The 121,896-nt window shown below is 57.0% G+C and overlaps 2 protein-coding genes across 7 annotated transcripts; both read right to left on the reverse strand.

Annotated features, from left to right (window-relative positions):
* Nucleotides 1–15,051: 15,051 nt before the first annotated feature.
* On the reverse strand, nt 15,052–38,728 carry CABP7 (calcium binding protein 7). The gene is made up of 5 exons (XM_089775258.1): nt 38,414–38,728; nt 20,571–20,714; nt 17,783–17,895; nt 17,313–17,466; nt 15,052–16,245 (listed from the first exon to the last, which is right to left on the reverse strand). Exons 1-5 carry the CDS (start codon nt 38,520–38,522, stop codon nt 16,118–16,120), a joined length of 648 nt encoding a protein of 215 aa, XP_089631384.1. The 5' UTR covers nt 38,523–38,728; the 3' UTR covers nt 15,052–16,117.
* Nucleotides 38,729–71,489: 32,761 nt separating this feature from the next.
* NF2 (NF2, moesin-ezrin-radixin like (MERLIN) tumor suppressor) lies at nt 71,490–121,156 on the reverse strand. 6 transcript variants are annotated; one of them, XM_075916996.2, is made up of 17 exons: nt 120,763–121,156; nt 107,515–107,640; nt 106,850–106,972; nt 106,398–106,481; nt 100,201–100,269; nt 99,414–99,496; nt 98,389–98,464; nt 97,790–97,924; nt 94,445–94,519; nt 92,763–92,876; nt 90,777–90,899; nt 90,475–90,692; nt 88,781–88,886; nt 87,935–88,062; nt 86,605–86,764; nt 83,960–84,008; nt 71,490–77,269 (listed from the first exon to the last, which is right to left on the reverse strand). In XM_075916996.2, exons 1-16 carry the CDS (start codon nt 120,874–120,876, stop codon nt 83,973–83,975), a joined length of 1,770 nt encoding a protein of 589 aa, XP_075773111.2. In that variant the 5' UTR covers nt 120,877–121,156; the 3' UTR covers nt 71,490–77,269; nt 83,960–83,972. The 6 variants fall into 6 exon arrangements, with proteins under 6 accessions (XP_075773111.2, XP_075773110.2, XP_075773109.2 ...); XM_075916995.2 differs by having other exon boundaries at nt 87,935–88,065; XM_075916994.2 differs by lacking the exon at nt 83,960–84,008 and adding an exon at nt 118,829–119,028 and having other exon boundaries at nt 87,935–88,065.
* Between the last annotated feature and the right edge of the window lie 740 nt (nt 121,157–121,896).

A 121,896-nucleotide genomic window follows, 5' to 3' on the forward strand; every position in this document is an offset into this window, starting at 1 on the left:
GTAAAACGTTACATTAAAAACCTGTCGTCCGTAGGCCAGCATTTAAAAATGGTTCACTTCCTAGCACTAGGGAACGCCGCTGAACAATCCAATCCTCCTCATCGATTCCTACGAACAACACGAGCCACATTTTGAAACCGCTAAACAAACCCAACACAGACGCCTAAAAAGCCTCCTGAAAATTCATCCTACGAATGTGACAAAACCAGCCTCTCTGCAAACTCCAAAGGGGAAGGAACGACCCCTCGCGAACACGCGACTGGCTTGGCCGCAGACGGCGCTGAAATGCGAATTGGCGGCTGCTCAGAAACCGCGTCGCTGCGCACCGTGTCACGAGCACGGCCTTTACGACAAGGAAAACGGCATTTTTCAACACAGATATATTAGGGGGCTGGGCTCCCCTTCTCACCAGCCCCCCCCCCAAGGCAGGCAACCCCGGATCTCCCCCCAGCCGCGGGTAGGGCCGGGCCAAGGTGTCATTCCTGGACTCCCCAGCTCTCTCCCCGGCCGACGGGTCCCCCACCCCATGGCCGGTCCAGTCCTGACTCTGCCCCTCAGCCACAAGTGGGTTGTACCAGGCCACAGCTGTCCCAGCTCTGTTCCTCCAACCACCAATGGGTTTGTGCCAGGTCAGCACCGCGACCGGCCCGGCTCTCTGCCTCCGGCCACCGATGGGTTCGTGCCGGGTCGGCGCCGCGACCGGCCCGGCTCTCTGCCTCCGGCCGCCGGTGGGTTTGTGCCGGGACGGAACCGCAACCGGCCCGGCTCTCTGCCTCCGGCCGCCGATGGGTTCGTGCCGGGTCGGCGCCGCGACCGGCCCGGCTCTCTGCCTCCGGCCGCCGGTGGGTTTGTGCCGGGACGGAACCGCGACCGGCCCGGCTCTCTGCCTCCGGCCGCCGGTGGGTTTGTGCCGGGACGGAACCGCGACCGGCCCGGCTCTCTGCCTCCGGCGGGTTTGTGCCGGGACGGGGCCGCGACCGGCCCGGCTCTCTGCCTCCGGCCGCCGGTGGGTTCGTGCCGGGTCGGAACCGCGACCGGCCCGGCTCTCTGCCTCCGGCCGCCGGTGGGTTCGTGCCGGGTCGGAACCGCGACCGGCCCGGCTCTCTGCCTCCGGCCGCCGGTGGGTTCGTGCCGGGTCGGGGCCGCGACCGGCCCGGCTCTCTGCCTCCGGCCGCCGGTGGGTTCGTGCCGGGTCGGGGCCGCGACCGGCCCGGCTCTCTGCCTCCGGCCGCCGGTGGGTTCGTGCCGGGTCGGCGCCGCGACCGGCCCGGCTCTCTGCCTCCGGCCGCCGGTGGGTTCGTGCCGGGTCGGAGCCGCGACCGGCCCGGCTCTCTCCCTCCGGCCGCCGGTGGGTTCGTGCCGGGTCGGAACCGCGACCGGCCCGGCTCTCTCCCTCCGGCCGCCGGTGGGTTCGTGCCGGGTCGGAACCGCGACCGGCCCGGCTCTCTCCCTCCGGCCGCCGGTGGGTTCGTGCCGGGTCGGAACCGCGACCGGCCCGGCTCTCTGCCTCCGGCCGCCGGTGGGTTCGTGCCGGGTCGGAACCGCGACCGGCCCGGCTCTCTGCCTCCGGCCGCCGGTGGGTTCGTGCCGGGTCGGAACCGCGACCGGCCCGGCTCTCTGCCTCCGGCCGCCGGTGGGTTCGTGCCGGGTCGGAACCGCGACCGGCCCGGCTCTCTCCCTCCGGCCGCCGGTGGGTTCGTGCCGGGTCGGAACCGCGACCGGCCCGGCTCTCTCCCTCCGGCCGCCGGTGGGTTCGTGCCGGGTCGGAACCGCGACCGGCCCGGCTCTCTGCCTCCGGCCGCCGGTGGGTTCGTGCCGGGTCGGAACCGCGACCGGCCCGGCTCTCTCCCTCCGGCCGCCGGTGGGTTCGTGCCAGGTCGGAAACACGACCGGCCCGGCTCTCTCCCTCCAGCCGCCGGTGGGTTCGTGCCGGGTCGGAACCGCGACCGGCCCGGCTCTCTCCCTCCGGCCGCCGGTGGGTTTGTGCCGGGTCGGAACCGCGACCAGCCCGGCTCTCTCCCTCCAGCTGCCGGTGGGTTCGTGCCGGCTCACTTCTGGCGTTGCTGGCCCAGGGGCAGGGTGAGGGCGCGAGACGGGCCGGCAGAGACCAGGCGGGATGGGTCTGGCCCTCCCGGGACAAGCTGCAGCCTGGCCAAGCGAGCGACTAGATCCCGCGTCCAGCCGGTCCCCCGGGCACCTGGGTGGGAAATTACAGGCCGGCACCTTCTTCTAACCCTCCCGCTGGGCAGACCGGAGCCGGTCCCCGGGACATGGGCCTGGAATGGCTGGTGGGCTCACCGTGGCAGCAAAGACCCCCCCCCCCCCACACACACACCCCTCTGTGCCCTGAAATAAAGGAACCCCCTCGCATTGGATCCCACGTCCCCTACCCGGCTCAGGCCTGGGTCCCCACAGAAGGATTTGGGGGAATTGCAAACAGCCCGGAGGGACGAAGCAGCAAACCCCGGGTCCCCGCGTGGCTCGTGGACAGACCTGGCTCTCCGGTGCTGGGTGCTGCTCCAGTTCGACCTCGCTGCCAACGCCGACTCGCTGCCTCGCAGCCCCGGGACTTGGTGGGAGCGACGCCGCCCCGCGCCCTTCGGCCCCTTCTGCTCCGGCGGGGACCCGCCCACGGGGGCGAGCTCTGCGGGGGATGGGACGCCTCGGGCCCGGCCTCGTGGGGGGAGGAGCTGAGATGGGCCCCAGGAGAGGGGGGGAGGCAGGGACAGCCGGGATTGGGGCTGTGCGGGCGCCAGTGACACCGGCAGGACCAGGGCCCGCTCCTGGCCTGGGCACCGGCGGCACAGAGCCCCGATCCAAAGCAGGCGGCCTCTGTGCCGGGCGCATTCTCAGCAGTCCGGCCCCATGGGCTCCCCGTGTCCATAGGGCCTGGGGGAGCCCAACCCCCATGGGCTCCCCGTGTCCATAGGGCCTGGGGGAGCCCAACCCCCATGGGCTCCCCGTGTCCATAGGGCCTGGGGGAGCCCGGCTGTGAGGAAGTGGGGAGTCGTGGGGATTCAAAGGGGGGTTACATACAGGGGGGCGCTCAGTGCCCGGGGGTTACTGGTTCAACGTGACAAAGGGGGCAGTGTGTTGTTTCAGGGAACGGCCCAGAGTTGGCGCCGCGGTGTCTGGTGCCCTGCCGAGAAGGGGCGGCCGAGGGGACCCCAGAGAGGGGGGAACATTGGACGGGGAGGGAGGCGGAGAAGAGGGGCCCCGGGCGACCCTGCTACCTGGGGACAGACACTGGAAGGGGAGGGGCGATTGCAGGGGGGCGCTATTCCCTCTGGGAGGGGAGACCCGGGGGGGTCAGGGGGAGGGGAGGGGCTCAGAGCAGAGGCGGGCGGCTGGGGGTGGAGGGGCGCCCCCCACCCCCGCTGAGAGTGGGCCCCCCAAGAGGGGGTCGTCGCGCTGGAGGGGGCCCCTGGGGAGGAGGGGCTGCCCGAGAAGGCGCAGCCGCACTGGAGGGGCCATGTGTGGGCACGACCCATGAGCCGTGACACCCGCCCCATGGGCTCCCCGTGTCTATAGGGCCTGGGGGAGCCCAACCCCCATGGACTCCCCGTGTCTATAGGGCCTGGGGGAGCCCAACCCCCATGGGCTCCCCGTGTCTATAGGGCCTGGGGGGAGCCCAACCCCCATGGGCTCCCCGTGTCTATAGGGCCTGGGGGGAGCCCAACCCCCATGGGCTCCCCGTATCTATAGGGCCTGGGGGAGCCCAACCCCCATGGGCTCCCCGTATCTATAGGGCCTGGGGGAGCCCAACCCCCATGGGCTCCCCGTATCTATAGGGCCTGGGGGAGCCCAACCCCCATGGGCTCCCCGTATCTATAGGGACTGGGGGGAGCCCAACCCCCATGGGCTCCCCGTATCTATAGGGACTGGGGGGAGCCCAACCCCCATGGGCTCCCCGTATCTATAGGGCCTGGGGGGAGCCCAACCCCCATGGGCTCCCCGTATCTATAGGGCCTGGGGGAGCCCAACCCCCATGGGCTCCCCGTATCTATAGGGCCTGGGGGAGCCCAACCCCCATGGGCTCCCCGTATCTATAGGGACTGGGGGGAGCCCAACCCCCATGGGCTCCCCATGTCTATAGGGCCTGGGGGAGCCCAACCCCCATGGGCTCCCCGTGTCTATAGGGCCTGGGGGGAGCCCAACCCCCATGGGCTCCCCGTATCTATAGGGCCTGGGGGAGCCCAACCCCCATGGGCTCCCCGTGTCTATAGGGCCTGGGGGAGCCCAACCTCCATGGGCTCCCCGTGTCTATAGGGCCTGGGGGGAGCCCAACCCCCATGGGCTCCCCGTGTCTATAGGGCCTGGGGGAGCCCAACCCCCATGGGCTCCCTGTGTCTATAGGGCCTGGGGGAGCCCAACCCCCATGGGCTCCCTGTGTCTATAGGGCCTGGGGGAGCCCAACCCCCATGGGCTCCCCGTGTCTAGAGGGCCTGGGGGAGCCCAACCCCTATGGGCTCCCCGTGTCTATAGGGCCTGGGGGGAGCCCAACCCCCATGGGCTCCCCGTGTCTATAGGGCCTGGGGGGAGCTCAACCCCCATGGGCTCCCCGTGTCTAGAGGGCCTGGGGGAGCCCAACCCCTATGGGCTCCCCGTGTCTATAGGGCCTGGGGGGAGCCCAACCCCTATGGGCTCCCCGTGTCTATAGGGCCTGGGGGGAGCCCAACCCCCATGGGCTCCCCATGTCTATAGGGCCTGGGGGGAGCCCAACCCCCATGGGCTCCCTGTATCTATAGGGCCTGGGGGGAGCCCAACCCCCATGGGCTCCCTGTATCTATAGGGCCTGAGGGGAGCCCCGCCCCTTCCGACTCCCCAGGGCTGTAGCCAAGGGGTAGCCTGGCTCCTACATGTTCCCTGTGTTTATAGGGCCCACGTCCCAGAGCGCTTGGCCTGTCTGGCCCCGGCACGAAGGGGAGAGGGGGGCGTGGAAGGGGGGGGCTGGTTGACCTGGGGACCCAGGGAAGAGAGGGGCTGGAGGCCCCAGGACAGGGTTGGGGGGGGAAGTGGTATCCTGGCTGCCCCAGGGCAGGGCTGGGTGCTCGGGGGGCCCAGGGCGGGGGGCCGGGAGCTCGGGGGCCCTGGACGGGGGGGCCGGGTGCTCTGAGGGCCCAGGGCGGGGGGGTCTGGGTGCTCGGGGGGCCCGGGGCGGGGGGATCTGGGTGCTCAGGGGGCCCAGGGCGGGGGGGGAGCTGGGTGCTCGGGGGGCCCGGGGCGGGGGGGGAGCCGGGTGCTCGGGAGGCCCGGGGCGGGGGGGGAGCCGGGTGCTCGGGGGCCCGGGGCGGGGGGGGGGGGCCAGGTGCTCGGGGGGCCCGGGGCAGGGGGAGCCGGGTGCTCGGGGGCCCGGGGCGGGGGGGGGGCCGGGTGCTCGGGGGCCCAGGGCAGGGGGGGCCGGGTGCTCGGGGGGCCCAGGGCGGGGGGGGCCGGGTGCTCGGGGGCCCAGGGCGGGGGGGGCCGGGTGCTCGGGGGCCCAGGGGGGGGGGGGGCTTGGTGCTCGGGGGGCCCAGGGCGGGGGGGGGCTTGGTGCTCGGGGGGCCCAGGGCGGGGGGGGGCTTGGTGCTCGGGGGGCCCAGGGCGGGGGGGGGCTTGGTGCTCGGGGGGCCCAGGGCGGGGGGGGCTTGGTGCTCGGGGGCCCAGGGCGGGGGGGGGCTTGGTGCTTGGGGGGCCCAGGGCGGGGGGGGGCTTGGTGCTCGGGGGGCCCAGGGCGGGGGGGGGCTTGGTGCTCTGGGGGCCCAATGGAGGGGGGCTGGGTACTGGGGGGGCTGGGTGCTCTGGGGGCCCAGAGCGCGGGGGCTGGGTGCTCGGGGGGCTCAGGGCGGGGGGTTGGGTACTGGGGGGGGCTGGGTGCTCTGAGGACCCCAGGCCGACAGGGACACACTCACCAGAGAGCAGGGTGCTGGGGGGGGCTGGGTGCTCTGGGGGCCCAGGGCGGGGGGGAGCTGGGTGCTCTGGGGGGCCCAGGGCGGGGGGAGCTGGGTGCTCTGGGGGGCCCATGGCTGGGGGGGCTGGGTACTGGGGGGGCTGGGTGCTCTGGGGGCCCAGGGCGGGGGGGGGGCTGGGTGCTCTGGGGGGCCCATGGCTGGGGGGGCTGGGTACTGGGGGGGCTGGGTGCTCTGGGAGGCCCAGGGCGGGGGGGGGCTGGGTGCTCTGGGAGGCCCAGGGCAGGGGGGGGCTGGGTGCTCTGGGAGGCCCAGGGCGGGGGGGGGCTGGGTGCTCTGGGAGGCCCAGGGCAGGGGGGGGCTGGGTGCTCTGGGGGGCCCAGGGCGGGGGGGGCTGGGTGCTCTGGGGGCCCAGGGCTGGGGGGGCTGGGTGCTCTGGGGGCCCAGGGCTGGGGGGGGCTGGTTGCTCTGGGAGGCCCAGGGCAGGGGGGGCTGGGTGCTCTGGAGGCCCAGGGCGGGGGGGGCTGGGTGCTCTGGGGGCCCAGGGCGGGGGGGTTGGGTACTGGGGGGGGCTGGGTGCTCGGGGGACCCCAGGCCGACAGGGACACACTCACCAGAGAGCAGGGTGCTGGGGGGGGCAGAGCGGTGCTGGGGGGGGCAGGGGGCCGGTCACCCCCCTGCAGGCTGCAGCAGCAGCTCCATGGCCCCTGCCCTGCTCCCAAGGGAGCGCCCGCCCCGCAGCTGCCCCTTAAATACCCCGCCTGGCCCCGCCTCCCCCTCTGATTGGCTGCAGCTGGGGTGTGGCTCTGCCCGTCAGCTCAGCTGGCCCCGCCCCCGGCCAGGCAGCCCCAGCTGATGAGGCCTTGGCTGGGCCTGGGGTCCCGGCTCTGCCAGCCCCTGCCCCACAGCCCCCCCTGTGCCGGCCTGCAGGCCCCGAGCCCTCCCTGCTGGGCCCGAGGAAATCCCAAAGGAGCCCCCCCCCCACTGTGTCCTCAGCAAGGCCCCTCTCTTTGTGCCCTCGTCTGTGCGGAATAAATTTTGTCCCACGCGCCCCGGCCTGTGCCCCACGCGCCGAAACACGCGCTGTCGGCTGTGGAGTCTGTGGGCACCGTGCTAATCATCGGGGCGGCATTCACATGCCCCCTGCACCAATCGTGTGGCCTGGGGGGAGTCCCGGGGGGCTGGCATCCCCTATAGGTCCAATCCCCTATATGGTCCAATTCCCCCTGTGAGGAAGTGGGAGTGTATTCACTCTCTTTGCTTGTCCTTCCTGCTAGCCTGCGCTGCTCTGATGTGCGTGCCTCAGTTTCCCTGGGCCACTGCACCCATGCCTGGCTGGAGAGGGGCGCTGACGGGGTCTCCAGGAAGGGGACACAGGAGGGGGCAGGGCACCATAGGGATGCACCATAGGGATTCACACACTGACCAGTTGATTAGCAGAGTGCCCACAGCACGGGTTCCTAGTGGTGGTGCACATCTGTACGCACCTTGGTGCCCGTGACAAAATTTATTCCGTACCAAAATGGGAAAAAAATTAGAACCACCACCCTCATCCTATTTCCTAACACGTGAAGAGATGATTTTACAGGAGATCGTCTGTGCTTTTCCGGAAATTCAAGCGGCCAGTGTAGACAGCTGGCAAGTTTTTCCGCAAAATCAGATGATTTTGCGGAAAAACTTGCCAGTCTAGACACAGCCCTGGAATCAAGCACCCATGGGGCAAAGGAGTGGGGGGGATAGGCAGCACCCAGAGCGGAAATCAAATGGGGAACATGATCAGTTTTGGGCGGCTAACAGCGCCTGTTCTGGGTGGAGGGAGTTTGTTTTTAAACGGAGGCAGGGAGATTAACAGAACCAACGGCTTGCGGCTCAAACCAAACAAAACCCCCACTCCGTGTGCAGCGGCAGTCAAAAAAGCAAACAGAACGTGCGGCATCATTAAAAAACGGGATAGAGACGAAGACAGAAAATCTCTGTATCAATCCATGGCACGCCCACAGCTGGAATACGGCGTCCACATGTGGCCGCCTCCTCTCCGAAAAGATCTCTCGGCATTGGACGAGGTTCCGAAAAGGGCAACAAAAACGAGTCAGGGTTGGGAACATGAAGAGAGGTTAAAAAGACGGGGACGTTTCAGCTTAGGAAAGAGGAGACCGAGGCAGGATAGGATGGAGGTCTATACCATCACGGCTGATGTGGAAAAAGTGAACACGGAAACGTTGTTGACTGATTCCCACGATATTAGGAGGGGTCGCCAGATTAAATGAACGGGCAGCGGGTTTCAAACAAAAGAACGTTTTTCTTCACTCGGCGCGCAACCTGTGGAACTCCTCGCCAGGGGATGCGGTGAAGGCTAGAACTTCAACAGGGTTAAAAAAAAAGAGCTGACTAGTTTCAGGGAGGTTAGGTCCGCCAACGAAAGCTCAGGATACTGCCTCTCTATTTTTGTCGGGCTCTACGGCCGTGTCGACGCTGGGAAATTAGGGTGAAAGAAGTGATTTCAAAATACAGGCTGGAACTCAAGCTCTGTTGAAGCCCGTTTGCATCTGCATTTGGTGACCCCCCCTAGTTCTTGCCTTCACAACATCCACCGGCGAGGAGTTCCACAGGTCGACTGTGCGCTGCGTGAAGAAAAACATCCTTTGGTTTGTTTTCTACCTGCTACCTATTCTTTTCATTTGGTGGCCTCCCTAGTTCTTGCCTTCACAGCATCCTCCGGCAAGGAGTTCCACAGGTTGACTGTGCGCTGCGTGAAGAAAAAAAATCCTTTGGTTTGCTTTCAACCTACTGCCTCTCCATTTCATTTCATGACCCCCCCCCCAGTTCTTATGTGATGGGAACAAGTCAATCATGTTTCCTTAACTCATTCGACGCCACCCTCGTCCTAGCGACCGGCACGGGCTCTGTATTCCAGCCTGTCCTCCGGGAACGGCCCCTGGAGCCCGTATTCTGCGGGGCATGACAGCACCGTCCGGATTACTGCAGGGACCAGCGCTCAGCTGTGCGAAGCAGGGGTGTCCAAAAAGTGAACCCATTCCACAGAAACTGTGAACCAGGATTTCCGCGCCAGCTTTCCGGGTAATCGGCTAGCCCGCTCCTCTTGGTTTGCCGCCGCGGCGTGAGCCCAATTAAGATACCCCAGGTCTTGAAACAGCTGGAGCATTTCCCGCACCAGACTAGTGTCTGGTTTTCTGGAAAATACTTTCCAACGGCATTTCCACAGGCACCCCGGCTGCTCCCGCCTAACGGCTCGTCCTCCCCTCCCCCAACTGCATTTTTAATGGAAAATAGATTAAAATAATAAATAAAACCCTGGCAAATTTTACCATCATTTTCAGTTTTCATTCCATCAGCCTGGCGTGTATCCTGTGGTCTCCCTGCACAACCCGTGGAGGAGGGACAAGGGAAGAGCACCCGCTGGAAAGGGTGCAATTCAACAGCCTGCTGGTGAAGCATGGGATACGGCCCTGGGGCATGAGCGGAGCTGTGGGGCTGGGCTGGAGGGACCATGGGGATACAGACCAAGCCTGAGTTCCTTGGTGGAAATTTCAGGGTCCCCGGGTTGGAACGGAAGGCAGGCTGGGGTGCACTGGCAGGAGCTCCAGTGGGGTGTGATCCCTGGTCAACAAAGGAGGCAAAGCTGGAACTCAAGCTCTGTTGAAGCCCGTTTGCATCTGCACTTGGTAACCCCCCCTAGTTCTTGCCTTCACAACAGCCTCCGGCGAGGAGTTCCACAGGTTGGCAGTGCGCTGCGTGAAGGAAAACATCCTTTGGTTTGTTTTCAACCGGCTACCTATTCTTTTCACTTGGTGACCCCCCTGGTTCTTGCCTTCACTGCAACCTCCGGCGAGGAGTTCCACAGGTTGGCAGTGCGCTGCGTGAAGGAAAACATCCTTTGGTTTGTTTTCAACCAGCTACCTATTCTTTTCACTTGGTGACCCCCCTGGTTCTTGCCTTCACTGCAACCTCCGGCGAGGAGTTCCACAGGTTGGCAGTGCGCTGCGTGAAGGAAAACATCCTTTGGTTTGTTTTCAACCAGCTACCTATTCTTTTCACTTGGTGACCCCCCTGGTTCTTGCCTTCACAGCATCCTCCGGCGAGGAGTTCCACAGGTCGGCTGTGCGCTGCGTGAAGGAAAACATCCTTTGGTTTGTTTTCAACCGGCTACCTATTCATTTCATTACTGCCTCCTGTTTAAGAAGAGGTGGGATTGTGTAGATCCTGGTGCCCCGCCCTTTCCTTCTCCTCCCAGAGACACAAGAGCAGGGATCCACAGAATTGGGGGGTGGGAGACACCCTTCCCGCATGGTGCCTTGCTCTCGGAGGAACCTGAGCAAAGAGGACCTACCTTCTGGAGCATGGAGCCTGGGAGAGTTGTCCCCTCCGCAAACCCCGGGGGTTAGAACAATATTCTGCATCCACAGTATCATAACGATGTTCTTAACCCAATATCCGCCAAGCCTCAGGGCCTTGACGTGACAGACAGAGGCGCTGGCGGAGCTCTCCAATTCACTGTACCCATCACCCGCTTCCTTTTCCTGTGCCTGCTCTGGATCTCGCGGCGGCGCGGGGCGCCGAAGTACCGATCGGACTTTGTGCCGATGCCGCACAACTTGCTCGGCGAGAGTGAAGAGGATGCGGACCTGCGGGAACTGGGGATGATTCAGATCGTTTTCTGAAGCCCCCTGGTTTCTCGGATGGCGTTTTCGCTTCTTCAGCCGGGCCGGGTGTCGAGACGTGTGAGCGCTGCCTCCTGTCAACCTGTGGAACTCCTCGCCGGAGGAGGCTGTGAAGGCTAGGACTAGAACAGAGTCTAAAGAGAAGCTAGATAATTCCTGGAGGTTAGGTCCATAAAAGGCTATTAGCCAGGGGATAAAATGGTGTCCCTGGCCTCTGTCTGTCAGAGGCTGGAGAGGGATGGCAGGAGACAAATCGCTTGATCATTGTCTTCGGTCCTCCCCCTCCGGCACCTGGTGCTGGCCGCTGTCAGGAGACAGGATACTGGGCTAGATGGACCTTTGGTCTGACCCAGGACGGCCGTTCTTATGTTCTTATGTTTCCCGTCAGGCATTTCGCTGCCCAGCCGAAACGTTCGCCCGTAACCGTTGGGCGAGGACGCTGCAGCTTTGGGGCTGCGGAAAACCACATACGGGGCGCTCCAGGGAACGCAGACGCTGGCAGGCCCCCTCACCTGTAGCAAGGCTGCCCCCCAGCTCGGGAGACGGCACACACATTTTCACACCACCGTTTTAAGTAACCTGCACCCTCCCCCGGACAGATTTCGCTTTTGTCCCCGTCCCTCCAACCCTCCCCAAAAGTAGGGCTCAATTATCTCAGCCAGGGCTCGGTCAAGCTGGGACTTACACACCTCTAGGGATGGAGACGTTTGGCCCAGTCCTCCAATCTGTCTAGGTCACTCTGGACCCGATCCCTGCCCTCCAGCGTATCTACCTCTCGGGTTTTTTTTACAGGGGCTAAGTGACATGCCCAAGGGCACACGGGTCAGCTGTGGCAGAGCAAGCGACTGTGCTAGCCCGCGGGCTGCTCTACAGAAGCGGCGAGCCAGGATCGACCCAAACGGGACAGTCTGCGACCCAAGCAAGAGACACTTTGAAAATGTCAGCAGGAGGCTACATCTTCAGACACTCCAACCCACCCTCCCGAATATCCTGATTTCTGTTTGGGGAATAAATTCACACGCACGTGCATGTCCTGCCTGGCTCTGTTATGCTCTGACAATACACCAGATGAATAATCAAACCCTTCCGGCTCTTCTGGGGTATTGCCACACCCCCAACTCTGCTCCCTGTCCCAACCCCTCTCCACGCTTTATGAAACTTGCCTTACTAATATGCATCCCGTTATGCAAAGCAGGGCACGTAACCTCTCATTCACGAGCTGCAAAATGTGCATCTCCTCGTTTTGTGCAGGTAGCATCCTTGTAAGTGCTGTTCGACGTGGGACTCGGTTTTAATTGTTAACGGGCTAATGAGGCTTTTGGAACTTAATGGCTCAGCGATCAAGTCAACAATCTGCGAATGGATTGGTTGTTCTTATCTCAGACAGGGAGCGGTGTTAGTCTGTAACTTTAAAACCAACGGTGGCACCGAAGGGCTCGGTCTACACCAGGGAGCGATTTATTTCAAAAGAATCACTCCCGGAAGAACTATTTCGAAATACGCTCTTCCTTTTCACAAGCCGGAGTTCCTCTTTCGAAATAACAAGCCCTTTATTTTGCATGGTAGCGTGGCTACGCACCTGATTTCGAAATAAGGGCAATTATTCCGATGTCACGCCCCGGTGTAGACACACCCGCAGAGACTAACAAAAATATATCTATAGTATCATGAGCTTTTAGGGTTGCCAGGTGTCTGTTTTTTGTCCGGATCGTTCGGTAGTCTGTTTAAAAAAACCCAGAAAATTTCCTGTTTCCCTTGGATGGAAGCCCGGTGGGGACAATTTTCTCCTGCTGCGTCCGGCGGGGGTGGGGGAGTGAGGAGTGCAGGGCCATTTAAAGGCGCAGCAACTTTTTTTTTTTTTTTCGTCTCAACCAAGTTTGCCATGTTCAGGATTTTTGTTGAAAGCATCTGGCAAGCCTATGAGTTTTCACGGGCAAAACTCACTTCTTCAGACAAACAGAGTGTTTTTCCTGTGCGCCCAAACGGCAGTTGGTCTTACCAAGACGATGTGGCCGGGCCACATGATTCTCAACCCCCTTTGGGGGGAGGAAAGGTTGAACCGAACACAGAGAATTCCTGACCTTGGGCAAAAGGGATCTAAAGCGGGGAGGCAAACAATAGAGTGTATCAGAAAAGTCGCCGTGTTAGTCTGAATCTGCAAAAGCGGCGAGGAGTCGTGTGGCACCTTATAGACTAACCGAAGTTAGAGACGAACCGCATGCATCTGACGAAGTGGGTCTTTGCCTACGAAAGCTTATGCTCCAACACTTCGGTTAGTCTATAAGATGCCACAGGACTCCTCGCCGCTTTTGCAAACAATCGAGAGTCATCAGACACCAAGAGACGCCCCTCCTTCTAATTACCACCCAAGATACCTGCTGGAAACATTTAAGACTGAAGAGCAGGGAGGATCGGGCCCAAGGTAGGCGGTAGCTTAACTGGCTTAGTGCCTTCAAATTAGCTGGTGTGTTTTGTTTTGATTTCGCAACTTGCTTTGCCCTGTCTGCTATCGCTTGCAATCACTTACAGCCGCTTTTCTAGACGCAATAAAAACATTTTTGTTTATGATCTCATGCACTGTGTAAATAACTGCCAGCTGGGGGAAGCAACCAGTGTGCATATCTCTCTTTCACTGCTAAAAAGGGTGAACTTACAAGCTCTCTCCGGCTCCGTCTAGACTGCACTGTTAAATCAGAAAAAGAGATGCAATGTCCGTGCTGCAACTTGCATATTTTTTTTTAATTTACTTTCAAAAGAGGCGCCTTCGAAATTTGGTGCATTTACACGGCACCAAATTGCGAAAGAAAGTGCTCTTTTGAGCCATACCTCGCAGAACGAGGTTGATGGGGATGGTGAAAGAGCGTGTCCGTTCTTTTCAAACAATTTTGGAAAAAACGGAGGCCTCCTTGGACATGGCGTTGCTCTTTTGCGATACCGCCGGTGTCCCGAGAAAGCAATGCAATCTAGATGTAACCCCTAGGTGTAAAACTTTTTATACTTCAGATTTGTGTGGGAGTTTAGGCTTCTTTGGAGCTGTGCTCCCCCCCCAAATTTGTGGCTTGGCTGGGGGGAGACCGCAGCTTCTGGCCCGGCAGGACAGGATGGTGGAGAACTCCAACACTGCTTCAGGGCAGAGCACCCTGGAGTCTGGAGTTAACAGGCGTCTTTGGGGTGTCTCGTGGCAGATACGTGGGGGGTTTTTTGTCCGACTCGGCCTCTTGTGGCTTAACGTGTCTGGATTCATGAGAATTGGAGAACCACTGGGCAGGATGTAGGAGTCCTGGGTGCTACGTGATGTCAGGCAAACCTGTGCCTCAGTTTCCCCTCCCACTTATGGTTTGTCTAACTCATGGATTCCCAAATTGGGGGGCATGAAGAAATTCCAGGGGGGGGCACAAGGCAACCCAGCCTCCACCCCTCCATCAATCTCCCTCCCAAGGAAAATCCTGGTCCGTCTGGTAAAAAAAATTCAGGGGAGGATGGAGCGTCTCAGGCAGACTTCAAAATAGCCACCTTAAAGGGGCAATGCCTGCTCTGCTCTTAAAAGGGCAACTTTTTTTTTTTTTTTTTTGCTCAGTAAGTTTTACTGCTATTTTTTGGGGGTGAGTGGGACATGAGGGTTTTTCAAAACTCAAAAAGGGGGGCGTGATGCCTAAACGTTTGGGAACCACTGAAGCCGATTAAGAGTAGAAGCTGTTCAGGGAAGGGTCTCTCTTACCTGTCCAGTGTCCGACACAGCCTTCATCCTGTTCGGGGTCTGTCATCGAGCATGGCTGCCCTGCCACGCCCTCTGCGCATGGGGTGGCGCTGCCTCAGTTTCCCCACACCCAGGTTTCCTGTCTTTCCGGGGATTCATTTGGCTCAGGCCTTTGGCTATGTCTCAGCGAGTCCAGGGCGATCAGGGTCCTGAGCAAACGAACCCGACGTTTTCCCACCCTGCTTGGATTTCAATCCGTTCGCCCCCGGGGGCTCCATTTCCGGTCCCTGCTGGAATCTCCCTGGCCTTCCTCCCTGCAGTGGAGTTTGGCCTAGCCTGGGAGGCAGCTCGTTATGGCCGATGTAGTGCTGATTACCTGTAGCTGGCTAATTGCCCCGTGGCTCTTAAAGGGACAGGCCACCCTGCCGCTTGGTGCTACCCTAATATAAATCCAAGTAGGGATTTTGCACACACCCCGCCCACGGATGCACAGAGCCAGCGGGTAGGAAGCAGGTGGTGGCGGCGAGGCGTGTGTGTGTGTCCATGGCTCTTTTAAATTACATAGAGGGGGTAGCAGGCAGAGCCAGAGGAAAAACCCAGCCCAGAACTAGGGCTCCGAGCCAGGAATATTCCTGGTGCCGATAGAATTTGCAGCTAGGGCCAAACTAGGACTGCAATCCACCAGGCCTGCGAAGGGCAAAGTCCCTCTGAATTTGAGCTCCATCCCCCAAAGTGTCTGCCGATCCCGGCCTCTCGCTGGCTGGGATCGCTCCCAGTCACTGGATCTGGGCACACGTGGATCCGTTTATAAATTCCATTTTTATTTGGATTGAAAATTAAAAAAAAAGAAAAAAGAAAAACCAAACCCAAACTGGTCTGATGCTACATCCAGGCTGTAGGGGCATGAGTATGAGGGATGGTCGGGGACAGGGGCACCCAGGGGTGACAGGGGATGAGAAGGCTGTGCCCGGAAGGCAGCTCCCAAGTGGCTCTCCGGCCGGGACACGTGCTTACCGGAGGGGCAGAGAGCGGTGTCAGCCCCCTCTCCATGTGGGGTGGGGAGGGGCTCAGAGACAGGCAGTGGAGGATGAGTGGTGAGGTTACCGGGATCGCAACCCAGCTGTTACCCAGTGCTTCTGCGCAGGACAAAGCTCACGATGTCCGGTTTTGCAGCAGGGGAAACTGAGGCACGGTGCCTGACCAACGGTCACCCCTCAGCATGAGCGGTGGGGTTACCGGGCTTGCAACCCAGCTGTTACCCAGCGCTTCTGCGCAGGATAAAACTCACAATGTCCGGTTTTGCAACAGGGGAAACTGAGGCACGGTGCCTGACCGGCGGTCGCCCCGCAGGCCAGGGGCACGGTGGGTGGCCGGGGTGTGGAGGGGGCGGTTTCGGGGAGATGGCGCAACCGTGAGTGGTGGAATCCAGCCCTTGGGCACAAGGACCGTGTATTGCTTACGGGACGATTTGGCTTCTCGTAAATATAGAGCTATAGAATATATTCGGCTCTGCTAGGGGGCTAATCTCCAGGTACAAAAGCACACGCGAGGGCGGGGCGGGGGGGCTCCATGCGCGGGACATGCACTTTTGGCTGCGTCTAAATGTGCTGCAAACAGCCATGCGAGGCCGGCGGCCTCTCCTGCCCCCGGGGGACCTGGGCCCTGCCCTCGGGAGACAGGGCGCTCCCCGCCAGGGTGGGGGCAGGGCGGAGGCAGGGGGGGTGCACGGGACACGCTCCATGGAGGAAGCGTCAGGGGGTCCCCCCCCGTGGCGTAGATATTCAATATATCGGAGATCTCTCTCTCTATGTATATATTTATATCGGTCGGTCCGTCTGTCCTTGTCCGCCCGGCTACTTCATCCCGCTCCTCAGCACCTGGTTGGCGGCGATGAGCATGACGCTGATGATAAAGGCAATGGCGAAGGCGCAGATCAGGCTCTTCCGGACGCAGGTCTGGCGGATTTGCTGGTTGGAGCCGGCTGCGGGGCAGGGGACAGGTCGGCTGGGTGTCCTCCGTCCTGCTCCTAGTCCACCCTGCACGCAGCCAGACCTCCCACTGGTCTCCTTAGTCCACCCTGCACGCAGCCAGCCCTCACACCGGCCTCCCTGCCCTGCGCCGGCTCCTGCCACTCGGCATGCGGAACCGCCCCCGCACCGGGGCCGCCTCCTTCATTAACATACTCTTAATTAACAGGTGCTGTCTTAATTACAATGGTGCCTGGCTGGCTCCTCGGAGAAGGCTCTGGGCCGACACCTTCCCTGCGATGGAAGGGGCCCGCAGAAGTCTCCCCGGGCTAGATTCGGGCTGAGCAATCATTTTGGTGGGAAGGGGGGGTCACTTTATGTCTGGTGGTACTTAGGTGCAGGCTGGCTCCCGGCTCCTTAGAAAGGGCGGGGCCTCCGCCAAAGGGGCGTGGCCTCCGCCAAAGGGGGCGGGGCAACAGAACGAGAAAACGTGTGTGAGAGCGCAAAAGAGCCACTCAGAGCGGGAGCCCGGGGGCCAGGGCCGGCCCTACCATGAGGCAAACTGAGGCGGCCACCTCAGGTGCCAGACTTGGGGGGCACCACTAGGACCCAGGGTGTAGAAATTTGTGTCTGCTGCTGGTGCAGCATGGGAACATGGGGGCGGCAATTGAGCTCCCCGCCTCAGGTGCCAAAATTTTGTGGGCCTTGATAGAGAGCCCGGAGCGGCCGGGGGGAGAGGCCTAGGGCAGCTAGGGGAGTGGGAGGCCGTGGACGGAGTCTGCTGGAGCAGAGCAGGGCCGTGGGGCAGGAGCCCAGTGGCAAGCAAGGCCCTGGAACAGGAGGTCCCGTCTGTTGGGGAGGTGGGCTAGCTGAGGAGAGCCTGCTACTCCATGCTCAGCCACCAGGGGGACGGTCCGGCCGCAAGCTCGCCCCCTGTCTGTGGACTCTGGTATTTCAGTAGCTCGGGCGATAATGTTCACAGGGGGCCACTTTATGAGTGGTGGTACGGGGTCACGGCTCAGCTCCGGGCCCGGGGGCGGGGCGGGGCCTCGGGCGGAAGGGGCGGGGCAGGGGCACTCACGCTCCACGTCGACCGGGCACGCCTCGGCGGTGCCCGTGTGGCTCTCCTCCTCCGTCATGATGATGTTCTCGATGTCCTTCATGGACAGGTGCTCGCAGAAGGTGTCGTAGAGCAGCCGCTTGAGTTCGTCCACCGTCAGCTTCTGCATGTCGCACTGTGGCCGGGCGGGATCGGCACTCAGAGCCCCGCCTAGGGGGCTGCAAGAACTGGGCCAGCCCGAGGGGGCCTCCCCCCGGCATCACCTTCCCAAACAGGTAGCCTCCACCGCACGCCCCTGCAGGCTTGGCCCCGATACCTCGCCGGCTGGGACTGACCGACGTGATGACAACGGTAGATGGTCAACTGGAGCGTCTTGGGCCCCGAGCGAAAACCAGCGTCCTCCGGTGCCCCCCACACCCGCCCTGGGCCCTCTCGCCTTGGGGTAACTTGGGGAGGGCATGGACGGGGACGTGGAGGGGGGCTCCCGTTACCTTCCAGAAGACGGTGTCGAAGTCGGTGCCGTGGAATTTCTCGGGGACGCCCGAGGTGGACAGCTTGGGCCCCAGTAACGTCACAAACTCCTCAAAATCCACCTGCCCGTCTCCTGCGAAAGAGAGAGGACCGAGTTACCTGGCCAGCGGCGAGGGGGAGGCAGGCGCGGGGGAGACTGCCCCGGGGGGGGGGGGGTCTGTTTTCAGCCAAACCCAGTCGGGCACCTCGTTTTCGCTCCGAGGCAAAGCTGTGCAGCACATCGGCAAATCCAGGCAAATCTGACCTCCCCAGGGATGTTGATCCGGGGACATGGCCAGAGGGACCCCTGGGGGTCATTTCTCCTTCCCCCCGGCTTCTCCGGAGACACCCCCCGGCTCCCTTCAGTGCTGCCTCTTCCACCAACCACCCGCTGGGGGCAGCCTCCCCGGAGAGCCTGGGGGGAAGAGGGGAATGAGCCGGTTTAGGATTGCCAACGTCCTAATGACCCCAACCTGATCGGCGCTAGCCGACGCCGGTGTGGGGGGCCCCTCAATCCCTCCTCAAACCCACCGGCTCCTGTACGGGGCTGGCAAGCGAACACGGCACCCCGCTAAAGGGAGGAGCTCGGCTGAAAAGCTTTGGGGAGTTCATGCACGGCGTGGCTGCGCGGGAGGGACTTCGCACGCTGTTTAAGGTCCCCGAGCAGCCAGGTGCAGCCGGGAACGGGATCCAATGGCCGCAGAGCGGACCCACCTCCGTCGCACCGTGGCCACGAGGAGGCCCACGCCGGCTGACGCGCCATCGGCTGGCTCCTCGCAGGCAGCCTGCTCCCTCTGGCCTTGGGGTCACCACAGCGGCAGGGTGGCACAGTGGCAGGTGTAGTAGGCGGCAGGGGTACAGGGTGGACGGGCAGCACAGTGGCAGGGGTACAGCATTACGGTTACAGGGGTACGGGGCAGCAGGGGTACAGGGGTACGGGGCGGCAGGGTAGCACAGTGGCAGATGGCATGGATACAGGGTCAGCAGGGTACGAGGCAGCAGGTTCTGGGGTCCAGGGTGATAGGGGTACAGGGAGGCGGGCGCCAGGGGTACAGAATGGCGGGAATGCAGGGGGACGGGGCGGCGGGCGCCAGGGGTACAGAATGGCGGGAATGCAGGGGGACGGGGCGGCGGGCGCCAGGGGTACAGAATGGCAGGAATGCAGGGGGACGGGGCGGCGGGCGCCAGGGGTACAGAATGGCGGGAATGCAGGGGGACGGGGCGGCGGGCGCCAGGGGTACAGAATGGCAGGAATGCAGGGGGACGGGGCGGCGGGCGCCAGGGGTACAGAATGGCGGGAATGCAGGGGGACGGGGCGGCGGGTGGCAGGGGTACAGAATGGCGGGAATACAGGGGTACGGGGCGGCGGGTGGCAGGGGTACAGAATGGCGGGAATACAGGGGTACGGGGCGGCGGGTGGCAGGGGTACAGAATGGCGGGAATGCAGGGGGACGGGGCGGCGGGCGGCAGGGGTACAGAATGGCAGGAATGCAGGGGGACGGGGCGGCGGGTGCCAGGGGTACAGAAGGGCAGGAATACAGGGGGACGGGGCGGCGGGTGGCAGGGGTACAGAATGGCAGGAATGCAGGGGGACGGGGCGGCGGGTGCCAGGGGTACAGAATGGCAGGAATGCAGGGGGACGGGGCGGCGGGCGCCAGGGGTACGGAATGGCAGGAATACAGGGGGACGGGGGGGCGGGCGCCAGGGGTACAGAATGGCGGGAATGCAGGGGGACGGGGCGGCGGGCGCCAGGGGTACAGAATGGCGGGAATGCAGGGGGACGGGGCGGCGGGCGCCAGGGGTACAGAATGGCGGGAATGCAGGGGGACGGGGCGGCGGGCGCCAGGGGTACAGAATGGCGGGAATGCAGGGGGACGGGGCGGCGGGCGCCAGGGGTACAGAATGGCGGGAATGCAGGGGGACGGGGCGGCGGGCGCCAGGGGTACAGAATGGCGGGAATGCAGGGGGACGGGGCGGCGGGCGCCAGGGGTACAGAATGGCGGGAATGCAGGGGGACGGGGCGGCGGGCGCCAGGGGTACAGAATGGCGGGAATGCAGGGGTACGGGGCGGCGGGCGCCAGGGGTACACAATGGCGGGAATACAGGGGTACGGGGCGGCAGGTGCCAGGGGTACAGAATGGCAGGAATACAGGGGTACGGGGCGGCGGGTGCCAGGGGTACAGAATGGCAGGAATACAGGGGTACGGGGCGGCGGGTGTCACGGGTACGGGGTGCCAGGTGAGAAGGGCACAGACCCGGGTAGGGGCACAGCCACGACTCCCGACCCGGACGCGGAGACCCCGCGGTTGGAGGAGGGGCAGCCCTGCACTCTCATAGGACGACTTTCCCGGGAATCCCTTTCCCAGGCTGCTGTGCCCGGCCCTCCCCTGGCGTCACTCCCGGGCCCCCCTGGCCTGGTGGCAAGAGGCCGCGGCCTGGCTCCGGTCCCGGCGGTGTGCCGGGATCTCTCTGGCCGGCCTCTAGCCCTGCGCCCCGCCCACTGGCGGACCGGCGCGACGCTGGTGGCAGCGGTAGGATACTTCCCCGGCGAGCGGCTCGGCTCCGGTCCCGGCGGTGTGCCGGGGTCTCTCTGGCCGGCCCCTAGCCCTGCGCCCCGCCCGCTGGCAGATCGGCGCGACGCTGGTGGCAGCGGTAGGATACTTTCCCGGCGAGCGGCTCGGAGACCCTGCCGTAACACCGGCCGCCTGCCCACCCTGCACGCAGGCTCAGCACGGCGCTGGGCAGGGCGGGCCGGCCGGGGGGACTCACCGTCCATGTCCAGCCGCTGGATGATGACCTCCAGCTCCACCTCGTTGGGCATGTAGCCCAGGGAGCGCATGGCCGTGCCCAGCTCCTGCTTGGAGATGAAGCCGTTCCCGTCCCGGTCAAATACTTTGAAGGCTTCTCGGATCTCTGCAAAAGAGGGAGGGGAGGGGGTGAGCCCGAGCAGAGCCGCTAGCCCCCTTCCTAGGGGAGAAACTGAGGCACAGAGAGACCAGAGCAGAGCTGCTAGCCCCATTCCTAGGGGAGAAACTGAGGCACAGAGAGACCAGAGCAGAGCTGCTAGCCCCATTCCTAGGGGAGAAACTGAGGCACAGAGAGACCAGAGCAGAGACACTAACCCAGTTCGTATGGGGGAAACTGAGGCACAGAGAGACCAGAACAGAGCCGCTAGCCCCATTCCCAGGGGAGAAACTGAGGCACGGAGAGACCAGAGCAGAGCCGCTAGCCCCATTCCTAGGGGAGAAACTGAGGCACAGAGAGACCAGAGCAGAGACACTAGCCCAGTTCGTATGGGGGAAACTGAGGCACAGAAAGACTAGAGCAGAGCCACTAGCCCCATTCCTAGGGGAGAAACTGAGGCACAGAGAGACCAGAGCAGAGCCGCTAGCCCCATTCCTAGGGGAGAAACTGAGGCACAGAGAGACCAGAGCAGAGCCGCTAGCCCCATTCCTAGGGGAGAAACTGAGGCACGGAGAGACCAGAGCAGAGCCGCTAGCCCCCTTCCCAGGGGAGAAACTGAGGCACAGAGCCAGGCAGTGATGTGCTCCAGGGCTCTCGGCTCGGTGCCTGTTTATGCGCTGCAGTGACGGAAGGGTTTTTCCACCAAGGTTAAAGCCCCCCCAAGACACAACTGCTCCCCCCCACCGTATCACAGCCCCCGGGAGCTCCCCGAGACAAGACTGCCCCCCCACCATATCACAGACCCCAGGAACCCCCACCGGAGACGTGACCCCCCCCCCACCATATCACAGCCCCTGGGAACCTCAGCAGCTGGGGAAACTGAGTCCCGAATCCCATGGTGCAGATGGGACGCTCCCGCCCTTGGTCGCCCTGTCCGTCGGGTGTGGAAGGAAGCCGATTTCCCGCTGCCACCTGTCCTGCTCAGCCTTCCTCTGCGTCGTTGGGGAAGGGGAGCCCAGGGGGAAGGAAGGGGACAGAAAAGACACATCAGGGGAGCCGCCGGCCCTTCGAAATCCATCGGACCAGCCAACGGGGATTCGGGCGCCCCGACGATCCAGACACGAGGTATTTGGCGTTGTTTCGAGTGCGAGGACAGAACTCGGGACGCCCGCATCTTGAATACTGTCACAGATGTGGTCTCCTCACCTCAAAAAAGATATGTTGGCCTTAGAAAGGGTTCAGAAAAGAGCAACTAAAATGATTCGGGGTTTGGAACGGGTCCCATACGAGGAGAGGCTAAAGAGACGGAAAAAGTGAAAGTTCTTCGTCACACAGCGCGTAGTCAACCTGTGGAACTCCTCGCCGGAGGAGGCTGTGAAGGCGAGAACTAGAACAGAGTTTAAACAAGAGCTAGATAAATTCAGGGAGCAATCAGAATGAGGAAAGGTCTAGAGAACATGAGTGATGAGGGAAGACAGAAAATATCGGGCTTGCTTAGTTTGGAAAGGAGAAGGCTGAGAGGAGACAGAACTCCCGTGGGAGCCGGACCTGCGGAACTCCCCGCTGCAGGAAAGAGACTCCGGGCCTCCCCATTCACTGCACAGCCCTGCCCTCCTTTCCAGGGCATCTCCCATGCCTGGGATTCAGCCCTCCTCTGTGGCAGGAGGCGGTGTGCTGGGTTGGCTCAGGGGCTGCATGCCGAGGGGTGCGACTCAGTATCCCCGGGGGCTACTGGTGTAACATGGGGAGGGAGCACAGAACTGGGGACCCCAGTGACCGGGAGCCCCATCTCGGAGGGCACAGCCGGCTCTGGCCATGGGAGGCAGCGGTGGGAGCAAAGCACGGAGGAGAGAAGAGAGGGGCCCATGTGATCTGGGGAGATCGGAGGCTGGGGACTGCGGGACGGGGCAGGGGGAATTCATTGCGACATCGTGGAGGTGACTCAGCTGTCTCGGGAACAGCCGCAGTTGTATGGCACTTCGCACCCATCCGGCTCCCAATGGTTAACAAGAGTGCATAGAAAGTAGTACTGCTGTTTTGCATACGGGGAAACTGAGGCACACAGGGGGTCGGGAGGTTAGTGGTGCAGGGCCACAAAGTGGCAGAGCAGGAAGGATTACATTGTTTTCCTCAAAAATGTTTCTCAACCGAAATGAACATCAGAACGGCCATACTGGGTGCACCTAGCCCGGCGTCCTGTCTGCCCGCAGCAGCCAGTGCCCGGTGCCTCAGAAGGAGTGAACAGAACCGGAAATCCTCACGCGATCCCTCCCCTATCACCTATTCCCAGCCCCTGACAAACAGAGGCCCCTGCCCAGCCTGGACCTGTCCTCCATAAACATATCTAGCTTTTTTTTAACCCTGTTACAGTCTTCACCCCATCCTGTGGCGAGGAGTTCCACAGGTTGTCAGTGCATTGTGTGAAGAAAAACTCCTTTCTGTTTGTCTGAAAGCTGCTACTTATCCATTTCATTCGGTGACCCCTAGTTCTTATGTGATGGAATTAAGTAAATAACTTTTCCTTCTTCACTTTCTCCACACCACTCGTGATTTTACGGACCTCTATCCTACCCCCCCCCCAGTCTCCTCTTTTCCAAGCTGAAAAGTCCCCGTCTTTTTAATCTCTCTTCATACGGGCCCCGTTCCAAACCCTGAATCATTTTTGTTGCCCTTTTCAGAAACTTTTTCCCATGCCAAGGTAGCTTTTCGGAGATGAGGCGACCACGTCTGTACACCGTATTCAAGAAGTGGGCGTACCGTGGCTTTATAGAGGCAATGAGAGATTTTCTGTCTCCTTCTCGCTCCCGTTTTTGATCATTCTATTTGCTTTTTTCACTGCTGCTGCCCACCGAGTGGATGTTTTCGGAGAACTCTCCACAGTGACTCCAAGCTCTCTCTCTCGAGTAGTTGTAGCCAAACTATCATACTCAGGGCTCGCCAAACCGTGGCGAGCTCTGCTCGCCAGCCGCGCTGTCCGGCAGATCACCCGAACTCGGCTCTTCCGGGTTGTAATCTCCTCGTAGATTGCATTATTTGTCGAGCCCTGGTCATATTGTACATATAGTTGGGATTATGTTTTCCAACGTGCATTACCGTACATTTATCAACATTCAATTTCAGTTGCCGTTTTCATAGATCATAGAATGCTAGAACAGGAAGGGACCTCGAGCGATCTTTGAATCCAGTCCCCTGCCCTCGTGGCAGGACCAAATACTGTCTAGACCATCCCTGGTAGATTTCTATCTAACCTGCTCTTAAATATCTCCATTTTGCTATTATTTTTGGAGTTTTGGGCTAGTGGTTCGTCAAACTCCTTTCTGGCTTTTCTTATTCTATTTTTACACTTCAGTTGCCAGCGCGGATGCTCCTTTCTATTCTCCTCGCTACGATTTCACTCCCGCTTTTGAAACGATGCCTTTTTCATCTCGCTCCGCTTCTTTGACTTGGCACGTTTTTGGCTCTCTTCCGATGTTCTTTGTTTTATTTTTAACGGGGGAGGCGGTACACTTTTAAATTGGGCCTCCCTTATGGTGTCTTGGAAAAGTTTCCAGGGAGATTTTACTTTTGTCACTGCACCTTTTCATTGCGGTTTAACTAACTTCCTCATGTGTGTGTCGTTCCCCTTTCTGACACGAAAAGCCACCGTGTTGGGCCGCTGTGGTGTTTTTCCCACCAAGAGATGTTCCATTTAATTACCTTATGCTCACTATTTCTAAGCGGTCCAGCTACAATCAACGCTTGGACTTGATCCTGCGCTCCACTTAGGACTAAATCAAGAATTGTCTCTCCTCTTCTGGCGTCCAGAACAAGCTGTCCCAAGAAGAAGTCCTTTAAGGTGTCAAGAAATTTTCTCTCGGCCTCCCGTCCTCAGCTAACCGATACCTCATCAATACGGGGCAAATTGAACCTCCCCAATGTTTATTATTGAGTTTTTTTTTTATTTTTATAACCATTCTAATCTCCCCGAGCGTTTCGTGGTCAAGTGGTGGGTAGCATCTCTCTAGAATGTGACACGGCCTCTATTCAAAGATAAATGCGGTCTAGTCCCATGGGGTACTTAGCTCTCTATCATCAGGGTGTTATTTTTCTCTGCACTACGCCGTTCAAGTCCTAAGAAGGTTGCTTGGGGGGGGAACAGACCATCTAATACACCCACCACACTCAACCAAGGTGCTTTCATTTGCGTTCCTCCTTCCTCCGTCTAGGCAGGGCCGAATTTCCTTTTGTGTAGCTGGCCGGCGGATCGTATCAATATTTCTCGTTACGCTTTTCCCTGGCTGATTTTTATGGATTGGAATGTTGACGGTTGTGAGAAATGGCAGGGACCTCCGACAATTATTTCAGCGAGCGATAGCGTTCCAAACGTCGCCACGCCGCCTGTCAGCATCACGGCGACGGCCACAGAGCCAGCCACCTGCCGTCAACCTCGTGAGTGCTGGAGAAAAGTCGGTGGCGAAGTTAAAATAGGAAAACACGCACGTTACAAATCGTTTCGAGGCGTCGGCCGTCTGCAAGTCATCGGGGCCGGAGGAAACACAGCCTAGAATACGCAGGGAGCCGAAAGCGGAGGTATCTGAGCCTTAGCTGACTTTGAAAAGTCAGGGAAGTCGGGAGAGATTGCAGAAGACCGGAAAAGCGTGACTCTGGTACCCGTCTATAAAAAGGGAACTAAGAACCCAGGAATCTACAGACCAGTTGGTGTAACAGTCTACATCTACACTCTGAATTCTCTCAGCCAAAAATATGCTAATGAGGGACTCATTTGCATGAGTCGTAATCTCAGTTGCATATTTTCTGCCGATCCGGTTTAGCGCGAGGGGTTTTGGCGCAAAAACAGCTAGCGGAAAAACCGGATTGGCAGAAAATATGCAAATGAGATTGCCACTCATGCAAATGAGTCCCTCATTAGCATATTTTTTGCCACGAAAACTAGTCGTGTAGACGGAGCCGGCTTGTTTTTGCGCAAAAACCCCTCGCGCAAAACCAGATTGGCAGGAAATATGCAAATGAGATTGCCACTCATGTTAATTAGTCCCTCATTAGCATATTTTTTGCCACAAAAATTAGTCATGTAGATGTAGCCTTCTCGTTTTTGTGCAAAAGCCCCCAGCGCAAAACGGGATCCGCAGAAAATATGCAAATGAAATTGCCACTCATGCAAACGAGTCTCTCATTAGCATATTTTTTGCCACGAAAACTAGTCGTGTAGACGTAGCCTGCTTGTTTTTGCACAAAAACCGGATTGGCAGAAACTATGCAAATGAGATTGCCACTCATGCAAATGAGTCCCTCATTAGCATATTTTTTGCCACGAAAAAGCATCGTGTAGACGTAGCCGGCTTGTGTTTGCGCAAAAGCCCCCAGTGCAAAATGGGATCAGCAGAAAATATGCAAATGAAATTGCCACTCATGCAAACGAGTCTCTCATTAGCATATTTTTTGCCACGAAAAAGCGTTGTGTAGACATAGCCGGCTTGTGTTTGCGCAAAAGCCCCCAGTGCAAAATGGGATCAGCAGAAAATATGCAAATGAAATTGCCACTCATGCAAACGAGTCCCTCATTAGCATATTTTTGCCGTGAAAACTCGGCATGTAGACATAGCCGGCTTGTTGTTGCGCAAAAACCCCCAGCGCAAAACCGGATCGGCAGAAAATATGTAAATGAGATCGCCACTCATGCAAACGAGTCCCTCATCATTAGCATATTTTTTTGCTGAGAAAACTCGATGTGTAGACGTCGCCTTAGTGTTTGTAAGGCCAGCTCTCTGCAACGCTTGTGAAAGTGGGGTAGGGGTGGGGCGATAGAAAATGCCAGCTCGCCCACGTAAAGTGCGAGGATCCTCGCACGAATGCCTGTGCGCTCACGAGGCCGCGTCTGTGGGCTGAAGCCCCGATTCTCCATGCGCACGCCTGAGATGCGCTTGCTACACCCCTCTCCCGGCGCAGGCAGCTTTGCGGCCGGACAAACATCAAGAGACAGTGGCACTGATCCGCACGGTGCGAGGAGGCAGGCCGGGTCGCGGAAAAAGGCCAGAGGCCTGTCCTGCAGCGATCCCGGCCGGGCCCGCTCTTCCAACACCCCCTGCAACCTCTCCCCGCAAGCCGCAGGCGCCAACGCTGGATGGTTGGGTCCCCAAAGGACCCACGGATGATAAAACCCGCGAAAGGGACCAGCCTGGAAGGATGCTGGGGATGACGCCTGCCCCATCGGTGTGGCCCCCCCCCTCCGGAAGCAACCCGAAAGCAACACGGCACAGAGCCACGGAGGCCGAATTGCAAAACCCGGCACCTCTGGGATCCCGAGGAAGCCCTGCCGCACCCAGCCAGGAGCGGAGGAGCCGGGGCATCCTGGGGACATGCCGAGGAAGATGCTGTCTCCTCCGGATCCTGCTCCTTTCTGCTCTCCCTAAGGGCGAGCCCCTCGGACAGGGGACCCTGGTCACTTGGAGAACTCAGGACCGCCCCCCTCCCGTCACTCGGAGAACTCAGGACCCTGGTCACTCGGAGAACTCAGGACACCCCCCCCCCCCCCGGTCACTCAGAGGATTCAGGACCCTGGTCACTCGGAGAACTCAGGACACCCCCCCCCCCGGTCACTCAGAGGATTCAGGACCTTGGTCACTCGGAGAACTCAGCCCCTCCCTCCCCCCCCGGTCACTCAGAGGATTCAGGACCCTGGTCACTCGGAGAACTCAGGACACCCCCCCCCCCCGGTCACTCAGAGGATTCAGGACCCTGGTCACTCGGAGAACTCAGGACACCCCCCCCCCCGGTCACTCAGAGGATTCAGGACCCTGGTCACTCGGAGAACTCAGGACACCCCCCCCCCGGTCACTCAGAGGATTCAGGACCCTGGTCACTCGGAGAACTCAGGACACCCCCCCCCCGGTCACTCAGAGGATTCAGGACCCTGGTCACTCGGAGAACTCAGGACACCCCCCCCCCCCCGGTCACTCAGAGGATTCAGGACCCTGGTCACTCGGAGAACTCAGGACACCCCCCCCCCGGTCACTCAGAGGATTCAGGACCCTGGTCACTCGGAGAACTCAGGACACCCCCCCCCCCCCGGTCACTCAGAGGATTCAGGACCCTGGTCACTCGGAGAACTCAGGACACCCCCCCCCCGGTCACTCAGAGGATTCAGGACCCTGGTCACTCGGAGAACTCAGGACCCCCCCCCCCGGTCACTCAGAGGATTCAGGACCCTGGTCACTCGGAGAACTCAGGACACCCCCCCCCCCCCCCGGTCACTCAGAGGATTCAGGACCCTGGTCACTCGGAGAACTCAGGACACCCCCCCCCCCCCGGTCACTCAGAGGATTCAGGACCCTGGTCACTCGGAGAACTCAGGACACCCCCCCCCCCCCCGGTCACTCAGAGGATTCAGGACCCTGGTCACTCAAGAGAACTCAGCCCCCCCCCCCGGGTCACTCGGAGGACTCAGGACCCTGGTCACTCAGGGCCCCCCCCAGTCACTTGGAGAACTCAGCCCCCCCCCCCCCCCCCAGTCACACAGAGAACTCAGGACCCTGGTCACTTGGAGATTTCAGGGCCCCATGTACATTTCTTTAGCTATAAGAGCTTGTTCTGTGGCCAGGCCCCACTGCTGCATTTCAGCCCCCCTCCTTCCCCCCCCCCCGAGCTGCACGCTGGCAGGTCCCTGTGGTCCCTCAGCCGCTCGCTCCCTGCCTTCCAGATGTCATGTGTGTTGGCTCCCGGCCATCTCCGGCTCCCCTGGCTCGCTGAGCCGCGCGGCCACAGGGGAAGCCCCACATCCGTCGCCCAGCCAGGCAGCGTCTCACCCCTCGAAGGGGGGGGCAGGCCCTCTTCTGCCCCCCGCCCTGCTTGCGGAGGAGGGAACGACTAGAGCCGAGATCGGCCCATCTCCTGGGGAAGGGTCCCGTCCCCTCCCGCCGCGCAGGGAGACCCCCACTCCCGCAGCCCTTAGTCGCACGTTTCTAGTGGCTAATTCACCGGCTAGCCCCCGATCTGATTGGCCAGCCCCTCCCGAGTCTGCCGTGGTACCCCCCGAGTCCGGGAGGGGAGCTGGGCTGGGAGTAGGACAGACGGGAGGAGATACTGGGAAACACGAGGCCAGCTGAGGACGGGACCTGCAATGCCACCAGCACTCCGAGGATGCTCCCCCCACGGGGGCCGGGCTGGCACAGGGCGGGCGTTCCTGCTGTTGGCATGGGCTGGGCATCGCTCCGCGGGCACTTGCACTGCAGGGACCCAGGCAACGTGAGCTGGGCACCCGCCGCTCCCCATCTCCCCAGCCCCTCCCCTCGGCCAGCACCACTTCTCCCGACCCATCCTAGAGCTCAGCTGAGAGACAGACTTGCTCTATCTGGCCAGACGGCCGCCCCGCCAGACGGCACCGGCGCCAGACGGCCGCCCCGCCAGACGGCACCGGCGCCAGACGGCCGCTCCGCCAGACGGCACCGGTGCCAGACGGCCGCTCCGCCAGACGGCACCGGTGCCAGACGGCCGCTCCGCCAGACGGCACCGGTGCCAGACGGCCGCTCCGCCAGACGGCACCGGTGCCAGACGGCCGCCCCGCCAGACGGCACCGGTGCCAGACGGCCGCCCCGCCAGACGGCACCGGTGCCAGACGGTCGCCCCGCCAGACGGCACCGGTGCCAGACGGCCGCCCCGCCAGACGGCACCGGTGCCAGACGGCCGCTCCGCCAGACGGCACCGGTGCCAGACGGCCGCTCCGCCAGACGGCACCGGTGCCAGACGGCCGCTCCGCCAGACGGCACCAGTGCCAGACGGCCGCTCCGCCAGACGGCACCAGTGCCAGACGGCCGTTCCGCCAGACGGCACCAGTGCCAGACGGCCGTTCCGCCAGACGGCACCAGTGCCAGACGGCCGCTCCGCCAGACGGCACCAGTGCCAGACGGCCGCCCCGCCAGACAGCACCAGTGCCAGACGGCCGCTCCGCCAGACGGCACCAGTGCCAGACGGCCGCTCCGCCAGACGGCACCAGTGCTAGACGGCTGCTCTGCCAGACAGCTGCCCTGCCATCTAATCAGGCCCGTCCAGTTCACACGATGAGTTAATTCAGATTCATTTCCCAGCGTTTCCCCAGTCAAGTTCACACCTTGAGTTAATTCAGATTCACGTCCCAGTGTCCCTGTGTAGACGTGCTTGGAGCTGGCAGGGGGAATTCAGGCTCCACTACCGACTCCCCTCCCGGCCTCTCTGCTGAGATGGCCGGTTAATCCCAGGGAGGGCAGGGCTGGCTTTTGGGTGCTGGGTATCCGTGGGCAAGAAGTGGGAACCCCCCTTCCGTCTAGCCAGCACCTCGCTCCACTTTGCTGCCACTCCCACCTCATCCTGCAGGGGCTGCTCTCGCGCCTCGGACCCAGCTCTGAACAGATCCACCCTGCCAAGGGGCCAGTCCTCCCGTCCCCAGCTGGAACACGCCGCTAAGACGCACCGCTCCCCCCCCCCCCCGGGGCCGGGAGGGTTAATGAGTTGCTGTCTGTGAGTGCCTGGAAGATGCCAAATATAACGATCTGCGCTTCATTAAAATGATGGAGCATTTCCCGCGCACCACTGGCGTGACGGCACCGGACCCGTTTGTCCTGGCGCTGATTTGTACTGTGTGTCCTGGCCCCCGCGCCGCCGCGCATACGGATGAGTTCAAAGGCACCGGCTTGCGGATGCCAAGGAGCCGGGGCCTAATTGAATTGATCCTGCTGATGTATTTATAGCCGCAAATGGCAGCCACCCGCCACAAAGTCAAACAGCCAGACGGGCGGGTTGGCTACTTCCTTCCCGGGGAGGGGGGGAAGGTGGGGTAAAGGACAAGAGTCTCCAGCCAGGGAAATCTGAATTCAGCTAATTCCTGCGTCGCCAGCAGGAGGCGCCGCGCCCGTGAGTTCACCAGGGCACACCCGCTTAAACTCAAACATGGAGTAAAACGCCTAGGGTGAGCAAAATTGCATATCAGGCGTGGAATCTGTCGCCTTCCACGTGGGGGCTCAAAAAACGGTAACAAAAATAAAATGCTGCTTCAAAGGCATAAACGTGTCAACAGGCAACTGCGTGCGTTTCCCCCCCCCCCCCCAAGAGAATGACGCCGAAAAATCAAGGTAGAACGCGAGTTTAATGACGGGTTGCTTATTTGGGCACAGGACGGCCCCGGGAAGGGACAGCAGCCGTAACCCAAGGGCAGGAGGCACGATTAACCATTGCTGGGTCTCCCGAAAAAACCAAAAGCGACGAGGAGCCCTGTGGCGCCTTATATGGAACAGGTCCCATATGAGGAGAGGTTAAAGCGACGGGGACTTTTCAGTTTGGAAAAGAGGAGACTGAGGGGGGATAGGATAGAGGTCTATAAAATCATGAGTGGGGTGGAGAGGGCGGATAAAGAAAAGTTATTTATTAGTTCCCATAATAGAAGAACTAGAGGACACCAAATGAAATGAATGGGGAGCAGGTTTAAAACTAATAAAAGAAAGTTCTTCACACAGCGTGTTGTCAACCTGTGGAACTCCTCGCCGGAGGAGGCTGTGAAGGCTAGGACTAGAACAGAGTTTAAAGAGAAGCTAGATAATTTCCTGGAGGTTAGGTCCATAAAAGGCTATTAGCCAGGGTCCCTGACCTCTGTTGGTCAGAGGCTGGAGACGGATGGGACGAGACAAATCGCTTGATCGTTGTCTTCGGTCCTCCCCCTCCGGGGTACCTAGCACTGGCCACTGTCGGCAGACAGGATACTGGGCTAGATGGACCTTTGGTCTGACCCAGTACGGCCGTTCTTATAGAGTAACAGATGTATTGGAGTTTGGTGGGCAAAGACCCACGTCATCAGATGCTTGTGGTGGAAAGGCCAGAGGCAGGTACAAGGAATATATATATACCTGCCTCTGGACTTTCCACTCCATACATCTGATGAAGTGGGACTTTGCCCACGAAAGCTTCTGCTCCAATAAATCTCGAAGGTGCCCCAAGACTTCTCGTTGTTTATGCAGAGTCAGACGAACACGGCGACCCCTCCGATACGGAAAAAAACCAACCAGCCTAAAATATAGGAAGCGACTTTGGGGAAACGTGAAGGAGAAGGTCTAAATGCAACTGACACGAAGGAAGGGGCAAACCCAGGCTTTTAAAGCCGGCTCTCCCTCCCGGCTGTTAATCCTGAATGCCACGAGTCAGCCCAAAATTTCCCAGGCAGCGGCTCCCCGGGAGAGGCGTCCCGAAACTGACACAATTGCAGGGGGACCCGTGCTCCGGATTTGATCACCAAGGCGTTTGGTTCTTTCTGGAAAGCCCCAGGCCTGTGATGCGAAGGAAGCCGGGTCTGAGAGCGTTACTCCCTAGTGTACTGCAGTTGACTGGGATCACGCTGGCTGAGCAGGTGATGCAGGCGTGTGGGCGTGAGGAGAGAATCCAGAGGCCCCCGTCTTTTCGGTAAGCGAGAGGACGTGTCTGGAGTCCAGCCGAAACCCTCAAACACCAGATGCCCACAACAAAACTCCTCGGTGGATTTTATCCGTGATTTCAAGAAGCCGGTCGCTCTCTCTGAGGGCTAGAGGGCTGATGTGTGAGTTTCGCACGCTTGGGTTGGCAATAAAGGACGTGCAAGTTGCTAGTGTCTCCCCGTGTCCAGGAGCCCGGACAGAAACCGGGAGCCTACAAAAGACCTGAAACCGAGTCCTCCCCATGGTCCCCCCCCATGTCATCACCCTGGGATTCTGCCGCACCCACTAACACCCGTGTTCTCACACTGGAATCCCACCGCACCCGCCAATGTCCGCGCTCTCACACCGGAATCCCACCGCACCCACCAACGTCCGCGCTCTCACACCGGAATCCCACCGCACCCGCCAACGTCTGCGCTCTCACACCAGAATCCCACCACACCCGCCAACGTCCACGCTCTCACGCCGGAATCCCACCACACCCACTAACACCCACGTTCTCACACTGGAATCCCACCACACTCACTAACACCCGCGTTCTCACACCGGAATCCCACCGTAACCGCCAACGTCTGCGCTCTCACACCAGAATCCCACCACACCCGCCAACGTCCGCGCTCTCACGCCGGAATCCCACTGCACCCACGTTCTCACACCGGAATCCCACCGCACCCATGTTCTCACACCGGAATCCCACTGCACCCACTAACACCAGCATTCTCACACCAGAATCCCACCACACCCGCCAACATCTGCGCTCTCACACCAGAATCCCACCACACCCGCCAACGTCCGCGTTCTCACACCGGAATCCCACCACACCCACATTCTCACACCGGAATCCCACTGCATCCACCAACATCCGCGTTCTCACACTAGAATCCCACCGCACCCACCAACATCCATGATCTCGCACCGGAATCCCATGGCACCCTCCAACATTTGTCATCTCGCACCGGAATCCCACCGCACCCGCCAATGTCTGTCATCTCGCACCGGAATCCCACCTCACCCGCCAATGTCCGCGCTCTCATGCCAGAATCCCACCGCATCCACCAACATCCGTGATCTCGCACCGGAATCCCACAGCACCCGCCAACATCCGTGATCTCGCACCGGAATCCCACAGCACCCGCCAACATCTGTGATCTCGCGCCGGAATCCATAGCACCCGCCAACACTGTGATCTCGCACCGGAATCCCACAGCACCCGCCAACATCCGTGATCTCGCACCGGAATCCCACAGCACCCGCCAACATCCGTGATCTTGCACTGGAATCCCACCGCACCCACCAACATCCGTGCTCTCACACCAGAATCCCACAGCACCCGCCAACATCTGCGCTCTCACACTAGAATCCCACCGTGCCCCCGATAACATCCGGGATTTCACTCTGGGATCCTCTGCCCCCACCCGGCATAACCGAAAGCAAAATCCACCCATCCCCGCCCTTCCACCGGCTGCAGAAGTGTGTCAACTTGGGTGGCTCCCTGGACCACACAGTCCACATTGGCCAAATGGCACCCACTGCACCCAGGCCTATGAGGGAGCCGTGTGCACAGTGAAGTCCCTGTGGGACTCCTGCCCCGTCTCCTCCCCCTCCAGTCCGGCAGCTGCACAGGCCTGATGAAATAACTTTTGCAAAATATTTCATGAGCTGTAGCTGGCCTGTGGGTCAGGCAATTGAGACCCCTGCTCTGTTGCATGTGGGCGGGCTTAGACAGGGCAGCTAGTATGGGACAGCAGGAGGCTGAAGGCAGAGCGGATGTGGGGCCAATCAGAATGGGGGGACTCATAACGGGGGTGAGGGTGGGGCTGGCTGGAAGAGCCCCCTGCAAGCAGGGTATCCCCAGGGGGCAGGGAGCTGCCCTGGAGAAGTTACAATCTGGACAGAATAGCGACCCCAGAGCTCCCATGTTGTGCCGGAAGAGAGAACACCCGAGGGGGCTCCGTGACTTATCCAAGGAATCCAGGGGAGAGAGGAGACTTGAACCCAGGCCTCTGGGGTCCCAGCTGGGCGCCAGAGCCGGCTTGCCCCACATGCACCAAGGAGCAGGGAGGCGTTTGGCTCCAGGGGGTCGGTGGCTGGATCCCTGCTCCATTCAGAGAGGGAGACTGGGGAGGAATGATGGAGAGAGGAGAGCCTGGGTATGGTCGAGGGGCACCCGCCTGTCTCCCCTCCCTCTAACCCAGAGCACAGGTGCCCGTCAGCATCTCCAAAACTGACTCCCACTCGAACATGGACCCAGAAAGGCCCAGGGAACCCCCGCTATGTCCTGCAAAGGAATCCCACCGCACCCACCAACATCCGCACTCTCACACCAGAATCCCACCGCACCCGCCAACATCTGCACTCTCACACCGGAATCCGACCGCACCCGCCAACATCCGCGCTCACACGCCGGAATCCCACCGCACCCGCCAACATCCGCACTCTCACGCCAGAATCCCACCGCACCCGCCAACATCTGCGCTCTCATGCTGGAATCCCACCACACCCGCCAACATCCGCACTCTCACACCAGAATCCCACCACACCCGCCAACATCCGCACTCTCACACCAGAATCCCACCGCACCCGCCAACATCCGCGCTCTCACGCCGGAATCCCACCGCACCCGCCAACATCTGCACTCTCACGCCGGAATCCCACTGCACCCGCCAACATCTGCACTCTCACGCCGGAATCCCACCGCACCCGCCAACATCTGCACTCTCACGCCGGAATCCCACTGCACCCGCCAACATCCGCGCTCTCACGCCAGAATCCCACCGCACCCGCCAACATCTGCGCTCTCATGCTGGAATCCCACCGCACCCACCAACATCTGCGCTCTCATACTGGAATCCCACCGCACCCACCAACATCTGTGCTCTCACTCCAGAGTCCTACGGCACCCGCCAATATCCACGCTCTCACGCCGGAATCCCACCGTACCCACCAACATCCGTGCTATCACTCCAGAGTTCTACGGCACCCGCGAACATCGACACTCTCACGCCGGAATCCCACCGCACCCACCAATATCCAGAGACTCCACATCTGCCCCTCCCATGACGAAGGAGATCTGCAGCGGGGGGGGGGGGGCGTAAGGGAAGGCAGCAAAGAACGCCCGGGGGGATCTCATTACAATGGGGCTGCAGCCACTTTGGGGCCCCGACCCCCTGCCTGCTTGAGACCCGCTTCTCGGTTACACGATTGCTCATTGACACCACCCCCTTCAGTCCACACAGGACTGAAACCAGGCTGTGCTCCGTGGGTTTGCGCCGAGGACCGGGGTGGAGAACCGCAGCCCGGCCACGCTGGCTGTTCTAGCTGTCTCGGCGCAGAGGGGAGCGGCCCATCTCTGGGGCCCTGTCCAAATCTGCCCCGGGACCAGCGTGGCCGGGGATGGCCGTGGCCGCAAGGCAGCGGCCGTAGCCTTCTGCCAAGCCCCGTGCTCCAGGCACGGAACAGGGATCTTGCCCTCGTCCTTCATAGGGGTCTCCAAAGGTGACCCGTCAATGTCGGCCGGGCAGGGAGGGGCCAGGGTCAAGCCACCTGGAGGAGAAACAGAGGGAGGGTAGTTTGCCACCTGCTGCAAGTGAGCCCTTGGCAGGGGTGGGGAGGGACGTGCCAGCCGGGATGGAGGTGGGGAACAGGCCGGAGCAATCTGCTTGGCACATGGAAACGAGAAGCCGAGAACGGCTGGTGGAATCAACGGGTGTGCGTGTGTGTGTGTGTGCGCAGAAAACAGCCCCTGCGACTCCAGGGTAGGACAGCCGAGTCCGGCTGACATGACACCGCGCCAGGACAGTCCCAGCCACCCTGCCTACTCCTGGGACACAGAAAAACGGAAGCAAAAGCCAGCAGGACTTGTGCGGGAACAGTACCGGTCACTCCGGGCCTGTGATTACAACACCACCCACCTGTCTGCTACACCCGGCCGGCCGCTACACCCGCCCGTCAGCTCGCTGCGCTGACACCACCGGCCACTTCCCCCGGGTTGTACCAGGACGGAGCCGCAGCTCGACAGCCAAACAGCCGTCGGCCAATCGCACCGCGAGAAAGCAACAGGCGGTTGGAACTACTCCGTGCGGCCAGCACCAGCAACCTGAGACACAGGCAGAAAAGAACAAGCTGCTTATGCCCGGGCAGGATTGTTTTTAACCCTCACTCTCGGCCATGTCGCACGACTGTGGCACCATCAGACTCCTAGAACACGGGCACTAGACCATCCCCGACAGGTGTGCGTCCAACCTGTCTCCAAATATCTCCAGAGATGCGGATGCCACAACCCCCCTGGGCGTTTCACCACCCGGCCAGGCAGAAAGTTCTTCCGACTGTCCAGCCGAAACCTCCCTCGCTGCGGTTTCAGCCCATCCCCGCTAGGGAAGCGTCAGTCGTCTCGGGGGTATGGTTGTGGGTGGACTGTGCTAGGCCTAAAACAGCAACTACCGCCTGTGAGTGTGACCCACGCGGCATCAGGACAGGGACCCTCGCCAGTGACCCCTAAGTGTGACCCTCGCTGCACCAGAACAGGGACCCTCGCTGGAGCCCCATAAGTGTGACCCTCGCTGCACCGGGACAAGGACCTTCACTGGTGTCCCGTGCGTGACCCACACCGCACCAAGACAGGGATCCTTGCCAGCGCCCCATGCGTGTGACCCACGGCGCACCAAGAAGGGACCCTCGCCGGAGTCCCATGCGTGTGACCCACGGCGCACCAAGAAGGGACCCTCGCTGGCGTTCCAAACGCGTGACCCACGGTGCACCAAGACAGGGACCCTCGCAGGCGCCCCATGCGTGTGACCCACGGCACACCAAGACAGTGACCCTCGCCGGCGCCCCATGCGTGTGACCCACACCGCCCCAGGACAGGGACCCTCGCCAGCGCCCCATGTGTGTGACCCACGGCGCACCAAGAAGGGACCCTCGCTGGAGCCCCATAAGCGTGACCCTCGCTGCACCGGGACAAGGACCTTCACTGGTGTCCCGTGCGTGACCCACACCACACCAGGACAGGGACCCTTGCCAGCACCCCATGCGTGTGACCCACGGCGCAGCAGGACAGGGATCCTCGCCAGCGCCCCATGTGTGTGACCCACGGCGCAGCAGGACAGGGACCCTCGCCAGCGCCCCATGCGTGTGACCCACGGCGCAGCAGGACAGGGACCCTCGCCAGCGCCCCATGCGTGTGACCCACGGCGCACCAGGACAGGGACCCTCGCCAGCGCCCCATGCGTGTGACCCACGGCGCACCAGGACAGGGACCCTCGCCAGCGCCCCATGCGTGTGACCCACGGCGCACCAAGACAGGGACCCTTGCCAGCGCCCCATGCGTGTGACCCACGGCGCAGCAGGACAGGGACCCTCGCCAGCGCCCCATGCGTGTGACCCACGGCGCACCAAGACAGGGACCCTCGCCAACGCCCTGTCCCGGTGCCTGCGTGGCCGAGGCTCGCGGCTCTGTTGCCCGATCGCCCCGCACTGCCCCGCGGCCGGGACGCGCGGGGGCTGCGGGCGGGGGCGCACGGCGCCGGCCGACGCGCACGGAATGCCAATGGCGCTGTTTGGCTGCCGGCGCCCGGGGTTGCAGGGTTCCCGTCCCGCAGCGGGTGCGCGGGGGCGAGTCCCGGGCTGCGTTGCGGGGAGGAGCTGCCCCCCGCATGGGGTCCCGCCCCGGCACGTCCTATCCGCCCCGCAGCCGCGAACCCGGCACCCGCTTGCCCAGCTGCCCCGAGATGCTGCGTCCCCCGCATTTCCCCGCAGCGCCCCCCGCATTCCCCGCGCCCGGCTCCCAGACCTGCGCATCCGGCGCCCCCCGCAGCCCCCTGAGGGCCAAGCATTCCCCGCGCCCGGAGCCCCCCGCACCGCCGGTTCCAGCCCCCCAGCTGGCCCCGCAGCCTCCGCGCCCGGAGCCCCCCGCACCGCCGGTTCCAGCCCCCCAGCTGGCCCCGCAGCCTCCGCGCCCGGAGCCCCCCGCACCGCCGGTTCCAGCCCCCCAGCTGGCCCCGCAGCCCCCCGCACCGCCGGTTCCAGCCCCCCAGCTGGCCCCGCAGCCTCCGCGCCCGCAGCCCCCCGCACCGCCGGTTCCAGCCCCCCAGCTGGCCCCGCAGCCTCCGCGCCCGGAGCCCCCCGCACCGCCGGTTCCGGCCCCCCAGCTGGCCCCGCAGCCTCCGCGCCCGCAGCCCCCCGCACCGCCGGTTCCGGCCCCCCAGCTGGCCCCGCAGCCTCCGCGCCCGGAGCCCCCCGCACCGCCGGATCCAGCCCCCAGCGCGCCCCGCAGCCCCTCACCCTCCAACTCGTCCTCGGGGATCTGCACCGGGCGCTGCTCGGCGAGGACGCTGGGCACCGTGTAGATGCCGCGGTACATGAGCGCCGCGGTGACCGGGTGGAACGGCATGGTGCCCCGCACGCCCGGCCGGGGGGCGCTGCGCCTGGTCCCGCTCAGCGCCCGCTCCCCATGCCGCCGGCGGGACCCGGCTGGGCGGGGCCCGGAGCCCGCCTCGCCCCGGCCCGCGGGCCTGCCATGGCCCGCCCGCCCGCTCGCTCCCCGCGCCAACCGTCCCGGCCGGAGTTGAGCGCGGACTTGCTCGCCGGAGCCGCCTGTGCCCGCGCGGCGCGCGCCCGCCGCCAGGGAGCGCGCGCCCGCCACGTGCGGCGGCTGCTCCGGCACCAACCACTAGGCATGACTGCCCCTCCCCCCCCGGGGCTGGGTCCTTCTGAGCCCCCCCCATAGACCTGAGGAGTGGCCATTGGACCACCTTCCAGCCTGGGTCCCCAGCCCCCCAGCAGTCCCGGATCCGACTGTCCCCCCAGCCCCCCAACCAGGGTCTGGGTGTGGGACGCTGTAGGCCAGCCCCCCATCCCTCTGCAGTGCTCAGGAATCGGCAGGATCGGTCCCTCACTCCCCTTTCAGCTCCTACATCCTAGCTCCGCTGCCACCCGGCAAGGCCAGGCCTCCCAAATCAAGCCACCCCGGCTGGCAGGCCGGCTCCCTGAGTTTGGGGGGCAGCCCACGAGGCCAAGCCGCATTGGGGTTTAAATCAGTCCTCAGCCCGGGGGGATACGCGCCCCCAGCCGCAAAACGGAGCGGCTGATTAAAGCCAGCCCGGCTCTTCAATTATTCCTCGCTTTCTCCGGAGTCCTGATTACATTTGGTAACTTATTTCTCCCCTTGGCACTGATTAATCACCCTGCTGTCAGCTTACTGGGAGAGGCGACGTCTCCGGTGCGCTGCGATGGAGGCGGTGAGGCGGGGGGGTTGGCAGGCCACTGCTGGGAGGAAGTTCACAACGGCATCTCCCTGGGGTGAGGAGGGAATCAACCCAGACCAGCTATTCCCGGCATTTGCCCGGCCTGTACTTAAAACGGGATTCCAGAACCTGCCTCGGAAACCTCTTTACCTGCTCTCCTAGAAAGACTTTCTGACCTACATCTTCGCAGCTGCTCATGAACATAAAAAGGGTCAGAATTAGCCCAGAATCCTGCCTTAATGGGCAGCCGGTTGAAAACAAATCAAAGGAAGTTCTCCTGCACTGTCAACCTGTGGAACTCCTCGCCGGAGGAAGTTGGGAAGGCTAGGACTCGAACAGGGTTTGAAAGAGAGCTAGATACATTCCTGGAGGTTAAGTCCATCAAAGGCTGTTAGCCAGGCTGGGTAAGGAAGGGTGTCCCTAGTTTCTGTGTGTCAGAGGGTGGAGATGGATGCAGGAGAGAGATGGTTTGATCATTCCCTGTTCGGTTCACTCCCTCTGGGGCACCTGGCACTGGCCACTTTTGGCAGACAGGATACTGGGCTAGATGGACCGTTGGTCTGACCCAATATGGCCGTTCTTACGTAGGTGCCCCAGAGGGAGGGAACACAACAGGGAACCCTCATGTGATCCCTCCCCCGTCACCCATATCCAGACAAACCAAGACGAGGGACCTCCCATTCCTACCCATCCACTAAGGGACCTCGCCTCTGTGAATCGATCCAGCTCTTTTTTGAACCCTGCGAAAGTCCTAGTCTTCACCACATCCTGTGGCGAGGAGTTCCACAGGTTGACCGTGAAGCTCATCCCTTCTGGTCCTACCTCCATTGGTCACTGCTGGCCTCTTTCTAACAACCCCTCTTAGCATGCAAAGGCTTTCAGGTCCCACTTTGGTTAACATGCCCCGTTTTTAAACCTTTCTTCCTAGGTCAAGTTTTTGGAACGGTGTCTCGTTGTTCCTGCTCTCTTCTGGGCTCGCTCCCCTAATGCAGAGAGCCCAGATCTGAGCTCAGTACCCCAGCGGAGGCCTCCCTACGGCCAAAACAGGGCAGACCAATTCCCTCCCGTGTTTACTTATGTCGTACTGGATCCAGGAGGGACTCAGACCCCCGTGAGAGATGCTCGCCCTGTTTGACAATGAGCCATCGAGATCTACTCTGCGTAAGATCTTCCAGCAAGTTGTGCTCTCCCCTGTTAGTAATTCCCTCTAGAAAACATTGTCTTGGTTTGATCGTGTGGGACGGCGTCGGAAGCATTACGGAAATCGTGGTGTAGCACAATGGTTCCCAACCTTTTCAAACATATGGACCCCTTTTCAATCCATTAACATTTCATGCCCGCCCCGCCGTTCCCTGAGGGAGAAAAAGAAAAGAAAAAGAAAGAGAGAGGAAAAAAAGAGAGGGAAAGAAGAAAAGAGAGAAAACAGAAGAAAACAGAGAAAGAGAAAACAAAAAAAGAGAAAGAAAAAAGAGGGGGGAAGAGAAAAAGAAGAGAGAGAAAAAAAGAGAGAGAAAAGAAAGAGAAAAGAGATGAAAAAGAGAAAAAAGACAGGGGGAAAGAAGAAAAAGAGAAAACAGAAGAAAAAGAGAAAGAGAAAACAAAAAAAGAGAAAGAAAAAAGAGGGGGAAAGAGAAAAAGAAGAGAAAAAGAGAGAGAGAAAAGAAAGAGAAAAGAGATGAAAAAGAGAAAAAAGACAGGGGGAAACAAGAAAAAGAGAAAACAGAAGAAAAAGAGAAAGAGAAAATGAAAAGAGAAAGAAAAAAGAGGGAAAAAGAGAGAAAGAGAAAGAAAAAAGAGAAAAAGAAAAGAGAGAGAGAAAAGAGGGAAAAGAGCAAAAAGAGAGAGGGAAATGAGAAAAGAAGGAGAAAAAAGAGAAAACAGAAGAAAAAGAGAAAGAGAAAATGAAAAGAGAAAGAAAAAAGAGGGGGAAAAGAGAAAGAAAAAGAAAAAGAGAGAAAAGGAGAAAAAAGGAAGAGAGAAAAAAGAAAAGAAAGAGAGAGAAAAGAGAAGAGAGAAAGAAAAAAGAAAACAAGAAAAGAGAGGGAAAAAAAGAGAAAAGAAAGAGAAAAAAGAGAGAAAAAAGAAAACAAGAAAAGAGAGAAAAAAGAAAGAAAAAAGACTGAAAAGAGAAAAGAGAAAAAAGAAGGGAGAGAAAAAAGAGAGCTAAGAAAGAGAAAAAAGAAAGTGAGAAAAGAGAAAAAGAGAAAAAAAGAAGAGAAAGAAAAGAGGAAAAAGAGAGAAAGAAAAAAGAAAACAAGGAGAGAAAAAAGAAGAGAAAAAAGAGTGAAAAGTGAAAAGAGAAAAAAGAAAAAGAGAGAGAAAAAGAGAAAAAAGAGCGAGGGAAGCAAGAGAGAAGAGAGAGAGAATGGAAGAAAAACAAGAAATAGAAAGAAAAAAGAGAAAGAGAAAAACAAAGAAGAGAGAGAGAGAGAGAGAAAAGAAAAAAGAAGAGGAAACAAGAAAAAGAGAAAGAAATAAAAAGAGAGAAAAAAGAGAGAAAGAAACAGAAAAGAGAGAAAAAGAGAAAACTGAAGAAAAGGAGAAAAAGGAAATAAGAGAAAGAAACAAGATTAAAGAGAGAGAGAGAGAGAGAGAGAGAAAAGAAAGGATCAGGTCTGCTGCGGTGGGCCCGATCCTTATTTTTAACCCCCCCCCCCCCCCGGACCCCCTGCAGTACCGTCGCGGACCACGCGGACCTCAGGTTGGGAACCACTGGGCGATCCCCTTTACCGCTTCCCCCCAGCCCAGTTGCCCTGTCAACGAAGGAAACGGGGTTGCTTTGGGGCGGTTGTTCTTGCCAAATCCAGGCTGACTCCTCTTTGACCTCTGCAAGGATCCGTTTTAGGCCGTGCCGGTATTTGTCCCGGGTTCGAAGTCAGGCTGGCAGGCTAGAATTCCCTGGGCCCTCTTTGCGCCCCTGTTAAAGACAGGGAAATATGTGACAGGCTAACCCAACCTTTGCATCTGGCTGCTGGGCACGGAAGGCCTCCTCCGCCCCCCGGAGTTTGGCCGGCAAAAGTTTTCCCGAGGCTCAAAAAGCACCGTGGGAAAATCAACATGGCGTGTTCCCGCTCGACCCTCTGGAGCTGGCTCCCATGATGCATCGCTCTCCGTCCCAGCATTCCCAGTGTGTGGCCTTTTTCACCTGCCCCGGTTCCCCTCCCCCCGTCTCTGTGGGAAAGGACGGATCCCGGCCGGCTCCCTGCCATTAACACATCGTGCCTGGCAGCTCGGTTAATTGTGACTTTCCCACCGCAACAGGCCTCACAGTTGCCTGATGTGCTGTCTGACAGGGAGAGGAGCATGAGCGGATTACGTCTGACAGGCGGAGAACAGCTGCACCCGCTGGGATTGAATCCGTGTGCGTGTCTGGGAACAGGTGCCGTAGCTACACAACTGTCAGATGACGCCGGGGGTGTTACACTGGGGATCACCAGGGATGTTACACTGGGAATCACTAGGGGTGTTTCACTGCGGCTCAGTGGGGCTGTTTCACTGGGCATCACCGGGGATGTTACACTGGGAATCACTAGGGGTGTTTCACTGCGGATCACAGGGGGTGTTTAACTGTGGCTCACTGGGCGTGTTTCACTGTGGATCACCAGGGGTGTTTCACTGCGGATAACGGAGTGTTTAACTGTGGCTCACCAAGGGTATTTCACTGCGGATCACCGGGTGTGTTTCACTGTGGATCACCAGGGGTGTTTCATTGCGGATAACGGAGTGTTTAACTGTGGCTCACCAAGGGTATTTCACTGCGGATCACCGGGTGTGTTTCACTGTGGATCACCAGGGGTGTTTCATTGCGGATCACAGGGGATGTTGCACTGTGGATCACGAGGAGTGTTTCACTGTGGATCACTGGGGGTGTTTCACTGTGGCTCACCAAGGGTATTTCACTGTGGCTCACCGGGCGTGTTTCACTGTGAATCACGGGGGGTGTTTCATTGCGGATCACAGGGGGTGTTTCACTGTGGATAACAGGGAGTGTTTAACTGTGGCTCACCAAGGGTATTTCACTGCGGATCACCGGGGATGTTTCACTGTGGCTCACCAAGGGTATTTCACTGTGGCTCACCGGGCGTGTTTCACTGTGGATCACTAGGGGTGTTTCATTGTGGATCACGGGGGGTGTTTCACTGTGAATCAGAGGGGGTGTTTCACTGCAGATCACAGGGGGTGTTTCACTGTGGCTCACCAACGGTATTTCACTGTGGCTCACCAGGCGTGTTTCACTGTGAATCACGAGGGGTGTTTCATTGCGGATCACGGGGAGTGTTTCACTGCGGATAACAGGGAGTGTTTAACTGTGGCTCACCAAGGGTATTTCACTGTGGATCACCGGGGGTGTTTCACTGTGGCTCACCAGGGGTGTTTCACTGCGGATAACAGGGGGTGTTTCACTGCGGATTACTGAGGGTATTTCACGGTGGATCACAAGGGGTGTTTCACTGCGGATCACCAAGGGTGTTTCACTGATATCAAAGCAGAGAGGTCCGGAGTGGCATGGGATTCAGGTATCTTCAGGAACACCGGCCTATCCAGAAAGCTGCAAGCGGGCCCTTCCCCTCCCCCCCCAGTCGATTCAAGCGGGGGACGTGGGTGAATCAGGGAGAGCCGGCATGCCCCTTAACGCCATGGCTCACAGAGCTTTCCCTGGGAAACCTGGAGCGCAGGACTGTGCAGGTGCAGGGTGACGGCCGGCTGTTTGACAGAATCAATCTCCATTGGTCACAGCCGCCTGTTGCGTGTCGCACTGTATTTGCGAGGGGAAGGGTGAAAGTTGGCAAGGGGCGGGCTGTTGCTTTGGAGCAGCCAGACCCACGCTGATCACAAGGGTGGGGGGCAGAGAATTCAAATCGGGGAAGTTTGGAAAATCAGCGTCTGTCCCGTATAGCACGGTGTTCCGGACGGCAGTGCTCCATGGTACGGAATTTTCCCACGCAGGACCTGGGAGTCGCGTGGCTGCAACCGAAATTCGGAGAAAACTGAATTGATGTTTTAAGTCTGACTGTTTTATTACAGTTGTACTTTTTACACCCCAAAATGTCATCGCCTGCCCGGCGACCATGCAGTGGATGAAACAAACGTGTTGCAATGGTAGAAAAAAATTGTGTGTGTCTGAAAACTGTAGGGACTGGGGGTACTTACAATGTTTTTTAAAAGGGGTACTTTATGAAAAACGGTTGTGAAACACTGACCGAACCAACCCACCTAACATTGGGGCCTTAGACAGGTGGAAATTATTCGTATCAGCCTCTTGTAACTTGAACACTCTCGCTACACTTTTCCCCCCTCTCTTCTCTCCCCCTTCACTTATTTATTCTTGGATCCAGACTTTTAATACCCCAGCCATCCGAAGAAGAGGGCTGTGACCACGAGAGCTCTTGGTACCGTCTCCATGTTTTGTTCGTCTGTAAGGTGCTGCTAGAATAGTCGTTGGTTTTCACGCTTTTCCAAACCGCTTGGGTATGTCCTGTGGCCGTCTGGCAGTACTTCTGACAGTCGGAGAACAGCTGCACCCGGAGGGATTGAATCCGCGCACAAGTCCAGGAAAAGGAAAAATAGCTACAGAACTGTCAGATGACACCGGGGGTGTTTCACTGGGGATTACCGGGGGTGTTTCACTGCAGATCACCAGGGTGTTTCACTGCGGATCATCGAGGGTGTTTCACTGGGGATTACCGGGGGTGTTTCACTGCAGATCACCAGGGGTGTTTCCCTGCGGATCACCGGGGGTGTTTCACTGCAGATCACCAGGGGTGTTTCACTGCAGATCATCGAGGGTGTTTCACTGGGGATTACTGGGGGTGTTTCACTGCGGATCATTGGGGGTGTTTCCCTGCAGATCACCAGGAAGGTTTCACTGTGGATCACTGGGGGGTTTCACTGTGGATCAGCGGGGGTGTTTCACTGCTGATGACTGGGGGTATTTAACTGGGAATCATGGGGGTGTTTCACTGAGGATCACAGGGATGTTTCACTGGGGATCACGGGGGTGTTTCACTGCTGATGACTGGGGGTATTTAACAGGGAATCACAGGGGTGTTTCACTGGGGATCACGGGGGTGTTTCACTGCTGATGACTGGGGGTATTTAACTGGGAATCACCGGGGGTGTTTCATTGTGAATCACCGGGGGTGTTTCACTGCGAATCACCGGGGGTGTTTCACTGCGAATCACCGGGGGTGTTTCACTGCGAATCACCGGGGGTGTGATTAACTGCAGATCACGGGGGTGTTTCACTGAGGATCACGGGGATGTTTCACTGGGGATCACGTGGGTGTTTCACTGCTGATGACTGGGGGTATTTAACAGGGAATCACGGGGGTGTTTCACTGGGGATCACGTGGGTGTTTCACTGCTGATGACTGGGGGTATTTAACAGGGAATCACGGGGGTGTTTCACTGAGGATCACGGGGATGTTTCACTGGGGATCACGTGGGTGTTTCACTGCTGATGACTGGGGGTATTTAACGGAATCATGGGGGTGTTTCACTGCTGATGACTGGGGGTGTTTCACTGCGGATCACGGGGGGTGTTTCACTGCTGATGACTGGGGGTGTTTAACTGGGAATCACCGGGGGTGTTTCACTGGGGATCATGTGGGTGTTTCACTGCTGATGACTGGGGGTATTTAACTGGGAATCATGGGGGTGTTTCACTGCTGATCACCGGGGGTGTTTCACTGCGGATCACCGGGGCTGTTTCCAAAAACACACAAGAAGGGGCCGAGTGCTATCGCTGCTTGCTGCACACAGGAGGATGGTGACGGCAGCAAAGCAGGCAGTGACCAGAAAAACAGCAGCAGCAGCAGCACCATTTCTCCTCTGTTTTCCTGTCTCTCTTCAACAGCGAGCACCAGCAGAAAGCGCAAACACAGTCCCCCACTACCACAAATTATGCAGGCGAGTTTCCCACATTTGGGGAAATTTATAGAACATAAAAACGGCCAGATTGGGGCAGACCAAAGGTCCATTCAGCCCAGTGTCCCGTCTGCTGACGGTGACCACTGCCAGGTGCCCCAGAGGGAGAGAACACAACAGGGAATCCGCACGTGATCCCTCCCCTGTCACCCACTTCCAGACAAACAGAGGCTAGGGGCACCGTTCCTACCCATCCTTGATGGACTTCACCTCCATGAATCTATCCAGCTCCTTTTTGAACCCTGTTCAAATTCTAGCCTTCACCACATCCTGTGGCAAGGAGTTCCACTGGTTAACTGTGCACTGAGCGAAGAAACCTTTCCTTTTTTAAAGTCCTAGTCTTCACCACAGCCTCTGGCGAGGAGTTCCACAGGTTGGCTGTGCGCTGCGTGACGAAACCTTTCCTTTTTTAAAGTCCTAGTCTTCACCACAGCCTCTGGCGAGGAGTTCCACAGGTTGGCTGTGCACTGAGCGACGAAACCTTTCCTTTTTTAAAGTCCTAGTCTTCACCACATCCTCTGGCGAGGAGTTCCACAGGTTGGCTGTGCACTGAGCGACGAAACCTTTCCTTTTTTAAAGTCCTAGTCTTCATCACATCCGCTGGCGAGGAGTTCCACAGGTTGGCTGTGCAGTGAGCGACGAAACCTTTCCTTTTTTAAAGTCCTAGTCTTCACCACAGCCTCTGGCGAGGAGTTCCACAGGTTGGCTGTGCGCTGCGTGACGAAAAGCTTCCTTTTGTTTGTTTTAAACCTGCTGCCTATTAACTTCATTTGGTGACCCCTCATTCTTAGATTGGGGGAATAAGTACAAAACTTTTCCTTATTCACTTTTTCCATACTAGTCATGGTTTTATAGACCTCTAGCCTATCATATCATAGAGGACACACAATGAAGTTTGCACAGCATGCACACACCTCTGGCTTTTGTTGCGCCGGATACGACCTCGCCCTCCTGCACACGAGGTAGGCGAGGAGGATCCGGGCAGCGCAGATGATCAGCGCCGTGTGTGAGTCCAGTTATAATGTGAAAAGGTGTCCATGGGGGTGGTGTGAACAGAGAAGCAAGAAGGCCAGGAAAGCAGAAACGGACGGGGAAGCGCCATTCGGGCAGACGTTCTGAGTGTGCTCACCACATTACGAGGGACCCCAGCATCTAATTAGCTCCTCTGTAGCTTGTATGGCTCTTGCGGCCACGTCCTTAACAAAGGCGAAACAAAGACAAGCCTATGCTGCTCGTTAAAGACTAACAAGATGTCTTATTAGGTGATGCACTTTCATGGGCCGGACCCATTTCCTCAGATCAATTTGTGGAAGAAAATTGGCGCAGCCATATATACCAAAGTGATACAATCAAAAAAAAGTGAACACATATATATCACTTTGGTATATACGGTCGTGCCAATTTTCTTCCACAAATTGATCTGAGGAAGTGGGTCTGGCTCACGAAAGCTCATCACCTAATAAACCATCTTGTTCGTCTTTAACGTGCTGCATAGCCCTGTCTTTTGTTTCAGCTCGACCAGACTAACACGGCTGCATCTCTAGCACTATTCTACATGCAAGAAAATGTCTTGACACCTTCAATGACTGCTTCTTGGAGCAGCTGGTGCTGGACCCCGGAAAGGGAGAGACAATTCTCGATTTAGTCCTAAGTGGAGCGCAGGATCAAGTCCAAGCGTTGATTGTAGCTGGCCCGCTTCGAAATAGTGAGCATAAGGTAATTAAATGGAACATCCCTTGGTGGGAAAAACACCGCAGCGGCCCAACACGGTGGCTTTTCGTGTCAGAAAGGGGAACGACACACACATGAGGAAGTTAGTTAAACCGCAATGAAAAGGTGCAGTGACAAAAGTAAAATCTCTGCAAGCTGCCTGGAAACTTTTCAAAGACACCATAAGAGAGGCCCAATTTAAATGTATACCCCCCCGCCCCCGTTAAAAATAAAACAAAGAACATCAAAGAGAGCCAAAAACGTGCCAAGTCAAAGAAGCTGAGAGAGATTAAAAAGGCATCGTTTCAAAAGTGGGAGTGAAATCGTAGCGAGGAGAATAGAAAGGAGCATGCACGCTGGCAAATGAAGTGTAAAAATATATTAAGAATCATAGAATCAGAGAATACTAGGACTGGAAGGGACCTCGAGAGTCATCGAATCCAGTCCCCCGCCCTCATGGCAGGACCAAATACTGTCTAGACTATCCCTGATAGACATTTCTCTAACCAATTCTTAAATATCCCCAGAGATGGGGATTCCACAACCTCCCTGGGCAATTTATTCCAGTGTTTGACTCCCCTGACAGTTAGGAACTTTTTGGCTACGTCTACACTGGCATGATTTTCCGAAAAGGCTTTCCACGGAAAAGTTCTCCGTTAAAGCATTTTCGGAAAAATCGCGTCTAGATTGGCAGGACGCTTTTCCACAAAAGCACTTTTTACGGAAAAGCGTCCGTGGCCAATCTAGATGTAGTTTTCCGCAAAAAAGCCCCGATCGCCATTTTCGCCATCGGGGCTTTTTTGCGGAAAACAGTACTGTGCTGTTTACACTGGCCCTCTTGCGCAAATGACTAGCATACATGTCGGCAAACTCCCCCAAAGCATGTGGCGTGTGTGGAGGGGATTTTCCATGGGGAGACAAGCAATATGAAAGTGGTCCCCGTGCGGTCAACGAGGGGTAGCATTTTCAACGTTCCCCCTCCAAAAACATCTCTTGGCGTTGGAAAAGGTTCAGAAAAGGGCAAGCAAAATGATGCGGCGTTTGGAACGGGTCCCCTATGAGGAGAGATTAAAGAGACTTGGATTTTTTCAGCTTAGAAAAGAGGAGACTAAGGCGGAGAGAGGACCGAAGTCCATAAAATCATGACTGGTATGGAAAAAGCAAACAAGGAAACGTTGTTTGCTTATTCCCACAATGTAAGACCAAGCGGTCACCCAACGAAATGAAGAGGCAGCAGGTTTCAAACAAACCAAAGGAAGTTTTTCTTCATGCAGCACACTGCCAACCTGTGGAACTCCTCGCCAGAGGATGTGGTGAAGGCTAGAACTTTAACAGGATTCAAAAAAGAGCTAGATTCATAGAGGTTAGGTCCATCAATGGCTAGTAGCCAGGCTGGATAGGAATGGTGTCTCTAGCCTCTGTTTGTCTGGCAATGAATGACAGGGAGGGATCACGTAATGAGTCCCTGTTCTGCTCTTTCCCTCTGGGGCACCCGGTATTGGCCACTGTGGGCAGACAGGACACTGGGCTAGATGGACCGTTGGTCTGACCCAGTCTGGCTGTTCTTATGTTCTTAGGTTGCAAATGAGAAGTGGGCAGTGTTGGAACAACTGGCTGAACACACAGTAGGACTGGGTGGACTTGTAGGCGCGAACGGTTTTTTACCTGGTTTTGGTTGGAAGGCCGTTAGGCAGGTGAGTAATTCTACACTTGCGAGTCCCAAGCTGCGTTCACCCTTTTCCATAGGCGGGGGGCACTGTAGCAATCTGTCACTCCCCGGAACAAGCAAGAAAACCCAGGTGTGTTTCTCGCCTGTGTGTAGTGTCTGACGTGGTCCGTCATCTGCTCACCTGATCTCTGCACACGTGCTTGCTGATTAAGAACATAAGAACACCGTACTGGGTCAGACCAAAGGTCCATCTAGCCCAGTAGCCTGTCTGCCGACAGTGGCCAGCACCAGGTGCCCCAGAGAGGGTGGACCGAAGACAATGATCAAGCGATTTGTCTCCTGCCATCCCTCTCCAGCCTCTGACAAACAGAGGCCAAGGACACCATTTTATCCCCTGGCTAATAGCCTTTTATGGACCTAACCTCCATGAAATTATCTAGCTTCTCTTTAAACTCTGTTATAGTCCTAGCCTTCACAGCCTCCTCCGGCGAGGAGTTCCACAGGTTGACTACACGCTGTGTGAAGAAGAACTTTCTTTTATTCGTTTTAAACCTGCTCCCCATTGGCGTGGGTGGCTCTGGTATCCTATGCTTAACAAAGATCCCCCCGGCTCCCCCGAAATTCTAGACTGGCTACCGACCGCCTGGGAGTGGGACGGCTAAGACTTCCTTCTCCGAGAGATTGCCGATTTGGATTTTGTGCAGGTTGTGTGCGTGTGTGATTGGAATGTAATGGTCTCTATTTTCCAACCTCCGGCCAGCTTGGCTCCGACAAGATACCGTTGTAGTCGGAAGAGGCAGACTTTGAAAAAGGACGCTTTCTGTGACATGTTTTGGAAAGCCACATCGCTGGTTTCAAAACTGGGTCAGCACCGGAGAAACGGAGAGCGTCTCAAATCCCTCAGCAGGCAGCCAATTCGGGGCCAACCAAAATCAGAAATCTGTCCCCAAAAAGGAGGAGATGGATTTAAACGAAAATCACAAGCTGAAAATAAAATGGGGGGGCGGGGGGGTTGATTTGCCTTCTCATGTGTGAACCTTGAGGTCAGTGGTTCTCAGCCGGGGTATATTTATTCCGTGGGGGGGGGGGAGGTACACAGAGTTTTCCACGACTCACCTCTTGTTATTTGCCGAATTTTACGACAGGCTCCATGAAAAGCACTAGCAAAGTCAGTGCAAACGAAAATTTCACACGGAGAAGGACTTGTTTATGCGGCTGTCTGTCAGACTGGCGGTACAATATTAGCGTCCACGTTGATTTATTTTATATCATGAGAAAGCCGGCCAATTTTCAGTAAGAGACCTGGGACTGTTCCGTATTTTTTCTTTCTGAGTTGGTAAGCAAGTCGTTTTTAAACGAAACTTGGGGTACACGACAAATCAGATTCCTAGAAGGGGGACAGTCGACCGGCAAGGTTTAAAGCCGCTGCTTCAGACTACCCGCGAGAAATGTTCTCAAGGTTTTCTCTGTAGCCACGTGGAGAAAAGCCGCCTACCCCGTCTTTAAGTCTTTCTTGGCTTGGCGGCTCAGAGCAGCTACCACGCTGTGGCCACAGACCTAGTCTTTCTTAATCACCACTAACGCATGTCATTAGCCGACTTGTGATTAAAAAAATTAATCACCGCTTTCCTTGCCCTGTTCAATTGCAGTTGGTATTCTAGTCACTATATTCCCGGCTCTTCTCCATTTCCAGACAGTTTCAATTACGACTCAGAACACCAAGGGCTCCTGTGACAGCTGGAGTCCAAACGATACGCCAAAGAAATAGCATTTTTCAATTCACCGCACACACGTGCTTTCGCTTTATAGTGCAAGTGCAACGCACGAAGGTAGCACTTTGCTGCAGAACTGCGCCCGGAAACACAACAACCGTCCGCAAGTCCACTCAGTCCTACTTCGTGTTCAGCCAATTGCTCAGAGGAGCCAGTTAGCTTGCGGGAGATGCTGCCTGTGTATTTACAATGTCACCTGGATGTAAGGATGTCTGGCGTTGCCAGGCATGTCCAAGCCCGATATTAATACGCCCCTTCGTGTGTCCTCCATGTTCCCAAAGGACATGCTCCCACGTGGATGATTAAAAAAGTAACGTGCGAATTCAACTGGATCTCCTTAGAGGGGAGAATTGTAAGTCTCCTGCGCTGTTTTACTCCCATTCCGCTGTAGATTTCGTGGGAGAGCAGTCCGGAAGGACACGTCTGCTGCTCCTTCGACAAAACACAAAGTCGGTCCCTAGTTCCTCTCTTCTTGCCCCTGCCCCACCCTCGATCCACCCCCTTCCCGACACAGCTTAGCTGACGAGCACTTCCTGGTAGCAGGAAACAGAGCAACCCCACTTCACTCCCCCATCTCCCAGACACGCCCCTCTGCTTCCTCCCTCCACCCCTTCCCCCAAAGCTCCTCCCCCATGGGACACACAACTTAGTTGTAAATATCGCACCGCGCCGGTTTCAACAGCGCCACATGAACGCCCGTTCTCACTTTCAGGCGAGGGTGTCTTTTTCCTTCACTTAGCACAGTCAACCTGTGGAACTCCTCGCCACAGGATGTGGTGAAGGCGAGAACTTCAACAGGGTTCAAAAAGGAGGTGGCTCAGGCTGCGAATTCCGGTCGTCCCTGGGCCAGGGTAGACGGCACAGCCCGGAGACGCTGGGACAAGGCTCCCTGGAGGTGTGTGTGTGGGGGGTACACCCGGCTGCACCTCAGGCTCTGGAGAAGGCCTAGAGGCCACAATGAGGGGCACGAAGGCAGGGCTTAGATCCCCTGTCGGGCTGCCCCCGGCTCTGCCCTCTCCCCGGGGAGCGTGTCTCACACACGGCCTGTCTCCCTCCCCGTTCTCCTGAGCGCTCACGCTTTGATGGATGGGACTTTTGTTCCGGAGCCTCGGCCTCCGTCCAGGGGAGAGGGGGCGGCAGGGAGGAAGCAGCCAAGGCCTCCGCCTCCTTTCCCGCGGCCGCAGAACGACAAAAGGAAAAGCTGCACATACACCCGGGCAGGGAGATGGGAGGGGGCAGGCAGCCCCATTGCTTTGAATGTTTGAGGGCAGGTGTCGAGGGATGCCCTGCCCAGCCCCCCCCCCTGAAAGCGGAGTGGAGTGGCCCAACAGCCACAGAGTCTAGGCAGAGTCCAGGGTAGTACGGCCTAGTGGGCACAGAGTCAATACACACCCCCTCTGGGATCAGGGTAGTACGGCCCAATAGCCACGGAGTCCACATGCACCCCCCTCTAGGATCAGGGTAGTACGACCCAACGGCCATGAGTCCATATAAACACCCCTCTGGGATCAGAGTAGTACAGCCCAACAGCCACAGAGTCCACATGCACCCCCTCCAGGATCAGAGTAGTACGGCCCAAAGGCCACGAGTCCATATACCCACCCCTCTGGGATCAGAGTAGTACAGCCCAAAGGCCACGAGTCCATATACACACCCCTCTGGGATCAGGGTAGTACGGCCCAAAGGCCACGAGTCCCTATACACACCCCTCCGGGATCAGAGTAGTATGGCCCAAAGGCCACGAGTCCATATACCCACCCCTCCGGGATCAGAGTAGTACGGCCCAATGGCCACGAGTCCATATACACACCCCTCTGGGATCAGGGTAGTACGGCCCAAAGGCCACGAGTCCATATACACACCCCTCTGGGATCAGGGTGGTACGGCCCAAAGACCACGAGTCCATATACACACCCCTCTGGGATCAGAGTAGTACGGCCCAAAGGCCACGAGTCCATATACACACCCCTCCGGGATCAGGGTAGTACGGCCCAATGGCCACGAGTCCATATACACACCCCTCCGGGATCAGAGTAGTACGGCCCAATGGCCACGAGTCCATATACCCACCCCTCTGGGATCAGGGTAGTACGGCCCAAAGGCCACGAGTCCATATACACACCCCTCTGGGATCAGAGTAGTATGGCCCAATGATCCTGGAGTCCATATACACACCCCTCTGGGATCAGGGTAGTACGGCCCAAAGGCCACGAGTCCATATACACACCCCTCTGGGATCAGGGTGGTACGGCCCAAAGGCCACGAGTCCACATGGACCCCCTCTGGGATCAGGGTAGTACGGCCCAATGGCCATGAGTCTATAGAGAGTAGACAAGGCTGGACCACGTGGGGGTATCTGAAGGGGGGGAGTGGACCCTCTCCACCGGCCCCAGCTCAGGGCCCGGTTAGCAGTGGAGCAGCCCACGGCGAGCTCGGAGGGGAATCCCACCCCCACACACCGAGTTCTCGGGGAGCGGCTCCTCACCCGGGGAGCAGCGCCTCCCCCTCATCATGGTCAGGCCCCCGGCTCCTACCGCAACCCCTCTCGGCCGTGCGACCTCCCTGGACCTCCTTGCCCTGCAGCAGCCAGCCCGGACTGAGCACCTCCAGGGGCTTTTATAGCCCTCTGCTGGCTGGAGCATGCCCAGTAGGGTCCTGGGGGCGGGGCCTCCTATGCCAGCTGGGCCGGGTTAACCCCTTCAGGCCCACAGGTCTCTGGGCTACATGGAGCAGGGCTGGCTGAACAAGAGAGATGGAAAATTATTGGGGAGGGGGGGACCCGCTCCACGTCTCGAATAAACGGGGGGGGGCGCTTTCCGAGGGCGAACCCCAAAAGGGTTCGACCCCCCCTACAATGATCAAAAATACGTGAGCGAAAATACGGTGGCGGAACAGGTCGGCTTTACGGGACGTTTTCGGCCCCCCACCCCCACACTGGCTGTATCTAGGGGACTCGACTTAAATTCCCCCCTATTTGGAACCCTAACCACCTCCCACCCCCCTCCAGCTCTGTGCTCAGCGCCCCCACCTTCCCTGACTCCGCCCCCCGCCCTCAGCCCCGCCCCCACTCCAGTGGGAACGCACCCAGCAAACCAGAGGTATCGCTTTCACACGGCGCACCCGCTCCAGGGTACGGTGCCGCCCCCCCCAGCCGTGGGGGAGGAGTCCGGCGGGTCAGGCGCACAGGTTACAGTCGGAAGGGATCACCCAGAAATGCCCCCTACGAATACCCCCCGCCCAGCATGGGGCAGGAGCCTCCAGGAGACACGGGGGACCCGGCCCGGAGCCCCTCCCTCTGGGCGGAGAGTCTGGCACCTCGGGCGAGGCACTAGGGCCGTGCCAAGGGCCCCGTGTCGAGTCACGTTTGAATGCACCACCTAGGGCGGCCCCAGGGGGCGCTGTGCTGCAGGGGGCAGAGCTGGTGACCACTAGGGGGCGCTGTCTCTGTTTCCACACAGTTCGCATGCCCCAGGGCACCACTAGGGGGCGCTATCTCTATTTCCACACAGTCCCCATGCCCCAGGGCACCACTAGGGGGCGCTGTCTCTATTTCCACACAGTTCTCATGCCCCAGGGCACCACTAGGGGGCGCTGTCTCTATTTCCACGCAGTTCTCATGCCCCAGGGCACCACTAGGGGGCGCTGTCTCTATTTCCACGCAGTTCTCATGCCCCAGGGCACCACTAGGGGGCGCTGTCTCTATTTCCACGCAGTTCTCATGCCCCAGGGCACCACTAGGGGGCGCTGTCTCTATTTCCACGCAGTCCCCATGCCCCAGGGCACCACTAGGGGGCGCTGTCTCTATTTCCACGCAGTTCTCATGCCCCAGGGCACCACTAGGGGGCGCTGTCTCTATTTCCACGCAGTCCCCATGCCCCAGGGCACCACCAGGGGGCGCTGTCTCTATTTCCACGCAGTCCCCATGCCCCAGGGCACCACTAGGGGGCGCTGTCTCTATTTCCACGCAGTCCCCATGCCCCAGGGCACCACTAGGGGGCGCTGTCTCTATTTCCACACACCCCATGCCCCAGGGCACCACCAGGGGGCGCTGTCTCTATTTCCACGCAGTCCCCATGCCCCAGGGCACCACCAGGGGGCGCTGTGCTGCCAGGAGCAGCAATGGTGACCAGTAGGCGGCGCTGTCCCCTCTCTGAGTCAGTACCACCCTGATACCCTACAGGACTCTGCACTCGTCCCACCCCAGAGGCAGGCGCATCCCAGGGGTAGGTGAAGCGATCCTCCTCCCTGGCCTCTCTGCAGCCCAGGGAAAGGCTGTACGTCGAGCGCTGATTGGCAGCGCCCCCATGGCCAACCACAGCTGGCATTACCCCGGGTGGTGCACATCTGCACCCACCTTGGTGCACAGAATAAAATTTATTCTGCACACGAGCGGGGAAAAAACATAAGAGGGGATATTGGTTCCTGCTTGCCTCGCCCTCAGAGAAAGTGTGGTCATGGGGAGGTGGGTGAAGGCACTCCCAGCCCCGCCCCTTCTGCCCGAGGCTCCGCCCCTGGAGCCAAGCCACACCCACTGCCAGCCTGATCCTTCCTGGCCCCCTGGCAATTTGGGGGAGGCACTGCAGGGTGCAGCCCATGGAGGAACAGCGCCGGCAAAGGAAGCTGCCATAGGAAAGAACTCACTCTGTGCACAGCCAACTTGTGGAACTCCTCGCCACAGGATGCGGTCAAGGCGAGAACTTGACCAGGGTTCAAAAAAGAGCTAGATCGATTCCTGAAGGTTAGGTCCCGGCTATTAGCCAGGATGGGTAGCAAGGGTGTCCCTCGCCTTTGGGTGGGTGGGTGGGTGACAGGGGAGGGATCATGTGACGATTCTGGCCGTTCTTGTGCTCTGGGGAAGTCGAGGTGACCTGCTGATGGATGGCAGGGGTGCCGGGACCCCGCTGCGGCTAGCCCCCCACTGGAACAGAGCCGGAATCAAACGTTAATCCGGCTCTTTGACGTGGCTTTCCGATGTCCCTCCCCCGCCTGTAAAATATTCCATCGGAAAAGCCCCGGGCCGGCCGGGCTGCTGAATTCCAGGGGGGGATGTCGACGGCGCCGCCACTCACGCCCACCCGGCTGGAAGAGAAGCGCGCTGAGCCCCACAGCGACCGCCGCACAGCTCGACAGCGCCCCGGGGAGATGTGCCTGGCGCTTCCCGCACCAGCCCACGAAAAGCCAGCGGCACGGGGGCGCGGATCCCCTGGGCGGGGGAGAATCGCGGCGCGTGTTCCTCTCGCGCCGCCAGAAGCAGCCCCCAATAGGGTTGTCAAATGATCCTCCCTCCCCCCCAAAATACACGACGCGGTATTTTGGTCAAGCAAAAATATTTTGATCGCGGCCCTGGATACGTCAGAAGCGGGAGGGGGGAGGGTAGCGAGGGGAGTGGTTTCTGCCCAATCACAGGCTCCTAGTGCCGATCGTGGCCCCGCCTCCTAACCGCTCCCCCCGCCCACGCCAGGCCTCCGTCCGGCGCGCAGCCGGAAAAATCAAGAGGCTATCGGACATTGCACATGTCCGGTATTGTCTGATTTTTTTTTCCGGACAAAGAGCGTCAATACCGGACTGCCCGGTAGAACACCGGACACCTGGCAACCTTAACCCCCAAAGGGTCCCGCCGAGACGGGAACCGACCGAAACAGGGAAACGACGGAGCCGCTGGGGGCGTCGCGGGCCCAGCCGCGGAGACGCGCCACCGAGGGAAGGAACCGGCGAGTCCAGCGTTGGCCGGCGCGTCCCGCCACCAAGCAGGTCCGGCGTGGCCAGCCCAGGGCTGTGGCAAGAGAGAGACGCGCCATGGTTGGCTTCTCGGCCGTGGCTGGAGGAGACGCCGCCTCTAGGATCCGGACGATGCAAATTTCCAGGCAGAACCCTGAGCGGCCGGCTGGGGACATGGTCAGCTCCCCTCCCGCCCCCCTCTCCTCCCCACTGCCTCCTGCCCGCTCCCCTCCCGCTCCCTCTCCTCCCGACCCCCTCCTTTCTGCTCCCCTCCAGCCCCCTCTCCTCCCCACTGCCTCCTTCCCGCTCCCCTCCAACCCCCCTCTCCTCCCCACCGCCTCCTGCCTGCTCCCCTCCCGCTCCCTCTCCTCCCGACCCCCTCCTTTCTGCTCCCCTCCAGCCCCCTCTCCTCCCCACTGCCTCCTGCCTGCTCCCCTCCCGCTCCCTCTCCTCCCGACCCCCTCCTTTCTGCTCCCCTCCAGCCTCCTCTCCTCCCCACTGCCTCCTTCCCGCTCCCCTCCAACCCCCCTCTCCTCCCCACTGCCTCCTTCCTGCTCCCCTGCCGCTCCCTCTCCTCCCCACCGCCTCCTGCCTGCTCCCCTCCCGCTCCCTCTCCTCCCCACTGCCTCCTGCCCGCTCCCCTCCCGCTCCCTCTCCTCCCGACCCCCTCCTTTCTGCTCCCCTCCAGCCCCCTCTCCTCCCCACTGCCTCCTTCCCGCTCCCCTCCAACCCCCCTCTCCTCCCCACCGCCTCCTGCCTGCTCCCCTCCCGCTCCCTCTCCTCCCGACCCCCTCCTTTCTGCTCCCCTCCAGCCCCCTCTCCTCCCCACTTCCTCCTGCCTGCTCCCCTCCCGCTCCCTCTCCTCCCGACCCCCTCCTTTCTGCTCCCCTCCCGCTCCCTCTCCTCCCGACCCCCTCCTTTCTGCTCCCCTCCAGCCTCCTCTCCTCCCCACTGCCTCCTTCCCGCTCCCCTCCAACCCCCCTCTCCTCCCCACTGCCTCCTGCCTGCTCCCCTGCCGCTCCCTCTCCTCCCCACCGCCTCCTGCCTGCTCCCCTCCCGCTCCCTCTCCTCCCGACCCCCTCCTTTCTGCTCCCCTCCAGCCCCCTCTCCTCCCCACTGCCTCCTTCCCACTCCCCTCCAACCCCCCTCTCCTCCCCACCACCTCCTGCCTGCTCCCCTCCCGCTCCCTCTCCTCCCGACCCCCTCCTGCCCACTCCCCTCCCGCTCCCTCTCCTCCTGACCCCCTCCTGCCCGCTCCCCTCCCGCCCCCTCTCCTCCCCACCGCCTCCTGCCCGCTCCCCTCCCGCCCCCTCTCCTCCCCACTGCCTCCTGCCTGCTCCCCTCCCGCTCCCTCTCCTCCCGACCCCCTCCTGCCCACTCCCCTCCCGCCCCTCCCCTCTCCTCCCCACTGCCTCCTGCCCACTCCCCTCCCGCTCCCTCTCCTCCCGACCCCCTCCTTTCTGCTCCCCTCCAGCCCCCTCTCCTCCCCACTGCCTCCTTCCCGCTCCCCTCCAACCCCCCTCTCCTCCCCACCGCCTCCTGCCCGCTCCCCTGCCGCTCCCTCTCCTCCCGACCCCCTCCTTTCTGCTCCCCTCCAGCCCCCTCTCCTCCCCACTGCCTCCTTCCCGCTCCCCTCCAACCCCCCTCTCCTCCCCACCGCCTCCTGCCTGCTCCCCTCCCGCTCCCTCTCCTCCCGACCCCCTCCTTTCTGCTCCCCTCCAGCCCCCTCTCCTCCCCACCGCCTCCTGCCTGCTCCCCTCCCGCTCCCTCTCCTCCCGACCCCCTCCTGCCCACTCCCCTCCCGCTCCCTCTCCTCCCGACCCCCTCCTTTCTGCTCCCCTCCAGCCCCCTCTCCTCCCCACCGCCTCCTGCCTGCTCCCCTCCCGCTCCCTCTCCTCCCGACCCCCTCCTGCCCACTCCCCTCCCGCTCCCTCTCCTCCCGACCCCCTCCTTTCTGCTCCCCTCCAGCCCCCTCTCCTCCCCACCGCCTCCTGCTCCCTCTCCTCCCGACCCCCTCCTGCCCACTCCCCTCCCGCTCCCTCTCCTCCCCACCCCCTCCTGCCCACTCCCCTCCTGCTCCCTCTCCTCCCGACCCCCTCCTGCCCACTCCCCTCCTGCTCCCTCTCCTCCCCACCCCCTCCTGCCCACTCCCCTCCCGCTCCCTCTCCCCCCCACCAGCTCCTGCCCTCTCCCCTCCTGCTCCCTCTTCTCCCCACTGGCTCCTGCCTGCTCCCGCCTCTAGTCCCGGATGCTGCAGGCATAAATCCCCGCTCTGCGTCACTCCCTGCCTCAGTTTCTCCCCGTGAGGGGCCAGCAATCCCTCCTGTGCCTGGGAGTGTGATCAGATCTCCGAGGTGGCCTTGGCCAGCCCGCCCGCTGGAGAGGACCAGTCCGGCTGCGTCCCACCTGTCCCGGGAGGGTCTAAGAGGCGTTACCTCGTCTCCAGGGGGCTGTCGGGCCGAGAAGCCCGTGTTCAGGCAACGCGAGATCTGTCCTGCCTCCTCCGCCCTTTAGGTTTCCCTCGGCGGGGTCTTGCAGGGACAAGGACTCCGGCTGCGTCAGCGGCTGCAACGCCCCGAGCCACATGAAAAATGCAAGACCTGCAGCCCGCTGGGGCGAATGCGCAAGCCGCCGTGAGCTGACTGCCCTTCCCGTGGGCTTCGCCTGCTCACGAGGTGCGGGCGGCAGCCACGTGCGGACCCCCCGGCTCCGGGATGGGGCCCGAGGGCTCCCCAGGGCCAGCAGCCGATCCGGGGACCCGGTCACAACCGGCTCCTGGCCCCCACATGCTGAGATGTGGCTCCTGCAGCCTCCGAATGGCTCGCCCTGAGGCCCGCCACACTCACAACTCGCCGCACGGATGACACGCGAGCGAGCCGAGCGCCACGTGCGGGCGGAGACCGCCCCCATGAAATGCCCCTGAGGCCAAACAGGCACTGCTACCCCCCCCCCATTCATTCCCAACACCCCTCCACAGGAGGGGTGACCGGCTCCACCCCCCCGCCACACGAGGGCTGGACCCACGTGAAATCCACTTTCGCCAGGACTCAGCCACGCGCTCACTTGCCCCCTAATGATCCCAGAACCCTAACACACTCGAACGGGAAGGGATCTCGCGGGGTCATCGAATCCAGTCCCCTGCCCCGCCGGCGCGCCCAGCCACCAGCTAGAACGGGGGTGACCCACCAGTCGATCGGGATCGACGGGTCGATCTTGGAGCCTCTGACAGGGGATCCTGCCCGGTTTGGCCAAGCAGCTACCACGTGCCAGCTACGTCAGCTGCCCCTGCCCGCACTGCTGTGCATCTCCTGCCCTCCCGCTGGGGAACCTCCTACTTTCAGGAGAGGAGGGGGCTGATGTCAAGCTACCCCCCTCTCCCAGCCTGTATCCTGTTTCCACAGAGCAGAAAGGGGACCACAGGACTTGGGGGGGGGAGTTTGCTGGCTGCTTTAAGGAGTGGGCTAGCATGGGGTGAGCCTACCACCACCCAGGTGCCACCGGAGATAAGCAGGGCCCAGGTGGATCTCACATCCTGAACCCCCTCCAGCACCCCTGCATCCCAGAGCCTGCAGCTAGAACCCCGCCTCCTACCGCCCGACTGCCTGCCCCAGGAGCAGCTCAGAGACCAGAGCCTGCCCCCCAACTCTCTGCCCCGGCCTGATGAAAGCGAGTGAGGATGGGCAAGAGAAAGAGAAAGGGGTGGGGCTTTGGGGAAGGAGGCGGGGCCAGGGCAGTTTCAGCGTTTACAATGCACCCAACGAGAACATAAGAACGGCCACACGGGGTCAGACCAAAGGCCCATCTGGCCCGGCGTCCTGTCTGCCCTCAGTGGCCAGTACCAGGTGCCCCAGAGGGAGGGAACCGAACAGGAAATGATCAAGCGATTTCACTCCATCTCCATCCTCCGACAAACAGAGGCTGGGAACCCCACTCCTTACGCATCCTGGCTAATGTATGTACCTCCATGAATGTATCTAGTTCTCTTTTAAACCCTGTTACAGTCCTCGCCTGCACAGCCTCCTCCGGCGAGGAGTTCCACAGGTTGACTCTGCACTGCGTGAAGACAAACAGAGGCCAGGGACACCATTTCTATCCCCTGGCTAATAGCCTATGATGGACCTAACCTCCATGAACTTATCTAGCTTCTCTTTAAACTCTATTATAGTCCTAGCCTTCACAGCCTCCTCCGGCGAGGAGTTCCACAGGTTGACTCTGCACTGTGTGAAGACAAACAGAGGCCAGGGACACCATTTCTATCCCCTGGCTAATAGCCTATGATGGACCTAACCTCCATGAACTTATCTAGCTTCTCTTTAAACTCTATTATAGTCCTAGCCTTCACAGCCTCCTCCGGCGAGGAGTTCCACAGGTTGACAATGCGCTGCATGAAGAACTTTCTTTTATTCATTTGAAACCTGCTGCCCATTCATTTCACTTGGAGGCCCCTAGTTCTTATATTATGGGAACAAGTCAAGAACTTTTCCTTATCCCTGTTCTCCACACCACTCATGATTTTATAGACCTCTATCCCATCACCCCCTTAACCTCTTTTCCAGGCTGAAAAGTCCCAATTTCTTTAATCTCTCCTCATACGGGCCCCGTTCCAAACCCCGAATCATGTTAGTTGCCCTTCTCTGAACCTTTCCCAATGCCAGTAGATCTTTTTGGAGATGAGGAGCCCACATCTGTACGTGACGAGGGCATGAAGTGTCCTTGAAAGGAGGCAGGAGGCTCCGTGCCCCAGGATTGGAGACAATCAGATAACGGTGCGAGACGCTTGACAGGATCACCGCAGGAGTTGGCCACGTGAAATATGGGCCGCTTCCTTCGTCTTGTACCGGTCTTGGCAGCTCAATTATTCTCCCGGGCAGCCTCCTGATGTCCAGACACCCCTCGCAGGGCGAGCGGGCTGGTAGCCTCATGCCTTGCATTCGCGTGCCCAGCACTGCCGCGGCGTGTCACAGGTGTAGCCACCGTGCCTCAGTTTCCCCACGACCCGCAGGCGGTGGTTTAGCCTCTGTGGGGGGCCTCCCAGGAAAGCTGCTGGGTGTGGTTATACACTGGCCCGACGATTCCCGTGCCAGCCTGTGAGAGCCAGGATGACTTTACTGCCCTGCCACCTCAGGCAAGTCCCTTAGGCTCCTGCCTCAGTTTCCCATCTGAAAAATGGGCTCAGGCAGGCCTACCTCAGGCTCGTGCCTCAGTTTCCCATTTGGGAACTGGGCTAAGGCATGCAGACCTCAGACTCCTGCCTCAGTTTCTTATCTGAAAAATGGGCTCAGGCAGGCCTACCTCAGGCTCGTGCCTCAGTTTCCCATTTGGGAACTGGGCTAAGGCATGCAGACCTCAGACTCCTGCCTCAGTTTCTTATCTGAAAAATGGGCTCAGGCAGGCCTACCTCAGGCTCGTGCCTCAGTTTCCCATCTGGGAACTGGGCTAAGGCATGCAAACCTCAGACTCCTGCCTCAGTTTCTTATCTGAAAAATGGGCTCAGGCAGGCCTACCTCAGGCTCGTGCCTCAGTTTCCCATCTGGGAAATGGGCTAAGGCAGGCCTACTGCAGACTCCTGCCTTAGTTTCTTATCTGAAAAATGGGCTCAGGCAGGCCTACCTCAGGCTCGTGCCTCAGTTTCCCATCTGGGAAATGGGCTAAGGCAGGCCTACCTCAAGCTCCTGCCTCAGTTTCCAATCTGAGATATGGGCTCAGGCAGGCCTACTGCAGACTCCTGCCTTAGTTTCCCATGTGGGAAATGGGCTAAGGCAGGCCTACCATAGGCTCCTGCCTCAGTTTCCCAACTGAGAAATGTGCTAAGGCAGGTCTGCTGTAGGCTCCTGCCTCAGTTTCCCATCTGGGAAATGGACTAAGGCACAGCGACTTCAGGCTCCTGCCTCAGTTTCCCATCTGAGAAACGGGCTTAAGGCAGGCCTACCGCAGGCTCCTGCCTCAGTTTCCCATCTGAGAAACCAGCTAAGGCTGGCTTACCTCGGGCTCCTGCCTCAGTTTCCCATCTGGCTGACCCTGGGTGCGTGAGCTACACGTAGGGGACGGGGACGGAGCCAGCCAGGTCCCAGGGAGAAGAGCCGCTCTCTGTGTAGGTTCGCTTTGAAGGGGTTCGGGTTGGGAGCCCCACGTGACCGGCTAGTGGGGCCCCTCCCTGCAAAGATCCGCGAGGCTGCCCGTGTGCGGAGACCGCGTCCCCGGCGTCTGGCTCCCCCCTCGCTGGGCTACGAAACTAGGTCACCCCCCCCCCCCTCCGCCGCTGCAGCAATTCAATCCGCTCTCCCGCTTCAATCGGCTCCCCACGGGATCGGGCCCCGGCAGCAGCGCAGGGGGGCCCGAGAGCCGCGTGGGGTCCCAGCCGCCCCCCCCCCCCGGGGGCTGTTTCCCTGCACGGCGCCGCGCACGAGTGAAATTGACGCGCTGGTCAGTTTCACCTGCTCCGCACGGGGCGTTCCCGCAGCTCGGCGCGCCGCAGGGCCCGGCGCAGGGGATCGGGGCCGCAAGGGGATCGGAGCCCCCCCCCCTCCCCCGGGCCGCGAACCAGGCAGACGGGACCCACCCGTCTCGCTTCCCGCTGTATCCGCCCGAGGGCCCCCTGCCTGCCACACCCAGGGGGAAATTGACCAGCGCGTCAATTTCACTCCTGCCTGGCACCGTGCTGGGAAACGGAGCCCCCGGGGGGGGGGGGGGAGCGGGGACCCCACGCGGCTCTCGAGCCCCCCGACGCTGCTGCCGGTGCCCGATCCAGTGGGGGCGGGGAGCCGGTGCAGGATCAGGGCGCCAGCCGCAGACCCCGGGGGCCGTAGGGCTGGGGGGCGGGAGGGGGGGAGGTGATGGAGAGGGCTCCGTTTGCGGGTCCAGCCCGCCGCACCCTGCCTGACCCCCCTGCTCGCGGCCCCGGCGTCTGGTGCCCCCAATCCCAGCCCCCCAGCTGCGGCGCCCAGCATGGAGAGCCGGGAGTCCGGTGCCCATGAAGGGCGAGGCCGAGCGGCTGGGTTAGCAGATGGCGCCGCGCCTGGCTGGTTTTTACCACCAGGCCGGGGCTGATCGGGCCAAATAGGCGAGGCCGGGCGACGCTTTTCTCCTGCGGCCTGGCGCTCCGCCACCAGCCCCGGCCACAGCCCTCCCCCGCAGCTGCTCTCCTGATGCGCCCCTGGCAGCTTCTGCTGCGCCCTAGCTCAGAATCCCAGAGCTGGAGGAGACCTCAGGAGGCATCAAGTCCACCCCCTGCCCAAGGCAGGACCCCTCTGGACCTGCCAGGCCCCTCTGGCTGGACGCAGGGGCACAGGGCAGCCAAGACAGCCGGCTCAGGGCTGGGCACCCAAAAGCAAGGAGGCCCCCTGGCCGCCGGGGGAGGCTGGAAGGAGAATTCGCATTCAGTATGATGGGGGCAAATTTGGCTACGACAAATCAGGAAAGAGATCTTGGACAGTTCTCTGAAAACTCCCACGCCGTGTGCAGCGGCGGCCAAAAAGGCAAATAGGATGCTAGGAATTATTAGGAAAGGGATAGAAAATAAGACCCAGAATATCTTACTGCCCCTGTATAAAACTATGGGACGCCCACATCTTGAATACTGTGTACAGATGTGGTCTCCTCACCTCCAAAAAGATATTTTGGCCTTGGAGAGGTTCAGAAAAGGGCAACTAAAATGATTCGGGGTTTGGAACGGGTCCCCTATGAGGAGAGGATAAAGCGACTGCGACTTTTCAGTTTAGAAAAGAGGAGACTGAGGGGGGATAGGATAGAGGTCTATAAAAGCGTGAGTGGTGTGGAGAGGGCGGATAAAAAAAGTTATTTATTAGTTCCCATAATAGAAGAACTAGAGGACACCAAATGAAATTAATGGGGAGCAGGTTTAAAATTAATAAAAGAAAGTTCTTCTTCACACAGCGTGTAGTCAACCTGTGGAACTCCTCGCCGGAGGATAAAGAAAAGTTACTTATTCGTTCCCATAGCAGGAGAACTAGAGGACACCAAATGAAACTAATGGTAATAAAAGTAATAAAAGAAAGTTCTTCACACTGCACATAGTCAACCTGTGGAACTCCTCGCCAGAGGATAAAGAAAAGTTACTTATTCGTTCCCATAGCAGGAGAACTAGAGGACACCAAATGAAACTAATGGTAATAAAAGTAATAAAAGAAAGTTCTTCACACTGCACATAGTCAACCTGTGGAACTCCTTGCCAGAGGATAAAGAAAAGTTACTTATTCGTTCCCATAGCAGGAGAACTAGAGGACACCAAATGAAACTAATGGTAATAAAAGTAATAAAAGAAAGTTCTTCACACAGCGCATAGTCAACCTGTGGAACTCCTCGCCGGAGGAGGCTGTGAAGGCTAGGACTAGAACAGAGTTTAAAGAGAAGCTAGATAATTTCATGGAGGTTAGGTCCATAAAAGGCTATTAGCCAGGGGATAGAAATGGTGTCCTTGGCCTCTGTTTGTCAGAGGCTAGAGAAGGATGGCAGGAGACAAATCGCTTGATCGTTGTCTTTGGTCCACCCCCTCTGGGGCACCTGGTGCTGGCCACTGTCGGCAGACAGGCTACTGGGCTAGATGGACCTTTGGTCTGACCCAGTACGGCCATTCTTATGTTCTTATTCACCAGACACCAGGAGAACTTCCATGCCCTCTCGCCCACCGCACAGCTGGGGACCTCCCAGTTCAGGCCTTGTCCTGCCTTTCACTCTATCCCCCCCTCGCGGGGAATCCCGGCTCCGTGGCGAGGGGCCCAGGGCGGACGGATTCACGCCAGAGGCTCCGGCAAAGGGCACCCACAGCGAGAGATGCCGGGGCTAAGCAGGAAGGGATATTTACCGAGATCGGCCCACACGCCATGGCCAGATCTTCCCGCCCAAAGCCAGGCCTTGGGCTGTGAAAGGTTCCCAGCAAGCCCTGGATCTGGGCACCTGGAAACCCCCAAAATCAGCCCCCCCTCCAGATCCCCAAGCAGTGGGACCTGCTCCCCTCCTCAGCAGACCCCTCCCCAGCACCCTCAGCCTGGGTGGGCCCGTAGGTGTCTCTGCCCCGCAGGACCAGGGCCGGGCGCGTCACACGCCGGGTGAATTCTGCGGCACACAGAGGCCGCATGAGGTCTGACCCCGGATGCCCAGCCAAGCACCTTCCCCAGAGACACAGGCCTGCCAGGCCCGGCTGGCCACCGGCTGCGGGTCTGGCCAAGTCTCCTACCCACCGCCACTGGGACCTGAGTCAGGCAGAACCCAGGCGCCCGCTGGTGGGACAGCCCCTTAGAAGAACCCACGCAGCGGGGTGAAAAGGAACAGAGGTGTCGCCGTGGTAGTCTGATCTCGGTAAAACAAAACAAGCCGTCACGCAGCACTTTAAAGACTCACAAGATGGGCTGTTAGGTGTTGAGCTTTCGCTTTTCCACACAGCGCCCAGGCAACCAGCGGAACTCCTCGCCACAGGATGTTGTGAAGACCGGGACTTGAACCGCCGCCCAGTCAACCAGTGGAACTCCTCGCCGCAGGATGTTGTGAAGACCAGGACTTGAACCGCCGCCCAGTCAACCAGCGGAACTCCTCGCCACAGGATGTTGTGAAGACCAGGACTTGAACCGCCGCCCAGTCAACCAGTGGAACTCCTCGCCGCAGGATGTTGTGAAGACCAGGACTTGAACCGCCGCCCAGTCAACCAGCGGAACTCCTCGCCACAGGATGTTGTGAAGACCAGGACTTGAACCGCCACCCAGTCAACCAGTGGAACTCCTCGCCACAGGATGTTGTGAAGACCAGGACTTGAACCGAGTTCAAAAAAGAGCTAGATAGAGGCACGGAGGTTAGGTCCATAAGTGACTATTCGCCAGGATGGGTAGGAATGGGGGTCTGGTTTGTCTGGAGTGGGGTGACGGGAGGAATCACTGGATTATTCCCTGTTTTGTTTCCTCCTTCTGGGGCACTTTGGGCAGATAGGACACTGGGCCTTTGGTCTGACCCAGCCTGGCCGTTCTGACGTGTGCTCTCTATGGTGCTTATCTGCCCCTGTTACCCAAGTACCTGATGGGTCGCACACAACTCCCCTAGGAAGCAGAGCAAGGCTGGTATCAGCCTGCCCAATGGGCAGGGGCGAGGGGATTCTTGGGCCTGCCACGGGGTTAAGGCGAGGGGGTACCGGTGGCTGGAAGCACCCACCTCGGTCATAGGGCCCCCCCGGGCAGAAGCCAGCTGGGTTTGACTCAGTTCCGACTGAGTCCTGCCAGCGGCATGAGTATCAGGGACACGAGGAATCAGGTGGTCAGGGTGAGGGCTCCGGAGAGGCCTTTTCTCGGCTGGTTTCATGCCAAGGGCATCCCCGGGTGTTTGAAGGCGGCCGATCCCCCAGAGCCTGCGTTTCTCCAGCCACAGAGCGACAGGAATGGAGGCAGATCTTCTTCCACGGCGCTCCTCCTAGCCCCATACTGGAGACCTTTCAAACAGGCCACACGCCAGTCACCCCGAGCGCTTCAGCCGCCAATCTGGCCAGCAGGACACCCCAACTCTGCCTGTACCCCAATCAGCCCCAGGCCTAACACACAGGCGAGGGGTTATAGAACCCAACCTCACCCACCCCGAACGGGTCTTTCCAGTCCCAAGAAACCAGCCCCAGATCCCTGGTCAATTTACCCTCTGGATCTTACCCACAAGACCACGCTGGGCCAGTCCTTTAGCACCTAAATCGAAAGGTTTATTACTAAAAGAAAGAAAAGCCTGAGAGTGAGGTTGTTAACGGATCCTACATTACATGCATCGAATCTCCCCGTTCTCGATGCAGGCTCTAGCAGAGATGTTATAGCTGCTGGTTTAAAAGTCTCTGGTGCACATCTTATGTTAGGACGGGTCGGCCGCCCTTCCCGGCTCGCTGTCCCTCGCAAGGCTGCATCTGGGATCCGGATCAGAACCGAAGCCCACATGGAGTTTGCCACATGGCATTTTAGATCCAGCCCTGGTCTCTTCCAAGCTGCCCTGCGTCCCATCTCAGCAATCATGATTCTGGCTGGTTTGCCGGGCTCAGATGCATTCCTCCGGTGTGGGTTGGCCTCTCTGACAGCCTCGTCCCTGGAGCCGTGCTAATTAGCACAGTCATTGATAGAACAATTGCTCTGTACAGCAGGCCCACTGCTCTGTCTCAGGCTGACGATATTCCCCGCACCGGCACCGAGCCCGTATCCGTAACTCCACACACGGACATCACACAGGTGCACGAGTAGCAGACGCAGAACCAGTAGGACATCAGCTTTTGTTTGACACCTCACATGGCCCCCTTTGTACGGACTTTGGGACCAACCCCCCCGCAGTGACTCGGCTGCTCCCCAATAACGTGACAAGTGGTCAGCGTACAGACGTGGGAGGTAGGCACCGTCTCCAGCAAGTCCGCTTGGAGGGGCTCGGTTCACAGAGCCCCCTCCCCAGCGGCGTTTCAGCCTCGGCCAGCGGCCCTCCTCTCACGGTTCCCCCCCTCCGCTGCCCCGGGCCTCAGTTTCCCCTGTGGAAAGTGGGGCCCGCGCGCCCCACCTGTAATGAAGACATTAACGAAGGCAGCCAAGCGGCTAGAAAATGCCCAGGGATAAATCGAGGCTCTGCCCAGCCAGCCCTGCTCATGGTGCTCTGGGCACTCGGCCGGGACCAGCGCTTGGTGGATATATTGCCTCCTAAATCACAGGCTAATGGACTGCTTGGCCGGGCGCCTCCCAGGAGAGGCGCGTTCCGGTCGCTCGCTGGCAGGAGCAGCTGGCTGAGCAGCTCCTAACCCAAGACGACGGGCTCCGAGCCAGGCCCCACCTCACCGCTGCTACGCTCCGGTTTAACGGGGAGGATTTCAGCCTCGCGGCCCCTCTGTCACCGTCTGCCCAACCCAGGCTCAGGTCCCGGGCAGGAGATCTGCGCAGAGCCTTTGGGGCTAACAGAGAAACCGGCCCCCATCTCAAAGTCGATTCATATCAGAGGCCCGTCTAGCTCCGTATCCTGACTTCCGACAGTGGCCGATGCCAGGTGCCTGTGATGCAGTGGGGGGGGGGGCTGTCTGCTCTGCACCCCGGGGTCCCCCCCCACTGTGCTGTGTGACTCCTACTGACTCCCCCACATCTGGATTGGCCCAGACACCTAATTCCAGCCTGAGACGATAACAGGGCTCTTCCCAGGGGAGAGACAAAGGAAGGGAGGCGGAGGCGGTTCGGGGGGGCTATTTACCCCTGCCCCATGGGGTCTAGGGCTGCCAGCCCCTGACTCCTTATGTCCACATCGCGTCTGTGCTGTGCTGTATCCTGGAGAAGCAATAAACCCCCTCTATTCTACTGGTTGGTGATATCTCATCTTGCTGGAGACGGGGTGCCAGGGATGTCATTCCACCAATGGACTAAACCTCCATGTATGACTAAACCTAGCTCTTTTCTCACCCTGGTCTTCACACCACCCTGTGGCAAGGAGTTCCACAGGTTGTCGGTGCCTTGTGTGAAGAAATTCCGACCCGGTGCCTGGGGAAACGGGCGGGCGGCGGAGCTTCAGAGCGCCAACGTGGCGTGAGAGGCACCTCGGGCCCAAGAACCATTCCTGTTACGAGAGCCTGTGTATTTCTCTCTTGCACGTACGTTGAATTTGTGGGGTGGTGGCTTCTAACAGACCTAGCCTGCCCTGGCTGGAGCAAAGAGCCCTCTGGTCACATTTTACAAAATATGTTTTCTAGCTGTGAGGGGTTTTGTGTCTCCTGGTGGTGCACATCGCCTCAGTATGGGGCGCACAGCAAAATTCATTCTGCACATGGAGGGAAGAAATGAGTGGGAATGTTATTGGGTGGTACTTCCTGGACAGTCTGAGCTCCACCATGTGCCTGGACTGTGCCCGAGGAGGGGCAGGGAAAACCATCCAAAGCTGTCCTCAGTGCTATCTTTGTCCGAGACTGTCTAAAAGCAATAAACAGCTCTCCAAGGGCAGAGTTAAGGTGATTCAGTCCTGCACAGCGAGGTTTCTGTCTCCTGGTCTTTGCACTGGAATGGCAGGATGGGCTCTGTTGCTTGTGACCATCGTAGCATTAACGTTTGGCTATGTAGCAGAGGGGAGTGTCTCGTATTTTTAAATCTGAGCTTTGTGGTACTGCGGAAGTGAACGTAACTAACAAGCATCGGGCTGTTGTAGTGTCAATCGGTCCGTTAGAGGGGGCTAAGGGAAATACCCACATCAGCAAACCAGGCAAGAAGAGTTAGCACCAATCAGCCAGAGAGGCAATACCGTACGCTGCGGGGTTAACACACCCAGCCATCACACCCGGGTCTCCTGGGTGAAGCAGTTAATTGACGGAACAATTATGCTAATTGGAGCCTGTTTGCACAAGGCAGGAGCGCTCGGCTGAGAAGAAAACCACAAGCAATGAGCTGCTATTCACTTGTATCCCACAATCAGTGGGGAAGAGGGGATATTGAGAGGAAGAGGGAGGTGTGCAGGGTTTCCAGCCGTGGCATCGGACACCGAGACCAGCCAGAGCCTCAGAGCGGCTGGTGTAAAACGGTTGTGACTGACAGCTGATCCGATTTCCGGCTGGCTCTTCCTAAGTCCTGATCGTCTACCAATGACCCAGGCAGGTTCCAGGCGGCTTTGAAACCTCCACCTGGCCTTCCTGCAGACCCTCCATACCACCACCGACTCATGGATGCGACAGTCCTGCGGTCAGATGATCAGGTAACCTGATCCTAACCTCCATCTTGGACCGCTGAACACTTTTCATGGGATGGTGGGGGGAGTGGGATCAAGAACGGATCCCGACCTGTTGGAAATCATATAGACCAATGGTTCCCAAACTTTTAGGCATCATGCCCATTTTTTATTTTTGAGAAACCCTCACGCCCCTCCCAAAAAAATAGCAGCAAAACTTAAGCAAAAAAAAAAAAAATTGCCCTTTGCAGAGCAGGCATTGCTTTTTTAAGGCGGCCATTTTGAAGTCTGCCGGAGACGTTCCATCCTCCCCTGAATTTTTTTTACCAGACGGATTGGGCTCTTTCTTGGAGTGGGGATTGACCGGGGGAGGGGGAAGGGCTGAGTCACCTTGTACCCCCCCCCTGGAATTTCTTTGTGCCCCTCAGTTTGGGAACCGATGATATAGACGGTCGGGCAAGAAAACAAATCAAGGCCTTCGATTTCCTTCTCCTCCACTTCCCCACCCCAAGAGATACTTGAAAACATCCAGAAACCAAAGGACTAGTGAGGAGGAAGGAAGAACTATTTGACCCCCAGCTGGAAAGATACCTGGCCTGTGAAGAAATCAACCTAAACACTATCTAAGAATTATGTTTGCCGCCGGTTTCTTTAGTGACTCAAACTCACGTGCGCATGCTTCGTTTCATTTTACTTAGTCATCCGCTTTGTTCTGTTTGCTACCTCTCACATCCACCTTTTGGCATTACGACATTCATTTCTTATTTATAATATAACCCCGTTTGCATCATTTCAAACGGGGGTACATGTCAAGAACGTATGCATGCCTTTTTCCACTGGCTAAGCAGCAGTTCAGCAGAAAAGGCCCTGGGGATGATAGTGGATGAGAAGCTGGAGATAAGTCAACAGGGCGCTCTTGTAGGCGATAAGGCTAATGGCATTTTGGGGTGCATTAGGAGGAGCATTGCCGTAGATTTAGAGATGTGATTATCCCCTTAATTCGGCTCTGGTGAGGCCACATCTGGAGTATTGCGTCCAGTTCTGGGCCCCGCACTACAGAAAGGATGTGGACGCATTGGAGAGGGTCCAGCGGAGGGCGACCAAAATGATTGGGGGGCTGGAGTGCATGACCTATGAGGAGAGGCTGAGAGATTTGGGTTTGTTCAGTCTGCAGAAGAGAAGAGTGAGGGGGGATTTGAGAGCAACCGTCAACTCCTTGAAGGGGGGTCCAAAAAGGATGGAGAGAGGCTGTTCTCAGTGGTGACGGATGCAGAACAAGGAGCAATGGGCTCAAGTTGTGGTGGGAGAGGTCCAGGTTGGATATTAGGAAAAACGATTTCTCTAGGCAGGTGGGGAAGCGCTGGGATGGGTTCCCTAGGGAGGGGGTGGAATCTCCGTCCCTAGAGGTGTTTAAGTCTCGGCTTGACAGAGCCCTGGCTGGGTTGATTGAGTTGGGATTGGTCCTGCCTTGGGCAGGGGGCTGGACTTGATGACCTTCTGAGGTCTCTTCCAGCTCTAGGATTCTATGATTGAGGGAGGAAGCGAATTTCGTATCATTTGGGGCTTGTCCTCCAAGGGAGGTGGCCAGGTTCTGAGGCGGAGTCCTCCCAGAACAAATCTCTGAATCCTTTTACGGCTCGGTGCGTGGGCCGGAGGATGTTTCAGAACTTGGCAAATAGTCACAGGGTGGCAGAAAAGTCGGGCTCCCAGCACGTCTGGGGGCATCCCAAGATCACAGGCTAGACTCCTTTGGGATGGTTGGCATCCTCTCCACGTCATGAACCCGCGGTCGGGAAAGCCATCACTGGAAAAGCTAGGAAGTGGAGAGGTGTCTGAAATCGTAGCAAAGCTGAGATCATGCACCCAGCCTGGCACTTGATCGTGGGGCAAAAGTCCGCCCCCGCCCAACGGGATGCCAGCCTGTTAGAATCACGCAGACGTTCCCCCTCCACCTTCGCCAGACTAACAATGGGCCGCTCACAGCTGCTTTTCTAGGTTAACAGCCTCCGAGGGGAAGCCGTCTCTCCGGCGAGGACGAGCGCCGCGATCAATCTCTGCCGTCGGCCGACACCGCAAGCTGCTGCCACCCGAGCCTGCCATCAATCTGTTCTCTGCTTCTGGCTCCCGGAGGTCGACTTTCCCCACATCTCTCATCCCAGAGCTCCAGCCCCTTCTCCAACCGTCGCTCAAAATGCTAAGGCCGCTTTTAAGGACGTCAGAAGCAGGCGCTCTATCGAGGCGGGAGATTAAGATGGTTCTAGACCAGTGGTTCCCGTTACAAGCGGTTAAAATGTCTTGGGCCTTCCCCCAACTCCCTGCGGGAGAAAAATAAAGTAAAGAAAAAGAAAAAATAGAGAGAGAGGAAAAAAGAGAAAAGAGAGGGAAACGAGAAAAAAGTGGTGCCCAGAACTGGCCACAAGACTCCAATTGAGGCCTAACCAGTGCAGAGTAGAGCGGAAGAATGACTTCTCGTGTCTTGCTCACCACAAAACTGTAAATGCAGCCCAGAATCACGTTGGCTTTTTTCGCAACAGCGTCACACTGTTGCCTCATATTTAGCTTGTGGTCCGCCCTGACCTCTACATCCCTTTCTGCCGGACTCCTTCCTAGAAAGTTGCTTCCCGTTCTGTGTGTGGAACAGATTGTTCCTTCCTAAGTGGAGCATTTTGCATTTGCCCTTATTCAACTTCATCCTGTTGACCTCCGACTATTTTTGCAGTTCGTCCAGATCAGTTTGAATTATGACCCTCTCCTCCAAAGCACTTGCAGCTTGGGATCACCCGCAAACTTAATGGCTGTTTGTGTCTAGACTGGCAAGTTAGTGTCTAGACTGGCAAGTTTTTCCGCAAAAGCAGGCGCTTTTGTGGAAAAACTTGCCAGCTGTCTACACTGGCCGCTTGAATTTGCGCAAGAACGCTGATGATCTAATGTAAGATTGTCAGCTTTCTTGCGCAAATACTATGCTGCTCTCGCTCAGGAAAAAGCCCTCTTGCACAAATGCTTTTGTCGACAGCTAAAAACTGTTTTGTGCAAAAAAGCCCCGCTGGCGAAAATGGCGATCGGGGCTTTCTTGCGCAAAACCGCGTCTAGATTGGCATGGACGCTTTTCCGCAAAAAGTGCTTTTGCACAAAAGCGTCCGTGCCAATCTAGATGCTCTTTTCCGCAAATGCTTTTAACGGAAAAACTTTTCCGTTAAAAGCATTTGCGGGAAATCATGCCAGTCCAGACGTAGCCAATAAGTGTCCTCTCTGTGCCAGTATCGAAATCATGGCTAAAGAGACTGAACAGAACCGGTCCCGAAACAGACCCCTGCGGAACCTCGCTCGTTATGCCCTTGCTCGTTAAGAACGACTCTCTGGGAACGGTTATCCAGCCAGTTATGCAGCTGCCTTATAGTAGCCCCATCTAAGTTGCATTTGCCTAGTTTATGGACAAGGTTGTGCAAGACCGTATCAAATGCTTTGCGTACCAGCTCGGTTCCCTGAAATCTAAGGCTCTTGTCTTCCACGTGTGCTCCCGCGTGAGTGGCATCTGTGAGAAATACTCTGCGTTTGATAGCAGGGAAATCAGGCCAGCCTCTCTTTATTTTCCCTTTGTTCTGCAGCTGGGGACTCTTGTTCTTTCAAGCCGCGCTTACAAAAGCAACTCAAGCTTCGCCTAGGGGCAGGCAAACCCACCCGCTTCTGAGTCAATGATCGAGGGAAGGAAAGCGCCCCTCTGCTTGACAAACAGAACCGCCGTTCTAGGGCAAAGCCCTCGACGGGAGTTGGATTTCACCTCCAGAGGCTTGGCGGCCGGCCTTGTGCAAACACGGCGTAGATCCACAGCTCTGCCGCTGAATTCATTACCGGACGAAGGCAAACACCTCACCGCCGGCCCGGCTGGGGGGGTCGTGCAAGGGAGCTGCTTCCTTGCTGATTGTGTGCGGCACCCTCCTGCCCTCCGCAAAGGATGGATAATGGAAGTTAAACAGGGCCGGTCGCTGCGGGAGCTGGGTCAAATATCTATTAACCCAGGTCCACAGCAGCTTCCCGCGGCCACCGAAGTATCATTTGCGTGCGAACAGCACGGTGCGGGCTGCTCCAAAGCTCCGAGTGAGGTGGCCGGGCCAGAGGGAACGCAACTTGTGGGACGTGCTCAGAACCAGAACAGCGGGGGCCAAAGCGGAGGAAGATTTGAGCTTTCATAAAATCCCAGGGCAGGCTGAGACCTCAGGAGGCATCGAATCCAACCCCCTGCCCAAAGCTGGACCGATCTCGACTCAATCAGCCCAGCCAGGGCTTGGTCAAGCCGAGACTTAAACGCCTCAAGGGACGGAGATTCCACCCCTCCCTAGGGAACCCATCCCAGCGCTTCCCTGCCCTCGTCAGGAAAGTGTGTCCTAAACTCCAACCTAGACTTCCCCCACTGCAACTTGAAACCGTTGCGCCTCGTTCTGCCATCTGTCACCGCAGAGAACAGCCTCTTGGGAACCTCCCTTCAGGAAGTTGAAGGCTGCTCTCAAATCCCCCCTCACTCTTCTCTTCTGCAGACTAAACAAACCCAACTCCCTCAGCCTCTCCTCGTAGGTCATGTGCTCCAGCCCCCGAATCATTTTGGTCGCCCTCCGCTGGCCCCTCTCCAATGCGTCCACATCCCTTCTGTAGCGAGGGGTCCAGAACTGGGCACAATACTCCAGATGTGGCCTCCCCAAAGGGGAATAAAGAGGAATAATCACTTCTCTGGATCTGCCGGCAATGCTCCTCCTAATGCAGCCAAATATGCCGTTAGCCTTCTTGGCTACAAGGGCACAGTGTTGACTCATCTCCAGCTTCTCAGCCACTGTATCCCTAGGTCCTTTTCTGCCGAATTGCTGCTTAGCCAGTCGATCCCCAGCCTGTAACAATCCTTGGGATTCTTCTCTTCCAAGTGCAGGACTCTGCACTTGTCCTTGTTGAACCTCATCTGATTTCTTTTGGCCCAATCCTCTAATCTGTCTAAGTCGCTTTGAGCCCTCTCCGTGCCCTCCAACGTATCTACCTCTCCCCCTAGCTTCGTGTCATCTGTGAACTTGCTGAGGGTGCAATCCAGCCCCTCATCCAGGTCGTGAGTGAAGATGTTGAACCAAACTGGCCCCAGGGATATTCCTTCCAACGGCTTGCTACAAACGCACACCAACGAAACGCCCTGGCTTCTTTTTAACGCCTCCTCCCGAGAAAGGAACAGCATTTTTATTAAACCAAAGGCAAAACCAAAAAAAGGGATTTTCAGGGTGTCCCAATCCATGGGAACGGGAGGGGGAAAAGGGGCTCTGTCTCGAGCCATTTGAGTTTCGGCCCCGGACACTTCCACGTGGGAGAAGAATCAGCAGGGACCTTTTAAGTAGAAGGGCCCAGGGATGAGGTCGTCTAAAAGTCGGGCTATGGGGTGATTCTCAGGGCCAATTCCAACGTGAGGCTGCCACGGGGCCTGAAACAGAGCATCGGGGTGTCAAGAGACGTTAAAAAAGGCAAGCGACCGGGGCGGGTAAGAGACAGAGCCTTAGTGTTAGCTCGGCGTTGCTACGAGCGGGCGGGGCACCGGGGGCTAGTGTTTAAGGAAGAACTCAAGACCGGCCAGACCAAAGGTCCATCCAGCGCAGCGCCGAGGAGGCCGACAGCAATTTGGAGCTGGTCCAATCAGGTCGACTTCCTTGGGCTTCACGAGCTCAGGGTTGACCACAAATAAAAGAGGCAGTAGGATCGGCGTGGATTTAGGTGCTTCACTGCCCTGGAAATCAAGGGACGCCAGGAACCCAAATCTTTTCCATCTCTCCTCCTCGAGAAGCCGCTCTGGACCACTCGCCCTGATCTCTCCTTTTTGGGGCTGTCCGAGCCGCTTAAGACCTCATCGTGCTCTTAGGTGAGGCTACCGCCCTGAGTTGCAGCACGGCATCAGACGGGTTTGCACATCACCGGGAGGGGCTCCCGGTTCTCCGCCCCTCCAAAATCAGGCGGCCGGACTGTGAGAAGGTCGCACCCAGCTTTCCCTGTCCCTCGAACTGCTGAAAGTGCCACGTGATTCGGGCCTTCCCCAGAGCACGGTTTGCCGGCTCCCAGGAGAGCACAGGACAGGCCCGACCAGACATCAATGCTGCTGACGACAAGAGCGGTGACGGGGGGCGGGGGGAACGCAGCTCTGCGCTGAAAACGGCAGAAGAGAGGAAAACCAACAAGGGGAGGAGGGGACATGAAACTAGAGAACATCATGATAAAGTCCACGGCCCAAGTTGTCTGCAGCTCAACAGCACCGGGTCCCGGACGGCAGCCCGCCAGCAGGCAGAGGGATCCGCTCCTGGCTGCCTCGCCACCTGCAGGTGCCTTCTAGCCCGGCCTTGCAGGAGGTGGTCCTGGCTGGTGGGTGGTGGGTTTGCTGGGACATCTCCTAGAGCTCCTCGAAGAAGGCCACACGGGACTTGGTGCTTTGCAAGGTGAGCTGCAAGAGAGAGGAAAGAGAGAGAGAGGCTGAAGAAAGAACGAGACCAGCTTCCTGCTCACCCAAATAAGGGGGCCTTCAGCCATGCTCAGGACAAGAATTTCCTCCCCCCACCCGTGTTCCCGTCCACACTGGGGAGATGTCAGTGGCGGGAGAGGCCTGGCAACCAACGGGCCTCTGGCCCAGAACCTGGGGGGCAAATATGAACAAACGGGTTTGAGGGTGCAGATCCCACGGCGAGGAGGACACAGCTGAGGGAAGATGCTTGGAGACCATCACCCAACTGCCCCGCGTGGAGTCCTAGATGGCGCTAGGAGGGGAAGGGACCAGGAAAAGACCCCAGATAGAAAGGACCACCCCTCCCTCGCCTTGAGTCTTCTCACCAAGAGACATATTACCCTCTGAAATACGTGATCGATGGATGCTAGGACAGATGACCCGCACAGACCAATCAAATGTTTGCGGCCTTCCCCATTCCTCCCCCACGCACTCCTCGGAGAGCAGCGTGGGAAAACGGGCCGTCTGACCGGGTGCCGAAAACACCTCCGAGCTCCTGAGCATCTGGCCAGCTGCGTCTGCAGGAGATGCTCCCGAGGAACGCACCTGCTAACGGGCCTGGGTGTGAGGCCTACTCCCAGAGGGGAGAGGCTCTCGGTCAATCATAGATGAGATTTACACCGGTGGCTCTTCTCAGCTGGGCGAGGGAACGGGAGTCATAGATTCCCAGAGCTGGAAGAGACCTTAGGAGGTCATCAAGTCACCCAATTAAAGTCCTAATCTTCACAACATCCTCTGGCGAGGAGTTCCACAGGTTGTCAGTGCACTGAATGAAGAAAAACGTCCTTTGGCTTGTTTCAAACCTGCTGCCTGGGCAATTCATTGGGTGACCCCCTCGTTCTTGTGTTATGGGAACAAGTCAGTAACTTATTCACTTTTTCCACGCCTGCCATGATTTTCTAGACCTCTGTCCTACTCTCCCCTTCGTCTCCTCTTTTCTAAGCTGAAGAGGCCCCGTCTTTTTCATCTCTCTTCAGTTGTGGAGCGAGAGTGAGCAGCCAGGGAAGGAGAGGGGCAGGAATTCCCGATCACTCAGCCCGGAGAGCATCCGGGAGGTAGGATTCCTTCTAGCCAAGATGGGAGGGAGGTGGAGCCCTTGGAGAAACATCTCAGAAGCGGACTCCATCAATGAGACCTTCTCTCTCCCACCCTCTTGGGAGGCCAGCTCCTGGCTTGCACCCTCCTCACCGCATCATCGACTCAGGCCCAGAATCACCCCAGGCCACCCTGCTTTGGAGAGGAACCGTAGCTGCACGACCAGCCTCAGTTTCCCCAAAGAGGAGAGATTTCTGCCCTCACCCTTTCAGCCCCTGGCCTGCTGGCTGGGCCACTGCTCCTTGCAAGAGGCCCGTGTGAGGTGGCTTTGCCCCTGCCCGGTTCCTGGGAGCCCAGCCGCAGACCTGGCTGGACTCTGGGGCAGGAGCTCTCTGGGTTCTCGCAGGGAAGAGGAGGAGCCGGGGGCCGAGCCGGGAGCAGGCCAGCACGGCTGGGAAGGGGGCTGGCTCCGGTGCCAAGCGGCCATCTACAAGCAGACTTTCAGGAAAGGTATTTCAGCTCCACGCCCTTGGCTGCCACCATCTGGTGCTACCCCAGTTGGGGACTCTCCCACTTGGGTGGGAAAAGGAGGTGCTGGCTCCCTGGCTCCTGTCCCCATGTCCGGTGCCACCCACCCTGGCTCGGGGACCCTCACCAGACCCACCTGCACCAAGGGGAAGTCAGTGAATGGGGTGGACCATCGCAGCTGTCGCAGGGTGTCCCTAGACCCCAGTGCTCCGTGGCGGGGGGCCAGAAACAGCTGATGTGCCTACAGTGGAAGGACTGGTCTTTGGCCGAGACACGGCTCTTAGCCGCACCGTGTGATACGGCTTAAAAGCCGCCCTGCCCCTTCGCCACACGTTTGCCTTTGTGCCTTCCTCAGTCGGCTCCCGTTCCGGCCAGAGAGCCCGGGCGGCCGCGAGAGTTTTTTTCCCCACCTGCGTGCGGAATAAATATTGTCACATGCGCCAAGGCAGGTGCAGATGGGCACCGCCACTGGAAACACCGGCTGCTGGCCGCGGGCGGCATCTGAATCTCTCCTGGGCGGAGGACGGAGAATGAAAAGGCCTGCCGGTTCACCGAGGTCTCCTCTTCCCTTCGGGCAAAGAATTCTTGTCCCAGTTCCCTGGCAGTGTTTCCCGCCGGGTTCAGAGAGAGATTCGGACTTATTTCGATTCAGCTCCGCCCTGGGGCTAATGCCTTGCAATATCCGGGGAGTTTTCCACCATTCCCTCCCCGCTGGGCGTAAGGAAGCCCAAACACAATCCCTCTCTTGGCACCGGTCTCAGTGCAAGAGAGCCGGCGGGGGACAGACGCAAGGAGAAAGATGGAATCGCGTTCTGTTCTCGCACGGCTGTTTGGCCCGTCGGTCTCTTCGCTTTTCCGGAGCAGCTCGGCACGGCTCTCCCCCGCTGAACACACAAGGACACGGAGGCACGGAGCAAGGAGGGGGCTCGCTCCTGATCCCCAACGTCCTGGCTCCTGCCGATTGCGGCGTAACGACCGTCGAGCGGGCCACGTCACGTCTACAGTTTGCCTCACCGTAGCAGGTCTGGCTAGCGGGGCACAGCTCTGACAGCCCTGGGGCTAACCCACATCTCCTACCCGGCTGCCCTCTCCCCTCTGATGCGAATCGGTTGCGTGAGAGGCGCCGAAAGAATTTCTCCTTGCTCTCGGTTTTCTGGCGTGTCTGAAGTTCGGCCCCTCGACGGGACACTGCAAAGAGCGAGCGACGAGACGCATCATCGCTCTTCTGTGCTGAAACTGATTGGCACCCGGGAACTGCCCCCCCTCCGATTCCGGGAACCCCCTGACTTCACTCCAATTGGGAAGCCAATCTGGTCAAAGCAGAGGGCTGTTGGATCCTTCCAGCCAGCGACTGGGACCAGAACAGCTGTCGCTGTTTTGACATGATTCCTTCTGTAAGCCTGGCACCCTATCACTTCCCCTCCGTACCTGCTGTCTGGCACAAGTGGCTCAGCACCTCCCATCCGGAAAGCCGGGCACTGGATCAGCCACCAGCTCTGCCGGCCGCCCTCCCCGACCCCCCTGGCGAGGTGGGAAGAGGTAAGGCGCAACACGAGACAGGGCGGGCCCCGGAGCGGGAGTACAAGCAAATTACATTTTCGTCAGTGCAGAGAGAAAATTGATTTACAAGGGCCGCGTGATGGCAAATCTCCTTCGTGCAGGAAGGAGGCGGGGGACGCGCCATCAAAGACAATTCGGAGGGAGGGAGGCAATTAAGCCGCGAGAGCTAAGCTGCATGAAGAGGAGGAAAAAGGAAAAAGGAACGTGGAGATTCATTCCCTGTGTCTTGATGCCGGGGCGGTGCAGGGCACCAACAAAAATCGCCCGATCTGTGCTCGGATTTTCAAGCAGACAAGGAGGCCCTCGCCTCCAAACCCGTTTGACGGCAACTAACCCCGTCTCTTCCTGCGCAGTGCTTCTGCCGGCGTGAGATTCACCACATCCGGCGATGCTCCCTGACGCCCTGGGGCCAAAGGTTTTCCTCCTCCACGCTCGGGCGAAGGAGGCGTGGAAAGAAAACAGAGGAAAGGCCACGTCCAGGAAACGCCTCCCAAACGCTGGCCAAATGTCACCCCCGGTTTTCACTGGTTGCATTTCAGTCGGGGGTGAACAGGAAAAAAAAAACCAGTCGGTCAGTTTCCTTTACGTTGCTGGTCAGTTTCCTTTACGTTGCTGGTCAGTTTCCTTTACGTTGCTGGTCAGTTTCCTTTACGTTGCTGGTCAGTTTCCTTTACGCTGCTGGTCAGTTTCCTTTACGCTGCTGGTCAGTTTCCTTTACGCTGCTGGTCAGTTTCCTTTACGTTGCTGGTCAGTTTCGTTTTTCCAGCTCAGAGGAGGTCTAGAGAGGCAGCTCTCGATTGGGGTCCGCTGTGGCCGTGGGGAGGAGACAATGGGGCCCTACAACTGCAGCCCCAGGGCCCCCCACAAGGCTGAAGTCAACAGATAAGGCTGAAGCCCTGATCCCCAGCGCCCCACACGGGGCTGAACCCGGGAGGTGTAGAACAGGGGAACGTCAACCTAGCCAGAAGGAATCGCGTAAGAACATCAGAACGGCCAGGCCAAAGGTCTGTCTAGCCCAGGGTCCTGTCTGCCGACAGTGGGCAACGCCACATGCCCTAGAGGGAGGGACTCATCATGTGATCCTTCTCCTGTCACCCATTTCCAGACAAACAGAGGCTAGGGACACCCTCCATAGTCACGGATGGATCTGTCCTCCGTGAATGTATCTAGCTCTTTCAAAATCCTAGTCTTCACCACATCCTCCAGCAAGGAGTTCCACAGGTTGACTCTTTTCCTTTCCCTCTCCTCCGAGGGCCATGGGATCTCCAAGCTGCACCTGAGGAGCCCATTAGAGACGGCGCCTGGACATACCTTGCTTCAATCATGGCAAGGCAGCGGCATGAAAAGATATTCCAACGCCCATGTGCATAACTACCAAATCACCGACCACTATTGTTCCAGGGACAGATCGCGCCTAGCTCTCAGCCTGGGTACTTCAGAGGGAGTCGTTGCACTAGGTGGAGAAATCCAGGGAAGAGAAAAGCAAACGAGGGCGAGGGGAAAACCAACCCCTCAACCAATTCTTTGACGTCCAGGGCTTCGCTCACCGAACAGGTCACAAACCTCGGCTTGAGTCGAAGCGGGGAGGAGAGAAAACGCCGCGCGTTTAGTCATCGACGCTGTTCTAAGCAGCACATCCGCTGGAAGCGGAGCCATCCAAGCCAAATCGGCAGCCGAGAGACCAAGCAGCATGGGAAGGGAATAGGATCCAGATGAGGTAGCTGTGCCGAGCTCATAAAAAGGGATTCGCATGTTAACCGCCTAATTAAACACAAAACGTTTAGCAGGTCCCCAATACCCGAGAGATCACAAAGACAACATTTGCCAGGAATCAAGTTTAATTACAGGAGGGGCTCCTTCCAGACCCAGCGTTTCTTACAGCTGACGGATTTTTTTTTTGCTTCCCAGAGTCGTTCGTGCTGGAGTTATGCCCATCACGAGAGTCGGCTCAAATTAAAAGATCCGTAAAAATAACGATCAATTAAGAAATGGCCCAACAGGCTCCAAGTGTGCTTCTCGCTGAACCCTTCACCCAAACCTCCCAGTGACGTGATAAATCTGGACTGAACATTTACAGCTCCAAGACATCTAGACGGCTCCAGGCACTCGCAGACCCTGGTGTGAACCCGCATCGCGTCACCCCGGCAGGATCCAAAGACCGCCTGCGACGCTCGGGGCCGGCTGCGGTTCTCCGGGGCCGGCTGATCGGGACATACCCGCCGTGGGGACCGTAAAGAGAGACACCACCTCTGAAGCCGTTCAGGGTCTACACAAAGGCGCACACGTCAGTAAACGGCACCCAGGCGAGCACAGACCGAGGCTTTGGAGAAACCCGTTTCGTAGACAACCAGCATGGTGGTTCTTGAGTATATTGGGGGAGAAGGGGATAAGGCAAAGCAAGAGGGACGCAAGGTGAGAAAGAGATCAAAATCGGAAAGATCGTAGAGCCAGGCTCAGCTGCAGAGACCACCGCCTGCTCCTGCTGACCACACTGGAGTTGTGCGCTGTTTACAGAGCCGAATCAGGCCCGGAGAGATTAGGAAAATCAAGATTCATTGGCTCGTTTAGGCTCCTAATCTGGCCCCCGTGGCGTTCATCCTGCGAAACGCCGGCTGAGACAGAGGCACTAAAAGCCTCCCCATTCCCGGAGTCGGTGAAAACCGGACAGGGCAACACCTGTGCCCCCAAGAGGCAGGGGACGCCAGAACTGAAACGGTCTTTAACATTTCCAGGGTTCTGCAGGACAGCAGGCAAGGAGCGAGGGGAAACCCACCCCTCAACAAATTCTTTGACGTCCGGGGCCTCGCTCACCGAACAGGTCACAAAACTCGGCTTGAGTCGAAGCGAGGGGGAGAGAAAACGCCGCACGTTTAGTCATCGACACCGTTCTAAGCAGCACACCCGCCGGACGCGGAGCCATCCGAGCCAACTCGGCAGCCGAGACACCGACTCCGGGTACCTACGCGTCTCCCCGACGGGGTGAGTCTCCCAGGGGTGTCTGGTGGAGGCTTCCAAACACCAGCTGGCTTTCGTTGTTTCCTCGCAGTCGAGAGCTTGCAGACTCTACGCTTACCTGCTGCTCTCCTCCGAGCCGGTCTGGAAACACACGGGGCGGCACCGAGACGGAGTGAGGAGTTTTTGCTTTTTTTGGGGGGGGGGAGGGGACTCATTGGCAGTTCTGCTCGGCTGCCACCCTCCTGCAGGGAAGGCATGCTGCGTTTCGCCCGCTCCCTGCGGACTGTCTTCCTTCGGCTTCCATCAAGCAAGACCCACCCCGAGACAGAGGACTCCGGACAGAAGCGAGCAGACAGCGGCAGCAAACGCCCGAACAACGCGGCTAGCCCTGACACGCTCTTCTGAGGGTGGCATGGGACACGGGCGTGGGTCTCTCCGCTGGCGGGGCGCAGGCATTCGGGGGGGCTGCAGCCGGCGCTAGCCGCGTGTTTGGGGGACAAGCTCATGCACCAGTTAGTACGACAGACGACAACCCCATCACCACACACAGAGTACCTGGGAATAAGTCTCAAATGCAGATAGGTCTTCTGCCCTGGCCTTGAGGCTAAACCAGCAAAATAAAATGAACAAAAACAAACTCTCCGTGATTTGAAGCCGCATTCCTTGGCGCACTCGTATACAACGGTGGGCTGGAGCGTTTAGCGTCCGCGAGAGGGAGGGGAACACGAGGCAGGTAGTTCTCTACGTCGGGGGCCTCAAATCGCCCCCTTTGTCAGAGCGTGGAAGATGAGCGCCCCTCGGACCCGAATGGCACCGACCAAGCGGCCTGCGTTTCACCTGGCACGCCTCCTGTTCACAGACTCTGCTTTAAAACGTTTGCTCCCCTGGCGGAGTCCGTAAACAAACCCGCACGGTGAGGTAGGGCTGTGTGTTGGGAGTGCGGGTCATCGGCATTTCTCATCGGCCATTATTATAATACGAGCCAATAGCCCGTCATAAAATGCGATTTTTGGGTCTCTCCTCTACGTCCGTCTCTCTCTCTCTCTGTCTCCTCCTCCTACTGCCTCCCCCCCTCTCTCTCAGCTCTCCTCCGCCTCCTGCCTCTCTCTCCGTCGCTCTCTTTCCCCTCCTGCCTCTCCCTCGAGGGACTGTGGAGCCCAAACGGCCGTTTGCTCCCGCGAGGCGGCCTGGCTGAGCGACGCAGAAGTCAGACGAGTGCCACGGTGGGGGGCAAAGGCCCCGCCCCCTGGCCGTGCACACCTGTGAGAGGCGAAGGGGGGGGCAGGGTGGTGACGGTCACAGCCAGGGGGCGGGGCCTGGAGCCACTGTCACGCCGCACGTCATCACCGTGGCGCCCGGCTGACTTCTGCGCTGCTCAGCCAGGCCGCCACGGGGGAGCAAGCGGCTGTTTGGGTTCCCCCGTGGCGGCCCGGCTGTGCGGCGCGGAAGTCAGCCGAGCGCCACGGCGGGAGGTGAAGGACGTGACAACAGCGCCGCCCCAGAGGCAACAGCCAACATTTCAGCATTACAGAGTCACAGACATTGGGCTACTATATAGATGATGTTATATTTTAAATATAAAATATCATACCGGGAGGGTTCGACCCGTTTTGGGGACAGGGAAACTGAGGCACGAGTCAAGTGACCTGCCCAAAGGCAGCAGATGCCCTGGGAGCAAAACCCGGCGTTGGAGAACTAGCCCAGTGTTCTATCCACTAGGCAACATGGCCTCGTGGCGCAAGAGCTGCCCGCTCAGAAAATACGACCAAACACAAGCGGAGAGGAGACGATTCCAGCGTCAGCCGAGACAGCCTGCTCCGTAACCCAGCCACGTCCCCGAACAAGTGGGAGCCCCTCTTCTCACCGTCAGGGGAGGCTGGAGGGGGTCACATTTAGCATCTTAAAAGGGGGGGCTCTCTCGCAACGGAAGAGCGTTAGCAAGCACACGAGGCCCGGGCGCATCGACGCCTCTCTCCCCGGGATCTGACGCCGCGCAGCAAAGCGGGAAGGGAAACGGACGCGATTCGTTTGCTCCGTGTGCCTCGTGGCAGCGGACTCAGACGCTCCCCGGCGAAAGGCAGAGCGCACGAGACCGCCGACACGCTTTGTTTTAATACTCTCCGGTGCGATTTTTTTTTACACCGGGGCTCTCCTGGCGGACCAGCCTTTACGGTTGGCCTTGTAGCCCTGGCACAGATCTTAGGCGCTGCAAACCTTCCAGAAGGAAAAAGCCTGCCTGAAAGCCAGGTGCTAAATAAGTCGGACTTTTTTTTTTCCTTCTTCCTTACGCTCAACTTTTCCAGACTAATCATTAAGGTTGCCAAGTGTCCGGTTTTCGCCCGAACAGCCAGTAATCGCGCCTTCCATCCGGTAAAAAAAAACAAACAGAAAATATCGGACATGTAAAATAGCCGGGATTTTCTGTTTTCCTCGAACGAAAGGCCGGGGGGACATTTTTCCCCTGCTGCGGCTGGCACGGGAATCGAAAGGCGCAGCGACCTTTTTCCACCCTGCTGCGTCTGGCAGGGGGAGAGAGGAATTTAAAGGCGCTTTAATTTTGTTTTTTGTTCAACAAGTTTGGTTTCCTTTTTTTTCTTTTGGGGACCGGACTCGATGACCTTCCCTTCCAGTCCTAATATTCTTTGATTCTTTTTTTTTCTCAACAAGATCAGTCTTTTTTTTTTTTTTTTCCTTCCGCCTCAATTAATTTCCCCCCCCCCCACCATGTTCGGGATTTTTTGTGACACTATCGGACAACCCTACTAATACCAGTCACAACCCAATCAGGCCCCGGTTACAGTCCCCCGCGACTGGGAAGACCAAAGAGTCACTTGAACAGAAGAAAAGGGACTTTTCCAAGAGAGACGCTTCCTCTCGGTATTGACAGTGGCACAAGATTTACGGCCAGGCCATCTGCCACCCCCATGTCCCCGCTTTGTCATGCCACGCTAAGGGAAGGGTCGAAGCTACAGGCTGCCTGGATCCAAGCGAGGATCCCTCTGCATAGGATGTCTCCCAGCGGAGAACAGATGGGAGGCAGCCTGGATGAATACCAATGAGGCGTTTTATTGAAGCCGCTGGATAAAAAGAAACCCTGCGGTTCTCCCAGGCTACTGAGCGGTCCTGCCCGGAATCTTGCTCAGTCACGGACGAGTGCAAATCGAAACGGGACAAGGTCTCCTCGTGTGCGAGGCGGGTACCTTTTTGATTGTGTTGTGTTTGCTAGTGCCGCGCTCGGCGGCTTCCCCGTGCAGCAGATCCAAGGCGGTCTCCCGCTCCTTCAGCTTCAGCACCTCGATTTCCGTCTTCAGTTCGTTCAGCTGCTCCTGCAGGTGCTTGCTCTTCTCCAGGTACTCCACCCTGGCGGGCACACAAAAAAACCACGTGGCCTGGGGGGGTCAAACGGCGCCAAGAAGGACCCCACCACATCCCCGGGGGGGGGGTGGAAGCGGTCACGCTGGTTCACACGCCGCTTTGCACGTTATTAAGGACAGGGGGCCGAATGAAGCGCAAAACTGCCACGCAGGGGGGAAAAGGTGGCTCGTCCGGCATCCGCCAGGCCAGATTTCCCAAGAGTGGGAAGGGGATAGGGATTGGGGGAAGGGGGAGTGGCTTAAGTTCTGCTCTACCCAAGATGTGCTAGTGGTTCCCAAACTTTTCAGCATCACGCCCCCTTTTTGATTTTTGAGAAACTCTCTTCCCCCACCCCCCAAATAGCAGCAAAACTTGAGCAAAAAAAAAAAGGAACTGACCAGGACAGTCACCACCCCCTTTAATTCCCAGGACCAGTAGTACTCCAGGGGAAATTGACAAAAAAAAATAAAAAATTGCCCTTTTAAGAGCAGAGCAGGCAATTGCCCTTTTAAGGTGGCCATTTTGAAGTCTGCCCAGGACGCGCCATCCTCCCCCTGCCCCAGATGGACCTGGCTCTTTCTTGGAGGGGGGGGATTTGATGAGGGGGCTGGGTCACCGTGCCCTCCCCATTTTTTCATGCCGCCCCAGGGGGGCACACACCCCATTTTGGGAACCTATGTGCTAAAGCTTCCTGATTTCGACAGGGAGGGGGGTCCACACGGTTGAAACAATAGGCCCCTTTAAAGCAGTGGTTGCTGGCAGGGAGAAGGGGTGGGGTGGGGAACGCAGGGGGGCTGGCAAGGCAAATCTCCGTCACCCAGCGTGTGGGTCTCTGTCATCCTCACACACGCTGCCCTTCACATCTCAGCTCCCAGCCCCACACATCCGTGGGCTCGGGGCCTAGCGAGGAGGGGCAGCCCACGGCGGGATTGCTATCCATGCCTGCTGCTTTCAGGAGAGGTGCGGGGCCAGGGCAGGAGGGAGCCTGTCGTAGCCCCGCCGCACAACATTCAACGGGGCCCAGCGAGAGCCGGCTTCCCGGCCCCCTATCTCAGCCCTGAACCTCCTCCTGCACCCAAGATGGGAGTCCCCATGCACCCAAACTCCTTCCCAGAGCTTGCATCCTGAACCCCCGGCTCTGTGGACGCCCGCGGCCACTCGAGGCCGGCCACTTACTTCTCCTTCTCGATCTCCATGGACAGCCGCTTCATGTCCGTGTCCTTGAAGTCGAAGGAGAGGCTCTCGCCGAGGAGGCTGAAGCTGGGCGAGTCGGCAGGCAGGGCGGTGGTACCTGAGTTGAGAGGCTGCTGAAGAGAGAGGGCGGATGAAGCGTCAGTCAGAAGGAGAGCAGGCAACGGCCGGCCCGACCGCCGCGAGCTCTCGAAGGGCGCTTGGGCGACGAGCCGCCGCCTTGCTGGCTAAATCACCGACAGAAGGGGACTCGGCGACCTCCGGCCACACTGGCCGAGCAAGTCTCTGTTTTGCCCGGACGGGATGGTCCTCATTTTAAAATCACGACTGGGGCAGAAAAAGTGAGTAAAGAAAAGTTATGGACTTGTTCCCACCATCTAACAAAGGAAATGAACAGGCAGCCGGTTTGAAACAAACCCACGGAAGTTTTTCTTCACGCAGCACACAGCCAACCTGTGGAACTCCTCGCCACAGGATGCGGGGAAGGCAAGAACTTGAACAGGGTTCAAAAAAGAGCTAGATAGATTGATGGAGGTTAGGTCCACCAATGGCTATTAGCCAGGATGGGTAGGAATGGTGTCCCTGGCCTCTGTTCATCAGAGGCTGGGAATTGGTGGCAGCGGTGGGATCACTTGATGATTCCCAGTTCTGTTCCTTCCTTCTGGGCATTAGCCACTGTCGGCAGACAGGACACTGGGCTGGATGGACCTTGGGTCTGAGCAAAGTTATGTTCTTATGAAGTTTGCATGGGTCCCACAATGCCCCCGACGAGACGGCAAGCAGCTGGAGTGCCGGGGGGAAGACGGGGGAGGGGAAACCAAACCCGCCTACCGTGTAAGACGACTTGCTGGTGATCTCCAGGAGCTTCTGCTTGGCTCTCCGCTCGGACTCGCGCGCCTCTTGGAGGTCCTGCTTCAGCTGATCGGCCTCCTTCGCCCTGCAACAAGCCACGACAAGGGTCAGGGCTGTGCTCGTCAGGGCGGGGCAGGGAAGGAGGGGAAGTCTGAGAAACGCCGCCGCAACAAATCGGGCAAGGAACGCTATCGAGGGGAGAGAGACGCTCTCTCCTCTCCCCCCACCAGCAGTTTCCAACATCAGGCTCGCACTAGGAATGTTAAATAGCGGTGAATTGAATAGTCGAGTGACCTCATGAATTCTTAGCCGTTACTCGATTAGCTGACAGTCCCCAGGGATGGCAGCCAGCACGCTCCAGCCCCACTCCCGAGGAGCTTCCTGCCGTCCCACGTGGGGCGCCAGGCGGGAGCTGGTCCGTGAGGGGAGCCAGTTGAAAAACCAGTTCCCTGCCGCTTCTGAGACACGCAGTCGATGGGAGCCTATATGCTTTCGCTCATCGGATAACTGACTCCACTATCGCATCCCTAGCTCAAACCCATGAGAAAAAGAAAGGCCCGAGATGTTAGTTTCCCATCCAGCAGCGGCCAAAAGAAAGAAACCCGCTGGGTCGTGTGGGCATCACGCGTGGGTTATAACCATGAGGGTTGGCCAGCAGGCTGGGGACTAAGGAGTTAACTATGTCCCCGTACCTAGCCTGGTAGCGGTCAGCCAATAGAAATGCAGATAGGGATTTCAAACCGAGTTTTGGGGGTTTTCTCTCCTTTGTCTCTGGACCAGTTTGCTCTCTAGATACTGAGGGAGACAGAAGACATGTGTCTCTCCAAGAAAAAGACTCTTCATCATGTGTAAGTAGGGTAACGCCTAGATAAATCCATCAGGTTTTATTGTTTTCTGGTTGGGGAATTTGGAACTGAGGCCTGGGCTGCTAGAAATGGGTTCTCCTCTCTTTTGCAACTAAGGCTATGTCTAGACTGCAGGCTTCTTTCGAAAGATGCTCTTTCGAAAGCATCTTTCGAAAGAGCATCTTTCGAAAGATCGCGTCTAGACTGCATGCGGATCTTTCGAAAGAAAAATCTACTTTTTCGAAAGAGAGCACCCAGTGAGTCTGGATGCTCTCTTTCGAAGACGGACTCTTTACATTGAAGAACGCCTTCCTTCGAAAGAGGAACTTTCGAAGGAAGGCGTTCTTCCTCGTGAAACGAGGTTTACCGCCATCGAAAGAAAAGCCGCGTTCTTTCGAAATAATTTCGAAAGAACGCGGCTTGAGTCTGGATGCAGGGGAAGTTTTTTCGGGAAAAGGCTACTTTTCCCGAAAAAACCCCTGAGTCTGGACACACCCTAAGTGTTGGCCCATGGGGGGGATCCTCCATGAGTATATTAATTGGTGGCTCTTACCTTCTAGCCCAAGGGGTTCCCAAACTTTTCAGCATCACGCCCCCTTTTTGATTTTTGAGAAACCCCCCCCCTTCGTCCCCCAAAAATACCAGCAAAATTTGTTGAGCAAACAAAAGGAACTGACCAAGGCTGAAAAACAAAAATAGCAGCAAAACTTTTGCTTTGGGGGGGAGGGAATGATGGGGGGTGGGGGTGGGGGCTGGGTCGCTGCGAAATCCCCGGGGCAATCTGGGAAGGAGAGGGGAGAAGCAGGTGTCGGGTCCCCCCACTCTGACCTTCTCTCTGACTCCTCCGCCATCTTCAGCGCCAGCATCTCGGCCTCCAGCACCTTCTGCTCCATCAAGCGCTTCTCCTCCTCCGTCCGGATGGCCGTGGCTTTGATGCGCTGCATCTCCTGCTCCGCCTCCGCCGCTTTCTGGGCTAGCAGCTTGGCCTCCTCTTCCGTGATCTGGGCTTTCTCCGCCAGCAAATCGGCCGTCTCCTCCGAGCGCATCTGGGGGCCGGCACAAAACGCCCGGTGAGCGTCCCCCGGGGCAGTCCCGCTCCGCGACCGAGGGCGAGCCCCACAAACACCTACCAGGGCCTCGTTGGCCATTGTGGCCTCCTCCTTCAACTGCAGCAACCTCCGCTCCAACTCGTCCCGCGTTCGCTCAGCCTCTTCCCGCATCTGCTTCTCCCGCGCCAGCCGCTGGCGCTCCATCTGGGGGAGAAAGCGCCACATTTTGAGACCGGCGCGCGGGGGCGGCCTCTCCGGATTCAACGCACCGGGGACAAGCCAGGGACGCTTAGCCCCTCTCTGGGGCCCCCTGCAAAGCTCCGCGGGGTTCACCTCAAATGGAGTGATAAAACGTCGACCCAGGCCCCACCTCCAGAGCCAGGGGGTCCTCCAAGTTCCTGGGCCCCTACCCAGCGCGTCTCCGTTCTGGCTTCAGGAGCCCATCAAATTCCAAGCCCTGCCCCATTAACCCCTGAAGCAGGGGAAGGCAAGATACAGCCCCAGGGAGCAGCCAGGCATTTTGAGCAGCCTGCGGCAGGCAGGGAACTGGCCTTGGAGTCCTGCAGGGCTGCCGGCCGGGAGCCACCTAGGTAGGTGCCTTCCATCCAGAACCCGTCTCTGGCATCCCAGCAACTCCCTACCCCAGATCACAACCCCCTCCCACACCCATACTCCCTCCCGGACCCAGATCCAACCCTCTCCCTTCACCCAAACTCCCTCCCAGACCCGGACCCAGATCCCAACTCCCTCCTTCACCCAAACTCCCGCTCACACCCCACACTCCCTCCTACACCCAAACTCCCTCCCGGACCCGGACCCAGATCCCAACCCCCTCCTTCACCCAAACTCCCTCCCAGACCCGGACCCAGATCCCAACTCCCTCCTTCACCCAAACTCCTGCTCACACCCCACACTCCCTCCTACACCCAAACTCCCTCCTGGACCCGGACCCAGATCCCAACCCCCTCCTTCACCCAAACTCCCTCCCAGACCCGGACCCAGATCCCAACTCCCTCCTTCACCCAAACTCCCACTCACACCCCACACTCCCTCCTACACCCAAACTCCCTCCCGGACCCTGACCCAGATCCCAACCCCCTCCTTCACCCAAACTCCCTCCCAGACCCGGACCCAGATCCCAACTCCCTCCTTCACCCAAACTCCCGCTCACACCCCACACTCCCTCCTACACCCAAACTCCCTCCCAGACCCGGACCCAGATCCCAACCCCCTCCTTCACCCAAACTCCCTCCCAGACCCGGACCCAGATCCCAACTCCCTCCTTCACCCAAACTCCCACTCACACCCCACACTCCCTCCTACACCCAAACTCCCTCCCGGACTCTGACCCAGATCCCAACCCCCTTCTTCACCCAAACTCCTGCTCACACCCCACACTCCCTCCTACACCCAAACTCCCTCCCAGACCCGGGCCCAGATCCCAACCCCCTCCTTCACCCAAACTCCTGCTCACACCCCACACCCTCTCCTACACCCAAACTCCCTCCCGGACCCGGACCCAGATCCCAACCCCCTCCTTCACCCAAACTCCCACTCACACCCCACAACCTCTCCTGCACCCCAGCACCCTGGTGCACCCAACCTTGGAACCAGACCCCGCACCTGCTCCATAGAAAAGTGCAGCCCTCAGCCACTTACCAAAATCTTCGCGTATCAAAACGTGCCCATCAAAACTTATTCCCCCTCCCACCCTGAAGCCTCTTAGTGGCGCATCATCTTCAAAACTGGAGACAAGGCTCCCGCCCGGCCCCCACAATGCCGAGGAGAACAATTTTTCTCCCTCCTCCTTGCTGTTCCGAGCAGCGGTTCGCAGATCCACCGGGTGGGGTCCAGGGAGCGGAAAAGGTCTCCGAACAGAAAGCAGTGATACGTACAGTCCAATGGGTTGACGGACGCTTATTAGCTACAAGCGACGGGCTGTTCCTGCCGCCTGCCCTGGGGCGGAGAGAGGCCAGGACCGAATGAGCATGCAGGCTCGGGGACCGCAGGGCGCGATTTCTGATGGGGTCGGACGCAGACTGATGTTTATAGCAAGGAGGCTCTCACCTGCTTTCTGGCCTTCTCCTCCCGGGCCTGGGCTTTCATCTGCTGCACCTCCAAGGAGTCAGCCTTCCTCCGCCGCATGAACAGATCGTGGTTACCGATGCACAGCTGGAGAATCTGCTCCGGAGAAAGAGGAGAGGGAAGGAATGAATACATGCCTATAGGGGTGACTGATTCGTTGCCATTCTACTGATGTGGAAACTGAGGCACTGGAAGGTCGAGTGCGTTACCCTCAGAGCGGGCTACATCCCATGGCAGTTCCTTAGGTGCTGGAGCGCAAGGCCCCCTCCAGGGTCCAAAAGCACCATCGGAGAAGGGTTACAGAACGAATCATCGAACCGTAGAACTGGAAGGGACCTTGAGAGGGCATCAGGTCCAGTCTCCTGCCCTCACAGCAGGACCCAGCATCCTTTAGATCAGTCGTTCCCAAACTTTTCAGCATCACGCCCCCTTTTTGATTTTTGAGAAACCCTCATCCCCCCCCCCCCGTCAAAATAGCAGCAAAACTTGTTGAGCAAAAAAAAAAAAAATTTGCCCTTTTAAGGCGGCCATTTGAAGTCTGCTCGGGATGCTCCATCCTCCCCCCACCCCAGCCAACCTGATCTGCACAGACTGGGCTCTTTCTTGGGAGGGGGACAAGGATTGACAGGGGGTCTGGGTCACCTCGCGCCCCCCCCTGGAATTTCCTCATGCCCCCCCAAAGGGGGCGTGCCCTAGTTTGGGAACCTACGCTCTAGATCATCCCTGGTTGACGTCAATCCAACTTGCTCTTTGATATCCCCAGTGACGGAGATTCCACAACATCCCTGGGCAATTTATTCCAGTCTCTCGCCACCCGGACAGGTAGGAAGTTTTTCCTAATGTCCAGCCTCAACCTCCCTCGCTGCAGTTTCAGCCCCTTGCTTCTTGTCCAATCACTAGACGTCAAGGAGAAGAATTTTTCTCCCTCCTCCTTGTCCCGCCCGGAGACGCCCCTGTCTGCGGCCGGGGGGTGGGGACTGGAGCAGCTCCCTCGCCTCCCCTTTAACCAGTTCAACGATGCACTCCAGGGACTGGACATCCCTCACCCTCTCACTTAGGGGCGGTGGAAAAGGAGGAAGTGAAACTGATCGTGATGGAAGAAGAGCAGAAAACAGTTTGGACAGAGGAAAACAGGACCCTCGGAGGGCATGATGCGGACTTCACTTGTGCTGGGAGAAATCGGGACAGACAAGTCGTTAATGCTACGGCAGTAGGCCAGGCCCAACGGCGAAGGCACAGACACCGGCGTGTCCAGTGAGTGACGTTTTCCCTCTGGCCTAAGAAACATCTTCAGAGAATCCCTTGGCATGGTTCACGAGATTAATCGTGATCGGTTAGTGGTTTCTGGGAGACACGGTAGCAGATCAGCACAAGGGAGCCCAGGGGAAGCAAAAGATTTGGGGAACAAGGGAGCTAAGAACATTTTTTTTCCAGGGCAGACATCACCAGACGGCTCGAAAAAAGGGGAGAAATGAAAGTGAAGGGGAGAAATTAGCGCAGATCCACCCTCTCCCCCAGAGACGATAACTTCGTGACCGCATGCAGCACGCAGTATCACACCTGCCATCCACCCACAGGAGCCCAGATGTTGGAAATACAGCCCCCGGAGCCATCCTCGAGAGCCGTGGCGGCTGGCAAGGCTAACACCGTGCTGGAAAACTCACCAGCTTGTTCACCCGCAGCTTTGACGAATTGAATTTAAAGACGTCGATCTTTTTGTCCAGGGGTTTAATCGTGAACTGCAAGGAAAGAGAAAGGACGTGGTGACCGGCCGGGGGCACTGGCACAGCACCGGACAGCAGAAAGAATCAAAGCGCCCTGGCTAAGCAAGAGACGTCTGATCCCCCATTCACAGGTCTTGGATGGAGGTCCGACCCACAGGACATAGGGGGCTAGGAACAAGGAGGAGAAAAACAATCGTGGCCCATCAGGGTAGAAAAACTAGTTTCAGCTGCCCTGGGGGTTGGGGCTCCATTAAAGCCTGCGGAGATGGAATCGAATAATTCTATTGAGGCTTGGCAGAACTGGGTTTCTTTTTTTTGGTATGAATAATTTTGATGGATAATATTGATGTTGATTTTTAAGCCTTTCCCCACATGTATTGATTTAAAATCTCCCAGCCGCAGGAACCGCGGTATTTCAGACAATGGGGCGGTGGGGGGAGTGGACAATTTAATCTCCGAGATCGATGAATCTTACGCTTTCTGATCGCTAGCACACAAAGCGTCAAGCGTGCATGGGAAAAAAATACGCCAAATACACGTCCTTACAGAAAACTCTGACAAGCTCCAGCAGCCGATTTCTGACTTTGTCGAGCTGTAAATGGCGACCAACCACCGAAACTGTTCACGGGTTTGTGTGTAAACTGGCGTAAAAATCGAACCCTTCCAAGCCTAGCTATAGCTCACCCACAGTTCTAGTCTCTATCTCCCATACCGTCTATTCTCCAGGACTTTGGCTAATTCAACCCCGACGTTACTGATCTTATGTCCTCCTCCCGGGGTGATATGACAAAACAACACAATCCAAGTCTTTCGCATAGGCCGGTGAGCATGGATCTTTTTGAATTTTAACCCCACCCCTGTTATTCGCCAGAGGGTTGGGCTGAAAAGTGGAAGGCCATTCTATCTACAGTCGATCATTATTACAATCAATGAGACACCTCCGCTGTGTCCAGACAGCTCTCATATACTGCTAGGAAGCCTGCTTCTCGTAATTAAGGTCCATCTGTGATCATCGCCGCGTGAGGATTACTGACATGATAGAAGGGACCTCGAAAGGTCATGAAGACCAGTCCCCTGCCCTCACGGCAGAACCAAGCACCGTCTAGATCATCTCCGATAGATGTCTGTCCAACCTGCTCTTAAATTTCTCCAGTGATGGAGACTCTACAAACTCTCTGGGCAATTTATTCCAGTGTTTAACCATCCTGACAGGTAGGAAGTTTTTCCTAATGTCCAACCTAAACCTCCCTTGCTGCAATTTAAGTCCCCTGCCTCTTGTCCTGTCCATTTTTCTCCTTCCTCCTTGTAACACCCTTTTAGATACTTGGAAACCGCTATCCTGTCCCTTCTCCGTTGTCTCCTTTCCAAACTAAACAAGCCCAGTTCTTTCACTCTTCCCTCATAGCTCATGTTCTCTAGACCTTTCATCATTCTTGTTGCTCTTCTCTGGACCTTCTCCAATTTCTCTACGTCTTTCTTGAAATGCGGTGCCCAGAACGCGACACAATACTCCAATTGAGGCCTAATCAGCACAGAGAAGAGCGGAAGAATGACGTCTCGTGTCTTGCTCACAACACTCCCGTGAATGCATCCTAGAATCATGTTTTCTTTTTTTGCAACAGTGTCACACTGTTGACTCATATTTAGCTTGTGGTCCGCTCTGACCCCTAGATCCCTTTCTGCCGTACTCCTTCCTAAAAGTCGCTTCCCGTTCTGTGTGTGTGAAACGGATTGTTCCTTCCTAAGTGGAGCACTTTGTATTTGTCCTGTTTAAACTTCATCCTGTTGACCTCCGACCATTTCTCCAGATCAGTATGAATTATCCCTCCTGCCCCGAGGCTGACCAGTTTCGGCCCTCCCGTCCCAACCGGACCAGGCGGGACTTGAACCCATGATCTTCTCCTCCCCAGGCGAGCACCCTATCCCCTAGGCCACGCGGGAACCAGCCACACCCCCTTACTAGCAACCCCTTCCAGCTTGGGATCATCTGCAAACTTTATAAGCATCCTCTCTATGCCGATATCTAAATTGTGGATGAAGATATTGAACAGAACCGGTCCCAAAACAGACCCCTGCAGAACCCCGCTCGTTAGGCCCTTCCAGCAGGACTGAAAGCCATTACTAATGACTCTCTGAGTAGCTAGTTTCTTTAGACAAGGAATTGGTCAGTTTCACTCCCAATTGTCAATTTGAACTCCTTTTTCTAATGGCTCCTTATTCTCACAGGAAGCCATTTCTAGTCCCCGAAAAAAAATCGAAGTTCAAAGCGACCATGGGTGTTGGGCCTACATCACCTGACCACAGATTCAGCCGGATGCACTAAGCTTTGGGCAGGTTCAGAGCAATGTAACGCAAAAGCGAAAGCCAACTGCTTTTCGTACCAGGAATACGTTTCATTATATTCACGAGGCCGGGACATATTTCCGGGAAGAGATTTTCCTCTGGGCTGAACACAGAAAGGGAATTTTTTTTTTCCTTTTAATATATTCGAACATAAGAACGGCCAGACTGGGTCAGACCAATCGTCCAGCCAGCCTAGTGTCCTGTCTGCCCACAGTGACCAATGCCAGATGCCCCAGAGGGAGGGAACACAACAGGGAATCCGCACGTGATCCCTCCCGTCACCCATTTCCAGACAAACAGAGGCGAGGAACACCATTCCTACTCATCCTGGATAATAGATATCAATGGACCTAACCTCCATGAATCTATGTAGCTCTTTTTTTAACTCTTAGTTTTCACAACATCCTCTGGCAAGGAGTTCCACAGGTTAACGGTGCGCTGCATGAAGAAAAACTTCCTTCTGTTTGTTTTAAATTGCATCGATTTCGTTTGGTGACCCCCTAGTTCTTACATCATGGGAATAAGTAAATAACTTTTCCTTATTCACTTTTTCCACACCTCTCATGATTTTATAGACCTCTATCCTATCCCCCCTTAGTCTCCTCTTTTCTAAGCAGAAAGGTCCAAGTCTTTTTAATCTTTCTTCATACAGGCCCCATTCCAAACCCCGAATCATTTTTGTTGCCCTTTTCTGAACCTTTTCCAATGCCAAAAGATCTTTTCGGAGAGGAAGCGACCACATCTGCATGCAGGAGTCAACGGTTTGGAAAATGCTCGAAAAACAAATTCAAAACTAGCTCTGGGGTTCGGGCTCGGGCACGCAAAAAACGCACAAAAGCCGGGGAACGCACGGAAAGGCCGAGGCAGGCTCGGCTGCGTGTCCCGGAGCGAGTGGGAGTGAAACCGGTGCTCAGCACCCGGACGCGAGCCAGCACGCCTTACCTCCTTGTCGCTGTAGGAGATGTTCCGGATCTCGTTCCACGGAAAGGAGATTTTGGGGCTGAGCCGGTTTTCTGGGTCGTAGATGTGGAGGCCCAGGGCGTCGACTCCGAGGAGCAGTTCCGTGCCTTTCTTATTCTACAGGAGAGAAGAACCGAGCAGGCTCCGTTTGAGGCACGATGATTGGTATTCAACTCAGGGAGCAGCTGAGCGACGCGGCTCCGTTCGACTAGCTTCATCCCGCCTGGCTCAACTCTCCGAGGGATCCTGCGTCCGGGGCCAGCGGTGACTCATTCGCGCCTTCTCGGGGGAAGGTTTTAGGCAGCAGCTGATCCAACCCCCCTCCCCACCGCCCGCTGGTGGATCTGACCCTGAGTGCCACACAGCCGTCTGCAGACCAGGGGGGTCACCAATGCTACAGCCCAGCGCAAATACTAGGGATGCAAGCACGCTTAGCAGCGTCGCTCGATCCCGGGGGACCGGCGCGGTGAGGCCGATCTGCGATGAAAAAGGGAGTGGCCCATTGCTAAGCTAAAACCAGCCCCCCACCGCCTCCGTGGACTCAAGATGCGCCGAGAACCGGACGCGAGCCCTGGACTCACCCGAATGGCGAAGTAATTGACGCCGTACATCTCCAAGTCCTGCGCGATCTTCAGGTATTCCATTTCCGCTTCATCTCTGGCGGGAAAAGACAGGCCCCGGTGATGGACAGGAAAGGGGGACTCCTTCTCAGCCTGGTAGGCACATCCCGCAGGCAAAGATCAAGTCTGGTTCCCAGCAGGAAGGAGAAAGATTCCCTGTCGGCGTCGCGACGTTTCCCGCCTTGCCCCGCCTCTACCCCAATCCCGTCCGCCGACTGCGTGGGCGGTTCCTCGTGCCCCCAAAGAGGGGGGAGAGGGCTACCGCCCATCCTAGTTCATGTCCCGAGGAATCATCGTCGCGGAGAGACACGTTTTCCTACCTGATCCCTACGCTCCTCCACGTTCTCGTACCGCCAATCCAATGGTGCTTACAGCTGATTCGGGGAGGAAGCGGGGGGGGGGAGGGGGCTAGCGCTACTACTGTGAAGGTAGCTGCCAGAGCTAGAAGTGCACCCGGCTGCTGACGGTGGCAGAAAGTGTCCCAGCTGAGAAACCCGCCTGGCGCGAAACACTGGGGTGACCCGTTCTGCGTTGTAAGCACGGCGCGGGCACGCCTGGGAAGTTACCCGGCAAAACTGACTTTTAGGGACCCAAGACAGCACTGCTCCTACGTCCTCCCCCTCCCGCCGCCCACCATACGGTATTTGTAACGCAAGTCGCTCTTCTGTAGCCAGGGTCTAGCTCCATGGGGTGTACCAAAGCCACTGGCTCTTTTGGTCAATTTCACCACCTGGGGATTTTAACAATCGTCCATTGCAGGTTGGCGGCTGTTTACTTCTGAAGGATCAGGGTGTTGTCATGAGCGGGGCCCGGCCCCACGAGTTATGGGGAGGTCTCAAGGTTCCCGGAGAGTGGGGGAGGTGGCTAACTTCAGAGCTGGAGAGGTTCAGAGCAGGAGCTGGCTTGGGTTGTAACTGGAGAAATTTAAAAACAGCAAATAGTGCTGCAGTCTCTCAGAGACTAACCAAACGGAGACATTTCCTCACCTGGCCCGGCCTCGATGCTCCGCGTACCAGGCTGTTATCCTTTCCTCCCACATCTCAGGAGTCATCTGGTACAGGTTGATGACCTGCGCGGGGCAGGATGAGAAAGCTTCAGCTCGCTCGGGCCTGCCTCGGGGCTTCGTCTCATCACCTTATCAATGAGCGAGACCCAAGGACCTCCTACTCCAAACGCCCTTCTTTCCTCCCTCAGATCCCTCCCACGCCCGATCCGCACGCTGCTCTCCACTTCTAACTAACATCAGAATGGCCAGGCTGGGTCAGACCAAAGGGCCATCTAACCCAGGGTCCTGTCTGCCGACAGCGGCCAATACCAAGTCCCCCAGAGGGAGTGAACAGAATCATCCCGTAATTCCTCCCCTGCCGCCCATTTCCAGACAAACAGAGGCTAGGGGCACCGTTCCCACCCATCCTGGCTAATAAGTATTTTGGACCTAACTTCCATGAGTTTATCTAGCTATTTTTTGAAGCCTGTTCAAGTCCTGGCCTTCCCAACATCCTCTGGCGAGGAGTTCCACAGGTTGTGAGAAGAAAAACCAAGCTAAGCCCACACCTGGAACCAGCTCGCAGTCAGCCCTTCGGAGCACAGCGAGCCCACAAGCCTTGCAAATACAGCGGCTATTCCGGCCAAAGGAAGCAGGCAGAAAACCTTCCCTTCCATCTCCACGACAACAACCTAGATACTAATTAAGGGCTCCTCGTTCAGCGTGACCGAGGTCCGCTGGAATCGCTATGCCAGCCATAGAGCGTCGGTCCCGGCTGAATGCCTTACCCGCTTCGGAAGCAACTCCTCTTGCGCCAAGAAGCCCCGTTGATGAACGCTGGGGTCATAGTCCCCGTACTGAAAAGAAAAGCAAAACACTGCAGGGGTCAGACGGCAACCTACACAGACTTCAGTTGAGGAGGAGCTCGGAACCGTTTACAGTCTTAGGGTCTGTCTAGACTACAGGGTTTTGTCGACAAAAGTGGACTTTTGTCAACAAAACTATATCTGCGTCTACGCTACCACCGAGTTCTGTCGACATAACGTTGACAGAACTCGGCAGTTTTGTCGATGGCTGTAAACCTCATTCTACGAGGAATAACACCTTTTGTTGACAGAGTTCTGTCGACAGAAGGCGTTATTGCATCGACACTGTCCTTTGCGTCTACACTGTCATGTTGACAAAGCAGCTTGCTTTGTCGACAGAACTGGCTGTAGTTTCGACGCTCTTTGTCGACAGAAGTTTTGTCGACATAGCCTCTGTCGATAAAAGCCTGTAGTCTAGACATACCCTTACATTTCATCTCAGTATCCCCCGTCCTTACAATAAACACGGGGAGGGAGAAGAGCAGGCATTGGCCAGTGTGGTCCAGTTGTACCCGTGAGTATTGTGTTCAGTTCTGGGCACCGCATTTCAAGAAAGATGTGGAGAAATTAGAGAGGATCCAGAGAAGAGCAACAAGAATGATTAAAGGTTGAGAGAACATGCGCTATGAAGGAAGGCTGAAAGAATCGGGTTTGTTTAGTTTAGAAAAGAGAAGATTGAGGGGGGACATGAGAGCCATTTTCAGGTATCGAAAAGGGTGTCATGAGGAGGAGGGAGAAAACTTGTTCATCTTGGCCTCTGAGGACAGGACAAGAAGCAATGGGCTTAAACTGCAGCAAGGGAGGTTGAGGTTGGACATTAGGAAAAAGTTCCTGTCAGGGTAGTCAAACACTGGAATAAATTGCCCAGGGAGGTTGTGGATTTTCCATCTCTGGAGATATTGAAGAGTAGGTTAGATAAATGTCTATCAGGGATGGTCTAGACAGTATTTGGTCCTGCCATGAGGGCAGGGGACTGGACTTGATGACCTCTCAAGGTCCCTTCCGGTTCTAGTGTTCTAGGATTCTACAGACATCGACCAGGGATGGTCTAGATGGTGCTTGGTCCTGCCGTGAGGGCGGGGGATTGGACTCGATGACCTCTCGAGGTCCCTTCCAGTCCTAGTATTCTATGATTCTGTGGCATGGGCCAAGACCAGCAACTCATCCGATGCAGCAGGCTCCCCACTTTCGGTCACCTCGCCGCGTCCTATTTCATACGTTTAACATTCGGGACAGTTTTTAAAGAGGGACTTCACCCGACCAGTAGGGGACATATCTCAGACAGGAATCTGCCCCCTCCCCGCCCCCCCGCCAAAAGTTCTCTTCCACACCGTGGCTCACAAAATACTATTCGCCTTTGAAAAGCGTGCCCGGTCATTCTTAGGGCGAGATTCTAAATCACGTCAAGTGTCTTGTACAACGAAATTGGCCCAACGCTTCAGAAATCATAGAATCGTCGGGCTGGAAGAGACCTCAGGAGGTCATCAAGTCCAGCCCCCTGCCCAAGGCAGGACCAATCAACCAAGCCAGGACTTTGTCAAGCTGGGATTTAAAATCCTCTAGGGATGGGGATTCCACCACCTCCCTAGGGAACCCATCCCAGCGCTTCACCGCCCGCCTCGGGAAATTGTTTTTTCCTGATATCCAACCTAGACCTCCCCCACCGCAACTTGAGCCCATTGCTCCTTGTTCTGCCATCTGCCACCCCGAGAACTGCCTCTCTCCATCCTCTTTGGAACCCCCCTTCAGGAAGTTGAAGGCTGCTCTCAAATCCCCCCTCACTCTTCTCTTCTGCAGACTAAATACGCCCAAATATCTCCGCCTCTCCTCGTAGGTCATGTGCGCCAGCCCCCAAATCATTTTGGTCGCCCTCCGCTGGACCCTCTCCAATGCGCTCACATCCTTTTTGTAGTGGGGGGGGCCAGAATTGGACGCAATACTCTAGATGTGGCCGCACCAGAGCCGAATAAAGGGGAAAAATCACTTCTCTAGATCTGCTGGCAATGCTCCTCCTAATGCACCTAATATGCCATTAGCCTTCTCAGCTACAAGGGCACACTATTGACTCACATCCAGCTTCTCATCCACTGTAACCCGCAGGTCCTTTTCTGCCAAACTGCTGCTTAGCCAGTCGGTCCCCAGCCTGTAACAAAACTTGGGATTCTTCCGTCCCAAGGGCAGGACTCTGCACTTGTCCTTGTTGAACCTCATCCGATTTCTTTTGGCCCAATCCTCCAATGTATCTAGGTCACTCTGGACCCGATCCCTGCCCTCCAGCGTATCTACCTCTCCCCCTGGCTTAGTGCCTCGATTAAAGAGCATCGGCGAAAATGCACCCTCTGCGGTGAGCATGAAACGCGGCACAGGGCCCATAACGCACCGCTCGACTGACAAGGGAATGATTTACAAGGGAAGCGTGAGGGAAATGCGTTGGTTTTAATTCATCTCTCATGGCCCGAGTCACACTACGGCATCATCCTATTAGGAAGACCGGGCGCCGTTTCCCCGAGTCAATCATTTCACGCTGAAAATGCCCTTTGTCTCTCGTTCTCCGGGGGGAACGTTGCTGGGAAGGAACAAACAGTGGCGATTCCGACAAGGCAGGCAAATAATAAAGCGCCGTAACAATAGGCACTCGAGAGACATCCCAAATCAGTCTCCATTTAATGCCCGAGCGGCCCCGCCAAACACTCACAAACACCAGAATCAATCTCGGCACACAACCTCGGAGCGGCAAAACGGTCAACGCTCAGACGAGTGGGGATTACAGAGAGTGCTATTGATTTCGCGCCAACCCAGATGCAAAGGAAGTCTGCAATACGCCACAACGGACTCGGAGATAAATTAATACCATCGAGAGGCCGCTGGATTGATCCTGAGAGATGCGGCGCCCCAGGCAACCCGGCGCTTCTCAGAACAGGCTGCATAGATCGAATTACTCAACACCCGTCAACAGGGGGAACAGGTATAAAAACGCAGGATTTGGAAGGGAACAACGTTCAACTTCCGACAGGGAGAAAAATGATTTCTGGATGGGAAAGAAATGATAACGAGGATGGATGCGATCTATCCTGGGGGGCCGACGGCTACATAAGGAATGTGTGATTTGAATATGGTCAAGAAAATCCCTGTCTCAAAGAAGTATGCGTGCCGGGAAAAACACTGGAAAACATTAATTACTCAAGAATGACAATCCACTAATGGCCAAACGATCGCAAGGGATATTAGTTCAAGTGCTTTGGCAAACACGTTTCCACTGCAGTCTAACTCAAAAACTGGCACAGCGATTCGGGTTCTGTTAAACGCACTATACAATTAGTATTTGTTGCCTATTCGCGGGGCTTGACAAACGGCGGCGAAAACCACTTGCCAGCCCCGTACTGCGCATGCGGAAGAGCCGCATTGCGCAAGCGCGCGCCGCGAATGAACGGGGCGCGCGGCTGAAATCTACTCGCCACGGGCGAGTAGATTGTATAGTTTGTCGAGCCCTGCCTATTCGTATAGATTATATTCGGATATAAATTGCCTAGGGAGGTTGTGGAATCTCCATCTCTGGATATATTTAAGAGCAGGTTGGATAGAGATCTATCAGGGATGGTCTAGACCAGTGCGTCTCAACCTTTTTTTGCTCATAGCCTCCTTCTGAGCCTCGTTTACCTCTGTGGCCCCCCTCACAGCTGCTGTTAGTTGGAAAAAAAGATACATAATTTACCTAATGTTCCGTTTTTTCCATGTGGCCCCCTAGAGGTAGGGCGTGGCCCTTGGGGACACATATGGGCCACAGCTGAGGATCACTGGAGACAGTACTGGGTCCTGCCATGAGGGCAGGGGACTGGACTCGATGACCTCTCGAGGTCCCTTCCAGTTCTAGTGTTCTCCGATTCTATGATCGTGTTTCTACTTTGAGCTTGTCGTTATATCACTCAGACACGGGGGTTTATACTGTGCCGTATAAATCTGTGTGCATTAATATTCTGGATAGCAACGAAATACATGATTCATTGGGGCAAAAAAAGAAAAATTAAAGCAGAAAGAGGAAAAAACTCTCGCCGGGGCTAGAATCCAGCCTCTTGTGACGTTGCAGAACGGGCGGAGAATCAAGAAGACACGTGGAAAAGAAACAGGAAAATCTCTCGGATGTTTTCTGCGGGGGTAGATTTTTCAATAGACTCCGTCCTAACGCTTGCTCTTGAAAACTGAAGGCTACGCCAACATTTGGAAACGGCGGCGATTTGAAAACAACTCTGGAGGGAGAAATCTACAGTAATTCCCAGGATGAGTAGACTTTTAAAAAAATTCTCTGATGGGTTCTTTGTTATTATGAAGGTAAAACTGCCACACAAACGTGCACTTATCAATCGGTGAAATCCAATGAAAACGCACATCTGTTGGCTGTGAAAGGCGCATTAGGAAAGGCCTTTTTGAGCCTTGGTCTGCACAGGGAAAGGTTTGGGGATGGAAGGGCCGTCAACACGCAAAACTCAAATCAGTTCTGCCGCCCACTGTCGACATTTTGTGGCCACAGTGCTAGCGTCCCTGGCGACAGAAAGAGCAAAGCACTATGGGTACGTCTAGACTACAGGCTTTTGTCAACACATACTGTCGACAAAGCTTCTGTCAACAAAGAGCATCTAGACTACATCCAGTTCTGTCGACAAAGCAAGCCGCGTTGTCGACATGACAGTGTAGACGCAAAGGACAGTGTAGATGCAAGAACGCCTTCTGTCCACAGAACTCTGTCGACAAAAGGTGTTATTCCTCATAGAATGAGGTTTACCATCGTCAACAAAACTGCCGAGTTCGGTCACCGTTACGTTGACAGAACTCAGCGGCAGTGTAAACACAGGTATAGTTTTGTCGACAAAAGTGGACTTTTGTCGACAAAACTCTGTAGTCTAGACACACTCTATGGGTAGGCATCCCATGGTGCCTGGTGGCACCGCCTGCTACTAAGCGCTGTGAGAACGCGCAACGAAGAGCTGGGAATTTTAGGAACGTTAAAAATGTTCCATCAGCCACCTCTTGGCTTCCCAGCCCTCTCTCGGCTTCTGGCTTACTTTCTTGCCACTTGAACGACCGACGCTGTAAGGACGGCTACGCAATAAAAGCGCTGGCCAGAGTGGCTAATCGGGCATTGTCACTTCGGGGGAGGGGAGTTATTAATGTCGTTTCTTTTCGCAGTGCACAGTCAACCTGTGGAACTCCTTGCCAGAGGATGTTGTGCACACTAAGATTAAAAAAAGAGCTAGACAGATTCATGGAGGTTACGCCCACCCCAAATAACATTAATTATGTCAAAAGAAGCTAAAAATATAGACACGGCCTATGTGTACATTGTGCATGAAACAGGGAAGGCGAGACAGCAAAACAAACGTTCGCGCGTGCTCTTGAATATGAGGGTTCGGCATGAATATTCAGTACAGCGCTCCTTAGCCAATAAATATTTTAAAAGACCCATTTCTCTGGCTGAAAACAGCCCTAAGGAAAATGAGAACACCGTTAAAAACAGAAATGAGGCTTTATTTCTAAAGCCAATAAAACCCACAGGACCCAGAGGTCTCCAGCACAATCGAGTTTGGTATGGGCTAAGTTCTTATTCTGCAAAGAGAAGGCAACCCAGTGATGGTAGATTGTCACATGATCCCTCTCCTGTCACCCATTTCAAGACAAACAGAGGCTAAGGACACCATTCCTACCCATCCTGGCTAAATCCACCACGAATCTATCTAGCTCTTTTTTTAACCCTGTTCAAGTCCTGGTCATCACCACATCCTCTGGCAAGGAGTTCCACAAGTTGGCTGTGCGCTGCGTGTTTTGTTTGATCTGGCTAGGCCAGCTATATTAGAGGACCCAGGATCTGATGCCTAAGAGAAAGGAAGAGGGGACAGAAAAACACCTTATTCAAGTTATTTCCCTCATCCCAACAATTTTGCACCAATATTAATGTAAAATGGGCAGGAGCAAGGCTTGGAGGGGATGTATAATCCCTGCCGGCAGTCCATCGGGAGAGAAAGAGCTAAAAAGTGCAATGGCACTTCCGAACGCACGAGGAAACAATGCTAAACCGCTCGGCCCCCTGGGGGCTTATGGGAGATTTCCCATCATGCTTCTGTACCTACCTTGGCTTGCACGGCGTATGAGGCCAGCAGGACAGACGCTTCCGGAGGACAGTAGATCTTCTCATCTAAAATCTGCTTCTTTACCTGAGCAAAGCATCACCGGAGAAAAAAACGCCGCTAAACAAAGCTACGCGGCGGCAGCAGTTGTAATGCGGGCTGCCAATCAGCCAGGAAAATATTTTCCCTGCTCGGGGAACAATTCTGACTGATGCAGACAGACTCCGCCCCACATCCCATTCCCGCCAGGAGACAGGGGAGACCTCTGCAGTGTGTACCGCCACATCCCATTTCAAACCCACCAGAAGCCACGAGTAGCAAGGACAGCTGAGTCCCCACCCATGCCCGATATCGCTTCCCTGAAGAAGTGGGGGGAGGAGGTAGCCCCAGCGGGGGTTCCACCAACCGTCTTTTTGCCATTTTTTTAGCCCCACATGCAAGGGGAAGGCCCATACCTGCAGGAAGAACAAGTGCTGTGTGATCTCCTGAACCAGCTCCTCCTCTGCATTCTCCGGGTAAAATTTGGCCAGGAAGTGAAACGTGACCGGCTCCTCCGTGGGAACGTCGTGATCCAGGACCTGCAGGGTCAGACAACCAGTCAGTGACTCCGCGGAGTTGGACTCTGTCTTATTCTCTATCCCTTTTTTAATGATTCCTCGCATTCTATTTGCTTTTCTGACTGCTGCTGCACACTGAGTGGACATCTTCAGAGAACTATCCACGATAACGCCAAGATCTCTTCTTGAATAGTTGTAGCTAACTTAGTCCCCATCGTGTTGTATGTAGAGTTGGGATTATGTTTTCCAACGTGCATTACTTTGCATTTATCAACATTCAATTTCATTTGCCAATTTGGTGCCCAATCGCTTAGGTGGGCCCTCGGGTCTCCAGTCCAAGGCTTTGCGATGGTTCAGGGACGGACTAACGGTACAACCGAACGCTAACCGGGCTGGAGGACAATCACCCTACCCTCGGATCACCTGACTGATAGGCTTCTAGATTAGCCAACGCCTTGTTCTACTCCTGGTGCACCTCCAGGATTCTCACGGAGGCATCTCCCGACTTCCACGGACAGCTCAACCCTCCCCGCGCACCCCTGAAAAGGAACGTCCCCTCCCACCTTCTTGTCCATTTTGAGCCAGGCCACCGTGTCCTTGATGGTGTACTGAAGTCCAAAGAACCAGGTTTCCCGGAGTCCGAGGGTCCTGCACACCAAGTCGAACAAATCCTTGCCTTTCCACTTCACCTGCAGCAAGAGAACAAACAGCAAAAGGCAATCACGCTCTCCTCTAAGTCCTTCCAAAGACACACCACAGCCATTTTAACCCGCCCTGGAGATCTGGCTTGACTCCGGAAATCAACCACAAACGTAACACGACGGGGTCCCATGCAGAGCGTCACTCGGCGAATCCGAATCAAACCGGTTCCATTTAGAAGAGAGTTTCTCTTACAGCCAACGCACCAACCCTCGTCTGGGATCTGAAACGTTGCAACTTACGTATGGTTGCATATGCATGAAAATATATATGCAAATATATGCAAATAGCTTCTTTCACACCGACGAGCATGAATACAAAGTTTAAGACAAGACTACCAAACACGCAGGCCTCATTTACGTCAGTTCTGTTGATATTAATAAAATGCAATATCTACCCCATTTCCACCCATATGACGGCACTTTTAATGAGCAATGACAGTCCAGGAATTGAACGACTAAATTAAATTCAATTAAATTGGGCAGCAGGTTTAAAACAAATCAAAGGAAGTTCTTCTTCACACAGCGCATCGTCAATCTGTGGAACTCCTTGCCGGAGGAGGTTGTGAAGGCTAGGACTATAACAGGGTTTAAAAGAGAACTAGATAAATTCATGAAGGTTAAGTCCATCAATGGCTATTAGCCAGGCTGGGTAAGGAATGGTGTCCCTCGCCTTTGTTTGTCAGAGGGTGGAGATGGATGGCAGGAGAGAAATCGCTTGATCATTACCTGTTCAATTCACTCCCTCTGGGACACCTGGCATTGGCCACTATCAGCAGACAGGGCACTGGGCTGACCCAGTATGGCCATTCTTATATTCTTATGTTATATTGACTGCTTTCTTGTTCCGACTTCACCACAGTCCAGAAATTTAACAACTAACACGCACACCGACAGAAGACCGTTATATTGACTGCTTTCTTGTTCCGACTTCACCACAGTCCAGGAATTTATCGACTAACACGCATACCGACAGAAGACCGTTATATTGACTGCTTTCTTGTTCCGACTTCACCACAGACCAGGAATTTAACGACTAACACGCATACCGACAGAAGACCGTTATATTGACTGCTTTCTTGTTCCGACTTCACCACAGTCCAGGAATTTAACGACTAACACGCATACCGACAGAAGACCGTTATATTGACTGCTTTCTTGTTCCGACTTCACCACAGTCCAGGAATTTAACGACTAACATGCATACCGACAGAAGACCGTTATATTGACTGCTTTCTTGTTCCGACTTCACCACAGTCCAGGAATTTAACGACTAACACGCATACCAACAGAAGACCGTAATATTGACTGCTTTCTTGTTCCGACTTCACCACAGTCCAGGAATTTAATGACTAAAACGCATACCGACAGAAGACCGTAATATTGACTGCTTTCTTGTTCCGACTTCACCACAGTCCAGGAATTTAACGACTAACACGCATACCGACAGATGACCGTAATATTGACTGCTTTCTTGTTCCGACTTCACCACAGTCCAGGAATTTAATGACTAAAACGCATACCGACAGACGACCGTAATATTGACTGCTTTCTTGTTCCAACTTCACCACAGTCCAAGAATTCAACAACTAAAACACGTATCAACCCAAACCGCAGTGTACACCCAAACTGCACCATGGGCTGCAAACAGACGGGCCTCGTGTTGAGTAGCCCTGTCTTAGACTAACGTCACTCGCTTCCATGGGGCTTCCCAGTCGACACCGAGGGCAGAATTTGGGCCCAGGCCCGACACTTACACTATTTCGAATGCTGATGCACAAACCAAAGTCGAATCTAGCTTATTCTCACAGAGCCATTAGCTCCCTGGGACTGACAACATAAAAAGAACACGTCCTGTTTTCATCCCGGACGGCTGTTGCTCTGTTCTCAACACACGCCAGGAGCAGCTGTGGGGGGCGTGCCAAGGGCCGGTTTTACGCAGAGCACAGCCATGCTTTGCCCTGGAGACTATGGGTAATCAAAAGGACCTGCTGGAGCGGAGAAAACTACCGGCCACGACCTTCCAACAGCTCCACAGCTGGTTTGTGAAGGGGGCAGGGAGACGCAGAGGGTTACACACAGGAGGCCCGGAACTCCCAAGCCATTTTACTTTGTCACTCGCGCAGACGGAGACACCGCTGGACAGGGACAGATGGCCATTTCTCTAAAGCCCAAGGACAGAAGAATCCCAGAACGTCTCCCTGTCACTGCCGATCAATCTTAGTACCACCTTAGTACGGCTTCAATATTAATGCTGAAGAACAGCCGGCCGCTGTACCTGTACCAGCTGTTGTCATACAATGCCACCTTGTGGGTCCCAGTGCCTCATTAGTCCGGAACGTGTCGGAGGTAGGGATGGTACATTCCAATTAGGTGTCTACGCGGATAGTCGTGCAATTTGCATCTATTCGATTAGTCAATAAAGGCACCTCCAAAGCTATTGCTACACTTCAAAGGCCGGCCCCCACGGAGCACTGGCTCTTTGAAATGCCGCAGGGAGACCGGCGTCAAGCTCCAGGCGGCGTTTCAAAGCAGCAGACCCTGGACTCCACGTGGCGCTGCTGCTTTAAACGCCAGAGGCAGCAAGGGGAAGGAGCGACGAGTTGACTAGCGTGTTGACTATCCGATAAGCCAGCGTTTCCCAATTTTATCTGGCCACGGAACCCTTTTCAGCTTGAAAGAATTTCAAGGAAACCCCTAGGGTTGCCAGGGTAAAATGTGTCAAGCAAAATAAAACCGAAAGACCCGCCATGCAATTGAGAAAAAAAAAAGTTGGGGGGGGGGAGAGGGGGAAGTCCCACCGCAAAGAGGTTCTGTCTCTTTAAGAGAGGGCGGGAAGCACCAGTTGGGAAACACCGAGGTAAGTATTTGCTTATCCGACAGTCAACCAGTCGTTCACATCCCTAGTCAGAGTCAAAGAGAAGAAGCCAGATGATCTTCCACCCAACAGATGCACAAACGTTACCGGAGACAACGTTTTTATGCAACACCACAAACCGAATGTATCCCTGGGATTCACGTTAAACACAATCGAAATCTACATGCTGAAAGACCGCAATGAAAACTCATTTTCCCTAAATCCACGGGTTCAAATCCACCCCTTGCACGGGGGTACAGCGTGGTGTATGAAGGCTCAACCCAGAGGTAGGTTTTGGGGGCCAGTTTTCTCAAGGAAAATGTCACCTGAGGGTTTTCAGCACACCAGAGAGAGACGAAAAGATTTCTGCTGCTCTTCTGCGCTTCTCAAATCCAGCCCCCGGATTTGGGTTGCCAACGTTTTTAGCAAGAGGTTATTTCCGATCTAGGCGTACAGCAGCATCAGCAATTTTTAAAAGCCAGCTTTATGGCGATTGTTTGAAGGGAGCAATTAATGGTTACGTGCCGACATTTATCCAGTCAGTCAAATGGAGGGGAAAGCAAGTGTTCTCGATGCAGGCGACTGCGCTTTGCCATGGGAGGTAGTCCTCTACCGATGCTGATTTGTACTCTATGGAATCACTCTTTTGAAACTCCAGCTGTGCTTTAAGCTGCAAACTCCTCGGAGGCACTCCCAGCTGGGTTTTAAACCAGCCAGCAGACTACAAATGATCTGCCGTTACATAATCGCGGGCCAAAACCGATGTTAACATTCGCAACGAGCAACGCTCATTAACGCACACCAGTCAGGGAATTCAAAGCCTCGCACCTCTGCCGATAGACGTCAATGGTTAGTTTAAAATATCGGCAGTCCTCAGAGAGTTGAGTTTTCTCCCCGCAAATGTAAGTTGACCCCGTGTGTAGAAACAAGTCTTTTGAATGACTGTTTATGCTGTGACGTTTTAGGTCTTAATGTACACTTGTGAAGACGGTGATGGTTGCTGTGGGAACGGGATGTTTTACCGGAGAGTGAAAATCCCGACCACAACATCACAGCCAGATATTATATACCTGCACATACACACACACACGTTGGTCGCTGAAAATCAAAACATTGAACAGCCGCTGAGTTCATTTCAACATGCAGGACTGAATCCCGCAGCCTGTCGAAGGAGTTGGCATGTCGACAGCATGAACGCGGGATGTTCGTAGAATCATAGAACCATAGATCTGGAAGAGACCTTAGAACCGTGGTCCCCAACCTTTTGGGGATGCTGGGCGTCCGGGCGCAGCACCGCGTGCCCGGGGTGGAGGCCACGCATGTGCTGGGCGCCCAGGGCGCAAGAAAGGTTTGGGCCGGCCCTGGTCACTAGGCGGATGCACCTAAATGCCCTGGTGGGCGCCATGGCACCCGCGGGCACCGCATTGGGGACCACTGCCTTAGAAGGCCATCAAGTCCAGCCCCCTGGCCAAGGCAAGACCAATCCCAATTAAATCAACCCGGCCAGGGCTTTGTCAAGCCGAGACTTAAACACCTCTAGGGATGGAGACTCCACTACTTCCCTAGGGAACCCATCCCAGTGCTTCACCGCTCTCCTCGTGAAATAGTTTTTCCTAACATCCAACCTGGACCTCTCCCATCGCAACTTGAGACGATTGCTCCTTGTTCTGCATCCGTCACCACTGAGAACAGCCTCTCTCCATCCTCTTTGGAACCCCCCTTCAGGAAGCTGAAGGCTGCTATCAAATCCCCCTTTACTCTTCTCTTCCGCAAACGAAATAGACTCAACTTCCTCAGCCTCTCCTCATAGGTCATATGCTCCAGCCCCCGAACCATTTTGGTCGCCCTCCGCTGGACCCTCTCCAACGCATCCACATCCTTCCTGTAATGGGGGCCCCAGAACTGGACACAATACTCCAGATGTGGCCTCACCAGAGCCGAGTAAAGAGGAAGGATCAGGATGTTCCTGATCGAAGCCCCTACACGGACAGATATCGCCAACCGCCGGTGTACAAGCAAGGCCTATAAAAAGGCCGAGAGAGTTCAGATGACTTGGCCTGGCTACACAGACAGCCAGGGATCGAACTCAGACTTCTTGATTCTCTGACCTGTGCGTCTCCCCACGGTTTCAGCATAAAGGATCAACTTTTCGAAGGGGGCCTGAAAGCAAAAAGTACCATGAACACTCTACCCCAGGGTTATAAACTAGATTGGTTGCTGTAATAAAAGCTTGAACGAAAATGATGTTAGACAAACGCCTTTAAACCAGGAGCGGGGAACTTCAGGCCCAGGGGCCGGATGCGGCCCTCGGCTTGTCTGGATCCGGCCTCTGCAGCTCAGCCCTCCCCCCCAAGCATTGGGGAGGCTGTGCTAGTGCTCTAGCCCCCCTGCTGCCCCACCGTGGGGCTGGGACACACACAATCTACCAGGCTGGGCCCTGTTGGTGTGCGTTGGAAAGGTCTTTCTCCTCAGTCAGGGGCCACAACGACGGTTTGTTTTCCGCTTCTCACGTGCGCCGCCCCGACTGATTTTTCCGTGGCAACCCTAGCCCTGCCTTAAACACACACAAAACAACAGCGGCTCTGCTACTGTCTAGGTCCCACAGGGTAGGGGAGCCACCCGGTTCCTTCCACGTCACCGTTAAGCCGGAGCCTTCCAACCCACCGGCCTCGCATTTGTGGTTTCGTAGCACCCCACCGACCCGATCGCCACGTGGCTCGTGGGCTGGATGTAGAGGACGACGTGGCCGAATGACTCTACAGACAGGGCTGAGTGCCGCAAAGCTGTTATTTTGCGGGGCCGGATTTATTTTCTTTGCTAAGTGCAGAGGGCTTGTCATGTATCAGCAGAGAGTGCATTAGGTAAACACGAAGCACTTGAAATCTCAGCAGCGAGCTGCTGGAATAAGACCGGGTTTATTGGCAGGTGCTCTGTCTACAACAGACACATCAGATTGGGCAGCTATTAGTGGGGTGTGTTATTTATTAACCCGCACCGAGAGTCATTTGCAACTGGCAGGCAGCCAACATGTCACTGGGACGAGACAATTAATTTTGGTAGCGCATCCTTGCTGCCGACATCATTCGCCGGCTAATCCCGCCCACAGAGTGGCTGCAGAGATGAGCCGGGAGGTCGGCTGAGCTGCCAGAAATACCGCCGAGCAAACGGGAAGGAGGGCAAATTTTTGCGAGCGCGCCCGCAGACAGGAGCCAGGTGCTAGAAGGCTTACATCTACACGACGGGGTTTTTTCCCCCCGGAAAGGAGAGATGCAAATTCGGCACTAATTTGCATACCTTCTTCTGATTGCTTTTTCGAAAGCGGGTTTTTCGAACGTAGCCTGGCTGAGGTTTTTTTCTGAAAAAAAAAAAAAACTTTTTTCGAAAAACCGCGTCAACCTCCTTTTTTTGGGGGGAAGAGCTTTTTTTTTCTGAAAAAGAGGGGGGTCCCCCTCCCCCAAAACCGTGTCCAGGCTACTTTCACTTTCGAAAAAGCGATCAGAAGAAGAGTCGCAAATTAGCGCCGAATTTGCATATCTCCTTTCGAAGAAAAAACCCCGTAGTCTAGGCGTATCCTAAGGCTACGTCTACACGATGAGTTATCCCGGCAAAACATATGCTAATGAGGGACTCCTTTGCATGAGTCGTGATCTCATTTGCATATTTTCTGCCGCTCCGTTTTTGCGCAAAAACAGCTTGGCAGAAAATACACAAATGAGATCGCGACTCATGCAAATGACTCCCTCATTAGCATATTTTTTGCCCAGAGAACTCGTAGTCTAGCCGTACCCTAAGAGAACAGGCACTCTAGTCTATGCTGCAAAATGACGAGTTAGCTGCTTCGTCAGGTTCAGTTCCGGGAGTCCAGTTCAAACTCCCTCTCGAGTTGCCGAGAAAACGTGTGCTCGCTAACGCCAAGCCTGGCCAAGTGGCACCTTATAAATCCCAATAACGTAAACCTAAGACCGCCTGGTACCCCTCCCACCGGGAATTTTAAATAACAGCAGGCGGGAGCGAGGGAGAAGACAATATGGGAGTGGAAAACCTGAGGACACGTAGAGCAAAGGCAGTCAATATTCTTTGGCAAACGGCTTTGGAATAAGAGAGGTGTCAGATGGTTTCAACAGCCACAGGAGGCAGCTGGAAACGCTATTTTTATTTGCTAATGTGGTGGGACAGCTTGATAACGAGTTTCTTAATTAAACTCGATTCCCGCTAGCCACCAAGGAGGCTGAAAGTGCACTAACGGCACATCCACCCAGATGGTGCGGTTGACGGTGCTCCATCTTGTTGGGCTCACCTGCGTGCGGAATACATTTTGTTCTTTGCACCGAGGCATGGGCAGCGGTGCACCACCAGGGTACGTTCTTGGGCTGACAGAGAGAGCAGAAAGGTTTGGAAGGCAGGTGACGTGTGGGAAGGTGGGGCTCTTCGGCTACTGACTGTATTTGTGGGGGAGGAATTAGTGGTTGATTTTCGGAGGAAGAGGGGTTCCCAGATCTCAATTGGCCTGGGGGTGGGGGGAATGGCAGGGCGGCCGCAGGCTGGATCCACCGGCTTGGTGGGCTGGATTCAGCCCGCAAAGGCCCCTCTGCCCACCCTTGTGCTAGCCAGTAAAAGGTGATGTCATGGATCCGACAACGCGCAGAGATCTCTACCAAGGACTGGAAGGCCCAGCCAGTGGGGACCTTGAAGCACTATGGGGCGGCAGGAGGACCTGGAGACGTGAGCTGCCGTGGGAAGTGAGTTCGGAGCCACCAGGGTCCCGGCACGGGCACTGGAACGGCTGCCCGATCCCCTTCTGCTGCAACGGAGCTAAGACTTTCTCTTCCTCCCCTCAGGCATCAGCTCTCCCCACTCATCATCTTTAGTAAAAATCACATACAGGCCCAGTGCCCCACAACCTGTCCAGGATTGACTAAAAATCACGGTGAGCAAGTCTTAACCTTAATCCTGACACAGGGCGAGCTTAACCGGAACACGGAAACAACACAATCTGGCAGAAAGAAGGGCTATTCGATCGCCAAGGTTACCTGTCCAAAGCCAGCTGGCTGCATTATAACATCTCTGCGGGCTAGTTCTCAGCTTAATCGGTTAACTAATTCATCCCCAAGTCACTTCCCTTCCCGCATCGACAGGGCTCCCCGACTGCAGCTGATGGACCCCTCCAAATCCTCCCTCACGTTGTTTGCATCGTTCGGCAAGTGTCTAGATCGGGGAGGGGGACCCACGAAACAAAGAGAGCCGAAAATACGCGAAGAATTTTTTTGTGAGCAATTTTTGCCGAGAAAAAAGAAAAGCTCTCCGGAGTTGTTGAAAAAAAAAGAAAAAGAAAAAAAAAAGGTGCCGCCCCTTTAAAAGACAAGATTTTTGGCCACATCACGCTCCCATCGGCCGCTGCCAGCTTGGCAACGCAATTTTGAATCACCGCACTGGACGGGTCCCCTGCCCCAGTGAGCACAGGGAGCCGGGGATGGTTTCTAGGGGGGCAGGGGTGGCTTCATGAGCCGCGGGGGGGCTTCGTAAGCCATACTTTAAGGGGGGGGTGGAAGAGCCGTACACAACTCATGAACCGCGGATTGGCCACCGCTGGTCTAGATATTGTACCTTCTCGGGATTGCAGTTTAACTACACTTTTACCGCCCCCCTGTGGTCACTCCGGAGTATAACTCTCCCTGCTACCACACCCCTCCTTTCCGTTCGATATGAAACCATCCCGTCTCACACGCAGCGCACCGTCCCGGCACAACCAAACCCAGACCTGCCCCTGTGATAAGAGGACGCTGCCTACCAAACACAATGGTCCTCGCTCTTATCGATCAGGAGTTCTTGAACAAACATAGGGTACTTCTACACTTGCACCCTAGTTCGAACTAGGGAGGCAAATGTACGTGACGAAATTGCTAATGAAGCGGGGATTTAAATATCCTGCGCTTCATTAGCATGATCTCGCCGGCGCGTTACTCCGCTCAACAGCTGTTCCGGAAACGAAAGTGGGACGCGTTAGTTCGAACCAAAGCCCTTGTTTCGAGCTAATGTCATTCCTCAAAAAACGTTACTCCTTTAAAACACACCAGCGAGATCATGCTAATGAAGCACGGGCTATTTAAATCCCCGCTTCATTAGCAATTTTGGTCGCCTACGTTTGCATCCCTAGTTCGAACTGGGATGTAGTGTAGACGTACCCATACTCACAGACTGATGGACAGACATACAAACTCGCTCAAATATATAGATTCTATCAGAATCAGGGCTCCATCACGGCGTGAAAACACTCAAGAAATCTCACAGCCTGTGGGTGGTTTTCATAGTTCCCCCTTTTGGATACGCCATCCTGCTTCTATTTTGAACTGCGCCACGCAGACTGCTAGCACTGGAATGCCAACGAACAATGGCAAATCGCTACATCTCCGATGCGCTTTGCAAAATGTTTATCGCCGGCCTTGGCTGTCCACCAGCTGGGGCGATCAAAGCCGCTAATCATTTATTTCCATGTCAAAGGCAGGCCTGCTGAAGCCGGCTCAAGCAGAGATGTTGCTGGTGATAACGAAGGACATGAAAGGCCAAATGCATATTCGGAGCCCTCATTCGAAGATTTATCCATTAGTGTTCCCAAAACATGCAAGTCATTCAAAAGCTTTCTGCTCACCTAGGGTGCGGCTAGATTACATCCCGCTTTCGAAAGAAGAATGTAAAGGAAGGAAATTGAAAATGCAAATGACGCGCCAATTGACAAGCCTCACGCTTCATCTACATAATTGCCTCCGATTGCTTTTTCGAAAAAGGTTGGGTTTTTTTTTTTTTAAAAAGCAGTCTAGATGAGGTTCTTTCGAAAACAAACACCCTTTTTCGAAAGAACCCTGATTCCTGAAAAAAAATGAGGTGTACAGGGTTCTTTCGGAAAAGGGGTTGTTTTGAAAGAACCGCGTCTAGACTTTTTTTTCTTAAAAAAAACCTTTTTCGAAAAAGCGATCGGATGCGAAGAAGCAAATGAAGCACGAGACTTGTAAATCCGGCGCGTCGTTTCCATTTTCCATTTCTTTCCTTTACATTCCTCTTTCGAAAGAAAGATGTAGTTTAGACGCACCCCTATCGTACACAAAGCAACTGCTAGCAGTTTTTATGGGTTTGAGGGGATAAATTATCTAATTAGCCTTTAATTAACTTAATTAATTTACCTAATTAAGCTATAAAATAGAGGGTGACCCTATATTTGATTTTGTTACATTGGAATCTAGTCAGAGCTAAGGATGTTAAAGTCCGTTTAATCAACTAATCGATGGAATTTCCATCGACTACTCGATTAATCGATAAGGGGAGACCTGCAGAGCCACAGTGGGGTTAGCTCCGGGCCTTGCCTGTTAAAGTCCTGCCTGGCTCTTACTACATTTAAAAGGCAGAGATGCAGCAGGGGACCGGGTGTGTCCCGACTCACTCCTTGTCTCAGATGCTGCATCTTTACCTCTCCTGCCCCTCCACGAAGACGGTGCTGGAGGGAACTGGCTTTTAAGCCGGCTCTCCCTCTGCACCGGCTCCTGCTCCCCCCTCTTGCTGCCTTTGAGAGAGGCGTGAGAATAATTAAGAACTTGACTGAAGCAGCAGGTAATTCAGGCACCTACAGTCAAGTAAGACCCGCTGGGCTACTTAAAAAGGTTTCCCCTTGGGTAAGGGAGGGAGAAGGACTGAGAGGAGGAAGTGTGTTGCTGGAGAGCTGAGGACTGCAAAAAGGAAAGCATGTTTGTGCGGAAGCAGGAAAGAGTTTGCTTAGGTACCAGGGACAAGGTACCAGGGGAGCATCTGGGGACGTGACCCAGGGAAAACGCTGCTGTATCGGGACTAGAACATGGGTTCCCAAACTGGGGGATGTGCGAAACAATTCCAGGGGGGGAGCGAGGCAATCTAATTTCCCCCCCATCAATTTCCCCCCCTCAAGAAAGAGCCCAGTCCGTCTGTCTGCTTGGCCGCCGGAACACATGCAGCTCGGGCTGGCTGGGGCAGATTTCAAAATGGCCACCTTAAAAGAGCAATGCCTGTTCTGTTCTTAAAAGGGCAGGGCAATCTTTTTTTCTTTTTCAACAAGTTTTGCTGCTAGTTTTGTTTTTCACCCCCCGCCCTCAGCTCAGTTCCTTTTTTTGTTCTCAACAAGTTTTACTGCTATTTTTTTTTGGGGGGGGGAAGGGGCATGATGCCAAAAAGTTTGGGAACCACTGGACTACAGGGAAAACCCTGGTCCCTCAACCTGAACCCAGAGTAGTGGGCGGGCCCAGATCCCCCCCAACCCTTCCTGCTTCCATGGCAGATTAACGAGGGCGTTACAATGCAGACCTCTGAAAAGTGGCGCCATCTACGAACACAGCTGCCTACCCGGAACAGATGCAGGTGGCCGGGAGTAGATCCAAGAACATTCAAACTGAAACATGGATGTTCCATCTCTGGCTACAAACACGTTGGTGTCTCCGGAGACACTCTAAATCGATGTTTCTCAACCAGTGGTACAAGTATCCTGAGAGGTACTCGAGAGAAGTCTGGGAGGGGAACATCAACACTACTGAAATTCGGAGAAAACTGAATTTGTGTTTTAAGTTTTACAGCGCTTTCTTTTCTGTAGACTCTTTAGGCTGCTCAAATTCGGAGAAAACTGAATTTGCGTTTTAAGTTTTACAGCGCTTTCTTTTCTGTAGACTTTTTACGCTGCTCAAATTTGGAGAAAACTGAATTTGCGTTTTAAGTTTTACAGCGCTTTCTTTTCTGTAGACTTTTTACGCTGCTGAAACTTGGAGAAAACTGAATCGTTGTTTTCAATTTCACAGCGTTTTACTATGGGTGTCCTTATTTGACATCCAAAAATTTCATCGCCTGCCCGGCGACGATTAAATGTTGCAACGGTAGAAAAAAAATTAAGAACATAAGAACGGCCGTACTGGGTCAGACCAAAGGTCCTTCTAGCCCAGTATCCTGTCTGCCCACAGTGGCCAGCACCAGGTGCCCCAGAGAGGGTGGACCGAAGACAATGATCAAGCGATTTGTCTCCTGCCATCCCTCTCCAGCCTCTGACAAACAGAGGCCAAGGACACCATTTTATCCCCTGGCTAATAGCCTTTTATGGACCTAACCTCCATGAAATTATCTAGCTTCTCTTTAAACTCTATTATAGTCCTAGCCTTCACAGCCTCCTCTGGCAAGGAGTTCCACAGGTTGACTACACACCGTGTGAAGAACTTTCTTTTATTAGTTTTAAACCTGCTACCCATTAATTTCAATTAGTGTCCTCTAGTTCTTCTATTTAGGGAACTAATAAATAACTTTTCTTTATCGGCTCTCTCCACACCACTCATGATTTTATATACCTCTATCCTATCCCCCCTCAGTCTCCTCTTTTCGAAACTGAAAAGTCCCAGTCGTTTTAACCTCTCCTCATATGGGACCCGTTCCAAACCCCGAATCATTTTAGTTGCCCTTTTCTGAACCCTTTCCAAGGCCAAAATATCTTTTTTGAGGTGAGGAGACCACATCTGTACCTGTCTGAAATTGTGTGTCGGAAATTTTTTTTAGGGATCGCTCAGTGGTTTGAGCATGGGCCTGCTCAACCCAGGGCTGTGAGTTCAATCCTCGCAGAGGCCATTTAGGGATTTGGGGCAAATATTTGTCAGGGATGGTACTTGGTCCTGCTGTGAAGGCAGGGGGCTGGACTCGATGACCTTTCAAGGTCCCTTCCAGTTCTAGGAGATAGGCAACCTCCAGTCATTTAAATTTTATTTATAAAACTGGAGGTATCGGGGATACTTATCATTTTTTTTTGAAGGGGGTACTTTATAAAAAAAAAAAGTTGAGAGACGCTGCTCTAGAGGGTGTGTCTTTGGCTAGCAACTCCCCATCTCTGGACGCCGGGATGCAGCAGCGCGCAGAAAGTGGATTTTATCGGGAGCACTTTGCCCTGATTTACCAATACGCGGCAAGCCATTAGTGGGCCAACTTTTAGAGGGCTCCATCTACCCCATGGGTAGCTCCATGTGGCCTGCCTTGATTTCCCCCCCGATCCGTCCTCGGGGCCTGTCCCAACCCACTGTGGAGCTGTGGCGTGCTGCGCTTTACCCAACCGCCGCCACCGTCCGCTCCAGGGGTGGGTGCGTCTCCGTGGCCGGCCCAGGGACCGCTCCACAGTGGAACGAAAGCGGCCCGCCGGGCAGCAGGGTGTCCGGGAACCCCGCGCCGGCAGCGATCCGGAGGCGCTGGCCGTGGTGCTCTGCGGACGCTGTTACCTCGCAGTTGAACTCCATCTCGGCGTCCATGGTCATGATCCGCACCGTGAAGGTTTTCGGCTGCTTTCTCTTCAGGGAGCTGAAACTCATCCGAGACGCGATGGCCCCGGCCATGGTGGGGTGCCGGGAATTAGGGCAAGATCCCGCTTCTCCCCTCCAACACGCTGCCCGAGGCCCGGCACCAGGGGCAGGCGGGGGGCGGGGTGAGCTGGGTCTGGTCCCCGGGGGGGCACCCTACCAGCCCCCAGTGGCTCCGGCTCGCCAACGGGGGCGGGGCGAGCGTGCAGCGGGCCTGGCCGGAGTGGGGGGGGGGGCAGCCCTGCGAGACCCAGCCCGAGAGGGGGGCAGTGGGAAGGGAATGCAGAGGGGCTGACCCAGGGGGCTTATCCCTGGGGGGGAGCCCTGGGGAGGAAGGGGGGGGCCTGATGGGGGTGGGAACGGGGGGGGGGCTAAGGAGGGTTAAAGGGGGATGGGGAGGGCGGGAGGTTACAGGGGAGGAGGTGGGGGGAGGGCAGAGGCGGGGGGGCTACGGGAAGGGCGGGGGCCGGGGGGGGAGGGAGAGAAGGGGGGGAGGGGAGGAGGGTGGGGGGATGTAGGGGGAGGGGAGGGGGCCTAGCTCGGGGGGAGGGGCGGGGGGCCTAGGACGGAGGGGGACTAAGGGGGGAGGGGCGGGGGGGTCCTAGCCCGGGGGGAGGGGCGGGCGCTCCGCGGGGGGGTCTAGCCCGAGGGGGGGGGCGGGGCGGGGCGGGGGAGCTCAGAACCGGGCCCCGCGGTCCCTGCCCACCGAGCGCGGCGGGCCTCAGCTGGCGCAGCCGAACCCCAGCGCGCTCCGCCATTGGCCGCGCCCCCCCCCGGGGGCGGGGCCCCGCCCGTCCGCCCGCCCGCCTCGGCCAATCGCCAGCCCCGCCCGGCCGGCCTGGGCGCGAGCGGCTCCCCGATTGGCCGGCGGCGCTGCCACTCCGCCGCGCGCTCCCCCCCCCGCCTCCCCAGCAGGCTTGGTTGAGAGGCCGCTGGAGGGGGCGGGCCTGGGCCGGGGAAGGCGTCACGCGGGTTCGCGCGCCCCCTCGCGGCGGCCCGGCCTCAGGCTCGATGGGCGGGGCCTGGAACTGTCAGGGCGGGGCCTGAGCCGGGCCC

The sequence above is a fragment of the Pelodiscus sinensis genome, chromosome Z (genome assembly GCF_052426305.1).
Source record: "Pelodiscus sinensis isolate ZL-2025 chromosome Z, ASM5242630v1, whole genome shotgun sequence".
Classification (NCBI taxonomy): Eukaryota; Metazoa; Chordata; order Testudines; family Trionychidae; genus Pelodiscus; species Pelodiscus sinensis.

Excerpts from the sequence above, each read along its gene's own strand:
- CABP7 (XM_089775258.1), bottom strand. The coding sequence starts at position 38,522 with ATGCCGTTCCACCCGGTCACCGCGGCGCTCATGTACCGCGGCATCTAC. Across the intron at positions 20,715-38,413 it reads CCCCGAGGACGAGTTGGAGG|AGATCCGAGAAGCCTTCAAA; the intron begins GTGAGGGGCTGC and ends CCTCTTTTGCAG. Across the intron at positions 16,246-17,312 it reads GTGCCCGGTCGACGTGGAGC|CCGGCTCCAACCAGCAAATC; the intron begins GTGAGTGCCCCT and ends CCTGCCCCGCAG.
- NF2 (XM_075916992.2), bottom strand. The coding sequence starts at position 120,876 with ATGGCCGGGGCCATCGCGTCTCGGATGAGTTTCAGCTCCCTGAAGAGA. Across the intron at positions 100,270-106,397 it reads CATACGCCGTGCAAGCCAAG|TACGGGGACTATGACCCCAG; the intron begins GTAGGTACAGAA and ends TTTTCTTTTCAG. Across the intron at positions 92,877-94,444 it reads AGCTGCGGGTGAACAAGCTG|ATTCTCCAGCTGTGCATCGG; the intron begins GTGAGTTTTCCA and ends TCTCCGGAGCAG.